This window comes from Pristiophorus japonicus, chromosome 32 (genome assembly GCF_044704955.1).
Source record: "Pristiophorus japonicus isolate sPriJap1 chromosome 32, sPriJap1.hap1, whole genome shotgun sequence".
NCBI lineage: Eukaryota > Metazoa > Chordata > Chondrichthyes > Pristiophoridae > Pristiophorus > Pristiophorus japonicus.
This window is the reverse complement of record NC_092008.1, coordinates 5,514,161-5,658,339: the sequence shown is the minus strand read 5'-3', so window position 1 is coordinate 5,658,339 and position 144,179 is coordinate 5,514,161. Positions and strand designations below refer to the sequence as shown.

The window sequence follows — 144,179 nt, the reverse complement described above, 5'->3', positions numbered from 1 at the left end:
GGAATTGATTCAGGGCTATGGATAGAGAGCGGGGCAGTGGGAGTCGTTTGGAATTGATTCAGGTCTATGGGTAGAGAGCGGGGCAGTGGCATTAGTGTGGGGACAGGGCTATGGAGAGAGAGCGGGGCAGTGGGATTAGTTTGCTGACAGGGCTATGGATGGAGAGCGGGGCAGGGGGCTTAATTTTCGGATTGATACAGGGCTATGGGAAGAGAGCGGGGAGTGGGATCAGTTTGGGGACAGGGCTATGGAGAGAGAGCGGGGCAGTGAGATTATTTTGGGATTGATACAGGGCTATGGATCGAGAGCGAGGCAGTGGGAGTCGTTTGGAATTGATGCAGGGCTATGGGTTGAGAGTGGTGCAGTGCGATTAGTTTGGGGATTGATATAGGCCCATGGGGAGAGAGCGGGGCAGTGGGATTAGTTTGAGATTGATACAAGGCTATGGGTAGAAAGCAGGGCAGTGGGATTAGTTGGGGATTGACAGGGCGACAGGGAGACATCAGGGCTGTGGGTTTAGTTTTGGGATTGTTACAGGGCTATGGGGAGAGAGCAGGTCTGTGGGATTAGTTTGGGGATTGACGCACGGTCATGGGTAGAGAGCGGGGCAGTGGGATTAATTTGGGCATTGACACCGGGCCATGGGAGGATGTGGGGCAGTGTGATTACTTTTGGGATTGTTACAGGGCAATGGGGAGAGAGCAGGGACGTGGGATTAGTTTGGGGATTGTTACAGGGCTATGGGGAGAGAGTGGGGCAGTGTGATTAGTTTTTGGATTGTTACAGGACCATGGAGAGAGAGCGGGGCAGCGGGATTAGTTTGAAATTGATACAAGGCTACGGGTAGATAGCGGGGCAGTGGGATTAGTTTGGGGATTGATACAGGGCAATGGGAGAGAGCGGGGCAGTGGGATTAATTTGGGCATTGACACAGGGCCATGGGAGGATGTGGGGCAGTGTGATTACTTTTGGGATTGTTACAGGGCAATGGGGAGAGAGCAGGGCAGTGGGATTAGTTGGGGATTGTTACAGGGCTATGGGGAGAGAGTGGGGCAGTGTGATTAGTTTTGGGATTGTTACAGGACTATGGATAGACAGCGGGGCAGTGGGAGTCGTTTGGAATTGATACAGGTCTATGGGTAGAGAGCGGGGCAGTGGGATTAGTGTGGGGACTGGGATATGGAGAGAGAGCGGGGCAGTGTGATTAGTTTGCTGACAGGGCTATGGATGGAGAGCGGGGCAGGGGGCTTAATTTTCGGATTGATACAGTGCTATGGGAAGAGAGCGGGGAGTGGGATCAGTTTGTGGACAGGGCTATGGAGAGAGAGCGGGGCAGTGAGATTAATTTGGGATCGATACAGGGCTCTGGATCGAGAGCGAGGCAGTGGGAGTCGTTTGAAATTGATACAGGGCTTTGGGTAGAGAGTGGGGCAGTGCGATTAGTTTGGGGATTGATATAGGCCCATGGGGAGAGAGCGGGGCAGTGGGATTAGTTTGGGATTGATTCACGGCTATGGGTAGAGAGCAGGGCAGTGGGATTTGTTTGGAAATGATACAGGACTATGGGTAGAGAGCGGGGCAGTGAGATTAGTTTGGGGATTGATAGAGGGCAATGGGTAGAGTGTGGGGCAGTGGGATTAATTTAGGGATTTAGACATCTATGGGGAGCGAGCAGGGCAGTGGGATTAGTTTGGAGATTGATACAGGGCTATGGGGAGAGAGTGGAGCAGTGTGATTAGTTTTGGGATTGCTAAAGGGCAATGGTGAGAGAGCAGGGCTGTGGGATTAGTTTGTGGATTGTTACAGGGCTATGGGGAGAGAGTGGGGCAGTGTGATTCGTTTTGGGATTGTTACAGGGCTATGGATAGAGAGCGGGGCAGTGGGAGTCGTTTGGAATTGATACAGTTCTATGGGTAGAGAGCGGGGCAGTGGGATTAGTTTGGGGACAGGGCTATGGAGAGAGAGCGGGGCAGTGGGATTAGTTTGGGGACAGGGCTATGGAGAGAGCGGGGCAGGGTGCTTAATTTGGGGATTGATTCAGGGCTATGGGAAGAGAGCGGGGCAGTGGGATTAGTTTGGGGACAGGGCTATGGAGAGAGAGCGGGGCAGTGGGATTAATTTGGGGATTGATACAGGGCTATGGGGCGAGAGCGGGGCAGTGGGATTACTTCGAGATTGTCAAGACTGCATGCGACAGCAGGGCAGTGGGATTAGTTTGGGGATTATCACAGGGCTATGGGGAGAGAACAGGGCAGTGGGATTAGTTTGGGGATTTATCAGTGCCATGGGGAGAGAGCGGGTCCGAGGGTTTATTTTGAGATTGATTGGAAAGAGAGAGAGGGAAAGTGGGACTAGTTTGGGATTGATACGGGGCTATGGATAGAGAGCGGAGCAGTGTGAGTCGTTTGGAATTGATACAGGGCTATGGGTAGAGAGTGGGGCAGTGGGATTAGTTTGGGGATTGATATAGGACCGTGGGGAGAGAGCGGGGCAGTGGGATTAGTTTGGGATTGATACAGGGCTATGGATAGCGAGCGGGGTAGTGGGATTATTTTGGAATTGATTCAGGGCTATGGGTAGAGAGCGGGGCAGTGGGATTAGTTTGGGGATTGATACAGGGCAATGGGGAGAGAGCGGGGCAGTGGGATTAGTTTGGGATTGATACAGGGCTATGGATAGCGAGCGGGGTAGTGGGATTAGTTTGGGGATTGATACAGGGCAGTGGGGAGAGAGCGGGGCAATGGGATTAATTTGGTGATTTAAGCGGCTATGGGGAGCAAGCAGGGCAGTGGGATTAGTTTGGGGATTGATTCAGGGGCTATGGGGAGAGAGCGGGGCAGTGGGATTAGTTTGGATTGATACAGGGCTACGGACAGCGAGCGGGGCAGTGTGATTAGTTTGTAGATTGATACAGGTCTATGGGGAGAGAGCGGGGCAGTGGGATTAATTTGGGGATTGATACAGGGCGATGGGGAGAGAGCGGTGTAGTGGGATTAGTTGGAGATTGACAGGGCTACAGAGAGACAGCAGGGCAGTGGGATTAGTTAGGGGATTGACACAGGGCCATGGGAGAGACTGGGGCAGTGGGATTAGTTTGGGGATTGTTACAGGGCTATGGGGAGAGAGCGGGGCAGTGTGAGTCGTTTGGAATTGATACAGGGCTATGGGTAGAGAGTGGGGCAGTGGGATTAGTTTGGGAATTGATATAGGACCGTGGGGAGATAGCGGGGCAGTGGGATTAGTTTGAGATTGATACAGGGCTATGGATAGCGAGCGGGGTAGTGGGGTTATTTTGGAATTGATTCAGGGCTATGGGTAGAGAGCGGGGCAGTGGGATTAGCTTGGAATTGATACAGGGCTATGGGTAGAGAGCGGGGCAGTGGGATTATTTTGGGGATTGATACAGGGCAATGGGGAGAGAGCGGGGCAATGGGATTAATTTGGGGATTTAGACGGCTATGTATAGCAAGCAGGGCAGTGGGATTAGTTTGGCGATTGATACAGGGCTATGGGGAGAGAGCGGGGCAGTGTGATTAATTTGGGGATTGATACTGGGCTATGGGGAGAGAGCGGGGCAGTGGGATTACTTTGGGGATTGATACAGGGCGATGGGGAGAGAGCGGTGTTGTGGGATTAGTTGGAGATTGACAGGGCTACAGGGAGACAGCAGGGCAGTGGGATTAGTTTGGGGATTGACACAGGGCCATGGGAGAGACTGGGTCAGTGGGATTATTTTGGGGATTGTTACAGGGCTATGGTGAGAGGAAGCCAGTGGGATTTGTTTGGGATTGATACAGGGCTATGTGTAGAGAGCGGGGCAGTAGGATTATTTTGGGGATTTAGACGGCTATGGGGAGCGAGCAGGGCAGTGGGATCAGTTTGGGGATTGATACAGGGCTATGGGAGAGACTGGGGCAGTGGGAATAGTGTGGGGATTGTTACAGGGCTATGGGGAGCGGCAGGCATTGTGATTAGTTTTGAGATTGATACAGAGCTATGGGATTGGTTTAGGGGTTGATACAGGGCTATGGGTAAATAGCGGGGCAGTGGGACCAGTTTGGGGACAGTGCTATGAAGAAAGAGCGGGGCAGTGGGATTCGTTTGGGGACAGGGCTAATGAGAGAAAGCAGGGTAGGGGCTTAATTTGGGGATTGATACAGGGCGATGGGTAGAGAGCGGGGCAGTAGGATTATTTTGGTGATTTAGACTGCTATGGGCAGCGAGCAGGGCAGTGGGATCAGTCTGGGGATTGATACAGGGCTCTGGGGAGAGAGCGGGGCAGTGGGATTACTTTGGGAATTGATACATGTCAATGGGGAGAGAGCGGTGTAGTGGGATTAGTTGAAGATTGACAGGGCTGCAGGGAGACAGCAGGGCAGTGGGATTAGTTAGGGGATTGACACAGGGCCATGGGAGAGACTGGGGCAGTGGGATTAGTTTGGGGATTGTTACAGGGCTATGGGGAGAGGAAGCCAGTGGGATTTTTTTGAGATTGATACAGGGCTATGGGTAGAGAACGGGGCAGTAGGATTATTTTGGTGATTTAGACGGCTATGGGGAGCGCGCAGGGCAGTGGGTTCAGTCTGGGGATTGATACAGGGCTCTGGGGAGAGAGCGGGGCAGTGGGATTACTTTGGTGATTGATACATGTCTATGTGTAGAGAGCGGGGCAGTGGGATTAGTTTGGGGACAGGGCTATGGAGAGAGAGCGGGGCAGTGGGATTAGTTTGGGGACAGGGCTATGGAGAGAGCGGGGCAGGGTGCTTAATTTGGGGATTGATTCAGGGCTATGGGAAGAGAGCGGGGCAGTGGGATTAGTTTGGGGACAGGGCTATGGAGAGAGAGCGGGGCAGTGGGATTAATTTGGGGATTGATACAGGGCTATGGGGCGAGAGCGGGGCAGTGGGATTACTTCGAGATTGTCAAGACTGCATGCGACAGCAGGGCAGTGGGATTAGTTTGGGGATTATCACAGGGCTATGGGGAGAGAACAGGGCAGTGGGATTAGTTTGGGGATTTATCAGTGCCATGGGGAGAGAGCGGGTCCGAGGGTTTATTTTGAGATTGATTGGAAAGAGAGAGAGGGAAAGTGGGACTAGTTTGGGATTGATACGGGGCTATGGATAGAGAGCGGAGCAGTGTGAGTCGTTTGGAATTGATACAGGGCTATGGGTAGAGAGTGGGGCAGTGGGATTAGTTTGGGGATTGATATAGGACCGTGGGGAGAGAGCGGGGCAGTGGGATTAGTTTGGGATTGATACAGGGCTATGGATAGCGAGCGGGGTAGTGGGATTATTTTGGAATTGATTCAGGGCTATGGGTAGAGAGCGGGGCAGTGGGATTATTTTGGGGATTGATACAGGGCAATGGGGAGAGAGCGGGGCAGTGGGATTAGTTTGGGATTGATACAGGGCTATGGATAGCGAGCGGGGTAGTGGGATTAGTTTGGGGATTGATACAGGGCAGTGGGGAGAGAGCGGGGCAATGGGATTAATTTGGTGATTTAAGCGGCTATGGGGAGCAAGCAGGGCAGTGGGATTAGTTTGGGGATTGATTCAGGGGCTATGGGGAGAGAGCGGGGCAGTGGGATTAGTTTGGATTGATACAGGGCTACGGACAGCGAGCGGGGCAGTGTGATTAGTTTGTAGATTGATACAGGTCTATGGGGAGAGAGCGGGGCAGTGGGATTAATTTGGGGATTGATACAGGGCGATGGGGAGAGAGCGGTGTAGTGGGATTAGTTGGAGATTGACAGGGCTACAGAGAGACAGCAGGGCAGTGGGATTAGTTAGGGGATTGACACAGGGCCATGGGAGAGACTGGGGCAGTGGGATTAGTTTGGGGATTGTTACAGGGCTATGGGGAGAGAGCGGGGCAGTGTGAGTCGTTTGGAATTGATACAGGGCTATGGGTAGAGAGTGGGGCAGTGGGATTAGTTTGGGAATTGATATAGGACCGTGGGGAGATAGCGGGGCAGTGGGATTAGTTTGAGATTGATACAGGGCTATGGATAGCGAGCGGGGTAGTGGGGTTATTTTGGAATTGATTCAGGGCTATGGGTAGAGAGCGGGGCAGTGGGATTAGCTTGGAATTGATACAGGGCTATGGGTAGAGAGCGGGGCAGTGGGATTATTTTGGGGATTGATACAGGGCAATGGGGAGAGAGCGGGGCAATGGGATTACTTTGGGGATTGATACAGGGCGATGGGGAGAGAGCGGTGTTGTGGGATTAGTTGGAGATTGACAGGGCTACAGGGAGACAGCAGGGCAGTGGGATTAGTTTGGGGATTGACACAGGGCCATGGGAGAGACTGGGTCAGTGGGATTATTTTGGGGATTGTTACAGGGCTATGGTGAGAGGAAGCCAGTGGGATTTGTTTGGGATTGATACAGGGCTATGTGTAGAGAGCGGGGCAGTAGGATTATTTTGGGGATTTAGACGGCTATGGGGAGCGAGCAGGGCAGTGGGATCAGTTTGGGGATTGATACAGGGCTATGGGAGAGACTGGGGCAGTGGGAATAGTGTGGGGATTGTTACAGGGCTATGGGGAGCGGCAGGCATTGTGATTAGTTTTGAGATTGATACAGAGCTATGGGATTGGTTTAGGGGTTGATACAGGGCTATGGGTAAAGAGCGGGGCAGTGGGACTAGTTTGGGGACAGTGCTATGAAGAAAGAGCGGGGCAGTGGGATTCGTTTGGGGACAGGGCTAATGAGAGAAAGCAGGGTAGGGGCTTAATTTGGGGATTGATACAGGGCGATGGGTAGAGAGCGGGGCAGTAGGATTATTTTGGTGATTTAGACTGCTATGGGCAGCGAGCAGGGCAGTGGGATCAGTCTGGGGATTGATACAGGGCTCTGGGGAGAGAGCGGGGCAGTGGGATTATTTTGGGAATTGATACATGTCAATGGGGAGAGAGCGGTGTAGTGGGATTAGTTGAAGATTGACAGGGCTGCAGGGAGACAGCAGGGCAGTGGGATTAGTTAGGGGATTGACACAGGGCCATGGGAGAGACTGGGGCAGTGGGATTAGTTTGGGGATTGTTACAGGGCTATGGGGAGAGGAAGCCAGTGGGATTTTTTTGAGATTGATACAGGGCTATGGGTAGAGAACGGGGCAGTAGGATTATTTTGGTGATTTAGACGGCTATGGGGAGCGCGCAGGGCAGTGGGTTCAGTCTGGGGATTGATACAGGGCTCTGGGGAGAGAGCGGGGCAGTGGGATTACTTTGGTGATTGATACATGTCTATGGGGAGAGAGCGGTGTAGTGGGATTAGTTTGGGGACAGGGCTATGGAGAAAGAGCGGGGCAGTGGGATTCGTTTGGGGACAGGGTTATGGAGAGAGAGCAGGGCAGGGGCTTAATTTGGGGATTGATACAGGGCTATGGGGAGAGCGCGGGGAAGTGGGATTCGTTTGGGATTGATACAAGGCTATGGGATTGGTTTAGGGGTTGATACAGGGCTATGGGGAAAGAGCCGGGCAGTGGGATAGTTTGGGATTAAAACAGGGCTATGGGGAGAGAGCGGGGCAGTGGGATTCATTTGGAATTGATACAAGTTTATGGGTAGAAAGCAGGGCAGTGGGATTAGTTGGGGATTGACAGGGCGACAGGGAGACATCAGGGCAGTGGCATTAGTTTGGGGATTGACACAGGGCCATGGGAGAGAGCGGGGTAGTGTGATTAGCTTTGGGATTGTTACAGGGCTATGGGGAGAGAGCGAGGCTGTGGGATTAGTTTTGAGATTGTTACAGGGCTATGGGGAGAGAGCAGGTCTGTGGGATTAGTTTGGGGATTGACACAGGGTCATGGGTAGAGAGCGGGGCAGTGAGATTAACTTGTGGAGTGACACGGGGCTGTGGGGAAACAGCGTGGTAGTGGGATTATTTTGCAATTGATTCAGGGCTATGGGTAGAGAGCGGGGCAGTGGGATTACTTTGGAATTGATACAGGGCTACGGGTAGAGAGCGTGGCAGTGGGATTAGTTTGGGGATTGATACAGGGCAATGGGGAGAGAGCGGGGCAGTGGGATTAATTTGGGCATTGACACAGGGCCATGGGAGGATGTGGGGCAGTTTGATTACTTTTGGGATTGTTACAGGGCAATGGGGAGAGAGCAGGGCAGTGGGATTAGTTTGGGGATTGCTACAGAGCTATGGGGAGAGAGTGGGGCAGTGTGATTAGTTTTGGGATTGTTACAGGGCTATGGAGAGAGAGCTGGGCAGTGGGAGTCGTTTGGAATTGATACAGATCAATGGGTAGAGAGCGGGGCAGTGGGATTAGTTTGGGGGCAGGGCTATGGCGAGAGAGCGGGGCAGTGGGATTAGTTTGCTGACAGGGCTATGGAGAGAGTGTGGGGCAGGGGGTTTAATTTTCGGATTGATACAGGGCTATGGGAAGAGAGCGGGGCAGTGGGATCAGTTAGGGGACAGGGCTATGGAGAGAGAGCGGGGCAGTGAGATTAATTTGGGGATTGATCCAGGGCTATGGGGAAAAAGCGGGGCAGTGGGATTAATTTGGGCATTGACACAGGGCCATGGGAGGATGTGGGGCAGTGTGATTACTTTTGGGATTGACACAGGGCTATGGGGTGAGAACGGGGCAGTGAGGTTAGTTTGGGGATTTACTCAGTGCCATTGGGAGAGAGCGGGACAGAGGGTTTATTTTGAGATTGATACAGGGCTATGGATAGAGAGTGGGGCAGTGGGAGCCGTTTGGAATTGATACAGGGCGATGGATAGCGAGCGGGGTAGTGGGATTATTTTGGAATTGATTCAGGGCTATGGGTAGAGCGCGGGGCAGTGGGAGTAGTTTGGAATTGATATAGGGCTATGGGTAGAGAGCGGGGCAGTGGGATTAGTTTAGGGATTGATACAGAGCAATGGGGAGAGAGCGGGACAGTGGGATTAATTTGGGGATTTAGCCGGCTATGGGGAGCAAGCAGGGAGTGGGATTAGTTTGGGGATTGATACAGGGCTATGGGGAGAGAGCGGGGCAGTGGGATTAGTTTGGATTGATACAGGGATATGGATAGCGAGCGGGGCAGTGTGATTAGTTTGTCGTTTGATACAGAGCTATGGGGAGAGATCGGGGCAGTGTGATTAATTTCGGGATTGATCCAGGGCTATGGGGAGAGAGCGGGGCAGTGGGATTACTTTGGGGATTGTTACAGGGCTATGGGGAGAGGAAGCCAGTGAGATTAGTTTGGGATTGCTACAGGGCTATGGGTAGAGAGCGGGGCACTAGGATTATTTTGGGGATTTAGACGGCTATGGGGAGCGAGCAGTGCAGTGGGATCAGTTTGGGGATTGATACAGGGCTATGGGGAGAGCGCGGGGCAGTCGGATTAATTTAGATTGTTGCAGGGTTATGGATAGCGAGCCGGGCACTGGGATTAGTTTGGAATTGATACAGGGCTATGGGGAGAGAGCGGGGCAGTGGGATTAGTTTTGGGATTGATACAGGGCTGTGGGGAGAGAGCGGGGCATTGTGATTAATTTGGAGATTGATACAGGGCTCTGGGGAGAGAGTGGGGCAGTGGGATTACTTTGGAGTTTGATACAGGGCTATGGGGAGAGAGCAGTGTAGTGGGATTAGTTGGATATTCAAAGGACTGCAGGGTGACAGCAGGCAGTGGGATTAGTTTAGGGATTGACACAGGGCCATGGGAGAGACTGGGGCAGTGGGATTAGTTTGGGGATTGTTACCGGGCTGTGGGGAGAGGCAAGCAGTGGGATTAGTTTGGGATTGATACAGGGTTATGGGATTTGTTAGGGGTTGATTCAGGGCTATGGGGAAAGAGCGGAGCAGTGGGATTAGTTTGGGGACAGGGCTATGGAGAAAGAGCGGGGCAGTGGGATTAGTTTGGGGACAGGGCTATGGAGAGAGAGCAGGGCAGTGGGCTTAATTTGGGGATTGATACAGGGCTATGGGGAGAGCGCGGGGCAGTGGGATTCGTTTGGGATTGATACAGGGCTATGGGATTGGTTTAGGGGTTGATACAGGGCTATGGGGAAAGTGCCGTGCAGTGTGATTAGTTTGGTGATTAAACCAGGGCTCTGGGGAGAGAGCGGGGCAGTGAGATTCATTTGGAATTGATACAAGGTTATGGGTAGAAAGCGGGGCAGTGGGATTAGTTGCAGATTGGCAGGGCGACAGGGAGACATCAGGGCAGTGGGATAAGTTTGGAGATTGACACAGGGCCATGGGAGAGAATGGGGCAGTGTGATTAGTTTTGGGATTGTTACAGGGCCATGGTTAGAGAGCGGGGCAGTGAGATTAACTTGTGGATTGACACTGGGCTGTGGGGAAAGAGCGGGGCAGTGGATTAGTTTGGGGATTGTTACAGAGCTATGGGGAGAGAGTGGGGCAGTGTGATTAGTTTTGGGATTGTTACAGGGCTATGGAGAGAGAGCTGGGCAGTGGGAGTCGTTTGGAATTGATACAGATCTATGGGTAGAGAGCGGGGAAGTGGGATTAGTTTGGGGACAGGGCTATGGAGACAGCGGGGCAGTGGGATTAATTTGGGGATTGATACAGGGCTATGGGGAAAGAGCAGAGCATTATGAGTAGTTTGGGGATTGACACAGAGCTGTGGGGAGAGTGCGGGGCAGTGAGATTAATTTAGAGATTTAGACGGCTATGGGGAGAGAGCGGGGCAGTGGGATTAGTTTGGGTACAGGACTATGGGGAGAGAGCGGGGCAGTGGGATTAGTTTGGGGACAGGGCTGTGAAGAGAGAGCGGTGCAGTGGGATTAGTTTGGGGACAGGGCTATGGAGAGAGAGCGGGGCAGGGGGCTTAATTTCGCGATTGATACAGGGTTATGGGAAGAGAGCGGGGCAGTGGGATTAGTTTGGGGACAGGGTTATTAAGAGAGAGCGGGGCAGTGGGATTAGTTTGGGGACATGGCTATGGAGAGAGAGCGGGGCAAGAGGCAAACTTTCGCGATTGATACAGGGTTATGGGAAGAGAGCGGGGCAGTGGGATTAGTTTGGGGTCAGGGCGATGGAGAGAGAGCGGGGCAGTGGGATTAGTTTGGTATGATACAGGGCTATGGCTAGTGAGCGGAACAGTGGGATTAGTTTGTGGATTGATATAGGACCATGGGGAGAGAGCGGGGCAGTGGGATTAGTTTGGGATTGATACATGGCTATGGATAGCGAGCGGGGCAGTGGGATTAGTTTGGAATTGATACAGGGCTATGGGTAGAGAGCGGGGCAGTGGGATTAGTTTGTAATTGATACAGGGCTATGGGTAGAGATCGGGGCAGTGGGATTAGTTTGGGGATTGATACAGGACTACGGGGAGTGAGCGGGGCAGTGGGATTAATTTGAATATTTAGACGGCTATGGGGAGAGAGCGGGGCAGTGGGATCAGTTTGGGATTGAAAGAGGGCTATGTGGAGAGAGCGGGGCTGTGGGATTAATTTGGGGATTGATACAGGGCTATGGGGAGAGAGCGCTGTATTGGGAATAGTTGGAGATTGACAGGGCTACAGGGAGACAGCAGAGCAGTGGGATTAGTTTGGGGATTGACACAGAGCCATGGGAGAGACTAGGGCAGTGAGATTAGTTTGGAGATTGTTACAGGGCGTTGGGGAGAGGCAGGCAGTGGGATTAGTTTCGGATTGATAAGGCTATGGGATTGGATTAGGGGTTGATACAGGGATATGGGGAAAGAGCGGGGCAGTGGGATTCGTTTGGGGACAGGGCTATGGAGAAAGAGCGAGGCAGTTGGATTAGTTTGGGAATGTTACAGGGCTATGGGGAGAGCGCGGGGCAGTGGGATTCATTTGGAATTGATACATGGCTATGGGTGGAAAGCGGGGCAGTGGGATTAGTTGGGGATTGACAGTGCTACAGGGAGACAGCAGCGCAGTGGGATTAGTTTGGGGATTGACACAGGGCCATGGGCGAGTGCCGGGCAGTGTGATTAGTTTTGGGATGGTTATAGGGCTATGAGGAGAGAGCGGGCCAGTGGGATTATTTTGAGGATTGATACAGGGCATTGGGGAGAGAGTGGGGCAGTGGGATTAGTTTGGGGATTGTAGCTGGGCTATGGGGAGAGGCAGGCAGTAGAATTAGTTTGGGATTGATACAGGGCTATGGGATTGGTTTATGAGTTGATACCGGGCTATGGGTAAGAGCGAGGCAGTGGGATTAGTTTGGGGACAGGGCTATGGAGAAAGAGCGGGGCAGTGGGATTAGTTTGGGGATAGGGCTATGGAGAGAGAGCGGGCAGTGTGATTACTTTGGGATTGATACAGGACTGTGGGATGGGTTTAGGGTTTGATACACGGCTATGAGGAAAGAGCGGGGCAGTGGGATTAGTTTGGGGATTGATATAGGACCATGGGGAGAGAGCAGGGCAGTGGGATTAGTTTGGGGACACGGCTATGGTGAGAGAGCGGGGCAGTGGGCATTCGTTTGGGGACAGGACTATGGAGAGAGAGCGGGTCAGAGGGTTTGATTTTGGGATAGATACAGGGCTATGGGGAGAGAGCGGGGCAGTGGGATTAGTTTGGGGATTGATACAAGGCTATGGAGAGAGAGCGGGGCAGTGGGATTAATTTGGAGATTGATGCAGCGATATGGAGACAGAGCGGGGCAGTGGGATTAGTTTGCGGATTGATACAGGGCTATGGGGAGAGAGTGGGGCAGTGGGATTAGTTGGGAATTGATACAGGGATATGGGGAGAGAGCGGGGCAGTGGGATCAGTGGGGGATTGACAAGGCTACAGGAGAGAGCAGGGCAGTGCGATTAGTTTGGGGATTGACAGAGGGCCATAGGAGAGAGTGGGGCAGAGGGTTTATTTTGGGATTGATACAGGGCTATGGGGAAAGAGCAGAGCAGTGGGAGTAGTTTGGGGATTGACACAGGGCCATAGGAGAGAGTGGGCAGAGTGTTTATTTTGGGATTGATACAGGGCTATGGAGAGAGAGCGGGGCAGTGGGATTAGGTTGGGGACAAGGCTATGGAGAGAGCGGGGCATTGGGATTAGTTTGGGGATTGTTGCAGGGCTATGGGGAGAGGAAGCCAGTGGGATTAGTTTGGGATTGATACAGGGCTATGGGTAGAGAGCGGGGCACTAGGATTATTTTGGGGATTTAGACGGCTATGGGGAGCGAGCAGGGCAGTTGGATCAGTTTGGGGATTGATACAGGGCTATGGGGAGAGAGCGGGGCAGTTGGATTAATTTGGATTGATACAGGGTTATGGATAGCGAGCGGGGCAGTGGGATTAGTTTGGAATTGATACAGGGCTATGGGGAGAGAGCGGGGCAGTGTGTTTAATTTGGGGATTGATACAGGGCTATGGAGAGAGAGCGGGGCAGTGGGATTACTTTGGGGTTTGATACAGGGCTATGGGGAGAGAGCGGTGCAGTGGGATTATTTGGAGATTCAAAGGGCTGCAGGGAGACAGCAGGCAGTGGGATTAGTTTAGGGATTGACACGGGGCCATGGGAGAGACTGGGGTAGTGGGATTAGTTTGGGGATTGTTACAGGGCTATGGGGAGAGGCAGGCAGTGGGATTAGTTTGGGAATGATACAGGGCTATGGGATTGGTTTAGGGGTTGATACAGGGTTATGGGGAAAGAGCGGGGCAATGGGATTAGTTTGGGGACAGGGCTATGGAGAAAGAGCGGGTTAGTGGGATTAGTTTGGTGACAGGGCTATGGTGAGAGAGCGGGGCACGGGGCTTAATTTGGGGATTGATACAGGGCTATGGGGAGAGAGCGGGGCAGTGGGATTCGTTTCGGATTGATACAGGGCTATGGGATTGGTTTAGGGGTTGATACAGGGCTATGGGGAAAGTGTGGGGCAGTTGGATTAGTTTGGGATTGTTACAGGGCTATGGGGAGAGAGCGGGGCAGTGGGATTCATTTGGAATTGATACAGAGCTATGGGTAGAAAGCGGGGCAGTGGGATTAGTTGGGGATTGACAGGGCTACAGGGAGACAGCAGGGCAATGGGATTAGTTTGGGGATTGACACAGGGCCATGGGCGAGAGCCGGTCAGTGTGATTAGTTTTGGGATGGTTATAGGGCTTTGAGGAGAGAGCGGGGCAGTGGGATTAGTTTGAGGATTGATACAGGGCAATGGGGAGAGAGTGGGACAGTGGGATTAGTTTGGGGACTTTAGCAGGGCTATGGGGAGAGGCAGGCAGTGGGATTAGTTTGGGATTGAAACAGGTCTATGGGATTGGTTTATGAGATGATACCGGGCTATGCGGTAAGAGCGGGGCAGTGGGATTAGTTTGGGGACAGGGCTATGGATAAAGAGCGGGGAAGTGGTATTAGTTTGGGGATAGGGCTATGGGGAGAGGGCGGGGCAGTGTGAGGAGTTTGGGATTGATACAGGGCTATGGGATTGGTTTAGGGGTTGATACACGGCTATGGGGAAAGAGCGGGGTAGTGGGATTAGTTTGGGAATTGATATAGGACCATGGGGAGCGAGCAGGGCAGTGGGATTAGTTTGGGGACACGGCTATGGTGAGAGAGCGGGGCAGTGGGTATTCGTTTGGGGACAGGATTATGGAGAGAGAGCGGGTCAGAGGGTTTAATTTGGGGATTGATACAGTGCTATGGGGAGAGAGCGGGGCAGTGGGATTAGTTTGGGGATTGATACAAGGCTATGGAGAGAGAGCGGGGCAGTGAGATTAATTTTTGGATTGATGCAGGTATATGGAGAAAGAGCGGGGCAGTGGGATTAGTTTGGGGATTGATACAGGGCTATAGGGAAAGAGCGAGGCAGTTGGATTAGATTGGGGATTGACACAGGGCTATGGGGAGAGAGTGGGGCAGTGAGATTAGTTGGGAATTGATACAGGACTATGGAGAGAGAGCGGGGTAGTGGGATTAGATTGGGGATTGATACAGGGCTATGGGGAGAGAGCGAGGCAGTGGGATTTGTTGGGGATTGATACAGGGATATGGGGAAAGAGCGGGGTCGTGGGTTTTGTTTGGGGAATGATAAAGGCTATGGGGAGAGAGCGGGGCAGAGGGATTAGTTTGGGGCAGGGATATGGGGAGAGCGCGGGGCAGTGGGATTAGTTTGGGGACTGGGCTATGGAGAGAGAGCGGGGCAGAGGGATTAATTTGGGGATAGATACAGAGCTATGGAGAGAGATCGGGGCAGTGGGATTAATTTGGGGATTGATACAGTGAGATGGGTAAAGAGCAGGGCAGTGGGATTAGTTTGGGGAATGTTAGAAGGCTATGGGGAGAGAGCGGGGCAGAGGGATTAGTTTGGGACTGGGCTATGGAGAGAGAGCAGGGCAGGGGGCTTAATTTGGGGATTGATACAGGGCTATGGGGAGAGCGCGGGGCAGTGGGATTCGTTTGGGATTGATACAGGGCTATGGGATTGGTTTAGGGGTTGATACAGGGCTATGGGAAAAGTGCCGTGCAGTGTGATTAGTTTGGGGATTGATGCAGCGCTATGGGGAGAGAGCGGGGCAGTGGGATTAGTGGGGGATTGACAAGGCTACAGGAGACAGCAGGGCAGTGCGATTCGTTTGGGGATTGACACAGGGCCATGGGAGAGAGCGGGGCAGAGGGTTTATTTTGGGGATTGATACAGGGCTATGGGGAAAGAGCGGAGCAGTGGGAGTAGTTTGACGATTGACACAGAGCTGTGGAGAGAGTGCGGGGTACTGAGATTAATTTGGCGATTTAGACGGCTATGGGGAGAGAGCGGGGCATGGGATTAGTTTGGGTACAGGACTATGGGGAGAGAGCGGGGCAGTGGGATTAGTTTGGGAACAGGGCTATGGAGAGAGAGCGGGGCAGTGGGATTAGTTTGGGAACAGGGCTATGGAGAGAGAGCGGGGCAGTGGGATTAGTTTGTGATGGATACAGGGCTATGGCTAGTGAGCGGGGCAGTGGGATTAGTTTGGGGATTGATATTGGACCATGGGGAGAGAGCGGGGCAGTGGGATTAGTTTGGGATTGATACAGGGCTATGGATAGCGAGCGGGATAGTAGGATTAGTTTGGAATTGATTCAGGGCTATGGGTCGAGAGCGGGGCAGTGGGATTAGTTTCGAATTGATACAGGGCTATGGGTAGAGAGCGGGGCAGTGGGATTAGTTTGGGGATTGATACAGGGCTATGGGATGACAGCGGGGCAGTGGGATTAATTTGGGATTGATACAGGGCTATGGGATTGGTTTAGGGGTTGATACACGGCTATGGGGAAAGAGCGGGGCAGTGGGATTAGTTTGGGGCTTGATATAGGACCATGGGGAGCGAGCAGGGCAGTGGGATTAGTTTGGGGACACGGCTATGGTGAGAGAGCGGGGCAGTGGGTATTCGTTTGGGGACAGGATTATGGAGAGAGAGCGGGTCAGAGGGTTTAATTTGGGGATTGATACAGGACTATGGGGAGAGAGCGGGGCAGTGGGATTAGTTTGGGGATTGATACAAGGCTATGGAGAGAGAGCGGGGCAGTGGGATTAATTTGGGGATTGATGCAGGGATATGGAGAAAGAGCGGGGCAGTGGGATTAGTTTGGGGATTGATACAAGTCTATGGGGAAAGAGCGGGGCAGTGGGATTAGATTGGGGATTGATACAGGGCTATGGGGAGAGAGTGGGGCAGTGAGATTACTTGGGAATTGATACAGGACTATGGAGAGAGAGCGGGGCAGTGGGATTAATTTGGGGATTGATGCAGGGATATGGAGAAAGAGCGGGGCAGTGGGATTAGTTTGGGGATTGATGCAGGGCTATGGGGAAAGAGCGAGGCAGTTGGATTAGATTGGGGATTGATACAGGGCTATGGGGAGAGAGTAGGGCAGTGAGATTAGTTGGGAATTGATACAGGACTATGGAGAGAGAGCGGGGTAGTGGGATTAGATTGGGGATTAATACAGGGCTATGGGGAAAGAGCGGGGCAGTGGGATCTGTTGGGGATTGATACAGGGATATGGGGGAAAGAGCGGGGTCGTGGGTTTTGTTTGGGGAATGATACAAGGCTATGTGGAGAGAGCGGGGCAGAGGGATTAGTTTGGGGCAGGGATATGGGGAGAGAGCGGGGCAGTGGGATTAGTTTGGGGACTGGGCTATGGAGAGATAGCGGGGCAGTGGGATTAATTTGGGGATAGATACAGGGCTATGGAGAGAGAGCGGGGCAGTGGGATTAATTTGGGGATTGATACAGTGAGATGGGGAAAGAGCGGGGCAATGGGATTAGTTTGGGGAATGTTACAAGGTTATGGGGAGAGAGCGGGGCAGAGGGATTAGTTTGGGGCAGGGATATGGGGAGAGAGCGGGGCAGTGAGATTGGTTTGGGGACTGGGCTATGGAGAGAGAGCAGGGCAGGGGGCTTAATTTGGGGATTGATACAGGGCTATGGGGAGAGCGCGGGGCAGTGGGATTCGTTTGGGATTGATACAGGGCTATGGGATTGGTTTAGGGGTTGATACAGGGCTATGGGGAAAGTGCCGTGCAGTGTGATTAGTTTGGGAATTGATGCAGCGCTATGGGGAGAGAGCGGGGCAGTGGGATTAGTGGGGGATTGACAAGGCTACAGGAGACAGCAGGGTAGTGCGATTCGTTTGGGGATTGACACAGGGCCATGGGAGAGAGCGGGGCAGAGGGTTTATTTTGGGATTGATACAGGGCTATGGGGAAAGAGCGGAGCAGTGGGAGTAATTTGACGATTGACACAGAGCTGTGGGGAGAGTGCAGGGTACTGAGATTAATTTGGCGATTTAGACGGCTATGGGGAGAGAGCGGGGCATGGGATTAGTTTGGGTACAGGACTATGGGGAGAGAGCGGGGCAGTGGGATTAGTTTGGGAACAGGGCTATGGAGAGAGAGCGGGGCAGTGGGATTAGTTTGGGGACAGGGTTATGGAGAGAGAGCGGGGCAGGGAGCTTAATTTCGGGGTTGATACAGGGTTATGGGAAGAGAGCGGAGCAGTGGGATTAGTTTGGGGAAAGGGCTATGGAGAGAGAGCTGGGCAGTGGGATTAGTTTGTGATGGATACAGGGCTATGGCTAGTGAGCGGGGTAGTGGGATTAGTTTGGGGATTGATATTGGACCATGGGGAGAGAGCGGGGCAGTGGGATTAGTTTGGGATTGATACAGGGCTATGGATAGCGAGCGGGATAGTGGGATTCGTTTGGAATTGATTCAGGGCTATGGGAAGACAGCGGGGCAGTGGGATTAATTTGGGATTGATACAGGGCTATGGGATTGGTTTAGGGGTTGAAACACGGCTATGGGGAAAGAGCGGGGCAGTGGGGTTAGTTTGGGGCTTGATATAGGACCATGGGGCGCGAGCAGGGCAGTGGGATTCGTTTGGGGACACGGCTATGGTGAGAGAGCGGGGCAGTGGGTATTCGTTTGGGGACAGCATTATGGAGAGAGAGCGGGTCAGAGGGTTTAATTTGGGGATTGATACAGGGCTATGGGGAGAGAGCGGGGCAGTGGGATTAGTTTGGGGATTGATACAAGGCTATCGAGAGAGAGCGGGGCAGTGGGATTAATTTGGGGATTGATGCAGGGATATGGAGAAAGAGCGGGGCAGTGGGATTAGATTGGGGATTGATACAGGGCTATGGGGAGAGAGTGGGGCAGTGAGATTACTTGGGAATTGATACAGGACAATGGAGAGAGAGCGGGGCAGTGGGATTAGATTGGGGATTGATACAGGGCTATGGGGAGAGAGCGGGGCAGTGGGATTTGTTGGGGATTGATATAGGGATATGGGGAAAGAGCGGGGTCGTGGGTTTTGTTTGGGGAATGATACAAGACTATGGGGAGAGAGCGGGGCAGAGGGTTTAGTTTGGGGCAGGGATATGGGGAGAGAGCGGGGCAGTGGGATTAGTTTGGGGACAGGGCTATGGAGAGAGAGCGGGGCAGTGGGATTAATTTGGGAATTGATACAGTGATATGGAGAGAGAGCGGGGCAGTGGGATTAATTTGGTGATTGATACTGGGATATGGGGAAAGAGCACGGCAGTGGGATGAGTTTGGGGATTGATGCAGGGCTATGTGGAGAGAGCGGGGCAGTGGGATTAGTGGGGGATTGACAAGGCTACAGGAGACAGCAGGGCAGTGCGATTCGTTTGGGGATTGACACAGGGCCATGGGAGAGAGCGGGGCAGAGGGTTTATTTTGGGATTGATACAGGGCTATGGGGAAAGAGCGGAGCAGTGGGAGTAGTTTGACGATTGACACAGAGCTGCGGGGAGAGTGCGGGTTAGTGAGATTAATTTGGAGATTTAGACGGCTATGGGGAGAGCGCGGGGCAGTGGGATTAGTTTGGGGACAGTGCTATCGAGAGAGCGGGGCATCTGGATTAATTTGGGGATTGATACAGTGCTATGGGGAAAGAGCGGAGCAGTGGGAGTAGTTTGGGGATTGACACAGAGCTGTGGGGAGAGTGCGGGGCAGTGAGATTAATTTGGAGATTTAGACGGCTATGGGGAGAGAGCGGGGCTGTGGGATTAGTTTGGGTAGAGGACTATGGGGAGAGAGCGGGGCAGTGGGATTAGTTTGGGAACAGGGCTATGGAGAGAGAGCGTGGCAGTGGGATTAGTTTGGGGACAGGGCTGTGGAGAGAGAGCGGGGCAGGGAGCTTAATTTCGGGATTGTTACAGGGTTATGGGAAGAGAGCGGAGCAGTGGGAATATTTTGGGGAAAGGGCTATGGAGAGAGAGCGGGGCAGTGGGATTAGTTTGGGATGGATACATGGCTATGGCTAGTGAGCGGGGCAGTGGGATTAGTTTGGGGATTGATATTGGACCATGGGGAGAGAGCGGGGCAGTGGGATTAGTTTGGGATTGAAACAGGGCTATGGATAGCGAGCGGGATAGCGGGATTAGTTTGGAATTGATTCAGGGTTATGGGTCGAGAGCGGGACAGTGGGATTAGTTTGGAATTGATACAGGGCTATGGGTAGAGAGCGGGGCAGTGGGATTAGTTTGGGGATTGATACAGGGCTATGGGAAGACAGCGGGGCAGAGGGATTAATTTGGATATTTAGACGGCTATGGGGAGCGAGCAGGGCAGTGGGATTAGTTTGGGGATCGATATAGGGGTATGCGGAGAGAGCGGGGCAGTGGGATTAGTTTGGGATTGAAAGAGGGCGATGTGGAGAGAGCGGGGCAGTGGGATTAGTTTGGGGATTGATACAGGGCTATGGGGAGAGAGCGGTGTATTGGGAATAGTTGGAGATTGACAGGGCTACAGGGAGACAGCAGAGCAGTGGGATTAGTTTGGGGATTGATACAGATTCACGGGAGAGACTGGGGCAGTGGGATTAGTTTGGAGATTGTTACAGGGCTTTGGGGAGAGGCAGGCAGTGGGTTTAGTTTGGGATTGATAAGGGCTATGGGATTGGATTAGGGGTTGATACAGGGATATGGGGAAAGAGCGGGGTCGTGGGTTTTGTTTGGGGAATGATACAAGACTATGGGGAGAGAGCGGGGCAGTGGGATTAGTTTGGGGACAGGGCTATGGAGAAAGAGGGGGTCAGTGGGATTAGTTTGGGGACAGGGCTATGGAGAGAGAGCGGGACAGGGGGCTTAATTTGGGGATTGATACAGGGCTATGGGGAGAGAGCGGGGCAATGGGATTAGTTTCGGATTGATACAGGGCTATGGGATTGGTTTAGGGGTTGATACAGGGCTATGGGGAAAGTGCGGGGCAGTTGGATTAGTTTGGGATTGTAACAGGGCTATGGGGAGAGAGCGGGGCAGTGGGATTCATTTGGAATTGATTCAGGGCTATGGGTAGAAAGCGGGGCAGTGGGATTAGTTGGGGATTGGCTGGGCTACAGGGAGACAGCAGGGCAGTGGGATTAGTTTGGGGATTGACACAGGGCCATGGGCGAGTGCCGGGCAGTGTGATTAGTTTTGGGATGGTTATAGGGCTATGAGGAGAGAGCGGGCCAGTGGGATTAGTTTCAGGATTGATACAGGGCAATGGGTAGAGAGTGCGGCAGTGGGATTAGTTTGGGGATTGTAGCAGGGCTATGGGGAGAGGCAGGCAGTGGGATTAGTTTGGGATTGATACAGGGCTATGGGATTGGTTTATGAGTTGATACCATGCTATGGGGTAAGAGCGGGGCAGTGGGATTAGTTTGGGGACAGGGCTATGGAGAAAGAGCGGGGCAGTGGGATTAGTTTGGGGATAGGGCTATGGGGAGAGAGCGGGGCAGCGTGGTTAGTTTGGGATTGATACAGGGCTATGGGCTTGGTTTAGTGGTTAATACACGCCTATGGGGAAAGAGCGGGGCAGTGGGATTAGTTTGGGGATTGATATAGGACCATGGGGAGCGAGCAGGGCAGTGGGATTAGTTTCGGGACACGGCTATGGTGAGAGAGCGGGGCAGTGGGTATTCGTTTGGGGACAGGACTATGGAGAGAGAGCGGGTCAGAGAGTTTAATTTGGGGATTGATACAGGGCTATGGGGAGAGAGCGGGGCAGTGGGATTAGTTTGGGGATTGATACAAGGCTATGGAGAGAGAGCGGGGCAGTGGGATTAGTTTGGGGATTGATACAGGTCTATGGGCAGAGCGTGGGCTAGTGGGATTAGTTGGGAATTGATACAGGGATATGGGGAAAGAGCGTGGCAGTGGGATTAGGGGATTGATACAGGGCTATGGGGAGAGAGCGGGGCAGTGGGATTTGTTGGGGATTGATACAGGGATATGGGGAAAGAGCGGGGCAGTGGTATTAGTTTGGGGAATGATACAAGGCTATGGGGAGACAGCGGGGCAGAGGGATTAGTTTGGGGCAGGGATATGGAGAGAGAGCGAGCAAGTGGGATTAGTTTGGGGACTGGGCTATGGAGCGAGAGCGGGCAGTGGGATTAATTTGGGGATAGATACGGGGCTATGGAGAGAGAGCGGGGCAGTGGGATTAATTTGGGGTTTGATACAGGGATATGGGGATACATCACGGCAGTGGGATTAGTTTGGGGATTGATGCAGGGCTATGGGGAGAGAGCGGGTCAGTGGGATTAGTGGATGATTGACAAGGCTACAGGAGACAGCAGGGCAGTGCGATTAGTTTGGGGATTGACACAGGGCCATGGGAGAGAGCGGGCAGAGGGTTTATTTTGGGATTGATACAGGGCTATGAGGAAAGAGCGGAGGAGTGGGAGTATTTTGACGATTGACACAGAGCTGTGGGGAGAGTGCAGGGCAGTGAGATTAATTTGGAGATTTATACGGCTATGGGGAGAGAGCGGGGCAGTGGGATTAGTTTGGGTACAGGACTATGGGGAGAGAGCGGGGCATTAGGATTAGATTGGGGACAGGGCTATGGAGAGAGCGGGAAGTGGGATTAGTTTGGGGATAGGGCTATGGAGAGAGAGCGGGGCAGGGGGTTTAATTTCGGGATTGATACAGGGATATGGGAAGAGAGCGGGGCTGTGGGATTAGTTTGGGGACAGGGCTATGGAGAGAGAGCGGGGCAGTGGGATTAATTTGGGGATTGACACAGGGCTATGGAGAGAGAGCGGGGCAGTGGGATTAATTTGAGGATTGACACAGGGCTATGGGGAGAGAGCGGGGCAGTGGGATTAGTTTGGGATTGACAAGGCTACAGGAGACAGCAGGGCAGTGGGATTAGTTAGGGGATTGACACAGGGCCATGGGAGAGAGCGGGGCAGTGGGATTAGTTTGGGGATTTATCGGCCTTCAATCCCATCAATTTCCCTAACACAATTTCCCACCGAAAAAGGAGATCCTTCAGTTCCTCCTTCTCACTTGACACTCGGTCCCCTGGTACTTCCGGAAGCTTATTTGTGTCTTCCTTCGAGAAGACAGAACCAAAGTATTTCTTCAATTCGTCTGCCATTACTTTGTTCCCCATTATAAATTGACCTGCATCCGACTGCAAGGGACCTCCGTTTGTCTTCACTAATCTTTTTCTCTTCACATATCTATAGAAGTTTCTGCTGTCAGCTTTTATGTTCCCTGCAAGATTCTTCTCGTACTCTATTTTCCCCCTCTTAATTAAACCCTTTGTCCTCCTCTGCTGAATTTTAAATTTCTCCCAGTCCTCAGGTGTGTTGCTTTTTTTGGCCAATTTCCATGCTTCTTTCTTGGATTTAATACTTTCCTTAATTTCCCTTGTTAGCCACGGTTGAGCCACCTTCTCCGTTTTATTTTTACTCCAGACAGTGATGTACAATTGCTGAAGTTCATCCATGTGATCTTTAAACGTTTGCCATTGCCTATCCACCGTCAACCCGTTAAGTATCATGTGCCAGTCTATTCAAGCTAGTTCACGCCTCAAACCATCGAAGTTACCTTTCCATAAGTTCAGGACCCTAGTTTATGAATTAACTGTGTCACTCCCCATCTCAATGAAGAATTGTACCATATTATGGTCACTCTTCCCCAAGGTGCCTCGCAAAAAAGATTGCTAATTAGTCCTTTCTCATTACACATCACCCAGTCGAGGATGGCCAGATCTCTCGTTGGTTCCTCGACATCTTGGTATAGAAAACCATCCCTAATACACTCCAGGAAATCCTCCTCGACCATATTGCTACCAGTTTGGTTCGCCGAATCAATATGTGGATTAAAGTCACCCATGATAACTGCTGTACCTTTATTCCATGCATCCCAAATTTCTTGCTTGATGCTGTCCCCAACCTCACTACTATTGTTTGGTTGTCTGCACACAATTCCCACGAGCGTTTCCTGCCCCTTGGTATTCCGTAGCTCCACCCATACCGAATCCACATCACATCATCCAAGCTAATGTCCTTTCTTACTGTTGCATTAATTTCCTCTTTAACCAGCATTGCCACTCCACCTCCTTTTCCTTTCTGTCCATCCTTCCTAAATGTTGAATACCCCTGGATGTTGAGTTCCCAGCCTTGGTCACCCTGGAGCCATGTCTCCGTGATCCCAATTGCATCATACCCGTTTACTGCTCTTTGCACAGTTAATTCGTCCACCTTATTCCAAATACTCCTTGCATTGAGGCACAGAGCCTTCAGGCTTGTCTTTCTAACACACTTTGCCCCTTTAGAATTTTGCTAATAATGCGGCGCTTTGTGCTCTTTGCCTTAGGTTTCTCTGCCCTCCACTTTCACTTTTCTTCTTTCTATCTATTGCTACTGCCCCATTCTACATCCCCCTGTCTCCTTGCATCGGCTCCCATCCCCCTGCCATATCAGTTTAACTCTTCCCAAGAGCAGAATGAAAAACTCCCCCAGGACATTGGTTCTGGTCCTGCCCAGGTGCAGACTGGCCGGTTTATATTGGACCCACCTCCCCCAGAGCCGGTTCCAATGTCCCAGGAATTTGAATCCTCCCTTGTGCACCACTCCTCAAGCCACGTATTCATCTGAGTTGTCCTGCGATTCCTACTCTGACAAGCACGTGGCATTGGTGGAAATCCGGAGATTACTACTTTTGATGTCCTATTTTTTTAATTTAGCTCGAAGTTACTTAAATTCGACTTGTAGGACCTTATCCCACTTTTTACCTATATCGTTGGTACGTCTCTGCATCACAACAACTGGATGTTCACCATCACTTTTCAGAATGACCTGCACCAGCTCCGAGACATCCTTGACCCTTGCAGCAGGGAGGCAGCACACCATCCTAGAGTCTCGGTTGCAGCTGCAGAAACGTCTATCTATTCCCCGTACAATTAAATCCCCTATCACTATAGCTCTCCCACTCTTTTTCCTGCTCTCCTGTGCAGCAGTGCCACCCACGGTGCCATGAACTTGGCTGCTGCTGCCCTCCCCTGATGAGTCATCCCCCTCAACAGTACCAAAGCGTCGTATCTGTTTTGCAGGGGGATGACTACAGGGGACTCCTGCACTACTTTCCTTGCACTACTCTTCCTGTTGATCAGCCATTCCCTATCTGGCTGTGTCCCCTTTACCTGCATTAAGACCAACTCACAAAACGTGCTGATCACATCATTCTTAGCGTCGTGGATCCAGAGTTAATCAACCCGCAGCTCCAGTTCTGCAATGCAGTGCGTCAGGAGCTGCAGGCAGATGCACTTTGCGCACACGTAGTCATCAGCGACACCGGAAGTGTCCCTGATTTCCCACATAGTACAGGAGGAACATAAAACGTGGCAAAGCTCTCTTGCCATGACTTAACCCTGACGGTCCGCGTTGCAAAATTGGAGCTGAGGGTGGATTCACTCTGGAGCATCCACGATGCTGAGAATGACATGCGTAGCACGTGTACCGAGTTGGTCTGACCACAGGTGAAGGGTCCACAGCCAGTTAGGGAATGGAAGACCAGCAGGAAGAGCAGTGCAAGGAAGGTAGTGCAGGGGTTCCCTGCGGTCATCCCCCTGCAAAACTGATACACCGTTTTGAGTACTGTTGAGGGAGATGACTCATCAGGGGAGGGCAGCAGCAGCCAAGTTTATGGCAACATGGCTGGCTCTGCTGCAAAGGAAGGCAGGAAAAAGAGTGGGAGAGCGATAGTGATATGGGATTCGATTGTAAGAGGAACAGATAGGCATTTCTGCGGCCGCAACCGAGACTCCAGGATGGTATGTTGCCTCCCTGGTGCAAGGATCAAGGATGTCTCGGAGCGGGTGCAGGACATTCTGAAAAGGGAGGGTAAACAGCCAGTTATCATGGTGTACGTTGGTACCAACGATATAGGTTAAAAAAAGGGATGAGTTCCTACAACACGAATTTAAGGAGCTAGGAGCCAAATTAAAACGTAGGACCTCAAAAGTAGTAATCTCGGGATTGCTACCAGTGCCACGTGCTCGTCAGAGTAGGAATCGCAGGATAGTTCAGAAGAATATGTGGCTTGAGCAGTGGTGCAGTAGGGAGGGATTCAAATTCCTGGGACTTTGGAACCGGTTCTGAGGAAGGTGGGACCAGTACAAATCGGAGGGTCTGCACCTGGGCAGGACCGGAACCAATGTCCTAAGGGGAGTGTTTGCTAGTGCTGTTGGGGAGGAGTTAAATTGATATGGCAGGGAGATGGGAAGCAATGCAGGGAGACAGAGGGAAACAAAAAGGAGCCAAAAGCAAAAGACAGAAAGGAGATGAGTAAAAGTGGAGGGCAGAGAAACCCAAGGCAAAAAATAAAAAGGGCCACTGAATATAAAGGGGCTGCAGGAGGGGTCAAAACTAAAAATCATTGTTTAAAAACTAGGATTAAAACACTCTACCTAAACGCACGCAGCATTCGAAATAAATAAATGAGTTGACAGCACAAATCATTACAAGTGGGTATGATTTGATGGCCATTACAGAAACATGGTTGCAAGGTGGCCAAGACTGGGAATTAAACATACAGGGGTATCTGACGATTCGGAAAGATACACAAGAAGGGAAAGGAGGTAGGGTAGTTCTGTTAATAAAGGATGATATCAGGACAGTTGTGAGAGACGATATTGTCTCTAATGAACAAAATGTTGAATCATTGTGAGTGGAGATTAGAGATAATAAGGGGAAAAAGTCACTGGTGGGCGTAACTTCATGGCGGGGTGGGCAATAATCAAGGGAATAATGGACGCATGCTAAAAAGGAACGGCAATAGTCATGTGGGATTTTAATCTATATATCAATTGGTCAACTCAAATCGCACGGGGTCGCCTGGAGGAGGAATTCATAGAATACATATGGGATTGTTTCTCAGAATAGTATGTTGCAGAACCGACAAGGGAGCAAGCTGTCTTATATCTGGTCCTGTTTAATGAGACAGGAAAAATAAACGATCTCCAAGGAAAAGATCCTCTCCGAATGAGTGATCACAGTATGGTTGAATTTGTAATACAGATTGAGGGCGAGGAAGTTGTGTCAGAAACGAGCATAATATGCTTAAACAAAGGGGACTACAGTGGGATGAGGGCAGAGTTGGCTGAAGTAGACTGGAAACACAGACTAAATGGTGGCACAATTGAGGAACAGTGGAGGACTTTTAAGGAGCTCTTTCATAGTGTGCAGCAAAAATATATTCCAGTGAAAAAGAAGAGCGGTAAGAGAAGGAATAACCAGCCGTGGATAACCAAGGAAAAAAAGGAGAGTATCAAATTAAAAACAAATGCGGAGAAGGTGGCCAAGGTTAGTGGGAAACTAGAAGATTGGGAAAATTTTAAACAACAGCAAAGAATGACGAAAAAAGCAATAAAGAAAGGAAAGATAGTTTACAAAGGTAAACTTGTGCAAAACATAAAAACAGATAGTAAAATCTTTTACAGATATATGAAACGGAAAAGAGTGAATAAAGTAAATGTTGGTCCCTTAGAAGATGAGAAGGGGGATTTAATAATGGAAAAGGGTGAAATGGCTGAGACCTTAAACAATTATTTTGCTTCGGTCTTCACAGTGGAAGACACAAAAACCATACTAAAAAATTGTTGGTCACGGGAATGTGGGAAAGGAGGACCTTGAGACAATCACTATCACTAGAGGGGTAGTGCTGGACAGGCTAATGGGACTCAAGGTAGACAAGTCCCCTGATCCTGATGAAATGCATCCCAGGGTATTAAACGAGATGGCGGAAGTTATAGCCGATGCATTCATTATAATCTACCAAAATTCTGTGGACTCTGGGGAGGTACCAGCGGATTGGAAAGCAGCTAATATAACGCCTCTGTTTAAAAAAGGGGGCAGACAAAAGACAGGTAACAATAGGCCGGTTAGTTTGACATCTGTAGTGGGAACAATGCTTGCAACTATCATTAAGGATGAAATAGCGGGACATCTGGATAGGAATAGTGTAATCAAGCAGACGCAGCATGGATTCATGAAGGGGAAATCATGTTTAACTAATTTGCTGGAATTCTTTAAGGATATAACGAGCATGGTGGCTCGAGATGTACCGATGGATCTGGTGTATTTAGATTTCCAAAAGGCATTCGATAAGGTGCCACACAAAAGGTTACTGCAGAAGATAGAGGTACGCGGAGTCAGAGGAAATGTATTAGCATGGATAGAGAATTGGCTGGCGAACAGAAAGCAGAGAGTTGGGATAAATGGGTCCTTTTCTGGTTGGAAATCGGTGGTTAGTTGTGTGCCACATTGATCGGTGCTGGGACCACAATTGATTACAATATACATAGATGACCTGGAAGAGGGGACAGAGTGTAGTGTAACAACATTTGCAGATGATATAAAGATTAGTGGGAAAGCGGGTTGTGCAGAGGACACAGAGAGGCTGCAAAGAGATTTGGATAGGTTAAGCGAATGGGTTAAGGTTTGGCAGATGGAATACAATGTTGGAAAGTGTGAGGCCATCCACCTTGCGAAAAAAAACAGTAAAAGAGAATATTATTTCAAAGGGGAGAAATTACAACATGCTGAGGTGCAGAGGGACCTGGGGGTCCTTTTGAATGAATCCCAAAAGTTAGTTTGCAGGTGCAGCAAGTAATCAGGAAGGCGAATGGAATGTTGGCCTTCATTGCGAGAGGGATGGAGTACAAAAGCAGGGAGGTCCTGCTGCAACTGTATTGGATATTATTAAGGCCGCACCTGGAGTACTGCGTGCAGTTTTGGTCACCTTACTTAAGGAAGGATATATTGGCTTTGGAAGGGGTACAGAGACGATTCACGAGGCTGATTCCGGAGATGAGGCGGTTACCTTATGATGATAGATTGAGTAGACTGGGTCTTTACTCGTTGGAGTTCAGAAGGATGAGGGGTGATCTTATAGAAACATTTAAAATAATGAAAGGGATAGACAAGATCGAGGCAGAGAGGTTATTTCCACTGGTAGGGGAGACTAGAACTCGGGGGCACAGCCTCAAAATACGGGGGAGCCATTTTAAAACCGAGTTGAGAAGAAAATACTTCTCCCAGAGGGTTGTGAACCTGTGGAATTCTCTGCCCAAGGAAGCAGTTGAGGCTAGCTCATTGAATGTATTCAAGTCACAGAAAGATAGATTTTTAACCAATAAGGGATTTAAGGGTTATGGGGAGTGGGCAGGTAAGTGGAGTTGAGTCCACGTCCAGATCAGCAATGATCTTGTTGAATGGCTTAGCAGGCTCGAGGGGCTAGATAGCCTATTCCTGTTCCTAATTCTTATGTTCTTATGTTCTTATGTTCTAATAAACTTAAATTGGCAACAACAATGCAAAAGGTTATTTCCTGATAAAGAATAGAAAAATAAAATCTGCTTACCAATCACCAGACTATCACTTACCTCCTTGGTTGTGAAGTCACCTTTCCAAGTCTTTCGACTTCTTTTTTGCCTTCTCACCCTGCTGCAGCTGCACCAGCTGACCTTTATAGGCCTCCACACACTCGTGTCTTCGAAGCTGCTCGGACTGCCGCCTCCCGCCAACGTTGGGCCTTTATAGGCCTCCCCACGCTCGCCTCTCTGGCGCTGCTCTCCTTTCCATGCTGCTGATTAGATTCGGACAGAATCTAAGGCTTGAAAACCATTCCTTGTAACACAGGAACTTTGGTTTTTCCGGTACCCAGGATCCAATTTAACTCACTCATGGATCTATTTCCCGTGAGATTACTACCTCACAGTTATCCCTCCGTGCCATGTCGATTGTGCAACTTTTTATTCGCCCAGATACTCCATATTCCTGAATCTGCTATGTATGGGACTGACTGACTACAGATGACAGTCAACAAAGAAGACAATGAAAGACTTAATTATTCCCAGTAATGACTCGATCGCCAATTATGTTCGGTATGTGGGATCGTCAATCATATGTACGCTTAACCCAAATTTCAGGATTGAGGCATCAGATTAATACACTTTATTTGTCAAATAATTGATACAACTCTTTAATTGCAGTGTCCTTGTGAGTGGTACTGAAAGTTCTTCACCTGCAAAGGATTCACCTTGTATTGTAAACTTGTGGTCTAAACTGCTCATGCTAGTCTAATTTGACAAAGGCAAATCGTGCTTGACTAACTTGACGAATTTTCAAAAGACACTTGATGAAGTACCGCATAGCAGATTTGCTGGCAAAATTGAAGCCCACGGTATTAAAGGGACAGTGTCTGCATAGATTCTAAATCCACCGAGTGACAGAAAGCAGAGAGTAATGGTGAACTTTTGTTATTTGGACAGCGGTTAAGTCCCCGATGGTATCAGCTAGTTGGCGCTGTTGGGACCACTGCTCTTTGAGGATAATTAATAATGTCGTGGAATTGAGTACTCAGGACATAATATCAAAGTTTGCAAATGTCACAAAGTTGCGAATGTAGTAAAACGAGAGGAACATACCAGAAGTCATGAGGAGTGACTTCCACAGAAACATGGCAGTGGACATTTAAAGCAGAGTGAAGCATATTGTCGGTACAAATGATGAGAAGTAATATAAGCTAAATGGTTCAATTTACAAGGGGCTGGAGGAATTCGGGGACCTGTTACTTCACAGGTCCGAGAGGGTTTGGATAGATTTAATCATGAATGGTATCGGCATAGTCGTTATAGGAAAATATTTTCCACGAGCTGGAGGCTTGGTAACAAGCGGACACAGATTTGAATTCTTGACAAAAAATCTCGTGGGCAAATGAGGAGTTTTTTGTACACCTCGAATTATTATCGTGAATGCCGAGACTAAAAGGGTGGATAATCCGGCTTCAGTACCAACAGTCACGAAGGAATTGGATAAATATTTGATAGGTAAAATTATCAAAACTATGGGGCAAGACCAGCTGAGTGAGACAAATTGTATGTCTCGTTCAAAGAGCTGACAAATGTAGGATGGCCCGAATTACCGGCTTATGTGCTATGTAATCCTCCAAACTATTTTAGCACATGTCCGAACCTTATTGTCTTGAATATTCATGCGATCTAGATCGAAATCCCTGAAAGGATCGTGCGTATTGTGTATTTTATCAGGTTAATTATGTCCTTGTAGCATCATACTATTCTGTCAACCCGTGCTAACTACGTCAGTGTAATATGTGATTGTGTTAAACCTCGACGTCCCCACATCAGGTAACATTTCCTTTCTGCCACAGTGTCATCTATATTGAGCTAATTTTGTTTTCTACATGAGAAACCGTGGATATTCACCATGGCCTTCACCTGCTTCGCTCCTTTTCGTACATCATGTTGATTTCTGATGCTGCATTTTCTACATTCAGTCTCATCATTTAATTATTTTAACAAATCGGAGATACGGACATTTCACCACATTCTTCAACTGCTCTCTGAACTTATTCTGGGTCACGGCATAAATACAAGTGTTTGTGCAGCAACTCAGGAGCTGGAGCATAAATCCTATTTCTTTCATGTAAGCAGGTAGATGTATAGTATCAAGAACAAAATACGACAACCGGTTCCAAATAGAAAACAACATAAACACAGCCCATAACAGAATGAAATTCCCTGAAATAATGAGCAGTAAAATGATGGATTTCCTTCGTCGCCCCATCTCTATGTCACTGGCAATCCCCTCGCTGCTGTGATTCTGGAGTCTCCTGCGGACTCTGCTGGCCAGTAAAATGTGTCTGATGGTTGAAGCATTGAGGAGCAGAATCAGAACAAATGGGATGCAAGGGGTTAGAATAGAATGAAGAAGCTCGAGTGTTCCCCACAAACGTGAAATCATAACAAGAACACTCACGTAACAGAACCAGGGGGTATTGGCAAACGTGTACCAAGGTAAATACATAAAGTACCAGAAAATGTTCTTTAAACAGCTCAGCACAGTCACTGCTCCAAGAACCACAGCCGCGGTTTTCTCAGTGCAATATTTAGTTTTCAGCTTCTGGCAACAAATTGCCACGAATCGATCAAAGGTGAAAGTGACTGTGAACCAGACAGAACAGTCTGTGGCTACATAAAGCAGGACGGCGTGGATATTACACAGGGGGATTCGCTGCACAAAATACATACGATGAACAATTGGAATTTGCCTCAATATCAGGTCAGTAATAACAACCAGTAGATCCGCCGCTGCCATGGCCACCAAGTAGCGAGTGACACATTTGGAGAGACCACACTTTCCCCGAGACAGGATCACAATTGTCATTGAGTTAGCTGTGAGGAACGATAATCAACAGGAAATTAACACAACAGGACGAAAGTGAATTCAGCAGGTTGATGGGATTGGGATAACATTTCTACATGTATTACTGCTTCCAGTGATGGAATTTAATAATGTTCCTGAGAAAGGGCTTTCTGCTGGAGACAGGATGTACAATGCAAACTGTGCAACTCACTAATCAGCAATGAATGTTAAACTGAACCTGGGAATGGGATTTAATATTGCAAGAGTAATGTGCCATCTAATCAGAGGATCAATACTGAAGTTGCATTAGCCCTCATCTCCAGGTTTGTTCAATCATTGCCTGCTGCTGCATCGACCATCGACGTTCTGGGATTCTGTTCCCAGTCTGCAGCCAATCAGGAGTTAGTTTGGGTAATTAGACTGTGCCTGAAATGTTTGGATGGGTCATTATGGGCCGTAATACAGCGGATGATTCAGAGAACCCCGGCTGAAATTACAGGAGTGCGTCCGGCGAGAGTGAGCCAGTGACTTGGGGAGAGTGAATCAGTAACCAGGGAGAGTGAGTCACTGACCGGGGAGAGTGAGTCAGTGATCAGGGGAGAGTGAATCAGTAACCAGGGAGAGTGAGTCACTGACCGGGGGAGAGTGAGTCAGTGACCGGCAGAGAGGGAGTCATCGACCCTTGAGATAGACCCGAAGAGCCTGAACAAAATATACGGGAGCAAAGCGAGTTTGAATATTGTGTGTAAACTGGGCTGTGATTCCCTCTGAGCCGAATGCTTAACACATTCTACGCGGTATCACGGCACAAAAAGATATTGTTTGAGGTTAGGAAGGGAAAAAGATTTAACATATTAATCTGGTGTGAAAGCATCTAATAAAACAGAGCAATGCTTCGACATGCACTTAAATCTGACATGTTACATCCAGTGAAAATAACACATTATTAAATAACATTTTAGACGACTTTCAACTCACCGATACTCCAAATGGTTCCACATAATCTCGACTATAAATGTTCTAATACTATGACCAGTCCTGTTTTGAGGTAGGCCCGCACCTGACGTTTCCTTCTCTCCCCCCAAATGCCCAGTCAATTTATATCTATCTGTGCTGGTGTAAAATGGGCAATGTGGAACCAGTCCAGCCTTATACACTACGCATTAATGTGAAGGCAATGGGCTGTGGTGTATAACGGGCAGCTAATTCTAAGTGCTCGATTTAAAATGTGGCGCAAAGTTCAAACTGTCTGCTGCTGTGTGAACATTTTTGTGAATGAGTTTAATATAACATAGATTAAATTAACCACCTTGTGGTGTGCTAAAATCTCAGCATCCAATTCAATGATTTGTTTACCCGGAATTCTAGATCGGTGTGTGAGATTTAATTGAATATCCGAACCCAACTACATCAGCGCTAACCCAGAGTTCTGTATCTGTGGTTGAGATTTGATGTAACTCCAATTGACGTGGTGAATTTACATCAATAAAGTATCTCACCATTCATTGTACTCCCTGCCAATCAACAAGAATCAGTTGCACGGAAGCAGAGCAAGAGATGGGGCAGAGTCAGAAGAGGTCTCATTGAGAGTTTCTCCTGAACTGTGCTTGATGGACACGGGTTGTGGATTCCTTCTTCACAGATACGATCGGAAATCAATCCATTGATCTATAACTGGAGATACATTCAATCACGAATGAATTTGTAATCCCATCCTAACCTCCCAGAACACTGATTTATGCCGGGAAAGAGATTGTACAAAGGGGCTCATCAGACTGGATCTGTATCAAGATGGACGTTACCGAACATTCACGGTGTGTTTCTGAGCTTTCTGCCACGACTGGTTTCCCCCACTTGCTATAATTCACTGTTCCCAGTGCACGGTGATCGATTCTGGAAACTCATGAACACATCTGTCCGATTGAATAGAATGCGCTCTGCAGACACAGACTCTAAGAGAATCATCCAGTGAGATTGCTTGTGTTGGAAATTAACACACGAGTTAGTTCTCTATCAGACCCTATCACATGGAGAAAAGATCAAAAGGTGATATTTGCTATTCACTGCACTCAGATCAGTCAACGGGTGAATGTTATAAAGTCACATTCGGGAATCACGGAGCATTGTCAGCCCCACATCCAGAGAGAATATTTGGTGTCAATTAATTTCTGGATATTGTGACTTCAATGAGATAATGCAGTCACACAGTTAAACATGATCTACAACATGAGTAGCTGGACACAGTGACTTACCAGGGACTCCGACCACAGCCAGAAGGGGGTAGTATATCTTTTGTATCTCAAAAACGAACCCTAGAATTGTAAACTCACTGATTCTTAAATGCATTCTTCTCTCGTTACAGCCGCTGATCCCTGTGAGTGCCGGATTGGTGCTCTCTGCGAGACTGTGGTACTGTGGTATAACACATTGAGATGTTTACCGTATTAATAGAAGAGATAACCTCTCCAGTGTTACAATTATGGTCCATGGAGAGGTATATAATGACAGTCACCGAACAAACACATTTAATTCATCTATGGGGTATATATCAATTACAGTCAATGAACAAACACATTCAGTTCACCCCTTTCAAACCAACAACCCTCGCACCACTAAATACACTTATGGATGTACGATAGAATGACCCATTGTTGTAAAAGTATTTTAGTAATGAGCAAGAACAAAAATGTTCAATCAACAGTCTGAGCACACTGATTGTCAACTTGATTTCTTCAAGCTTGCCAACTCAGTCGGCTCGCTTTTTGCGGTCACATACAAGGCCATCTCCGACAGCTTCGTGAATCGATCACCATCCACAGCCCCTATTGCATTCCAACACCACTTCTAGCTGTATCTACGCATGTGAAAAATCTCTCCACAATTCACTTATGACTTTTGGGCACTGCAGTCTGACTAACTTCTCCATTTTCCAAGGTAGTTCTGCAGCTGTCGATCAGCTCCACCACTCACTCACTGACAGTTTTGATGTCTTTGTCCCCGGTAAAACTCTTACCCTCTCCTACACTGGTCATTTTCTAGGAATAAGATCCATTGTAGCTCCCAAAAGTCCAAGGCATTATTTAATCGTATCTGGCCCACATCTGGTTTACTCATTTAATGTGGAAGCTGGCTCTTCAAATACAGGCCTTTCAGATCATGCACCCTTCAACCTAAGCAGATCCAACATCCAATATTATCTTGGAAAGCAAACATAGACCCTGGCTTCCTTTCAAAACTAACAACCATATTGTTAAACACCTCTGACCTGTCCCTGCGAAACACACCCCCAAGATCAACTCCGAGGAACTGATGGAATTATTTGTCACAAATACTGAAATTATCTATTCACCTGTTTTTGGCTCATCTCCTTCGCCATCCACATCAAGGAAAACATCTCCTGCTCTAGCTCTGAATTATGATACTTCGCCAGATTTTCAAATATTTCCCCTCATGTCCTATCCGAGCTCATCGTATCAATGAGGCAAACCTTCTGCTATAGTGAATCCATTTAATACAAACTCTGACATCCGAACTTCACTTCCTGGTGCACATGTTAACTGCACATTTAAAAACAGAGCCACCATCACATCAAAGCCTTCCTGGCAAAGAAGGCTCACCATCACCTCATGAACTGCCCGGTGAAAGAAAATCTCCATCATCACCTCAAGTCTCTCCCGTTTAAGGAGACATCCCATCATCAACTCAAGGCTCATCCAGTTAAAGAGGATGCCGTTGATCACCACTCTGACTGCCCATTTAAATAAGGTCCACCATCACCTCAGTTATTGACCAGTTAACGAGAAGGCCCTTCATCACCAACAGGACAGCCCATTTAAATAAGGTCCACCGTCATCTCAGCTATTGAACAGTTAATGAGAAGGCCTTTCATCACCAATAGGACTGCCCATTTAAATAAGGTCCACCATCACGTCAGGATTTGACCAGTAAAAGGGAAGGCCGACCTTTACTACAAGGAGCGCTCATTGTTGTCGTTGTCTGTCTGTTCAATTGTTCAACATTGACACCATATTCGTTAGAATTATATGGCTTTGTTTAGCATAAGCAAGAATTAACACCTTACAATATTTATGCAGCAATTTACAAAGTACGAATGAAAAATAATATTATTCCTGCCCTTTCGGTAGAAGATGCGATCTATTCCTCATATCTCCTACTCACATACGCATGTCCACCTGTCTGTTAACCTCCGTGGATCTTCTACATTGAGAGAGAACCGAAAACCGTGGGATATACCCCAAAAACCGGAAATGTTGAAAAGTCCATGCAACAGCAGCGACTGGTCTTAGGCTTCTGTCATAAAGCCTTAGCGTCAGATTTTTAAATTTCTGCTCCTACAGTTGATGATGAACCCTGTGGATTTTGAAGACAATGAGACTTTTAACTGTAAATAAAACCTAGGTGCAACATGCCGACTTCCACTCATTGAAAAAGAGGTGAAATTAAACTCAAGTAAAAAAATTGTGGCATGGCAAATTTAATATTAAACTTTAATCCAGAAAAATATAATACTGAAGAATTATAACAGGGGATTGTTGTGTACGGAGAAAGTGTCAGACTGAACACTGTGAGCTCAAAGTAAACTGTGACTTTCGTCTTTTATTGCAGGTCTCCAGGCTGCCTCTCCATCCTGTGAGGTCTCCTTAAATACCTGTGCTCCCAAGGGATTATGGGATCCCTTGGGACTCCGGCGGATGATGCCTCTGGTGGCTGTACACAGTAAATACAAGTAAACGTTTATAACAACATTGCCCCCCCTCCAAAGCCAATATTGTAACTATTTATAATGTGTGTCGATGTGGACCCATTCTTGCCCTGGTTGATCGTCTGAGTGTGAAAGTTGGTGTTGTTGAATCATTTGTTGGGGCCTCGCTGGGCTGCTGTGCAGCTGGCCTTGCTTGGCTGCCTGGTGTGTTGGGCGAGGCTGCTGTGGACGGTGGGTTCTGCTTCGTGATCAACCTTGGTGCCGGTTTCAACTGCTTTGTATGTTGGAGGATCAAAAAAATGGAGGGTCCAAGGTGGGTTGCTCAGGATAGTCTGTGAATCTGAGTTTGATTTGGTCCAAGTGTTTCCGGTGAATGAGTCCATTTGAAAGTTTGACCCAAAACAACCTGCTCCCCTCTTTGGCCATGACAGTGCCGGGAAGCCACTTGGGACCTTGTCCATAAATTAATACAAATACAGGATCATTGTTTTCAATCTCGCGTGACACATTTGCGCTATCATAGTATGCACTTTGTTGAAGCCGCCTGCTCTCTACCTGTTCATGTAGATCAGAATGAACTAACGAGAGTCTTGTCTTAAGTGCTCTTTTCATGAGCAGTTCAGCAGGTGGGATCCCAGTGAGTGAGTGGGCTCTCGTGCGGTAGCTCAGCAGGCCTCGGGATAGGCGAGTCTGCAGTGAGCCTTCAGTTACCCTCTTCAAGCCTTTCTTGATGGTGTGCACTGCTCTCTCTGCCTGACCATTGGATGCTGATTTAAATGGGGCAGATGTGACATGTTGGATCCGATTATGGTTCATGAATTTTTGAAATCAAACACTGGTAAAACATGGCCCATTGTCGCTCACCACGACATCGGGTAGACCATGTGTGGCAAACATGGCCAACAGGCTTTCAGTAGTGGCAGCGGACATGCTAGCCGACATTCATCATTTTATCATCATCATAGGCAGACCCTCGGAAATGAGGAGGACTTGCTTCCAGTCTGACAGTGAGTTCTTTGATGGCTGAACAGTCCGATATGAGAGCCACAGATCCTGTTACAGGTGGCACTGACATTCGTCGAGTGAAGGGGTCGGTGGTGCTGTTTGCCGCGCGCTCCTTCCGCTGCCTGTGCCTTGGCCTCATCATGCTCCTTGCATTGAGACTCCAAGAGCTCAACGTCCTCCTGGATGGACTTTCTCCACCTCGGGCGGGCTGCGGCCAGGCTCTCCCAGGTGTCAGTGGTGATGTCGCTCTTTGTCAGGGAGGATTTGAGGGTGTTCTTATAACGTTTCCGCTGTCCTCCTTTGGCTCGTTTACCATGAAGGAGCTCCACATAAAGTATTTGCTGAGCGAGTCTCGTATCTGGCATGCGTACTATGTGGCCTGCCCAGCGAAGCTGATCGAGTGTGGTCAGTGCTTCAATACTGTGGATGTTAGCCTGGTCGAGGACACTGATGTTGGTGAGCCTGTCCTCCCAGCGAACCTGCAGGATCTTGCGGATACATCATTGGTGATATATCTCCAGCGACTTGAAGTGCCTTCTATACATCGTTTATGCCTCAGATCCATACAGGAAGACGGGTATTACGACAGCCCTGTAGACCATAAGCTTGGTGGTACATTTGAGGGCCTGATCTTCAAACACTCGTTTCCTCAGACAGCTGAAGGCTGCGCTGGTGCATGGAGGCGATGCTGTATCTCCGCATCAATGTCTGCCTTTGTTGATAAGGGGCTCCCGACACATGGAAAATGGTCCACGTTGTCCAGGGCCACACCGTGGATATTGATGATTGGGGGGCAGTGTTGTTTGGTGGTGACAGGCTGGTGGAGGACCTTTGTCTTACGAGTGTTAAGCGTAAAGCCCATGCTTTCATATGCCTGAGTGAATATATTGACGACATCCTGGAGTTCAGCCTCTGAATGTGCACAGATACAGGCGTCGTCCACATACTGCAACTCAACGACAGATTGTTTGACCCCGGTACGGACATGGATTGGATCTGTAATGGATTAATTGGTAAGGATCATGACCTGCATGTCATCGTGAAGCAGGCGAAGGATGTTGAGAAACATTTGCGGGCATCCGAAACAGAGGAGGACGCTCCATAGACCCTCATGGTTCACAGTGTCAAAGGTCTTTGTAAGATTGAGAAAGGCCATGTATTTCCCTGCATTTTTCCTGCAGTTGTCGCGCTACAAAGATCATGTTTGTTTTGCCCCGTCGGGGATGAAATCCGCATGATGATTCCGCGAGGAGCTCCTCGGCCACAGGGAGAAGACGATTGAGGAGAACTCGAGCGACAACTTTCCCAGTGGCTGATAGTAGGGAGAGTCCCCTGTAGTTGCCGCAGTCTCACTTGTCCACTTTTTAAAAAATGGTCACAATCACTGCATCTCTCAAATCTCCCGGCATGCTCTCTTCTCTCCAGATGAGAGAGATGAGGTCATGTATCCACGCCAACAGTGCCTCCGAACAATATTTAAGCGCTTCAGCAGGGATTTCATCCGCACCCAAAGTCTTGTTATTCTTAAACTGTTTTATGGCTTTGCCAACCCCACAAGGATGCCTCGTGGTTAGAATAAAAATATTTTTTAGCCTCATCTGTTGCATCGAGTGTCGGGACAAACGCACTGATGGTTGTGGCATATTGGTTCGAGAAACATAGAAACATAGAAAATAGGTGCAGGAGTAGACCATTCGGTCCTTCGAGCCTGCACCACCATTCAATGAGTTCATGGCTGAACATGCAACTTCAGTACCCCATTCCTGCTTTCTCGCCATACCCCTTGATCCCCCTAGTAGTACGGACTACATCTAACTCCTTTTTGAATATATTTAGTGAATTGGCCTCAACAACATTCTGTAGTCGAGAATTCGACAGGTTCACCATTCTCTGGGTGAAGAAGTTTCTTCTCATCTCGGTCCTAAATGGCTTACCCCTTATCCTTCGACTGTGACCCCTGGTTCTGAACTTCCCCAACATTGGGAACATTCTTCCTGCATCTAACCTATCTAAACCCGTCAGAAATTTAAATGTTTCTATGAAATCCCAGCTCATTCTTCTGAACTCCAGTGAATACAAGCCCAATTGATCCAATCTTCCCTGATATGTTGATCCAATCTTTCTGAGATAGGATGATACGCAGAGTCATGAGGCGTTCATTGACCCACAGGGGGAGTCTTAGAGGCGGTGGACGAGCTCATTCTTGATGGCAAAGCCGACTCCATGATGGTAGCATCCTGCCTCTGGTTTGCAACGTTGGTGTTTCACTGAGTTGGTGGCGGGTCGCATGCTGCGGGATGGAATCGAGAACACTCGAGTCAAAGGCAGAGTCTTGATTGAGGAGATCTTCAAAGTGCTCTTTCCATCAGGCCCTGACAGCCTCGGTGTCCTTCATGAGTGTTTCCCCGTTCTTGGCCAGATGTGGGATGGGGCCTTGGTAGTTTGGATTGTAGGTGGCCTTGACTGCAGCAAAGAATCCTCACATATCATGGCTCTTGGCAAGTTGTTGTATCTCCTGTGTTTTCTCCATCCACCACCTGTTCTTTAGGTCCCTAGTTTTTTGTTGGACCTGAGCCTTCAACCGTCTGTAATGTTGTTTTGCATCTCCCGAGTTAGGCTGTTGCTTGAGGCTCAGAAATGCTTTGCACTTGCTGTCGTGTATATAGGCCCCTTTAGTTATGAATCCACGAGGCAGGGTATGATTTTAAACTGTACAGACCTGCAGTCCTTTATTCACAACGCCTGAGTGCTGACAACAAGCTGTGTGTTCCTTTTTATACTGGATTACCTGCCGTGTGCAGGCAACCCCTGGGTCTCCAGCAACAGCACCCTCTAGTTTACCAGTAAGTTGTGTGCATTATAAGGGTACATTCAATGTTGCATACAGTATTACAGATATCACACCGTGAATGGGCATGCATACACAACACTTGCGATCTATTAGTTCTTCAATCTCCTGATCATTTTTATCAAACCAGTCCTGATGTTTTCTGGTTGAGTGACCAAGTGTCTCTTCACAAGCACTGGTTATAGAGGTCTGGAGGGCAGACTAAGCGCTATTGGGATTCAACATTTCAGGGTCATCAAGGCATCCCAAATTGGCTGTGAGGCGCTGGCTGTATAGGGCTCTCTTAGCTGGGTCTCTAAGTGCCCTGGCATTAGCTTTTTTTCTAGAACTGCTTCTGCTGTTCCCTCTGCTTTGGGGCAATGTTAATGTTGATGATGGATCGGATTAGGCGGTGTTACATCCAGCAGTCATCAGCTCCTGTCATAGCGTGGGTGATGTGTACAAGCTTGCAATCCCTGGCTCAGACGATGACATAGTCAAGCAGGTGCCAGTGTTTGGAGCGAGGGTGTTGCCACAATGCCTTGTATTTGTCCCTCTGGTGGAACAGGGTGTTGATAATGAGGAGTTCATGTTCTAGACATTTTGTCAAGAGTAGGGTACCCCTGGAATTTGCTTTCCCTACCCCCTCTGTGCCAACCACACCTCCCAAGAGGGCTGTGTCCTTGCCAACCCTGGCATTAAAATCACCCAGGAGGATCAATTTGTCACCCGTGGGGACATGGGACAGGATGTCTCGAGGTTAGAATCAAAACTCTCTTTAGCCTCATCCTTTGCATTGAGTATCGGGGCGTGCGCACTGATGACTGTGGCACATATGGTTCCGAGATAGGATGATATGGAGAGTCATGAGGCGTTCGTTGATCCCACAGGGGGAGTCTTTTAGGCAGTCGACCAGCACCTTCTTGATGGCAAAGCCGACTCCATGAAGGCGGCGCTCTGCCTCTGGTTTCCCTTTCCAGAAGAAGGTGTAACCTCCACCATTTTCCTTCAACTGGCCTTCCCCTACCTGTTGGGTCTCGCTTAGGGTGGCGATGTCAATGTCAAAGCTTCTGAGTTCCCGGGCAACTATGGTGGAGCGGCGTTCCGGCCTTTTGCTGTTGGGATTTTCCATGAAGGTCCTGGTGTTCCAGGTCCCGAACTTCATACTGACGGAGTGGATATTGCCTCTGCGTGAGTTCTTTTAATGTGAGGTGGCCACTGCACACGGGCAACCACACGGGCTTGTCTTGGTCCAGTGGCAAGCGGGTCCAAGACAACTGGAGAACAGGCACAGCTCGATAAGCCTAATTGCCTACGGCGAAGTGTTGGCCGCAAGCTCAGCGTCGGGTAGTGCCATTGATGGTAGATGGTCCGAGGCTAGGTTGGGGGGCAGCGGGGGGGGGGGCGGGCAGGCATTAGGAAAGTGACATCCAAAGTTATTTTAAAGGATTAAAAGTTGATCAAGGTTCCCAATTTATTTCAAGTTTCTAAGAGTTTTTAAAACGTTTTAAGAATTTTCTGAGAGTTGTTAAAAATCTAAGATGTAAATCAATAATAGATTATAAAAGTTTAACCAATTTCAAAATTTTCTAAAAGGTGTTAAAAGTCAAAGATGTAAGTTAATAATAAATGTTTTAAAGTATTTCGATTGAGAGTCTAAAATGTAAAGTTCTCCCAAATTGTTTAATTAGTTTCAAAGTTGGCTAAAAGTTAAAAAAAGTTAAAAAAAATTAATTAAAAGTTGGTTGGGAGTATGAGACGATGTGAAGCCTCGGTCTCTTCAGCCGCTTCAGCACCGGCCTCGGAGTCTCTTCGGCGGATTGAACGCCGGCCTTGGAGTCCCTTCAGCCGGCCCCACGTCCTCGAGTCCCTTTGGCTGGTCGTAGCGGAGACCACTTGGCCGGCCAGATGCCCCTGCTCTCTCAGTGTCTCCGCTGGGCTGGGGCCCCTGCTCTCTCGGTGTCTCCGCCGAGAATTCTTGGAGGGTGGTCTCCACTTCCAGCTGGCTAGCGGTATTGTTGACAGAATTGGCTGGCACAGAGTGCCTTCGGCGGGGCCCACACTCAATCCATCACACGTGCAGGCACCCATCAAACATTCCCAGGGCAGGTACAGCACAGGATTAGATACAAAATAAAGCTCCCTCTACACTGTCCCATCAAACACTCTCAGGACATTTACAGAGGGCTAGATAAGGAGAAATGCTTCCAATACACTGTCCCATCAAAATCTCCCAGGGAAGGTAGAGCAAAGGATTAGAGACAGAGTAAAGCTCACTCTACTCTGTCCCATCAAACAAAATCAGGGCAGGAACAGCACCGGGTTAGATACAGAGTAAATCTTCCTCTACATTGCCCCATCACACACTCCCAGGAGAGGTGCAGGGAGTTAGATACAGAGTAAAGCTGCCTCCGCAATGTCCCATCAAACACCCCCAGGGCAGGGACAGCACGTGGTTAGATACAGAGTAAAGCTCCATTTGCACTGTCCCATCAAACACTCCCAGGGCAGGTATAGCACGGGGTTAGATACAGAGTAAAGCTGCCGTTCCACTGTCCCATCAAACACTCCCAGAGCAGTTGCAGCACGGGATAGATACAGAGTAAATCTCCCTCCACACTGCCCCATCAAACACTCTCAGGGCAGGTACAGGGCGTTGGATGGAGAGTACAGCTCACTCCATACTGTTGCATCAAACACTCTCACGGCAGGTACAGCACGAGGTTCAATACAGAGTAATTCTCCCTCTACACTGCCTCATTACACATTCCCAGGGCAGGTGCTGGGGTTAGATGCACAGTAAAGCTCCCTCTACACTGTCCCATCATTCAATCCCAGGGCAGGTGCAGGGGGTTACATACAGAGTAATGCTCCCTATACACTGTCCTCATCAAACACTCCCAGGGCACGTACAGCAAGGGGTTAGGTACAGAGTAAACGTTGCTCTATACTGTCCCATCACACACTCCCATGGCAAGTGCAGGGGGTTAGATATAGAGTAAATCTCCTGCTACACTGTCATATCAAACATTCCAGGGGCAGGTCCAACATGGGTTAGATACAGAGCCGGCGAGGTGGAAGCGCAGGGAATGGGGCAGGAACCCGGGACCTCACACATTTAGGTCAGTAAAAGCCCAAAGCGAGAACCAGACCCTGAGACCCATGAGCAGCGGGTAACTGTACCGCGCAGATAACAGAGCTGAAACAGATTCAATCACAGTGTGTGAATATTTAAGGTCAGTTGCTTGACCAAGAACACAGCAGCCTCGTGCACTAATGGATAATAATTTCATTGATGGTATTCTCAGCTTCGATTCCCTGCCACGGTTGTTCTACACACTGTGAATAAAATATTCAACAGTGAAATGAATCGTTGGTTGATTTATCGTGGAATTCAATGAATACCAAACCTAGCTAGTTGTCATTACCCGTAAGTGACGCTATCATTGCAAAGAATGCCCTGTGTTAAAATATATAAGTTCCATCCTTTTTGTGCACTTGCTCCACCGTGCAAACAACCGCCACACCTCCAACCTCCTTCTTCTCTTCAAAGCCCTTGAAAGTGTTGTCGGCTCCCAAATCCAGGCCCATCTTTCCTGGAACTCAAAGGTTAAATCCGTCCAATCAGGTTTGCGCCCCTGCCATAGTCTCGAAAAAACTCTTGCAAAAGTGACACATAACGTCCTATGTGACTGTGACAAAATGTAAACTCTCCCGCGCCGTCCTTCTCAACTTAGCTGCAGGAGTTGCCGTGTTGAACACTCCATCCTTCTCCAACGCGTCTCCACCAGCTGGATGTGACTGCAATCCCCTCGTTCGATTTTCATCTAATGTGTAGTCGCCACAGAATTGCCTGCAATAGCTTTTCATCCCGCTGTGGCACTATTAACTCTGGTGTCCACCAACGAGCAATCTTTGGCCCCCTCCTCTATTCATCAACCTGCTGCACCCTGGTGACATCATCCGGAAACACAGCGTCAGATTCCACATGTACACTGGTGACACCCAGATTTACATCACCACCAGCGCTCTCCACCCTCCACTGTCTCCAAATGATCAGATGTCCTACATCCGGTGCTGGATGAGCTAACAATAGTCCAACTACATATTGTGAATATTGAAGCCATTGTTTTCAGTCCATGCAACAAGCTCTGTTTCCTAGCCATCCAGTCCAGTTCTCTACCTGCCAACATTTTGAGGCTGAAACAGACGGTTCGCAACTTTGGTGTCACATTTGGCCCCAATATGAGCCTCCCACTACACATCCACTCTATCACCAAGATCACCTATTTCCACTTCCATCTGACTGCACCGCTGCCTCGGCTCAGCTGCTGCTGACACCCTCAAGCATACCTTTATTACCTCTAGACTTGACTATTCCAATACGATGCCGACCAGCTGCCACGTTCTATCCTCCTTAAATTTGAGGTCATCCAAAATTCAGCCACCCGTGTCCTAACTAGTACCCAGTCGCGATCACCCATCATCCCTGTGCTTGCTGACCAACATTGACTCGTGGTTAAGCAATGTCTCTATTTTAAAATTCAAATAAATGGTTCCAAATCCCCCCCGTGGCCTCGCCCCTCCCTATCTCCGAAATCTCCTCCAGCCCCACAACCCCACAAGATATCTGCGCTTCTCTAATTTTAGTCTCTTGAGTATCCCGGAGCTTAATCGCTCCACCATTGGTTTATTATTTGTTGCTGAAATTCGCAGACAACAGAAACAACATAAATTCAACACACGCCCGCTGAGAATAGGGTCCGGGAGCTGCTCCTTACCCGACAAGCACTTTAACCAATTAAGCCATTGAACCAATTCAAAATCAAATCTCACAGCCTCTCACAAATATCTAGCAGCTACCTGCCACTCTCTGTTGCAGATTGAGACCGTCAGCTACACTTGTCTATTTGCCTCTGAATCCTAATGCTGCATTTATCGTCCAAACTGGGGCTATGTTCATTTTAATTAGTTTCCTTGTCCGATTCGTGCTGACATGGACGTTGAAGGACCAACTTGCTCAATGAAGCAAGAAAATATCTATTATAGAAATGGACACTGATAACAAAAGCGAACCAGTTAACCCTCCCTCAGTAAGTGGTCGTGGCTCAAAGGATGTGGAGACTGGGTTAGGTGTAAATCGTGTTGTTATCACATGATAGCAGTTTCGAGATCTACCCCAGGGCATTTTACACACAGGATGAGGATGTCTCCTGTGCGGGAGGGATCTCTTGTACACCCGACAGTTTCAGAAATTCTCTGACCTGATGTAATGCTAATACAACAACTGGTTTCTCCAACAGAAGCAGACAGTTCATTTACAACATTGTTGATCTGTTCAAACGGGCTGAATTTTCAGTATAAATTTGCCAGGACGCCAAAGGTTGGAAGGAGCAGGTGCTGCAATACTGCGCAGAGGCCAGAGGATGGTGCAGCAGTATCAGGTGTTGCAGTACTGTATTGCACCCAGAGGAGGGAGCAGCTGTATCAAGTGGTGCAATACTGGACAGTGGCCAAAGGACGGAGCATCTGTAGCAGATGGTGTAGTACTGTACAGAATCATAGAATCAGAGAAGTTTACATCAAGAAGGAGGCTATTTAAGCACATAGTTTCCATAGCGGCTGACCAAGAGCTATCTCGCCTAATACCACCATCTAACTCTGGTCCCTCGCCCTGTACGTTACGGCACTTCAAATGCACATCCAAGTGTTTTTAAAATGTGGTGATGATTTCTGCCTCTAGCATTCTTTCAGGCAGTGCTTTCCAGGCGCTACCACCCTATGGCTGAAGTAATTTCCCCTCATATCTCCTCTAAATCTCCACCCAGTTACTTTAAATCTATGCTCCCTACTGGATCACCGTTCTGTCAAGGGAAATAGGTCATTCCAATCCTCTCTATACAGGCCCTTCATAATTTTATATACCTCAATCAGGTCTCCCCTGAGTCCACTCTGTTACAAAGGATACAGACCCAGCATCTCCAACCTTTGCTCATGGCCAAAATTCTCCAGTACTGGAAATATTCTTCTCAATCTCCTCTGCACCCTTTCCAGTGCAATCACATCATTCCTGTACTGTGGTGACCAGAACTGCAGACAGTATTGCAGCTGCGGCCTAAACAGTGTTTTATATATTCGAGCATAACGTCCTTGCTCTTGTGTTCTATGCCTCGACTAACAAAGGCAAATATTCCATTGACCTTCTGAAGTACCTTGTCTTCCTGGCCTGTTATCTTCAGGGAGCCAGAGGAGGGAGCAGCAGCACAAGGTGTTGCAATACTGCACAGCGGCCAGTGGAGGGAGCACCAGTACCCAACACTCGCCGATCCTGCAGAACATTCGTGGTGGGAGGAGCGATTTTAACCCTACCCGCAGGGTGTCCAAATCGATATCTTGGACAGTTTATAATGTAGGCATCGTAACATGGCATTACAGAGATATACAAGAAAGTATATTTTGTGCAATATTAGTTGAACTTACATTGTGGGAGAAAGACCAAGGTGGAGCATGCTCAAAATTAATAGTGAACTCGTGAGGACTGACATCAGGAGAATGATCAGCACTTAGAGTTGATTGTAGGCAGAGTGGTGATGGTGAAATTCTGGACATGATTTAGGAAATAACTGGATTGAGCAATGAGGTTAAACCTGCCGTTGTTCAGGAGAGCTCAATTACATTGGGAAGAATGGGCTTCCTCACGAGTGAGGATCATGGGATCAGGACGGGAAGTTGTGAGAAAGGTGTCTGCCCTCCCCAATTGCATCATATGTATATGAATCACTGTCTGCAAACTGAATAAGACTGTGACGCCAATCACCCTGATCAATATTTATCCCTCAATCAACATAACAAAGGACAGATTACGTGGTCATTGAATAATGCTGTGTGTGGGAGCTTGTTGTGCGCAAATTGGCTGCCGCGTTTCCTACAATACAACAGTGACTACACATCTAAAATGCAGCATTGGCTGTAATGCGCTTTCGGACATCGGGGGGTCGTGAACTGCGCAAAAACATGCAAGTGCTGCATCTGCCTCAGTAAGATGAAAGTGTGCTGCGTTAAAGATCGAATTCATATTCCAACCAAACTCGCTGACACAAATTGTATGTTATTGAGGAGCCATTACTGGGGATTATTTGCACTGACTGTCTTCCCACAGCGCTTCAGATTCACGCAGTTTTACTTGGGAACTTCACCATCTTTTCACACCATTTCCTCACCTGCAGGGTTACGGACCGAGAGCTGCTAATTGGGATTAGACTGGATGACCTTTGTTGCACGGAGCAGATATAATGGTAAGCACTGCAGGGAATAGAATACGACCAGGATGATCTCCTGGACTAGTTTCGATGGCCTGGATGGGTTGGAGAGGAATTTTCCCAGATGTTTTCTCCCTAAATTGGCTTGGGTATTTATCTGTTATTTACCTCTCCCAGGAGCTCACATGGCTTCGGTTGGGGTGGAGTGTAGATGTTTTTAGTATTAGGGGTGTCAGAGTTGTGTGTGGCGGATTGGTTTGGCTGGGTGCTCTTTTTCTTTCTGTCATTATTTATGGGTTGGTATGTAACTTTTAAGTCTGCTGACGAAGGGCCGAGTGGCTCTTTCTCGGCCGGTGTGGACACGATGGGCCGGAATGGCCTCCTTCTGCGCTGTAAATTTCTATGTTTGTCAGAAGCAAAGGCCGTTAATTGTCATAAATGGATGAGAAAGGAGCGCTTTCTCTGCACTTTCTCGCATTTTCCAGCCAATAAAAGGGAAGCGAGAATCCTACCTCTGAACCAATGCTGGAACCAAGCCCACTGAAGATGTATCCATAATCAAACCATGTGTTGGCCATTCGTGATAAACAAAGCGATTGAGACCGAGACTGCCCTGACTGCCTTTTCTACCTGTCTGCTGAAGTGCCGCACAGTGCCGCTCGGGCAGTTATTGAGCACTGTGGACAGTAATGTATTGAAGCACCAGGTGCCCATCGAGTGCAGCAGCAGAGTTGGTCGATTAGTTTGGTGTGAGGCTTCAGATTTGGACAGTTTATCAGCAACGGCACTGAGTAGACATCGAGGCAGCATGTGAGGGAACAGCCACCCCGGAAGTGACCTTTGGAATCTGCGATTGTGGCCAGTGTTGTTTGGATCAGAGGGGTTTACTGTCAGTTCATAGCCCCAAGCAATATTGGCCCTTCCTCACATCCTCACATGAGGCGCCGGGGCCGGGCAGATGTTTCCCTGTCTCACCCGGGTTCACTGATGTTCCAACTTCCCTGATCACCAACTTCCCCAGTCGGTAAATGTAAACATGAAAACCCGGACAGTGCAGGAGCGGACGGGGAGACTGTAATTACTGACCAAATCTCAGCCCAAGCACACAGGTGTACCGATCGATAAAGATCAAAGCAGTTCCGGAGTAGAGCCAGACAACTGCTACACAGAACAAGGGAGGGCGGAAACATTCAGATTCAGACAACCAGAATGTTCCCACACAGACTCAGACTTTGACAAACTGACCCAGACTCTGCCTACACAGAAACAGGCAGTTCCTACACAGACCCAGACTCTGCCTACACAGACCCAGACTGTCCCTACACTGACCCAGACTCTGCAAACACAGACCCAGACTGTGCCGACACAGATCCAGACTCTGCCTACACAGACCCAGATTGAGCCTACCCAGATTGAGACAACACTTACACAGAGCCAGAGAGCTCCAAAAGAGACTGCGACTACAGAGGTTCAGACAGCTCCTACGCAGTCTCAGACAATCGCTGCACACAATTAGAATGCTCCTACTCAGATCCAACAGACCCAGGACGCTCCTACACAGAGCCAACGAACTCCCATGCAGGCAGGTACTTTTCCGACACAGACCCAGAGATCAACTACACAGACCCAGACACTCCTCTGTGGGCCCCTAAAGATCCGACAGTCACAGACTGCTTCTGCACAGACCCAGCATCACCTACACAGAACCAAACATCCCATAATCAGCCCCAGACAACTCCTACACAGGTCAATGCAGCTCCAACACAGCCACAGACAGCTCCGACATGGAAGGAAGCAGCTTATTTCACAGATACCGGCAGTTGCTACACAGATCCATTCGGTCCAGGTTGGAAATAGACAGCTCCTAGCATGACCCAAGGAGCATATATGCAGTCCCAAGTGGTTCTACACTGAAATAAACAGTTCCAACCCGAGCGCAGACAGTTTATAGAAAGGGCCAGACAGTTCCTACATGTTCCTGAACAGCCTCTTTGGGAGACCCAGACAGCTCACTTCACAGACAACGACAGCAACGACACTGAATCCAAAGCTTCAACAGAGATCCAGGCTGCTCCCACACTGACCCAGTGAGCTCCAGCTCAGACCGAGACATTCCACAGCGAAGCAGAATCTCCTACGCAGAAAGGATCAGCTGCTGCATAGTCGCAGGCAACATTTGCACCGACGCAGTCAGCTCCAGCCCTGACACAGCGAACTGCAACATAGATTGCTCCTGTCCACAGCAAGTGCGCTGCTACATCGACCCGGGCAGCATTTGCACAGACCCAGGTAGAATTTACACAGAGCCAGGCATTTCCTGTACAGATCCTGACAGCTTATTGGTAGAAATTAAAGCAAAATAAAGCAAATGCTGGAAATCTGAACGGAAAACGGAAAATGGTGTACATATACTCAGTATCTCAGTCGAAAGAAACAGACTGAACTTTTCAGATCGATGACCCTTCAGCTTCTTCATGGACTCTGGTTGCTCTAACACAAACCTAGAGCTAAACTATACTGAGCCGAATATAACATACAGACCCACAAAGCTCCAACCCTCACACAAATAGATCTTGCACAGCCCAGCGATCTACAACACAAACCCAGACAGCTGCTGAACAGAGCCTGGAACTTCTAGTGAGAATCTGACAGTTGCCCAGCTGATGCCCAGGCAGTAGGTGAGATCAGAGAGTTCAGCATATACCATCGATGAAACCTGGGCGTTTCCTGTAGATTTTGGCTTAGTAGCACACCAACAGATATCAACTAACACAACACGTACCGTGGAATAATCATGGGCTCAAACTGCTCTGTGTGGGGCTCAGTACCACGCTGTGTGATATCTGCTGACACGGCACAGGCCAGCAATGAAGCCTGGACATTTCGTCTGTTGTATTGTTTCATTTGCACACCTCCTGAGATGATCTAACGTACCACAGGCCGGGAATGAAGCCGGGCCCAACTTGCTCTTTGTGGCTCAGTGCCCTGCCGGGTGAGACCAGCTAATGCACCACAAGCCAGTTTTGTATCCTGGGCCTTTGCTTCTCTCTGAGAGTCCCATAATCACACTGGGTGAGATAACCGATCTCAGCACAGGGCGGGAATGAGGCCTCGGACTGCCCTGTGCTATGGCGCTCAAGACATCAACAGGTGAGATCATGTAACTCAACACAGACCGGGGATGTTTCTTGGGCCCATCCTGGTCTGTGTGGTGATCAGTCGCCTTCCTAGTGAGAGGAACTTACATAACGCAGGTCTGGGCTGGAGCGTGGTCATTTCATCCTTCATGGGGCTCAGTAACACTCGGGAGTTCTCGGCAGTAACATTCGCGGGTTTTGAAGCGTTGCTGCAGTGCATTTGTAGAGGTGGAGAAGGGAGTGAGTGTTAATTGTACTGGTTGGAGTTTCAATCAATGGGGTTGCTTTTTCCCTGATGCACCGATTTTCTTGAGTGTTGTTGGAGCTGCACTCAACCACGCAAGAGGTGCATGTTCCACCATACCCCTGACTTCAGCCTTGTAAATGGCAGAAGTGCTTTGGGGAGTCAGTATGTGCGCCTTTCGCCACAGAATACCCAGCCTCTGGCCTGCTGTTGTCGCCACATTATATACGTGGCTGGAACAGGTAAGTCTCTTGTCAATGGCGACCAGCAGGCTTGTTGATCACGGTCTGAAAAACAACTATTTAGAATGACTCGCCGTTTTCTGTCCTAAAGCCAATTTCTTATCCAAGCTGAAACAGGCCTTCTTATTCCAAGAGCCTCAATTTTGTTAACCAGCCTTTTATGTGGTACTTTGTCGAAAGCTTTCTTCAAAGCCATGCACACAAAGTCCAGTGAATGTCCTTCATCATCATTCTCTGTTACTTAATTTAAAAAATCAATTTGTTCAGTCAAACACGATCTGCCTTTCACAAATCAGTGCTGGCTGTCCTGAATTAACTTACATCTCTCCAAAGTGATTGTTAATGTTTTCCTTCATTATTGTTTCGAAAACCTTATCCGCCACTGATGTTACACTGACCGGCCTGTAATTACCAGGATTGGCTTACACCATTTCTTGAACAAGGATGTCACATTTGTCATTTCCAACATTCTCGCACCACCGCCGCATCGAGGGTAGATTGGCAGATTATGCCAATCCCTTCCGCTATCTCCAACCCTGCTTCACCTAGAAACTTGGTATGAAAACCATCAGGACCAGGCCACTTATCCATTCTAAATATATATAACCTTTCCAGTACATCCTGCCTATCAATTTTCATACCATGCATTGCTTCTACAATCTCCACCTCTGCCGATATTTTGCCAGCATCCTCTTCCTTAGTAAACACTGATACAAATACTCATTAAGTATTCCAGCATTGCCCTGCACCTCTAAGCATATGTCATCTTCTTTGCTGTTATAAACCCCACCCCATCGCTTACTACCCGCTTATAATTTCCCTGCTGGTAGAAGATATTGGGTTCAATTTTATGTTAACTGCCATTCTTTTCTCATAGTATCTTCAGTTCCCCTCGTAACCTATGGCATTTGGGCTGATTCTCACTTGAAGAATTCACCTGACATGCATCATGCACACTCTTTTTTGTTGAATCATATTCTCTATCTCTCTCGTCATACAAGCAGCCGTGGTTTTAGTTCACTTTTCGTTACCTCGTGTTGGAATGTCGCTAGCCTGTACCTGATACATCGACTCCTGAAAGATCACCCATTGTCCTGTTACAGATGATCTGAACAATCATTGATTTTCATTTTACCTTGGCTAAATCCGCTCTCCTCCCATTGAAGTTTTCCCACTTTCAATTTAAAATGTCTGTTCTAGATTGTTCCTTACTCTTCTCCACTATTAATTTAAACCTTATCATGCGGTGATCACTCTTTCCCAAGTTTTCGCCCAAATCATTTCCTCCAATCTGTCACATAGAAACATAGAAAACATTGAAAATAGGTGCAGGATTAGACCATTCGGTTCTTCGAGCCTGCACCACCATTCAATAAGATCATGGCTGAACATTCCCTCAGTACCCCTTTCCTGCTTCCTCTCCATACCGCTTGATCCCCTTAGCTGTAAGGGCCATATCTAACTCCCTCTTGAATATATCCAGTGAACTGGCATCAACAACTCTCTGCAGCAGGGCATTCCACAGGTTAACAACTCTCTGAGTGAAGAAGTTTCTCCTCATCTCAGTCCTAAATGGCCTACTCCTAAGCCGAAGACTGTGACCCCTGGTTCTGGACTTCACCAACATCGGGAACATTCGTCCCGCATCTAACCTGTCCCGTCCCGTCAGAATCATGTATGTTTCTGTGCCATCCCCTCTCATCCTTCACAACGCCAATGTATAAAGGACCAGTTGATCTAGTCTCTCCTCATATATCAGTCCTGCCATCCCTGGATTCAGTCTGGTGAACATTCACTGCACTCCCTCAATAGCAATAACATCCTTCCTCAGATTAGGAGACCAAAACTGAACACAATGTTCCAGGTGAGGCCTCACCAAGGCCCTGTACAACTGCAGTAAGACCTCCCTGCTCCTATACTCAAATCCCCTAGCTATGAAGGCCAACATACCTTTTGCCTTCTTTACTGCCTGTTGTACCTGTGTGCCAAATTTCGATGACTGATGAACCATGACACAACTCCCCTTTTCCTAATCTGCCACCATTCAGATAATATTCTGACTTCGCGTTTTTGCCCCCAAAGTGGATAACTTCACATTTATCCACATTATACTGCATCTGCCATGCATTTTCACACTCACCTAACCTGTCTAATTCACCTGGCAGCCACCTAGCGTCCCCTCACAGCTCACACCGCCACCCAGTTTAGTGCCATCTGCAAACATGGAGATATTGCACTCAATTCATTCATCCATATCATTGATGTATATTGTCAAGAGCTGGAGTCCCAACACTGAGCCCCGTGGCACTCCACGAGTCACTGCCTGCCATTCTGAAAAGCACCCGTTTATCCTGACTCTCTGCTTCGTGTCTGTCAACCAGTTCTCTATCCACGTCAGTATATTATCCCCAATACCATGTACTTTGATTTTTCACACCAATCTCTTGTGTGGGACTTTGTCAAAAGCCTTTTGAAAGTCCAAATACACCACATGCACTAGTTCTCCCTTGTCCACTTTACTGGTTACATCCTCAAAAAATTCCAGAAGATTTGTCAAGCATGATTCGCCCTTCATAAATCTGTGCTGACTTGGTCCGATCCTGTCACTGCTTTCCAAATGCGCTGCTATTACATCCTTAATAATTGATTGCAACATTTTCCGCATTGATGTCAGGCTAACCGATCTATAATCACCCGCTTTCTCTCTCCCTCCCTTTTGAAAAATTGGTGTTACATTAGCTACCCTCCAGTCCATAGGAACTGATCCAGAGTCGATAGACTGTTTGAAAATGATCACCCATGCATCCACTATTTCGAGGGTCACTTCTGTCAGTACTCCAGGATGCAGACTATCAGGTCCCGGGGATTTATCGGCCTTCAATCCCATCAATTTCCCTAACACAATTTCCCACCGAATAAGGATATCCTTCAGTTCCTCCTTTTCACGAGACACTCGGTCCCCTGGTACTTCCTGAAGGTTATTTGTGTCTTCCTTCGTGAAGACAGAACCAAAGTATTTGTTTAATTGGTCTGCCATTTCTTTGTTCCCCATTATAAATTTACCTGAATTCGACTGCAAGGGACATACGTTTGTCTTCACTAATCTTTTTCTCTTCACATATCTATAGAAGCTTTTGCAGTCAGTTTTTATGTTCCCTGCAAGGTTCTTCTCGTCCTCTATTTTCCCCCTCTTAATTAAACCCTTTGTCCTCCTCTGCTGAATTCTAAATTTCTCCAGTCCTCAGGTTTGTTGCTTTTCCTGGCTAATTTATATGCCTCTTCCTTGGATTTAACACTATCCTAAATTTCCCTTGTTAGCCACGGTTGAGCCACCTTCTCCATTTTATTTTTACTCCAGACAGGGATGTACAATTGCTGAAGTTCCTCCATGTGATCTTTAAATGTTTGCCATTGCCTATCCACCGTCAACCCGTTCAGTATCATTTGCCAGTCTATTCTAGCCAATTCACGCCAATTCACGCCTCAAACCATCGAAGTTACCTTTCCTTAAGTCAAGGAGCCGAGTTTCTGAATTAACGGTGTCACTATCCATCTTAATAAAGAATTCGACCATGTTATCGTCACTCTTCCCCAAGGGGCCTCGCACAACAAGATTGCTAATTAGTACTTTCTCACTACATATCACCCAATCTAGGATGGCCAGCTCCCGAGTTGGTTCGTCGTCATATTGGTCTAGAAAACCATCCCTAAAACACTGCAAGAAATTCTCCTCCACCGCATTGCTACGAGTTTAGTTAGCCCAACCAATATGTAGATTAATGTCACCCATGATAACTGTTGTACCTTTATTCCATGCATCCCTAATTTCTTGTTTGATGCTGTCCCCAACCTCACGACTACTGTTTGGTGCTCTGTTCACAACTCACACTAGCGTTTGCTTCCCGTTGGTATTCCGTCGCTCCACCCATACCGAATCCGCATCATCCAAGTAAATGTCATTTCTTACGATTGCATTGCTATCCTATTTAACCAGCATTGCCACTCCACCTCCTTTTCCTTTCTGTCTATCTTTCCTAAATGTTTAATATTCCTGGATGTTGAATTCCCAGCCTTGGTAACCCTGGAGCCATGTCTCCGTGATGCCAATTACATCATACCCGTTAACTGCTATCTGCGCAGTTATTTCTCCACCTTATTCCGAATACTCCTCGCATTGAGGCACCGAGCCTTCAGGCTTGCCTTTCTAACATACTTTGCCGCTTTAGAATTTTGCTGTAATGTGGCCCTTTTTGCTTTTTGCCTTACGTTTCTCTGCCCTCCACTTTCCCTTTTCTTCTCTCTATCTTTTGCTTCTACCCCCATTCTACATCCCCCTTTCTCCCTGCATAGGTTCCCATTCCCCTCATATCAGTGTAACTCCTCCCGAAGAGCACTAGCAAACACTCCCCGTAAGACATTGGTTCTGGCCCTGCCCAGGTGCAGATCGGTTTGGATTGATCCCACCTCCTCCAGAACCAGTTCCAATGTCCCAGGAATTTGAATCCCTCCCTTGTGCACCACTCCTCAAGCCGCGTATTCATCTGAGCTATCCTGCGATTCCCGCTCTGACTCGCACGTGGCACTGGTAGCAATTCTGAGATTACTACTTTTGAGGTCATACTTTTTAATTTAGCTGCTAGCTGCCTAAATTCGTCTTGTAGAACCTCATCTCATTTTGTACCGATATATTTGGTCCCTATATGCATCACGACAACTGGCTGTTCACACTCCCTTTTCAGAATGCCCTGCACCCGCTCTGAGACCTCCTTGACCCTTGCACCAGGGAGGCAACATATCATCCTGCAGTCTCGGTTGCGGCCGCAGAAACGTCTATCTATTCCCCTGAAAATTGAATGCCCTATCACTATAGCTCCCCCACTCTTTTTCCTGCCCTCCTGTGCAGCAGAGCCACCCATGGTGCCATGAAGTTGGCTGCTGCTGCACTCCCCTGATGAGTCATTCCCGTCAACAGTACCCAAAGCGGTGTATCAGTGTTGCAGGGGGATGACCGCAGGGGACCCCTGTACTTCCTTCCTTGCACTGCTCTTCCTGTTGGTCAGCAATTCCGTATCTGGCTGTGCACCCTTTACCTGCGGTAAGACCAACTCACTAAACGTCCAATTCACGTCATTCTAATGGGACTGAAGGTAGACAAGTCCCCTGGTCCTGATGAAATGCATCCCAGGGTATTAAAAGAAATGGCAGAAGTTATAGCAGATGCATTCGTTATAATCTACCAAAATTCTCTGGACTCTGGAGAGGTACCAGCAGATTGGAAAGCAGCTAATGTAACGCCTCTGTTTAAAAAAGGGTGCAGACAAAAGGCAGATAACTATAGGCCGGTTAGTTTAACATCTGTAGTGGGAAAAATGCTTCAAACTATCATGAAGGAAGAAATAGCGGGACATCTAGATAGGAATAGTGCAATCAGGCAGACGCAGCATGGATTCATGAAGGGGAAATCATGTTTAACTAATTTACTGGAATTCTTTGAGGATATAACGAGCATGGTGGATAGAGGTGTACCGATGGATGTGGTGTATTTAGATTTCCAAAAGGCATTCGATAAGGTGCCACACAAAAGGTTACTGCAGAAGATAGAGGTACGCGGATTCAGAGGAAATGTATTAGCATGGATAGAGAATTGGCTGGCGAACAGAAAGCAGAGAGTCGGGATAAATGGGTCCTTTTTGAGTTGTAAATCAGTGGTTAGTGGCGTGCCACAGGGATCGGTGCTGGGACCACAATTGTTTGCAATATACATAGATGACCTGGAAGAGGGGACAGAGCGTAGTGTAACAAAATTTGCAGATGACACAAAGATTAGTGGGAAAGAGGGTTGTGTAGAAGACACAGAGAGGCTGCAAAGAGATTTGGAAAGGTTAAGCGAATGGGATAAGGTTTGGCAGATGGAATACAATGTCGGAAAGTGTGAGGTCATCCACTTTGGGAAAAAAAACAGTAAAAGGGAATATTATTTGAATGGGGAGAAATTACAACATTATGACCTGGGGGTCCTTGTGCATGAATCCCAAAATGTTAGTTTGCAGGTGCAGCAGGTAATCAGGAAGGCGAATGCAATGTTGGCCTTCATTGCGAGAGGGATGGAGTACAAAAGCAGGGAGGTCCTGCTCCAATTGTATAGGGTACTGGTAAGGCCGCACCTGGAGTACTGCGTGCAGTTTTGTTCACCTTACTTAAGGAAGGATATACTGGCTTTGGAGGGGGTACAGAGACGATTCACTAGGCTGATTCCGGAGATGAGGGGTTTACCTTATGATGATAGATTGAGTAGACTGGGTCTTTACTCGTTGGAGTTCAGAAGGATGAGGGGTGATCTTATAGAAATATTTAAAATAATGAAAGGGATAGACAAGATAGAGGTCGAGCGGTTGTTTCCACTGGTCGGGGAAACTAGAACTAGGGGGCACAGCCTCAAAATATGGGGGAGCCAATTTAAAACCGAGTTGAGAAGGAATTTCTTCTCCCAGAGGGTTGTGAATCTGTGGAATTCTCTGCCCAAGGAAGCAGTTGAGGCTAGCTCATTGAATGTATTCAAGTCACAGATAGATAGGTTTTTAACCAGTAAGGGAATTGAGGGTGACGGGGAGTGGGCGGGTAAGTGGAGCTGAGTCCACGGCCAGATCAACCATGATCTTATTGAATGGCGGAGCAGGCTCTCGGGGCGAGATGGCCTACTCCTATTCCTAATTCTTATGTTCTTATGTTCTTATATACAACTCTTTACAATATGCATCGATGACACCTCGTCGTCAGGGACATCGGAAGCATCCCTGACTTCTCACATAGGACAGGAGAAGCATAACACGTGTCCGAGCTGTCCTGCCATGACTTAACCCTTAGATAAACTTAAATTGGCAGCAACAATGCTATAGGTTAATAACTGATAAAGAAAGGAACAAGAATATCTATTACCAATCTCCAGCCAATTACTTACTCCCTTGGCTGTGACGTCACCTTTCGATGTCTTTCGACTTCTTTTTTGCCGTCTCACCCTGCTGCAGCTGCACCAGCTGGCCTTTATAGGCCTTCACACGCTCGCCTCTCCGACGCTGCTCGCAATGCCGCCTCCCGCCGACGTTGGGCCTTTATAGGCCTCCCCACGCTCGCCTCTTCGGCGCTGCTCTCCTTTCTGTGATGCTGATTAGATTCGGATAGAATCTCAGGCTTGAAAACCATCCCTTGTAACACAGGAACCTTGGTTTTTCCGATACCCAGGGTCCAGTCTAACTCAATCATGGATCTATTTCCCGTGGGATTACTAACCCTCGAGTGTGCATGTATATATTCGCCAAGATACTCCATATTCCAGAATCTGCTCTGTATGGGACTGTCTGACTCGAGATGGTAGTCAACAAATCACACTTAATTATTCCCAGTGTTGACACGGTCGCCAATTATGTTCGGTCTATGGGATAGTCAATCATACTTACGCTTAACCCAAATTTCAGAATTGAGGCGTCACATTAATACACTTTATTGGTCAAATAATTTATACAACTCTTTAATTGCAGTGTCCTTGCGAGTGGTACTGAAAGTTCTTCACCTGCAAAGGATTCATCTGGTGTTGTAAATTTGTGGTCTTAACTGCCCATGCTCGTCTACTTTGTCAAAGGCAAATCGTGCTTGACGAACTTGACAAATTTTCAAAAGACACTTGGTGAAATACCGCATAGCAGATTTTCTGGCAATATTCATGCCCATGGTATTAAAGGGACAGTGGCTGCATAGAATGTGTGGAAGCAATCTGGTCCCGCACACTGCAGACATTTCCATGTCACCACCAACCAGCTCTCGTGCAACCGGCATGATCTGCTTCCAGCCTTCCGGTGCCTTGTCTGTGATGAAGTATTCTGATTGTCCCGAAGCCGGTATTAGGTTTTAATTCCTTTTCAGTGCCTGACTGCGGATATTCCTGTGATTAAACACGAACAAAATGTTTACAGGGACAGTTGGATTCACCGGTTCTTTGATTGGTGAGAATTCAAAAATTCAAAGTGACACACATCAACCCCAAACCTCGTCACCTACTCGCTAACCGCTACACGCTGCTCCCGTGAGATGGAAGCCCAGTTGCGGTTTCAAGCTTCAATGCAGGTACAAGCAGAACTCATTCAAAGAAAGTGCAATCCCTGAAGCACCTGATTATTTTCACCGAGCTCCTTCGCAAAGAGTTGAGGTTCGTGTAGAGTGATTTGGGCACATTTTTCCCCACAATGCAACACTTCAAACATAACTCAACAGCTGTAAAGCGCTTTGGGGCGTCATGAGTTCCTGAAAGGCTCTGCAGAAAAGCAAGTCTTCTTTGCAAAATTTAAATATTATAGGCTCGTCCAGGATTTGAACCGAGGACCTCTGGCAATTTTGCATTAACAATTCCCCTAAGCAAGAATCATGCCCGCAGAACACGAAACCAACAGTTGAACAAATGTGGAGATAAGGTATAACCATTATAAGAGCATTTTTTGTGTGTAACGATTTTGATGAGAGGAGCACATGAGACCGAATCAGTGACTTTGCTTTTTCGACATGTCTTCTGAAGCGCCGCACGGTCCCACTCTGACTAACTCTACCTTAAATATATTCAACGACCCAGCCTCCATGGTTCTCTGGAGCAGAAATTTCCATACATTTACAACTGTCTGAGAGAATAAATTCCTCCTCATCTCAGTATTAAATGGGCGCTCCCTTATTCTGAAACTATGCACCTAAGTTCGAGATTCCACCATGAGTGGAAACGTCCCATCTGTATCTATCTTGTCGAGCACCCTCATTGTCTTATATGTTTCAACTTGAATGTGCTGTTGGGACGTTAGTGTATCCAGGCTGCGGGTGGCCACCCCGAGCGCAGCAGAGGGGTTTCTGCATTAGTTCTGGGTGGAGACAGTATCTTTCCCCTTCTCTCTTCCTCTTGTCTGAATCCCGCTGTTTTGTTTTCTGTATTTATTCCCCGGCCTCATTTTATGTGTTTAAAAGGGAACAAAAAGATGAAGTGGGCGTCACTCTGGAACAATTTCTCTCAGTCAAATATATCGATTTAGTGAAGTGAAATAAAGAGCAATTAAAGAATAAGGGAGAAGCCACTGTTGCCCTTTTGACAGGAGAATAAACTAGCCCAAGGCTGTTCATCCACAGCAAGTTTAAACATAATCTTCCTGCATGGGATCCTTTCACGTGGAAAGCAAACGTGATAACGGCCCCACTGCGGAAACCGCTCTGACCAGAAGTACAGCAGAGGGCAGCTGACCAGTCAATGCCTTCAGTGCTGATCGGGAATGTGCTGGCTCACCATAAACAACTTCTGCCCCTCACTGACAGCTGTCAATCCTTCTCCTCTGTTGCCATTTACACAAACATGTCACTGATCCCCACCCACCACCCCACCACCCCACTACCCCACATCCCTGTCGTGTTATCATCCATGTTAGCACAGCGAGGCCGCGGAGGCACCTCCTCTCTCCCCGAGGTTCGTGAACTCAGTCAGTCTGTAAAATTAAAGGTGAACAAGTGTCCCACAAAGGGCAGGCAAAGGAAGAGTGTCTGTAATCTCGGTTTAATTGTTTGTCAACGGCTACCCATGCTGTTGTGTATTTCCAGCAGTTTCCTACTTTCACAGGTGGAGATACCGGGGCTGGACCATGTTCCTAAAATACAATGAGGTCGGGATAAAAGTTCCTCACATACTCAGGGCAAAATAAATGATTGAAGTTCTACAATGGATGAATTAACGATGTTTAAATCAATGAATCTTTTTTCCACATGAGATACATGTAACTCTTTCTTATCAGGTTTTAATTTTGATGGAGGTGCAATTTCTCTGGCCAGGATTCGACCCAGGGCCGCGGTGGGGAGAGCGCCGATTCCTAATCACTGGACCACCAGGGAACGCTGCATTGCTGCATCGTAATGCTTGATGTCATTATTGTCCTTTTCAATCCACTTGTTTCACACCCAAACAAATTGTAACCGCGATCTGAATTTAACGCCACGTGATTCTTTGAAATCGCCTTTAAATGATTCGATAAAACACTCCTTATACCACAGTAAAACAGCTTCGATTCCAGGTCAGGGCGGTATCTTTTGTAACATTGTTTTAAAATTCAAACCTTTACAAATTGATGACATTCAGCTAATGTGAAAAAATAAAAATTCATTTAATCACCGTTAATTAACCGATAATCATTTTCAGAAGTAATCTGTCTAACTCTGCCTTAAATATATTCAACGACCCAGCCTCCATGCTTCTCTGGGGCAGAAATTTCCATAGATTTACAACTGTCTGAGAGAATAAATTCCTCCTCATCTCAGTATTAAATGGGCGCTCCCTTATTCTGAAACTATGCACCTAAGTTCGAGATTCCACCATGAGAGGAAACGTCCCATCTGTATCTATCTTGTCGAGCACCCTCATTGTCTTATATGTTTCAACTTGAATGAAGGAATAGATATTTGTTTATCTGCTTTGCACATAACAACAAAAACAGCAACACATATTGATAAGACGTCTTTAACGTTGTGAACCGCCGCAAGGTGCTTCAAGGAGTATTATGCGCTGAACAATTGACAGCGAACCGCATACGTAGAACTTAACGCAGCTGGCCAATAGCTTGTTCAAAGCATTTTGTTTTAAGGAATGTCTTGAAGGAGGAAACAGAGGTAAAGAGGCGGAGAGGTTTGGGCAGCGAGTTTCAGAGATTGCGGCCCAGGCAACAGAAGGCACGGCCACCAATGGGTGAGCGATTGTAAGCAGGGATGCCCACCAGAGCAGAATTAGAGGAGTGCAGGCATCTCGGGCTGTTGTGGGGCTGAGGGGGATTAAATAGATATGGAGGAGCGAGGCGATGTTGCGATTTGAAAAAAAAGGATGGGATTTTTAACTCGAGGTGTTGCTTCACCGGTAGCTATTGTTGGTCAGCGAGAACAGTTGTGGTGGGTGCGTCGGACTTGGTGCGAGTTCGGACACCAGCGGCTGAGTTTTGGATCACCTCTAGTTTATGCAGGTAAAATGTGGGAAGTGAGCCAGGATTGCTTTGGAGTAGACAACTCTTGAGATCGCAAAGGCATGAATGAGGGCTTCAGCAGCGGATGAGCTGAGGCAAGGGCGGAGACGGTTGATGTACAGAGGTGGAAATTGGAGGTCTTATAGGGACATTGACAGATCCAGTGCTTGGGCAAAACTGTAGTTGAATCTGCGAAAGTGTGAGTTGTTCATCATTACAGTCCAAGAATTACAAACCTAATATTTACTAAATGGTGAGAGATTAGGAATTGCAGATGAGCAAATGCTTTGAAAGTCCCGATAAAACAATGACTGGGAATTACACATTGCAGGGTAGAACAGGTTAAGAAATAATTGATAGGGGAAAGTGGGAGGTGTGAAGAGCTGTACTTATTAGCAGTAACATAATTGTAGTCGAAAAAAGTGTTGCCCGCTATAAGCAAGACAGAAATAGACTACATGTGAATAAGATCAAAGATAATAAAGGATCAAACACACTAATAGGTGTAGTATACACACCACCCAATAGTGGAAGGGAGGTGGTGGAAGAAATATGCCAACAAATGATGGAAGAGTAAAACACATAAAATAATAACTATGTGATTTCAACTCCACCAATATTAATTGTACAGAATAGTTAGGTAACGGGGTTAAGGGAATGGAGTTCCGACCATTTGGACACAACTCCTTTCTAACCCATGATTTAAAAAGCACAATAGTAGAGGATTCGCTTTTGGAATTACTAATGAGGAATGAACCAGAGCAGATACGAGAAGCAACATTGGGGAGAATCAAGGCAAAGGTGACCATAATATAATAAGATAATAATTCAGAACGACGAAAGTATGAGACCAGGGTAAAGGACTGGAGAAAAGCTGATTTTGAGGGGGTGAGAATGGAACATTGCAAAATAAAATTAACAACAATATTGGCAAACAATGACAGAAAACAGCAATGGGAAATATTTAAAATGTTGTTCAGCAGCGTTCGAGAACAATTTACTCCGTTAAAAACACAAACATGCTAAACACGAATTAGACACCATGGACGAATGATACAATGGGCATAAAGGAACAAAATAGGTAAGGAAATAATCGTGAACTAAGCACATGGATAGCATGATCAGGGAGAATATGAAGAGATTAGGAAAGGTCAATAAAGTACTGAGGAAGGAAAAGTGGAAGTATGAAATTAAAATTATTTAGGAACATAAAACAATATAATAAACTATTTTAAAAGGCACATCAATAAAAAATAGGGATATGAATAGGATAACGAAGGAATGGACTGCTTAATACCACAGGTAACGATAGAGAGCTGGAAGACATATTAAATAATTATTTTCCTTCAGTATTTACCAGGGAGCTAGAACATTTTGACGTGACATTGATGATGACATTAGTAATGAGATAAGTACATTTAAAATAAAATGAGTGGATATACTATTGAATGGCGGTGCAGGCTCGAGGGTCTGGGTGGCTTACTTCTGCTCATATTTCTTATGTCATGCTCTTATGTAATTAATCATAGTCAAAGACGATGAAACCCCTGGTCCCGATGGATTATATTATCGCATTTTAAAATAATCCAGGAAAGAAATTGCAGAGGCATTACTCTACACATTAAATAACTCATTCGAAAAAGTTATAGTGCCAGTGGACTCGCAGATAGCTAACATAATACTTATATTAAAAAGGAAGAAAGATTATGTTCAGGGAACTGTAAAGCAGACAACGTAACATCAGAGGTAGAAAAAAAATAACGAAATCCCTACTAAAGGAGAAATTAGAAGATCATCTAGAACCCAAAAATTTAATAATGAAAAGTCAGCATGGATTTTAAAATGGGAAGACTTGCTTGGACAACCTCACTGAACTTTTTGAAGATCTAACAGAGGCAGTCGACAATAGAAATGCAGTAGATGTAATATACATAGCTTTAAAAGGCATTCGATAAAGTACCACATAATAGACAAGTGAATAAGGTCAGAGAATATGGACTTTCGGGACAAATAGCAGAATGGATAGTTAGCTGGCTTCAAGACAGAAAGCAGAGGATGGGGGTAAAGTGTAGCGATTCATAGTGGCAGTAGTCAGGACATGGTGTTCGACAAGGATCAGTCCTCGAACCACAGTTGTTCACACTTTCTGTTAAAGATTTAGACTTTGGAACCAAAACAGAATTTTTGAATAAGCTGATGACACCTCATTGTGGGGCATAGTCAATAGAGAGAAGACCAGCAACAAATTACAGGAGGATAGACTGTAAAATGTTATGTAAGTATGCAAAAAGGAAAAGATTAGAAAAAGTAAAAATGGGTCCCTTAGTGGGTGAGACAGGAGAAATTATAAAGTGTAATTAGAAATGGCAGAACAATTAAACACATACTTTGTGTCTTCATGGAAAAAGGTACAAAAAACCACGCAGAAATAGTGGCGAACCAAAGTTCTGGCGAGAATGAGTAACTGAAAGAAAATAATACGGAGAAATTAGTGGGACTGAAAGCCGATAAATCCCGTGGACCTGATGGCTTACATCCTAGGGTTTTGAATTCGATGGCTATAGAGATAGTGGCTGCATTGGTTTTCATCTTCTAAAATGCCATAGAGTCTAGAATGTTTCCTGTGGATTGGAAGGTAGCAAATGTAACCCCCCCTATTTAAGAAAGGAGGGGGAGAGAAAACGGGGAACTACAAAGCAGTTAGACTGATATCAGTAGAAGTTAGCTAGAATATATGAGTCAGGACTTGGTAACAGGGCACTTAGAAAAAAATAATACGATTGGGAAGAGCGAACACAGGGTTTAGCGAAACAAAGAAAATAGGTGCAGGAGTAGGCTATTCGGCCCTTCGAATCTGCACCACCATTCAATAAGATCACGGCTGATCATGCAACTTCAGTACCCCATTCCTGCTTTCTCGACATACCCCCTGATCTCGTTCGCCGCAAGGGCCATATCTAACTCCCTCTTGAATATATCTAACGAACTGGCATCAACAAATTTCTGTGGCAGAGAATTCCACAGGTTAACAACTCTCTGAGTGAAGAAGTTTCTCCTCATCTCGGTCCTAAATGGCTTACCCCTTATGCTTAGACTGTATCCATTGGTTCTGGGCTTCCCCAACATCGGGAACATTATTCCTGCATTTAACTTGTCCAATCCCGTCAGAATTTTATATGTTTCTATGAGATCTCCTCTCATTCTTCTAAATCCCAGTGAATATAAGCCTAGTCGATCCAGTCTTTCTTGATATGTCACTCCGGCCATCCCGGGAATCAGTCTGATATACCTTCATTGCACTCCCACAATAGCAAGAATGTCCTTCCTGAGATTAGGAGACCAAAACTGTGCACAGTATTCAAGGTGAGGCCTCACCAAGGCCGTATACAACGGCAGTGAGACTTTCCTGCTCCAAAACTCAAATCCCTTCCATTCCATTTTGCTTACAGCTACCAGTCTTTCTTTTCATTGTGGACCGTACCCTGTAGGAATATTGTACAGTTCTTAATCATGAAAGCCCCCTCACAATCAGTAGACAGACGAAATTCTCATTCCTATCTAGGCCTCCAATCATTATGAAAGGGAAATCAGGTTTGTCGCATCTGTTAGAGATTTCTGAGGTTGTAAGTAGCAGAATAGATATGGGGGAGAGCAGTGGATGTGATATATTTGGATTTTCAGAAGGCATTCAATAAGGTACCACACAAGATGTTATCAAACAAAAATTAGGGCCCATGGGATTGGTCGTAATATTCTAGCATGGATTGAGGATTGGTTAACGGGAAAAAAAACAGAGAGCAGGAATACAACAGTCATATTCGGGTTGGCAGGATGTAACTAATGGTGTACCACAAGGGTCAGGGCTTGGGTCTCAGTTATTCACAATCTATATCAATAATTTGGATGAGACTTCCGAATGTATTATATACAAGTTTGTTGATGATACAAAGCTAGATGGGAAAGTAAGCCGTGACGTTGATGCAAAGAGGCTTCAAAGGGATATAGACAAGATAAGCAAGTAGCCAAGATCATGGTAATTGAAAGATAATGTGGAGACATGGGAATGTGTCTACTTTGGGGAACAAAATGGAAGAGTGGAGGGTTATTTAAATGGTGAGAGATTGTGAAAAGTTGCTGTTCATGGGGACCTGGATGCCCTTTTATACGAATCACTAAGAGATAACATGCAGGTACGAAAGGAAGGACATATATGTCATTCAGGGAATGCAGCGAAGGTTCACCAGGCTGATTCCTGGGATGGCGGGATTGTCACGTGTGGAGAGATTGAGTAAACTATGCCTATATTCTCAAAAGTTTAGAAGAATGATTGAAACATACCAAATTCTTACAGGGCTTGACAGCATAGACAGGGAGGATGGTTTCCCTGGCTGGGGTTTCTAGAACACGGGGTCACAGTCTCAGAATAAGGGGTCGGCCATTTGGGACAGAGATGAGCAGAAATGTCATCACTCAGAGGATGGTGAATGTTTGGAATTCTTAACCCGGGGGTCTGTTGAAGCTCATTCATTGAGTATAGTCAATACAGAGATCGCTAGATGTTTGGATATTAAGGGAATCAGGGGATATGGGGATAATGCAGGACAGATGGGTTTTTACTACAATCCAGTAGGTGCACGATCACCCTTACCGATATTATCTTTTTATTCCAGTTTATTTAATTGCATTTAAATTCCATAGCTGCCATGGTGCGATTTCAACTCAGGTCTCTCGATCATTAGTCCGGGCCTCTGGATTACTAGTCCTGTAAAATAACCACGATGCTGCCGTACCTGATTATTTAAAGAGTCAAAGATCCTGCATGCATTTTTTGCAATCTTATCAAGTTGTCCTTCAAGGAGTAGTATACGTAAACAATCAAGTCTGTCTATCTGCACCCCATTTAAAATTGCACCATTTAGTTTATATTGCCACTCCTCATTTTTCCTCCCAAAATGTATCACTTCACACTTGTTAAATTTTACCTATCGTGTGTCTGTCCATTTCAGCAGACGTTCTATGTTCCCCTGAACTCTGCTCCCCTCCTCACTGTTTTCTACATTTCTGCGTTCCGTTTCATCTGCAAACTTTGAGATTATGCTTTCAGACATGTCCAGGCCCTCAAGCTCGATCAAAAGAAACCCTGCCATTAATATAGAACCCTGATTGAAAGGGGTTAACTGAAACTGGTTTTATCTTACTGTAATTAATGTCAGTCTCCACGGGGTAACAGAAGCTGTTTGTTCAGTGACTGTATCTAATGTCAGTCTCCACAGAGACTAATTGTATCAGTGCAGGTTTTACTTGTTCTATTAAAAAAGAACTCCTTTCAATGTGTTTTCCCATAGTGTCAGTGAGAGCATCCCCTCCAGCACTATCAGGGATTTGCGTGCTGCTCCACAGAAAGGGAGGCAGAATCTGAAAAAAAGTGGATAGGAATGTTACAGCAATGGATCGGTATCTGAAAACAGTGGATTGGAATGTTACAACGATGGACAGGAGTTTCATCTTGCTTTTTAACAATCTTGTTGCATATTATGATAGATTGCCATTAGAATCGCGAATCCGTGGCGTACTTAAGACTATTCAACACCTTTACTATCCGCTCCTTGCTGCTGTTGGTGTTCCTGGTAAGTCTCTGTGACCAACTGTTAACTCTGCAAACCATTGTTAACTGTATTACTGTCCTTGTAATGTACTCTCCCCTTTTTGCTGCTCTTGGTGTCCCTGGTAATTCTCTATAACCGACTATTAGATCTGTAAAGCATGATTAACTGTGTTACTGTGTGTGTCATTTAAATCTTGGAGCACCCAAGTCATTGTCTTCAGTCCTCCTCACAAACTCTGTTATCTATCTACCAACTCAGCCCCATCACTGGCAAATGTCTGAGGCTGAACAAGACTGTTCAAAACCTGAGCGATCTATTTGAACCTGAGCAGAGTTCCAAATCATATCAGATGAAAGCAAAACAATGCAGATGCTGGAATCTGAAATACAAACAGAAAATGCTGGAAATCTCACCGGGTCAGTCAGTATCTGTGGAGTGAAGCAGATGTAACATATCAGTTCGTTGCCCCTGCGCCAGAAGTGGCAAATGTTCAAAATGAACAAATTGTTAAGGAGCACTGAAAGGAGGAGGGGAGGAAAGAACAAAATGGATGGTACGTAATCGGGTGGAAGACAGGAGAGATGTGAGAGACAAAAGGGATGATGGGCCAACTTGAAATAGTAGTATCGGAAGTGAGAAAAAGATTAGCTGAGATAGAATGCAAAAGGGAGGATAATTATAAGCTGCCGTGGGAAACAAAGAGAGAGAAAAAATACATCAGAGTAAAATATGGATAAAGGTTCAGCTCTGAAATTGTTGAACTCGATTTTGAATCCAGAGGGCATAAAAGATCTTAAAGGAAAGGTGAGGTTCCTCGAACTTGCGTTGAGCTTCATTGGAACAGTGCAGGAGTCAGAGGATGGACATATCAGGATGGAACTGGAGTTGAGAATTTAAGTGACAGGCGAAAGGAAGTTTCCTTTCCTTACAGACTGAACGGAAGTGTTCCAAAAAGCAGTCACACAATTTGCATTTGGTCTCCCCAATATAGAGGGGACCGTATCGTGAGCAGCAAATATTGTATACTAAATTGAAAGAAGTACATGTAAATCGCTGTTTCACCTGGAAGGAATATTTGGGGCACTGGATAGTAGGAAGGGATTGGTAAGACAGCAGGCATTGCATCTCCTGTGCTTGCACGGGAATGTACCATGGGAAGAGGAGGTGGTGCTTGACGTGATTGTGGAATGGACCAGGGTGTTGCGGATGGAGCAATCCCTTCGGAATGTTGAGAGTGGCAGGGGAAGATGTGATTGGTGGTGGGTCACGCTCGAGCTAGCAGAAATAGTGGAGGATGATCCCTTGAACGTGGAGGCTGGTGGGGTGAAATGTGAGGACAAAGGGAGACTTGTCATGGTTCTAAGAGGGAGGCGAAGGTTCCAAGAGGGAGGGGAAAGTGTGTGAGCCGAGGTGCACGAAGTAGAATAGGCATGGAAGAGAGCCATGTTAACCATAGGGAATGGGAATCCTTGGTTGAGAAAAAACGAAGAAATTTCAGAGGCAATAGTGTGGAAGGTCGCATCGTCAGAGCAGATGTGATGCAGATCGAGCAACTGGGAGAATGGAATGGGGTCCTTACAGGATGCGGGGTGGGAGGAAGTGTAGTCCAGGTAACTGTGGGAGTCAGTGGGCTGAAAGTGAATGTTTGTCAATAGTCTATCACCAGAAATGGAGACAGAGAAGTCGAGGAATGGAACGGAAGAGTCGGAGGTGGATCATGTTATGCTGAGGGAAGGGTGGAAATTGGATGCAACGTGAACAAAATGTTCAAGTTTAGGGCGAGAGCAGGAAAAGGTATGGATACAGTCATCAATCTATCAGAAAACGCGGTGTGGGAGGGGACCCGAGTTGGAGTGGAAAAAAATGTTCCACATCTCCCGTGAACGGAAGGCATAGCAAGGACCCATGCAGGTTCGCGAAGCAACACTTTTAATTTGGAGGAAGTGAAGGGAGTTCTAGGCGAAGTGTTCAAGATGACAACAAGTTCAGTCAGGTGGAGGAGGGTGTTGGTGGTGGGGAACTGGTTGGGCCGCTGCTTGAGGAAGGAGCAGAGCACCCTCAGGCCATCCTGGTGGGCGATGGAAGTGTAGAGGGATTGGACGTCCATGGTGAAAAGGAGATGGTTGCTCCCGCAAAACTGGAAACTGTTAAAGCGACAGGGGGCATCGGAGGAGTCGCAAATGTGGATGAGAATAGGGTGCAAAGGGGGAAAAAGTAGAGTCGACATAGGAAGCAATCCATTCCATGGGACAAGAACAGCTGCAACGATGCGTCTACCGGGTCAGTCCTGTTTGTGGATCTCAGGAAAGAGGTAGAAGTGGGCTAAGCGGGTTTGGTGAACTATGTGGTTGCTGGTCCACCACTGACCTCATCTCATCTGGAAACCTTACCTCCACAGGTAAGGTTTCCAGATGAGATGAGGTCAGTGGTGGACTGGGAAATGGTGGCTTGATGATCGGTAGTGGTCATGGTGCAGGAGTAGGTAGGAGGAGGTGTCAGAGATTTGGAGATCAGCCTCTGCAAGATAGAGGTCGGTTCATCAAACAGCAGCAGCGCCACCCTTGTCATTGATAGTGAGTAAGACAGCTGTCGACTGCAGGACGATATCAATGGTCTGGTCAGGTTGGCAAAACAGTGGCACATGGAATTCAATCTGGAGAAGTGAGAGGTAATACATTTGGGGAATGCGAACAAGGCAAGGGAATATGCGCTAAATGGTAGGATACTGAGAAATGCAGAGGAACAACGGGACCATGTTTTGCATCCCACAGATCCCTGAAGGTACCAGGACAGGCAGATAAGGTGGTTAAGACGACCTATGGAATGCTTGCCTTTATTAGCCGAGCCAAGGACATAAGAGCAGATAAATTATGCTAGAACTGTAAAAATCATTAGCTTCAGTACTGCGTACAATTCTTGTCAGAGCATTACAGGAAATATGTGATTGCATTGGTGAGAGTACAGAGGAGATTTACAAGGATTTTTCCAAGACTAGAAAATGATATCGATGAGCAAATATTGGACAGGCTGGCGCTGTTTTCTTTGGAACAGAGGTGTGTGAGGGGAGTCTTAATTGAGGTGTACACAATGATGAGGGGCCGACGTAGTGTGGATAGGAAGGACCAATTTCCAGTAACAGCGAGGTCAGTAACCAGTGGCCATATCTTTAAGGTAATTGATAGAAGGATTAGAGGGGTGTTGAACAGAATTTATATTACCAAGTGTGTGGTGTGGGTCTGGAAATCACTGCCTGAAATGATGGTGGAGGCAGATAATCTTATTACATTTAAAAAGTACGTGTATAGTCATTTGAAGTGCAGTAACCTGCAAGGGTATGAACCAAAACCACTGAAACGTTATTAGGTTGATAACTCTTCGTCGACAGTGGCAGACTTGAAGGGCCGAATGGCCTCTTTCTGTGCTGTAAATTTCTATGATTCTATGAATTCTCACATCCATGTACCATTCTGGTAACATCCTCTGCACCCACTCTAATCCTTGACATCATTCATAATGTGTCATTCTCAGAATTAGACACAACACTCCAGCTGGGGCAGAGCAAATGATTTCTAAAGGTTTGATGTTCGGTAGTGGATTTGTGTTACACTGTGTCTCTGTTTTAAAGCCAAGAACTCCGTATGCTTTTTTTAACAGCTATCGCAATGTGTCCTAGCACCTTCAAATATTTCTGCAGGGATTTCCCATGTCTCTCTGATCTTGTACCCGCTTTAAACTTTTACCGTTTAGTTTAATTTGCTTCTGCGCATATTTCCTACCAAAATGTATCATTTCACACTTTTCTGTGCCAAATTGCATCTGCCATGTGTCTGCCCAATTCAACAGTCTGTGACCTTCTGAAATTCAGAATCATTGATTTTATTTTCATTTTATTATTAGATTTATTTGCTTGCAGAATAGGTGTGATGCTGTTAAAGCCGGTATTACTTGTTCATGCATAGTTACCCATGAGAAAATGACTGGCGTTCATCTAGAGCTGCTGCAGTCCATGTGGTGAAGGTGTTCACACAATACTGATGCTGAAGGAATTTCACAATTTTGAACCAGTGACGATGAAGGAACGACGCGAGATTTGAAGCATATGGTAGCATAGTGCTTATGATGCTTGACTAGTAATCCAGATACGTGGACGAATGAATCAGAGTAATCACATACTCGGGGGAATTTTAATTAAATTAAATAAACAAATCAGGAATAAAAAGCAATATCAGTCATGGTAACCATGAAACTAATGGATTGTGGTAAAAATAAACGATCTGATTCACTAACGTCCTTTTGGGAAGGAAATGTGCTGTCTTTACCCATTCTGACCAAAATGTGACTCCAGACCACATTAATGTGCTTGACTCTGAAATGGTCGAGCAAGCCATTCAATTGTATAAGGTGGCTCACCACCATCTTCTCAAAGGCAATTAGGGATAGGCAATAAATGCTGGTCTTGCCAGTGATGCCCTCATCCCAAGCATGGATTTAAGGAAAAGTCGATGTCTGAGCTGAATTATATCCCCTCCCGTTTGCCTCATCCCCTTGATGCTAATTGTAAGCATGCAATTACTGCCTGGGGGCGGGGGGTGAAAAGTATTTATGGTAAAATGCTAAACATAAAAAAACTAACGTTTGCATTTTCGGGATGCAAATCCTTCACTGGACATTTGGCAATGAGTTGGGCCTTGAACACGAGGATGAAAAGTTTAAAATCGAGGCATTATCGGACTGGGCACCGTTGTAGGTCACCGAGCAACGGGCAGGGTGGTTGGGTGAGCGAGACTTGGAGTGAGTTAGGACACGGGCAGCAGAGTGTTGGCTGAGACAGAAATGGTTGTAATTACTTTTAGATTTAACTCACATCTCCCCACACCTGGAACAATCTGTCTCGGAGGATAACAAATGACTGTGAATTGGTTTCAAGCCAAGCCTTTGAGAGGCAAAATCTTAGTCCAATTCATCAGCACGCTGTGATGTTTGATATCTGCCGAGGTCTTCAGACAAGGACGGAGACATTTGTCCCGGGCAGTGGAGCTCAACGGGCGGTCTCTGATCGGGCGCCCGTTACACTCAGCACCGGATATTTAGTTGTACTGCAGTGAATGACGGATTTCCAGGCATAGGTCTTCAATTATCAACACTATTTTCCAGCAAAGCTTTCTTCGAAACTCTGTAAAGCTACTTCTGTGTCACAGAACTAATCTCAGTAATTCTGCACCATCGACACACCCGTAATCCCAAAATCCATCATCCTCTTTTAAAAAAAAACATTACGGCTCTACTCGAGATAAGTTTCTCATTGTATAACATGCAATGTGCCTCTAAACAGGAGGGCGGACAAACAGCCAGTAATTGTACAACATGCAGTGAGCCCCTAAACAGCAGGGCGGCGTGACACAGAAACACTGTCACTGTCGTTTTAAAGATAAAGGACAAGTCACATTTGATTTTTAAAGAGACAGAAGCAGTAATACGGATTTTTACACAAGTCATACAGGCTTTGTACAGGGACAGGACCAGTTTCACAGGCTTTTAAACGAGACAGGACCTGTCACACAGGCTTTTTTAAAGACAGGGCTAGTCACACAGGCTTTTTGCCGAGACAGTACCAGTCACACAGGCTGTTTAACGAGCCAGAAGCAGTGACATAGGCGCTTTAAAGAGACAGAACACGTCTCTACAATTATACAGGGCATTTGTGAGACCACACTTGGTAAACATAAAAACATTAGAAATAGGAGCAGGAGTAGGCCATGCGACCCTTCGAGCCTGCTCAGCCAATTAATACGATCAGGGCTGATCCGATGATGGAATCAGTTCCACTTCCCTTCCCGCTCCCCATAACCCCTTATTCACTTATCGTTTAAGAAATTATAATCTCTGTCTTAAATGTATTGAATGTCCCGGCATCCGCAGCTCTCTGAGGCAGCGAATTCCACAGATTTACAACCCGCTGAGAGAAGAAATTCCTCCTCATCTCAGTTTAAATTGGACGGCCCCTTATTCTAAGACCATGCCCCCTAGTTCTAGTAAACCCATCAGTGGAAACATCCTCTCTGCATCCACCTTGTCAAGCCACCTCATAATCTTATGCATTTCGATAAGATCACCTCTCTTTCTTCTGAATCCCAATGAGTAGAGGCCCAACCTACTCAACCTTTCCTCATAAGTTAACCCCCTCATGTCCGGAATCAACCCAGTAAACCTTCTCTGAACTGCCTCCAAAGCAATTATATCCTTTCATAAATATGGAAACCAAAACTGCACGCAGTATTCCAGGCGTGGCCTCACCAAAACCCTGTGGAACTGTAGCAAGACTTCCCTGTTTTTATAAACAATCCACTTTACATTAAAGCCGAGATTTCTTTGGCATTCCTCATCACTTGCTGTAGCTGCAAACTAACCTTTGATGTTTCATGCACAAGTAACGCTCGATCTCGCTGTATGCAGCACTTTTCATTTTTTCTCCATTTAAATACTAACTTTCTCTTTGACATTTTACTGCCTCAACACTTTCCAACATTATACTAAATCTGCCAAATGTTTGCCCACTCACTCAGCCTGTCTATGTCCTTTGGCAGATTTTTTTAATCCTTCTCACACATTGCTTTTCCTCCCATCTTTATATCATCAGCATATTTGGATATATTACACTCGGCCCTTTCTTCGAAGCCGTTAATATAGAGTGTAAATAGTTGGGTTCCCAGCACTGATCCCTGTAGCACCCCATTAGTTGCTGATTGTCAACCCGAGAATTAATCAATTATCCCGACTCTCTGTTTTCTTTTAGTTAGCCAATCCTCTATCCTTGCTACTCTATTACCCACAAAAACGTGAATTTTTAGTTTGTGCAGTAACGTTTTATTTGGCACCTTGTCAAATTCCTTCTCGAAATCCAAATACACTACACCCACTGATTCCCCGTTATCCACCCAGTTCGTTACATACTCAAATAATTCCAGCAAATTTGTCAGACATGAGTTCCCTTTCATAAATCCATGCGAACTCTGCCTGACCAAATTATGCTTTAACAAATGTCCCGCTACTGCTTGATTAATAATGGATTCCAACATTTTCCCAGCCACAGATGTTAGGCTAACTGGTCTATAGTTTCCTGCTTTTTGTCTGCCTCCTTTTTTAAAAAGGGGCGTTACATTTGCAGTTTTCCAATCTGCTGGGACCTCCCGAGAATCTGGGAGATTTTTCTAAATTACAACCAATGCATCCACAATCCCTACCACTACTTCTCTGAAGACCCTAGGATGCAAGCAATCGGGTCCAGGGGGTGTATCCGCCTTTATTCCTATTATCTTACTGAGTACCACCTCCTCAGTGATTGTGATTGTGTTAAGTTCGTCCCACCCCATTTGCCCCTTGACTATCCACTGTTGGGAATTTGTTTGTATCCTCTACCATAAAGACTGATACAAAATATTTGTTAATAGTTTCTGCCTTGTCCATGTTCCCCATTACTAATTCCCCAGTCTCATACTCTAAGGGACCCGGATTACCTTTAGCCACTCTTTTCCTTTTATATACCTGGAGAAATTCTTGCTATCTGTTTTTATATTTTGTGCTAGTTTAATTTCATTATCTATCATCCCTTTCTTATTAATTTTATTGTCATTCTTTGCTGATTTTTGAAAGCTTCCCAATCTTCTGTCCTCTCACTAGTTTTGGCCACTTTGTATGCCTTTGTTTTTAATTGGATACCGTCCTTTATTTCTTTAGTTAAACACGGATGGCTAGCTTTTCTTTTACACCCTTTTCTTCTCACTGGAATATATTTTTCTTGAGAGTTGTGAAATATCTCCTTATTTTTACGACACTGTTTATCAACCGTCCTAAACTTTAATCTATTTCCCCAGTCCAATTTAGCCAATTCTGGTGTACTGTGTCCTTTTCTGGTCACCTTGCCTAAGTGAAGTCAAGGTTCATTAGATTGGAACCTGGCATGAGGGCATTGCCCAATGTGAAGCGTTTGAGTAGATTAGGCCTATATTTCATAGAGTTTAGAAGAATGAGTGGTAATCTAATTGAAAAATATATAACCCGTAACGGTCTTGACAAGCTTAATGCTGGGCAATCTAAAACACGGGGTCACAGACTCAGAAGAGTGGCTCGGTCATTTAAGAATAAAATAAGGAGATATCTTTTAACTCAAATTTTTGTGAATCTTTGGAATTTTCTATCCCAGGGGCATGGGGATGCTGAGTTTTTGAGTACATTCCTGACAGAGTTCGATATATTTTTGGCAATTACGGGATATGAGGATAGTGCCAGAAAGTGCAGTTGAGTTAGAAGATCAGCCATGATCTTGTTGAATGGCAGAGCAGGCAGAATGTGACAAATGGGCTCGGGGCAGCACGGCCTCACTGCACTGCAATTTGTGTGCGCACTAGGTCCATGCAGCAGAGCAGGTCTCCAGTCGGCCTGGTTAACCCTTGCCACTGGTTAAAGGCCTAGCTCTGTCAAGCCCGTGTGATGGCTGATGTGCCACGGTCATCACACGTTAAAACATCCACGCACAGGCATCTTCCACCCCTGGAGTTCAGGACTGGAACATCGGGTGCTGCATTGAAACATCTATGAATTTCAGCCTTCTGCAGTGGAAGCACGTCATCCTCGTTCTAGGGACGACCTATGATGATGAGTCCAGACCGTATTTCTTATCTTCTTATGCTGCACAGGCTATAAACGCGAAAGGACAAGTCACACATGCTTTTGAAAGAGACAGGAAAAGTCATACATGCTTTTTACGGAGAATAAACTCTAAAAAGACGGGCTTGAAATTCGTCTCCTGATTCTGATTACCGTTTTCAAATCTCCTCCCAATCTTCTCTGTGCCAAGGAGAACAACCTCAGCTTCTCCAGTCTTCCCATGAAACTCAATTCCCTCTGAGGGGGCCGCACAGAACAGATAGTTTTGGATTGGTAATTCAGAGCGTAAATTCTAGGCCCTCATATAGTTCTGACAGATGCTCTGTTGCCTCCTGCTGCCCTTCAAAATACACAATCCCTAAAGATTTTAACTGAAGTACTGAGGATAAGAAAGTACTTTCATATTTTCCCGTCTAATATTCTCTGAACACGTGAACACCAACAGGTGAAAAAGTACACGGATAAATCTTCCATTTGACTTCAGATACTTCACAAAATCGTTTGCCTGTGAGATAAGACATCTGATTTTGATGTGAATAAATGCATTTAGAGGGGCATTACCTGCTCAATGATATCTACTTATTACAATTCATGTCTATTCTTTGCAATGTAATTTGGAAAATCTTCCCTTCAGTCAGGTACAATTTGTGTATTTCAACAAAAATGCCGAAAGCTCAAACTTCAACACCTTCTTACAACTAGTTATATTTATAACTGCAGTGCGCTAACATTTATTATCTTAGCATTGTCTAATTACATGCATATATTTTAAATACAATTGTCTGTAATTATTGCACGTCAAGTTTGCAGTTTTTGTATTTTGCTGTTGCATTTATTTTCTGTTCTAAGTATAATGAATATTCTAACCAGGAGCAGGTATCCCAGCTGGATTTCCCCCTCCCTAACACAGTGGGACAGAAGCGAACTGCACCGCTCGACTGGTCCCGGGACATCAAGGCTTCGTGGGAGATTCTGGTCCTTTGCGTTCCTGGGACCTCGGGCGGTGCTTTTGCCTGCTGGGCTAAAGGTAGATCTATCATATAATCTCTAACTGATCAAACATCTGTTAGTTTCATGTTACGTTTATCGCTATTTCCTTTCTTCATGCCACAATGTATTCCACCATTATCTTAAATAAACCCTGTATTCCGCTCCACGAGTAATATACTAGACGACATCGATTAATAATGGTAATGCATTACAGACTTCACCCCAAATCTAATTAAACTGTTGCTCTTGCTCCCAGCCTGATATATAATTATCCTGCTTTTTTTCCCCTCTCTCACAGTGAACTTAGTGTCGATTGTGATCCTGTCTCGGGGAAAGTGCGGTCTCTCCAAATGTGTAACTCGGTACCTGGTGGCCATGGCAGCGGCCGATCTAATGGTCGTTATCCTCGATCTGATATTGAGGCACATTCCGGTTGTTTATTGGCGGCAGTTTCAATTTGTGCGGTCCCTCCCTGTGTGTAATATCCACGCCGTCCTGCTGTATGCAGTCACAGACTGTTCTGTCTGGTTCACCGTCACTTTCACCTTTGATCGATTTGTGGCCATTTGTTGTCAGAAGCTGAAAACTAAGTATTGCACCGAGAAAACAGCGGCTGTGGTTCTGGGAACAGTGACTGTACTGAGCGGTTTAAAGAACATTTTCTGGTATTTTATTCTGAACCGTTGGTATTTGCTTGCGACCGTCCCCTGGTTTTGTGATGTATCAGCGGCTGTTCTGTATTCGCCGGTCTGGACAGCAATCGAGTTCCTACATAATATCCTAACCCCGTGTGTCCCGTTTGTTCTGATTCTGCTGCTCAATGCTCTCACTGTAAGACACATTTTAGTGGCCAGCAGAGCCCGCAGGAGACTCCGGGGTCCCAGCAGTGGGGAGAGGCCCAGAGACCCAGAGATGGCGAGCCGCAAAAAATCGATAATTTCACTGTTTGTTATCTCCGGAAATTTCATCCTGTTATGGGCGGTATTTATGTTGTATTCTATATATTACCGGATGTGGTGGTTCGGGTATAAGTCTGTCAATATACCTGATTATGTAAGTGCACTTGGATTCATGCTGCAGATGCTGAGTTGCTGCACAAACACTGGTATTTATGCCGTGACTCAGGCAAAGTTCAGAGTGCAGCTCAAGAATTTGGCAAAATATCCCTTTACTGTGCTTGTGAAATTCATTAAACGATGAGAAGAAGCAGAGACTTTGCAGACTCAGACTCCATGTGGCGTGATATTGTTAGCGAGCTGCTCTCCCACGCCTGTCCACTGGGCGAGTGATCCGGGTGAATAATGACAATCGCACATACTACACTTGGATCCCTGTGAGGGGCCAGTGATTTGGGTGAATATTTACTCACTCACACACTGTCTACACTGTACTCACTGTGTGAGGCCTGTGATCAGGGTGAATATTAACACACTCACTCACACACTGTCTAAACTGGGCTCCCTGTGTGAGGCCTGAGATCAGGGTGAATATTAACACACTCACTCACACACTGTCTACACTGGGCCCCCTGTGATGAGGCCTGAGATCAGGGTGAATATTAACACACTCACTCACACACTGTCTACACTGGGCTCCCTGTGTGAGTCCTGTGATCAAGGTGAATATTAACACACTCACTCACACACTGTCCACACCGGGCTCCCTTTGTGCGGCCTGTGATCATGGTGAATATTTACACACTCACTCACACACATTCTACACTGGGCTCTGTGTGTGAGGCCTGTGATCTGGATGAATTTTTTGCACATTCGCTCACACACTGTCTACACTGGGCTCCATGTGTGAGGCCTGTGATCAGAGTGAATATTAACACATTCACTCACACACTGTCTCCACTGGGCTCCCTGTGTGGGGCCAGTGATCAGGGTGAATATTAATATGCTCACTCACACACTGTCTACACTACGTTCGCTGTGTGGGGCCAGTGATCAGGGTGAATATTAATATGCTCACTCACACACTGTCGACACTGGACTCACTGAGAGTGGTCAGTGATCCGAGTGAATAACAAAATGCTCACTCACACTCTGTCTAATTGGGCTCGCTGTGAGCAGCCAGTGATCCGGGTGAATATTAATAGGCTTACTCGGACACTCTTTAACACTGGACTCCCGGTGGGGGGCCTGTGATGCGGAGGAATATTAACACACTCACTCTCACACCCTCTACACCAGCTTCCTTCGAGGGTTCGGTAATCAGTGTGAATATTAACATGCTCACCCACACAGTTTTTCCACTGGGCTCACATTGAGGGGCCAGTGATCCGGGTGAATTTTAATAATCTCAGTCAAACAGCGTCTACACTGGGCTCCCTATTACTGACCAGTGATCGAGGTGAATATTAACAGGCTCACTGATACATTTTGTACACTGGGCTCATTGTGAGGCACCAGTGATCCAGCTAATATTAACTCGCTCACTCACACAATCTACACTGGGCTCCCTGTGACGGGCCAGTGCTCCTGGTGAATATTAACACGCTAACTCACATATTGTGTATACTGGTCTCCCAGTGAATACCGGTGATCCAGCTAATATTAACTCACTCACTCACACAATCTACACTGGGCTCCCTGTGACGGGCCAGTGCTCCTGGTGAATATTAACATGCTAACTCACACATTGTTTACACTGATCTCCCAGTGAATACTGCTGATCCAGCTAATATTAACACGCTCACTCACACTGTCTCCTCTGGGCTCCCTGTGACAGGCCAAGTGCTCCTGCTGTATTTTAATTAACTCACTCACACAATGTTTACACTGTGCTCCCTGTGAGCGGCCAGTGATCTAGGTGAATATTAAGAGGCCCCCATAAAAAAAGTTTACATTTGGCACGCTGTGAGGGGCCAGTGATAAGGGTGAATGACAACACGCTCACTTACACACTGTGTACACTGGGCACCGTGTGAGGTGCCAGTGATCCGGGGGAGTACAATCACACTCATTAACACTCTGTCTACACCAGCTCCTCTGCGAGTAGGCAATGATCTGGAAGAATTTTAACACACTCCCTCATATATTATCTATATTGGGCTCTCTGTGAGGGGCCAGTGTTACGAATTAATATTAACATACTCACTCACACACTGTCCACACTGGGCTCGCTGTGTGAGGCCTGTGATCAGGGTGAATATTAACACACTCACTCAAACGCTGTATACACTGGGCTCCCTGTGTGAGGCCTGCGATCAGGGTGAATATTAATACACTCACTCACACACTTTCTACACTGGGCTCCCTGTGTGAGCCTGTGATCAGAGTGAATATTAACACACTCACTCTCACACTGTCTACACTGGCTCCCTGTGTGAGGTCTGTGATCAGGGTGAATATTAACACAATCACTCACACACTATCTACACTGGGCTCTCTGTGTGAGGCCTGTGATCAGGGTGAATATTAGCACACTCACTCACGCACTGTCTACACTGGGCTCCCTCAGACTGCCCAGTGATCCGAGTGAATACGAACATGCTCACTCACACGCTGTCTGCAATGAGCTCCCTGTGAGGGGCCAGTGATGTGGGTGAATATTAACGCACTCACTCTCACAATGTCTACACCGGCTCCCTTCAAGGCTCCGTTATTCAATGGGAATATTGACACGCTCACCCACACAGTTTTTCCACTGGTCTCCCTTTGAGGGGCCTGTGATCCAGGTGAATATTAACATGCTCACTCACACATTGTGTACACTGGGCTCACTGTGAGGGGCCAGTGATCAGAGTCAATATTAACACATTCGCTTACACACTTTCTACACTGTGCTGCCTGTGAGGCATAGACAGTGGTGTGCAGCACTGAGGGACCCAATGAGGGCCTCGCCCTCCAAAAGCTCGGTGTAGTGCCCAAAAAGCACCGAAGTGGAGCGGGGGGTGGGGGGGGGATTTTGCCGAATCGCACGCTTCACCTGGTATCTGGGCATTCTCTCCCCGACAGTGGTCCTTGTCCACAAGCCTGCTCCCTACTCTACTTCCCACCTTGTCGCGATTAACTTGTTACAGTAACTGACCAGAGAGTCCTCTCCCCCTCCTCTCCCCCTCCTCGCCCCCTCCGCTCCCCCTCTCGCCCCCTCTTCCCCCGACTGGTAAAGTCTCCGCGCACTGCACCCTGTTGCCAGCACCATGTCCACACCCAACGGTAAATCGGCTTCAAGTGCTCCCGGGGAGTGTGTGCTGTGCCTGCACTGAATCTCCCAACAGGAAGCCTGTTCCTGGGGCCTGTGTGTTGCTCGGCTGCCATGCCATTCTATCTCTCGCTCTACGCCACTCCTGTTAACGGGCACTCCCTCTCTCTCTCTCTCTCTCTCTCTTTACTTTTGCTTTTGGCTGTTTGTACCTGACTGGGCCGGGTGTCATTGCAAGTCCAGCTAGCCTGCTCGGTTTTGCAAAGTTTTTTACCATTTGTCAAGTCTGCCTTTACAGCCTGATTCTAACACTCGGACTCCCGCGGACATCTTTTCTTTTGTGGGAATATGCGGAGGGTGGAGGAACTCTGACTTATAGATTAACGTGCAGATTAGAACGGGGAATTGCAGTTTTCACAGCCGTTCGTGAGGACTCACTCCTCCCCAGGTTAGTTTGCGTTTGAGCGGAAGGCCAGGCAGTAGCAACTGGTAACTCAGAAATACGGCAGGAAAGATCGGCTGGCCTGTCGAGCTTTTTATTCGTACAGCTCCAGAGATCTTCGGCCTGCACGAGAGCCTTGCACCTTTACTGAGGTACTCTTTCCCCTGGTTGATGCCAGTTTCAGAGACGGAAGGAAAATCGCGGCACAAAGCAGTAACATCGTTGCTAGTGACAAACCAATTTTATGTCTGGGCCCCCTCCCATCCCCTTTGGTGGACGTAAAAGATCCCATTTCGAAGAGCAAGGGGGTTGAGAGGTATGCTGGGGCCAATATTTACCCCCTTAATCAACAGCACTAAAACAGATGCTCTGGGTCATCACCACGTTGCTGTTTGTGGGAGCTTGCTGTGCGTAATTTGGCTGCCGTGTTTCCTACAGTGAGCACACTGAAAGAAAATCACTTCATTGGCTGTAAAGTGCTTTGGGATCTCCTGAGGACGAGAGAGGAGCTATAGAAATGCAAGCCCTTTAAGTGCCAGTTCTGGTTGCATTGCCCTTTCACCTCGAGAAATCTAGCTGACGGCTTAGAGTGACGGACAGCGGCTAGGTGGAGAAGCGAGAGAGCAGTCGGTCGGGAGGCAGAGATCTGGCTAATGCCAGGTTTTGAGTTTTAATCGCATGTCGTGGGCTGGGAGGGGAGGCGACGATGAGCCTGTATTTTAACGCAGAGTGTTGGGAGAGTGTGTGCAGCGAGACTGGGGAAAGCTCCCGGGATCGCAGAAGGTGTTACTGCTAACGTTGTTCCAAGTCTGTTTTAGAGGTGAGAAGGTTGGGACGCCCCTAAGATTTAGTTGTAGCTTGCCTGGGAGTGATGGTCACTCCCGGCTCAGCTGTGATCAAGCCGGCACTCTTAGTAAAACTACGCTGCTCTCCCAGTACAGGTCATTTAAAAAACAAACCTTCGCCTCCATGTTTGGTGATTCCTTCTGTTAGTTTTGCTTTTTCTCTTTTCTAAAAGTCCGAGTCGAACCCGGCCGAAGGAGCCTCCCGAAGGGACGAGTCCCCCATGGACGGGGATCAGCCATCGCCCATTGCCCAGGAGTCGCTGTCGTTGGGTACATGTGAAGAGACTGGTGGGTAACGCGCCAAGTATTCACCACTGGGGGAGCCCCACCAACCCAACCCCAAAAACCACCCTGCAACTGCCAGAGGCCGATGTGTTCGGGAACTCCCCTTGGAGCTGAGGCTTTGCTTCCCTGCCGTCGGGTCGATCCGGTTTGCTCCCCAGGATTCCCCCTTGTACCAGTTGTTTGAGAAGTGAAAACTGTCGCGATCGTGTGGGTTTGAGATTGACGTGTTCCATTGCAGGCAGGTACAGCAAGTAGTCAAGAATGGGATGTTTAGCCTTTATTGCAAAGGGGTGCAGTATAAAAGCGGAGAAGTCCTGCTGCAACTGCACAGGGTATTGATGAGGCCACACCTGGAGTACTGCGTACAATTTTGGTCTCTGTTTTTAAGGAAGGATATACTTGCATTGGAGGCTGTTGAGAGAAGGTTCACTCGGTTGATTCCTGAGATGAGGGGGTTGCCTTATGAAGAAGGTTTGGGCTATACTCATTGGAGTTTAGAAGAATGAGAGGTGATCTTATTGAAACGTATACAATTCTGAGGGGGCTGGACAGGGTAGATGCAGAGAGAATGTTTCCCCTCGAGGGGGAATCTAGAACTAGGGGGCACATAGTCTCAGAATAAGGGGGCGCCCATTTAAGAAGGAGATGAGGAGGAATTTCTTCTGGTGAATCTGTGGAATTCTCTGCCTCAGAGAGCTGTGGAGGCTGGGTCATTGAATATATTTAAGGTGGAGAGAGACAGATTTTTGAGCGATAAGGGAGTGAAGGGGCGGACGAGGAAGTGGAGCTGAGTCCATGATCGGATCAGCCATGATCTTATTGAATGGCGGAGCAGGCTCGAGGGGCCGAATGGCCGACTCCTGCTCCTATTTCTTGTGTATGAGGGGGAAGAAAGAGCGAGGAGATCACAAGAATTGTGCAATGTACCCTTCTTGCTTAACACACAATGATGTAGCACAGGAGGAGGGCATTCGGCCCATCGTGCCTGTGCCAGCTCTTTGAAAGAGCTATCCAATTAGTCCCACTCCCCATTGCCCTGCACAATGTCAAGAACATGACAGGAAACCAACTTCAGTTTCCGCTGCTGACAATATTCGAAGTGCATTTGCTTTTGAGATTTTGAATGCAACCAAATTACTTAATTTTTTTGTTACAAAAATAATTTTCTCTGGTAATCTATGCTCTCTCCCCAACCCCCCCACCCCAATCCTTCCAGCCAACATCTAATCTTTGTCCATCTGCCAGGATTCAAGGGGGTCAGACAAGACTGGTGAGTCAGGGAGAGAGACGGAGAGAGAGAGCGAGCGAGCAAGGGAGCGAGAAGGAAGAAAAGAAGTGAGGGCAAAAGCCGAGAAACCAAATCGTCCCTTTGTCTAACAGCATTGGGTCGGACACTGCGTGTATCCGAGAGTGACTCTTTGCTGGTATTTATCGGTGTTGGCCACGGTTGGGTCGGACACTGCATGTATCCGAGAGTGATTCTTTGCTGGTATTTATCGGTGTTGGCCACGGTTGGGTCGGACACTGCGTGTATCCGAGAGCGACTCTTCGCTGGTATTTATCGGTGTTGGGTCGGGCACTGCGTGTATCCGAGAGCGACTCTTCACTGGCATTTATCGGTGTTGGCCACGGTTGGGTCGGACACTGCGTGTATCCGAGAGCGACTCTTCACTGCCCTCCGATGCGACGACTCCCGCACTTTTGTCTTGCACGACTTGAAAAGGCTCTTCTTTGTATTTTTTTTTCTTAACTGGCGGGGCACGTTCTGAAGGAAGCCAGGCGAGCGAGAAGGAGAAGGAAGAGGAGAAGCTGCCGGAGTTGCCGCTGCTGAGCGAGCAGCTGAGCCTGGACGAGCTGTGGGACATGCTGGGCGAGTGCCTGAAGGAGCTGGAGGAGTCTCACGACCAGCATGCAGTACTGGGTGAGTGGGAGGGGCTAGGTACTCGACCGGGAGGGGGGAGCTGGAGGGGCTCTCTACTCGACTGGAGGCGGGAGCGGGAGGAGCTCGATACTCGACCGGGAGGGGCAGCAAACCAGAGTTTCACATCATTAAAGTAATGAATCATCGAAATTTACAGCACGGAAGGAGGCCATTCGGCCCATCGTGTCCCCGTTGTGCCGGCCGACCAAGAGCCATCCCGGCCTAATCCCACTTTCCAGCTCTTGGTCCATAGCTCTGTAGGTTACGGCACTTCGAGTGCATGTCCAAATGTGGTGAGGGTTGCTGCCTCTACCGCCCTTTCAGGCAGCGAATTCCACCCCAGACCCCCACCACCCTCTGGGTGAAGACATTTCCCCTCAAACCCCGTCTAAACCTCCACCCCAATAACTTTAAATCTGTGCACCCTGGTTGTTGACCCCTCTGCTAAGGGAAACAGGTCCGTCCTATCCACTCTATCAAGGCCCCACACACCTCAATAAGGTCTCCCCTCAAGCTCCTCTGTTCCAAACAAAACAACCCCAGCCTCTCCAATCTTTCCTCATCGCTAAAATTCCCCAGTCCTGATATCATCCTGGTAAATCTCCTCTGTACCCTCTCTAGTGCAACTTCCTGGTACATCTCCTCTGTACCCTCCCCAGTGCAACATCCTGGTAAATCTCCTCTGTACCCTCCCCAGTGCAACATCCTGGTAAATCTCCTCTGTACCCTCTCTAGTGCAACATCCTGGTAAATCTCCTCTGTATCCTCTCCAGTGCAACATCCTGGTAAATCTCCTCTGTACCCTCTCTAGTGCAACATCCTGGTAAATTTCCTCTGCACCCTCTCTTGTGCAACATCCTGGTAAATCTCCTCTGTACCCTCTCCAGTGCAATCACATCCTTCCTGTAATGTGACCAGAACTGCACACAGTACTCCAGCTGTGGTCTAACTGATGTTTTATACAGTTCAAGCATAACCTCCCTGCTCTTGTATTCTATGCCTGAGCTAATAAAGGCAAGCATTCCATATGCCTTCTTAACCACCTAATCCACCTGGCCTGCTACCTTCAGGGATCTGTGGACCAATGGTGGAGCTTTGGAGGCGTGGCCTATTCAGTTGGAGCTGTGCTGCTGAGAGAGAAGGAACTCCCTGCTGAAGCTCCTGTCTGGAAGGCCTGGAGTGAGCCCTGAGAACAGCCCAGGAAGAGGAGGAGAGGACTGGCTTACTACAATTCAACGTCCAGAGGGAGAGGAGAGCAGAAAATTTATCATTTTTTACTACTATAGAGAGTTGGAGAGAGGGGGAAAAGAACATCCTGAGAAAACATCATCCAGTGTGGAAGGAGGGAGAGCCATTTCGACAATCTTCGACAGGTGGGTGTGTTTTGGTGCATTCCCCGAAAGACTTTGTTGTATCGGTGGGGGGAGGAAAGAAGACCTTTCGAGGGCCAGAACATCACGGCGGGTGTGTGTGTGTGGAAGTGTGTGTGGGGGTCTTGCTTACAGCTAGGCCCCACACACCACTGAAGCACCCATCCCCCATTGCCTAGCCTGGGATAGCTAGAGCTACCTGGCTGAAGAATCTTTAATCACCCTATTAAACATCGTTGGCAGCGTGTGCCTGTGTGGCTCCAGCTACCCCAGGTGAAGACATCTTCTCCACCCACTCGACGACCATTCTACAAAGACTGTGTTTTTTGCCATCTGGGGAGTGCAACCCAGGAAACACCCACCCATCGCTGTGAGGGGAGACCTGCCCTCGCAGCTTCCCTCTTTCCCACCCCCTTTCTCTTTCGCTCGCTCTCTGTCTCTCCCCTCTCTTTCTGAGAGCCCTTTCCTCCTAATTGTAAAACAATTAAGACAACTGAGCAGAGGGAGCAAGGCCCCTCCCCATTCGTTAACTAGAGGAGAGGTGTGCCCCATTAAGAGCTCCCTCTGCTCAAAAAACCAACGAGGCCAATTAAAGACCATTAAGGCCTGTGACTTTGGGGTGGGTGTAGCCCTTAAAGGGACCCCGTGATGGCGACCCCATCCACGCCGGTGGCAGGGCCAGCTCGGACATATGCGCAGGTGGCATCCACATCCACGGCGCCTCCTGCGCTTCCTGCTGCCCTGCCATCATTCAGACTGATAACAAAAAAACACGGGGTCAAGAGCTACACTCACCCCACAATAAGCATCGAGGAGTCCGTGCGGGCGATGGCTGGGGTAGTCGGCCCCTCGGCCATTGTCGCAGCCTCCAAGATGTCTGGGAAGGCTATATTCTTCCTGGGGTCGAAGCGGGCGGTGTCCCTGGCCCTTGAAAAGGGGCTAACGGTGGGCGGGACATTTCTGCCAGTGGACCCTCTCGCGGCCACCGCGCAGAGGGTCATCATTTCAAACGTCCCGCCCTTTGTTCCCGCTGAGCTCCTCCTCCCTCACCTACACCAACTGGGGGAGGTAAGGTCGGGGATCAACCCCATACCACTCGGCTTCAGGGAGAACAGCCTGCGCCATGTGTTCTCCTTCTGCCGCCAGCTCTTTGTCCGGCTGGCGTGGGAGGAGACGACGGAGGGCAATTTTAATGAGGTGCATCAGGGGAATGCCTACCGCGTCTTTTGGACGTCGGACGGCGTGCGGTGCCATGCCTGCAGGGAGGTGGGGCACGTTCGCAAGAACTGCCCCGTCTCCAAGGCCGCCAAATCAACGAAGGCAGCCAAGGCTGGCACCGCCGCCACCCCTCCCCCTAGTAGCGTCCGCGTGCCGGGAGCCGTTGGTGCGCGGGCATCATCGGGTGCCTTTGTTTCCACGGCCTCCGGCGGGGGGGAGGGAGAACGTCCGATCGGAAAGAAGGCGCGGAGGAAGGCGAAACATCTTGAGGCAGGTCCACTCAGTGCGCCAGAAAGTTTGACCACCGTGCTCAGCCCAACCCCGTCACCGGCGAGCGAGGGGTGCCCTGAGCCCATGCCCGAGCCCTTGACCAATATCACAGAGGGGCTCGGGCGCGGGCAAGATAAGAAAAAGGAGGTCTCCCTGCCTCCGCGCACCCCCAGCAACAAAAGGAGGCACCGCTCCAATGAGGTGGATGGGGAACAACATCCCTCCGCGGAGGAGTCGGTGCCCGCCACGTGTCCTGCGTCCCCCACCAGCGCCCCCAAACTGCGCCGTAGACGGGAGGAATCTGTCCCCGGGGAGGGAGGGGCAGTCGAGGCTGCCCAGCCTCTGCCTCCCGGGGATGGCGTGGAGGATCTGCCTGTCGTGGGGGGCGTGGGGCCAGCAGAGGAATGCGTAGCCGCCGGGTCGAGCGTTCCGGGGACTGAGGCGGGCGGGGCCGAAAATGCCGGACCTGAGCCCGCCCAGCCAATATCCAACTTCCCCCGGGACTTGCTCGACTCGGCAGAAATACACAGTATTAACAATTTTAATGAATCTGTTCACGCTGGGCCGGGGGGTGGCGGCGGGGAGGGAGAAGAACAACAACCCTCGCCCCCTAATTTGGAGCTGAGGTACTCGGAGGACCTGGAACTTTACTTTGACCAGGTCTCTCCCTGTTCGCCGGTTCCTGGGGCGGAGGGGGAAACCCTTCCACTGTCACTTCCTGACCCAGCACCGCTTTTAAAAGAGCCCAGTGCGGACTCCTCTGCCGATGATCCTGGGAGTGGGATCGGGGCAGAGCCAGGGCCGGATGGAGCGGCCGGGCCGTTTGCCCTACCTCGTGCGGTCGATGGGCCGGCTTCTGGCGGCGACCTCCTGGAGGGGGACGGGGACTCGGTGGGGGACTCGGGAGAAGATCTCGAGTCCATCGCCAGTGAGGCGGTGGATCTCCTCGTGCCCGCCGCTGAGTCCCCCCTCATTGCCGTAGAGGAACTCCAGCACTTTTTGGTCCAGAGCCAGGGTTGCCGCAACCGAGCCCATCTGGCCCTGGAAAGATGGTCCGAGCCGGGGCTGCTCGTCGCGTCCGTCCGTGCCACCGCTAAAACCATGGCAGCGGGCGGGCCCTTATCAAAGGCGCAAGGCCTTGAGCTGCGCCGGCTCAAAGGGTTCCTCGCTGGGCTACTGAAGGAGTGGAGGTCAACAAACGACTCCACTCCCCCACCACAATAGGTTAGGTAGATGTTGCACTATGCTTTTGTTATGAAGATAACCATAGCCACCCTCAACATCAACGGCAGCAGAGAGGCACACCATAGATTTAACAATTTTTCGCTCCTGCGGGAGGGGAAATATGCGGTGTGCTTCCTGCAAGAAACCCACACCGTTCCGGGAGACGAAGCCACGTGGCTCCTGGAATGGCAAGGAGAGGTCCGCATGAGCCGCCTCACTACCACTTCTTGTCGGGTGCCCATCTTGTTGGCCCCGCATTTTCAGCCGGAGATCTTAGGGGGTCGTGGAGCCCGTGCCAGGCCGCTTGCTGCATGTCACGGTTCGCCTGGGGGACGTGCCGTTCCATCTCGTGAGCGTGTACGCCCCTCAGCCCGGCCCGCAGCAAACGCGCTTCTTCGAAGAAGTGTCCGCTCTTCTTGGCTCCGTTGACGTCGGCGACTCGATTGTCCTCGGGGGGGATTTTAACTGCACCCTCGAGGCGAGGGACCGCTCCGGTGCCCCACAGAGCATGACGACGATGGAGAAGTTGAGGGACCTGGTCGGGTCCTTCGATTTGGTGGATGTCTGGCGAAATCTCCATCCTGACTCCAGCGCCTTTACTTGGGTGAGGCCTGTAGTAGGATGGTCCAGAGTCGATCGCCTTTACGTGTCTCGGGTGTACGTTTCCTGCGTCCCGGCGGCCTCCAAGCGGCCGGTGCCGTGTTCGGACCACCACCTGGTGTGGGCGGAGCTCGCTTCGCTCCACGCGAGGACGGGGTCCACGTACTGGCATTTTTAAAACCAGCTGCTGGAGGACGTGCGGTTCCGGGACTCGTTCCGTCGTTTCTGGGCCGACTGGAGAAGGAAGCAGGGGGGATTCCCCTCCTTGGGGCTATGGTGGGACGTGGGCAAGGCTCACGTCCACGTCTTCTGTCAAGAGTATGCGAGTGGGTCGACCAAGAGGCGGGTGGCCAGGGTCGGGCGCCTAGAAAAAGAGGTGCTCGACCTGGAGTCCCGTTTCGGTCAAGTCGTCGAGGACCCGGCCCTGCGGATGGTATACAAAGTGAAGAAGGCCGCGCTGAAGGACCTGCAGCTCGTCGGGTCCCGAGGCGCGTTCGTGAGGTCGCGGATCCGGTTCCTGCAGGATCTGGACCGTGGCTCCCCCTTCTTCTACTAGAAAAAAGACAGAGTGTCCATAAGCAGTTCTTGACGCTGCTGGCCGACGCTGGGTCTCTCCTCTCGGATCCGGAGGGCGTCAACAACAAGGCCCGTGAATATTACAGGGGCTCTGTTCTCTCCGGAGCCGTCCAGCGAGGAAGCACATAGAGTTTTGTGGGAGGACCTGCCGAAGGTCGGCCCGGAGGGCGCCGAAAATCTGGAAGCTCCGCTAAGCCTGGCGGAGCTGACCGGCACCCTCGACCGGCTCTCGAGGGGAAAAGCGCCGGGGCTGGACGGGCTGACCGTGGAGTTCCACAGGGTGTTCTGGGACCTCCTGGGGGGCGACTATGTGTGGGTCCTGGGGGAAAGTCTGGCGACCGGGGAGATGCCCCTCTCTTGGCGCAGGGCAGTCATCGTCCTGCTGCCTAAGAAGGGCGATCTCCGCCTCCTTAAGAACTGGCGCCTGGTCTCCCTCCTCAGCACGGACTCCAAAATCTTCGCCAGGGCGATGTCTGCTCGCATGGTGCCGTGCTGGACCAAATGATCCACCCCGACCAGTCCTACACGGTCCCGGGCCGGACAATCCACGATAACATCCATCTGTTCCGGGACCTCATCCATCATTCCCAGGAGGCTGGGCTGTCGGTCGCCTTCCTATCTCTCGACCAAGAGAAGGCGTTCGACAGGGTGGATCACGACTATCTGTTTGGAACTCTGCGCGCTTTCGGGTTCGGGACGCATTTCATCGCCCGGATCCGACTTTTGTACGCCGCCGTGGAGTGTCTGATAAAGGTTAACGGGTCCTTGATGGCGCCCCTTCGCTTTGGGAGAGGGGTACGCCAGGGATGCCCCATGTCCGGCCAGTTATGTGTCATCTGCGTGGAGCCTTTCCTGCGCCTCCTGCGGATGAGGTTGACAGGACTGGCTCTGCAAGGGCCGGGCGTGGAGGTCGTCTTCTCGGCTTACGCCGATGACGTGCTCCTCGCGGTAGAGGATCCCGCTGACCTGCGGAGGATGCGTGAGTGCCAGGAGATTTACTCGGCCGCTTCCTCTGCCAGGATCAACTGGGAGAAATGTTACGGACTCCTGGTGGTTCAGTGACGGGTGGACTCCCTGCCAGAGGAGCTCAGGCCTTTTGCCTGGAGCATGACCCATCTCCTCTATCTGGGAGTGCACCTTAGCCCCGACGAGGAAGCCTGGCTGGCGAACTGGCAAGAGCTGGAGACCAAGGTCACCGCTCGCCTAGGGCGCTGGACAGGACTGCTCCGAGTGCTGTCCTACAGGGATCGAGCGCTAGTCATAAACCAGCTGGTGGCCGCCATGTTGTGGTACCGGCTGGTGACTTTGACCCCTCCCCCTGCGTTTGTCACCAAGATACAGAAGAAGCTGGTGGACTTCTTCTGGAACAACAGGAAGCACTGGGTCTCTGCCGCTGTCTTGAGTCTCCCGCTTGGGGAGGGCGGTCAGTCGTTGGTGTGCGTCAGTACCCAGCTCACGACTTTCCATCTTCAGACCCTGCAGAGATACTTTTACGTCGAGCCCCCTCCTAGGTGGCGTGCTCTGGCGATGTATTTCTTCTGCCAGCAGCACGGCCTCAACTACGACACGCAACTCCTGTTTGTGAGCTTAGGGGGCGTCAGGACCACCTTCCAGGAGCTGCCTGTCTTTTACAAGGAACTCACCAGGGTCTGGAACAAAGTCTCCACCAAGCGCAGCTCTCCACCGGCTGGAGTGGTGGCTGTCCTGCAGGAGCCGCTGCTCGGGAATCCGCACCTCCACGACCAAGGTTTTAGGTGGCGGTCGGACGAGAGGGCAGTGGCTGGTGAGGTGACCAGGGTCAAGGACCTGCTCGATAGCGGAGGAGCAAGCTGGATGGCGCCAGACATGCTGGCGCGGCGCCTAAATTCCGCCAACGTCCGCCGCGCAGCCGATGCCATCGAGTCGCTAAAAACAGCTCTGGGCCCTGACTCCATTAGGTGCATCGAGGAGGCTCAAGCACGTGGGGAGATCCCGTCCAAACTGACCCCCGTCCGGACGGAATTCCTCATCGGCGCCAAACCCCGGAACCTCCCTCGGGAGCCGGCACCTCACAACTTGAGCCACCTCGAGGAAATCCCCTCCGTGCCTTTCAGTTCCGCGCGGAGGGGTTTCCTGTACGGGCTGCTCCTGCACACTTTCAACTTTGCCATCCTTGCCTGCCGTCCGGACACGCCATGGCATTCCATCTTGCCATCCGGAGGAGGCGGGGGTCCCCGATGGAGGGCACTCTACGCGGGAGTCCTCCCAGTATTTATCGGGGACTTGGCCTGGAGGGTGGTGCACGGAGCAGTCCCGTGCAATAAATTTTTAAGCCGGTTCACGGGCTCCCAGGCCGCCTGCAATTTCTGTGGTCTGGAAGAGTCCGTGTTCCATGTTTGTACCGAATGTACGAGGTTGCAGCCACTGTTTTATTATTTAAAGGGGCTGCTCCTGAAATTCTGGCTTCACTTCAGTCCCACGCTCCTGATCTTTGGGCACCCTGTGCGGAGGGGAGCGGGTAGGTCCGAGGGCCTCCTCGTAGGACTGCTCCTGGGCACGGCCAAGGGTGCCATCAGCCGGTCCAGGCAGCGGGCGGTCGAGGGGGCCGTTCAACCTGACTGCCTGCCTCTCTTACGCACGTACATCCACGCCAGGGTGTCCTTGGAGATGGAGCACGCGGTGTCCACCGGTACGCTCGCGGATTTCCGTGAGAGGTGGGCACCAGAGGGACTGGAGTGCATCGTCACCCCCGGCAACCAAATTTTAATTTGATTTTATGTTTTAAAGTTTAATTTGTTTTAATTGCCGGTGTTTTTTAGTGTCCCCCTTCCCTTTTATAGGGGGCACTTGTAGAAAAAAATATTATTTTAGTGGCCAAATAAAAAAAACTTAAAACAAAACAAAAACACAAAAACCCCCCCAAAAAAACACAAAAAAAAGGGCCTTGGAAATGTTTGGTGCGCCCCCCAGATCGGGGGGACATGATTTAATGATTTAATGTTTTTATTTTCTCACAAAAAGTGTTCTGTGGACCAATGGTGGAGCTTTGGAGGCGTGGCCTATTCAGTTGGAGCTGTGCTGTTCTGAGAGAAGGAACTCCCTGCTGAAGCTCCTGTCTGGAAAGCCTGGAGTGAGCCCTGTGAAACAACCCAGGGAGTGGAGGAGGGGGCTTTCTACATTCCAATCAATCCAGAGGGAGAGGAGGAGAGCAGAAAACTCAACAAATTTAATACTGCTACGGAGAGTTGGAGAGAGGGGAAAAATAAACAACTATCCAGTGTGGAAGGAGGGAGAAACTTCATCAACTAAAGGTTGGTGTATTTTGGTGCATTCCCTGAAAGACTTTGTTGTATCGGTGGGGGGAGGAAAGAAGATATCTCGAGGGCCGGAACATCGCGGGGGGTGTGTGTGTGTGGAAGTGTGTGTGGGGGTCTTGCTTACAGCTAGGCCCCTCACACCACTGAAGCACCCCTCCCCCATTGCCTAGCCTGGGATAGCTGGAGCTACCTGGCCGAAGAATCTTTAATTATCCTATTTAACATCGTTGGGAGTGTGTGCCTGGGTGGCTCCAGTTACCCCAGGTGAAGACATCTCCTCCCCCCACCCGAAGACCATCTACAAAAACTGTGTTTTTTGCCATCTGGGGAGTGCACCCCAAGAAACACCCACCCATCGCTGTGAGGGGAGACCTGCCCTCGCAGCTTCCCACTTTCCCAACCCACCCTCTCTCTTTCTCTCTCTATCTGTCTCTCCCCTCTCTCTCTGAGACCCCTTTCCCCCTAATTTGGAAATAAGACAATTAAGACAACTGAGCAGAGGGAGCAAGGCCCCTCCCCATTCGTTAACTAGGGGAGAGGTGTGCCCCATTAAGAGCTCCCTCTGCTCAAAACACCAACGAGACCAATTAAAGACCATTAAGGCCTGTGAATTTGGGGTGGGTGTAGCCCTTAAAGGGACCCCGTGATGGCGACCCCATCCACGCCGGTGGCAGGATCAGCTAAGACATATGCACAGGCGGCGTCTACATCCACGGTGCCTCCTGCACCTTCTGCTGCCCTGCCACCGTTCAGACTCATAACAAAAAAAACGGGGTCAAGGGCTACACTCACCCCACAATGAGCATCGAGGAGTGCGTGCGGGCGATGGCTGGGGTAGTCGGCACCTCGGCCATTGTCGCGGCCTTCAAGATGTCTGGGAAGGCTGTATACTTCCTGGGGTCAGAGCGGGCGGTGTCCCTGGCCCTCGAAAAGGGGCTCACGGTGGGCGGGACGTTCCTGCCAGTGGACCTGCTCGAGGCCACCGCGCAGAGGGTCATCCTGTCAAACGTCCCGCCCTTTGTTCCCGCTGAGCTCCTCCTCCCTCACCTACACCAACTGGGGGAGGTAAGTTCAGGGATCAACCCCATACCGCTCGGCCTCAGGGAGAACAGCCTGCGCCATGTGTTCTCCTTCCGCCGCCAGCTCTTTGTCCGGCTGGCGCGGGAGGAGACGATGGAGGGAAGTTTTAAGGTGGTGTACGAGGGGACTGCTTACCGCGTCTTCTGGAAGTCGGACGGCATGCGGTGCCATGCCTGTAGGGAGGTGGGGCACGTACGCAAGAACTGCCCCACCTCCAAGGCCGCCAAACCACCAAGGGCGGCCAAGGCTGGCGCCGCCGCCACCCCTCCCCCTAGTAGCGTCCGCGTGCCGGGAGCCGTAGGTGCGCGGGCATCGTCGGGGGCCTTTCTTTTCACGGCCTCCGGCGGGGGGGAGGGAGAGCGTCCGATCGGAAGGAAGGCACGGAAGAAGGCGAAACATCTCGAGGCGGGTCCCCTCAGTGCGCCAGACAGTCTGATCACCGCGCTCAGCCCAACCCCGTCATCAGCGAGCACGGGGTGCCCTGAGCCCGTGCCGGAGCCCTTGACCAATATCACAGAGGGGCTCAGACGCGGGCAAGATAAGAAAAAGAGGGGAGTGGAGCGGGAGGCCTCGGCAGACATGGAGGTCTCCCTGCCTCCACGCCCCCCCAGGAACAAAAGGAGGCGCCGCTCCAATGAGGCAGAGGGGGAGCAACATCCCTCCGCAGAGGAGTCGGTGCCCACCGCGTGTCTCGCGTCCCCCACCAGCGCCCCCAAACTGCGCAGTAGGCAGGAGGAATCTGTCCCCGGGGTGGGTGAGACAGTCGAGGCTGCCCAGCCTCTGCCTCCCGGGGATGGCGTGGAAGATCTGCCTGTCGTGGGGGGCGTGGGGCCAGCAGAGGAATGCGTTGCCGCCGGGTCGAGCGTCCCGGGGACTGAGGCGCGCGGGGCCGAAAAGGCCGAACCTGAGCCCGCCCAGCCTTTATCCAACTTCCCCCGGGATTTGCTCGACTCGGCAGAAACTGAAAATGTTAATAATTTTACAGAACATCCACACGCTGGGCCGGGGATGGCGGCGGGGAGGGGGAAGAACAACAACTCTCGCCCCCTACTTTGGAGTTGGGGTACTTGGAGGACCTGGAGAATTTCTTTGGCCGGGTCTCTCTGGGTGACCCGACTCCTGGGGTGGAGGAGGAACCTCTTCCGCTGTCGCTTCCTGACCCAGCACCGTTTTTAAAAGAGCCCAGTGGGGACTCTTCTGCTGACGATCCTGGGGGTGGGATCGGGGCAGAGCCAGGGCCGGATGGAGCGGCCGGGCCGTTTGCGCTACCTCGTGCGGTCGACGGGCCGGCTGCTGGCAGTAACCTCCCGGAGGGGGGCGGGGACTCGGTGGGGGACGAGGGAGAAGATCTCGAGTCCATCACCAGTGAGGTGGTGGATCTCCTCGTGCCCGCCCTTGAGTCCCCCCTCATTCCTGCAAAGGATCTCCGGGACTTTTTGGTCCAGAGCCAGGGTCGCCGCGACCGAGCCCATCTGGCCCTGGAAAGATGGTCCGAGCCGGGGCTGCTCGTCGCGTCCGTCCGCGCTGCCGCTAAAACCATGGCCGCGGGCGGGCCCTTATCAAAGGCGCAAGGCCTTGAGCTGCGCCGGCTCAAAAGGTCCTCGCTGGGCTGCTGAAGGAGTGGAGGTCAACAAACGACTCCACTCCCCCCCCCCCCACAATAGGTTATGTAGAGGTTGCACTATGCTTTTGTCATGAAGATAACCATAGCCAGCCTCAACATCAACGGCGGCAGAGAAGCACACCATAGATTTGACAATTTTTCACTCCTGCGGGAGGGGAAATATGCGATGTGCTTCCTGCAAGAAACCCACACTGTTCCGGGAGACGAAGCCACGTGGGTCCTGGAATGGCAAGGTGAGGTCCGCATGAGCCACCTCACTACCACTTCTTGTGGGGTGGTCATCTTGTTGGCCCTGCATTTTCAGCTGGAGATCTTTGGGGTCGAGGAGCCCGTGCCAGGCCGCTTGCTGCACATCACGGTTCGCCTGGTGGACGTGACGCTCCATCTCGTGAATGTGTACGCCCCTCAGCCTGGCCCGCAGCAAACGCGCTTCTTCAAAGAAGTGTCCGCTCTTCTTGGCTCCGTCGACGTCGGCGACTGCATTGTCCTCGGGGGGGATTTTAACTGCACCCTCGAGGTGAGGGCCCGCTCCGGTGCCCCGCAGAGCATGACGGCGATGGAGAAGTTGAGGGACCTGCTCGGGTCCTTCGACTTGGTGGACGTCTGGCGAAATCTCCATCCCGACTCCAGCGCCTTTACTTGGGTGAGGGCTGGAGTAGGATAGTCCAGAGTCGACTGCCTTTACGTGTCTTGGGCGTACGTTTCCTGCGTCCCGGCGGCCTCTATGCGACCGGTGTCGTGTTCGGACCACCACCTGGTGTGGGCAGAGCTCGCTTCGCTCCGCGCGAGGACGGGGTCCGCGTACTGGCATTTTAACAACCAGCTGCTGGAGGACGTGCGGTTCCAGGACCCGTTCCGTCGTTTCTGGGCCGACTGGAGAAGGAAGCAGGGGGGGCTTCCCCTCCTTGAGGCTGTCGTGGGACATGGGCAAGGCTCATGTCCGCATCTTCTGTCAACAGTACGCGAGGGGGTCGATCAAGAGGCGGGCGGCCAGGGTCGGGCGCCTGGAAAAAGAGGTGCTCGACCTGGAGTCCCATCTCGGTCAAGTCGTCGAGGACCCGGCCCTGCGGATGGTGTACGAAGCAAAGAAGGCGGCGCTGAAGGACCTGCAGCTCGTCGGGTCCCGAGGCGTGTTCGTGAGGTCGCGGATCCGGTTCCTGCGGGATCAGGACTGCGGCTCCCCCTTCTTCTACTAGCTGGAAAAAAGACAGAGTGTCCGAAAGCAGCTCTTGACGCTGCTGGCCGACGACGGCTCTCTCCTCTCGGATCCGGAGGGCGTCAACAACAGGGCCCGTGAATATTACGGGGCTCTGTTCTCTCCGGAGCCGTCCAGCGAGGAAGCGCGTAGAGTTTTGTGGGAGGACCTGTTGAAGGTCGGCCCGGAGGGCGCCGAAAATCTGGAAGCTCCGCTAAGCCTGGCGGAGCTGACCGGCGCCCTCGACCGCCTCTCGAGAGGAAAAGCCCCGGGGCTGGACGGGCTGACCGTGGAGTTCCACAGGGCGTTCTGGGACGTCCTGGGGGGCGACTACGCATGGGTCCTGGGGGAAAGTCTGGCGACCGGGGAGATGCCCCTCTCTTGGTGCAGGGCAGTCATCGTCCTGCTGCCTAAGAAGGGCGATCTCTGCCTCCTTAAGAACTGGTGCCCGGTCTCCCTCCTCAGCACAGACTACAAAATCTTCGCCAGGGCGATGTCTGCTCGCCTTGGCGCCGTGCTGGACCACATGATCCACCCCGACCAGTCCTACACGGTCCCGGGCCGGACAATCCATGATAACATCCATCTGGTCCGGGACCTCATCCATCATTCCCAGGAGGCTGGTCTGTCGGTCGCCTTCCTATTCTCGACCAAGAGAAGGCGTTCGACAGGGTGGATCACGACTATCTGTTTGGAACTCTGCGCGCATTCGGGTTCGGGACGCATTTCATCGCCCGGATCCGACTTTTGTACACCGCCGTGGAGTGTCTGATAAAGGTTAACGGGTCCTTGACGGCGCCCCTTCGCTTTGGGAGAGGGGTGCGGCAGGGATGCCCCATGTCCGGCCAGTTATGCGCCATCTGCGTGGAGCTTTTCCTGCGCCTCCTGCGGACAAGGTTGATGGGACTGGCTCTGCAAGGACCGGGCATGGAGGTCGTCCTCTCGGCTTACACCGATGACGTGCTCCTCGCAGTAGAGGATCCCGCTGACCTGCGGAGGATGCGTGAGTGCCAGGAGATTTACTCGGCCGCATCCTCCGCCAGGATCAACTGGGAGAAATGTTCCAGACTCCTGGTGGGTCAGTGGCGGAGGAGCTCAGGCCTTTTGCCTGGAGCACGACCCATCTCCTCTATCTGGGAGTCTACCTTAGCCCCAACGAGGAAGCCTGGCCGGTGAACTGGCAAGAGCTGGAGGCCAAGGTCGCCGCTTGCCTAGGGCGCTGGACAGGACTGCTCCGAGTGCTGGCCTACAGGGGTCGAGCGCTAGTCATAAACCAGCTGGTGGCCGCCATGTTGTGGTACCGGCTGGTGACTTTGACCCCTCCCCCTGCGTTTATCACCAAGATACAGAAGAAGCTGGTGGACTTCTTCTGGAACAATAGGAAGCACTGGGTCTCTGCTGCGGTCTTGAGTCTCCCGCTTGGGGATGGCGGGCAGTCGTTGGTGTGCATCAGCACCCAGCTTGCGGCTTCCCATCTTCAGACCCTGCAGAGATACGTTTACGTCGAGCCCCCTCCCAGGTGGCGTGCTCTGACGACCGCCTTCCAGGAGCTGCCTGTCTTTTACAAGGAACTCACCAGGGCCTGGAACAAAGTCTCCACCAAGCGCAGCTCTCCACCGGCTGGAGTGGCGGCTGTCCTGCAGGAGCCACTGCTTGGGAATCCGTACCTCCACGACCGATGTTTTAGGTGGTGGTCGGACTAGAGGGCTGTAGCTGGTGAGGTGACCAGGGTCAGGGACCTGCTTGATGGCGGAGGAGCGGGCTGGATGGCACCTAAATTCTGCGCGGCCGATGCCATCGAGTTGCTAAAAACAGCTCTGGCCCGCGACTCCGTTAGGTGCATCGAGGAGGCTCAAGCACGTGGGGAAATCCCGTCCGAACTGACCCCCGTCCGGACGGAATTCCTCATCAGCGCCAAACCCCGGAAACTCCCTCGGGAGCCAGCGCCTCTCAACTTGAGCCGCCTCGAGGAAATCCCCTCCGTGCCTTTCAGTTCTGCGTGGAGGGGTTTCCTGCATGGGCTGCTCCTGCACACTCTCAACTTTTCCATCCTCGCCTGCCGTCTGAACATGCCATGGCATATCATCTTGCCATCCAGAGGAGGCGGGGGTCCCCGATGGAGGCCACTCTACGCGGGAGTCCTCCCAGTATTTATCGGGGACTTGGCCTGGAGAGTGGTGCACGGAGCCGTGCCGTGCAATAAATCTTTAAGCCGGTTCACGGGCTCCCAGGCCGCCTGCAATTTCTGCGGTCTGGAAGAGTCCGTGTTCCATGTTTTTATTGAATGCACGAGGTTGCAGCCCCTGTTTTATTATTTAAAGGGGCTGCTCCTGAAATTCTGGCTTCACTTCCGTCCCACACTCCTGATCTTTGGACACCCTGTGCGGAGGGGAGCGGGTAGGTCCGAGGGCTTCCTCGTAGGACTGCTCCTGGGCACGGCCAAGGGTGCCATCAGCTGGTCCAGGCAGCGGGCGGTCGAGGGGGTCGTTCAACCTGACTGCCTGCCTCTCTTCCACGTGTACATCCGTGCCAGGTTGTCCTTTGAGATGGAGCATGCGGTGTCCACTTGTATGCTCGCGACCTTCCGCAAGAGATGGGCACCGGAGGGACTGGAGTGCATCATCACGCCCGGCAACCAAATTTTAATTTGATTTTATGTTTTAAAGTTTAATTTTAATTGCCGGTGTTTTTAGTGTTCCCCTCCCCCTTTATAGGGGACTCTTGGAGAAAAAATATGAGTTTAGTGCCCCAAAAAAAACTTTTAAAAAAACACAAAAAAACCCAAAAAAAAACAAAAAAAAAAGAGAGCCTTGTAAATGTCTGGTGCGTCCCCCAGATCGGGGGGCCACGATTTAATGTTTTTGTTTCCTCCCAAAAGAGTTCTGTGGACCTGTACTCCAAGGTCCCTCTATTCCTCTACACTTCAGTGTCCTAGCATTTAATGTGTATTCCCTTGCCTTGTTAGCCCTCCCCAAATGCATCACCTCATATTTTTCTGAATTGAATTCCATTTGCCACTGTTCTGCCCACCTGAGCAGTTCATTGATATCTTCCTGCAGTCCACAGCTTTCTTCTTCATTATCAACCACAGCTGATTTTCATAAAATCTGCAAACTTCTTAATCATACCCCCTATACTAAAGTCTAAATCATTCATGTATACAACTAATTTAAGCAGGAACTTCAGTTCTACACGTTTGCGCAATCCGTGTCCTGATTATCTCTCTCTCTCTTCTCTCTCCACAGTGTTGCAGCCTGCAGTTGAGGCCTTTTTCCTCGTCCACGCAACGAAGCGCGAGAGCAATCCGCCCCCGTGCGAGACACGCGGGAGAGCCAGCTGGCCCACATCAAAACGAGGCGCCGCCCCTCTCGCCGGCCCCCGTCACCCCTGCCACGCCTTCCTCCTTGGACCCCTTCTTCTCCCGCGAGCCCTCGTCCATGAACATCTCCTGCAACCTGCCTCCGGACACGAAGAATTTCCTGCGCTTTGCAGGTAGGTGAAACGGCCGGGTGACCAGCGTCCTTCGAACGTCAGCTTTACTCTGTATCTAACCCCCTGTACCTGCCCTGGGAGTGTTTGATGGGACAGTGTAGAGGGAGCTTTACTCTGTATCTAACTCCTTGCTGTACCTGCCCTAGGAGTGTTTGATGGGACAGTGTAGAGGGAGCTTTGTATCTAACCCCGTGCTGTACCTGCCCTGGGAGTGTTTGATGGGACAGTGTATAGGGAGCTCTCCTCAGTATCCAACCCCCTGTACCTGCCCTGGGAGTGTTTGATGGAACAGTGTAGTAGGAGCTTTACTCTGTATCGAACCCCCTGTACCTGCCCTGGGAGTGTTTGATGGGACAGTGTAGAGGGAGCTTTACTCAGTATCCAACCCCGTGCTGTACCTGCCCTGGGAGTGTTTGATGGGACAGTGTAAAGGGAGCTTTATTCTGAATGTAACCCCCTGTACCTGCCCTGGGAGTGTTTGATGGGACAGTGTAGAGGGAGCTTTCTTCTGTATCTAACCCCCGTTACTGACCTGGAAGTGTTTGATGGGACAGTGTAGAGGGAGCTTTATCCTATATCTAACCCCCTGTCCCTGCCCTGGGAGTGTTTGATGGGACAATGTAGAGGGAGCTTTACTCTGTATCGAACCCCCTGTACCTGCCCTGGGAGTGTTTGATGGGACAGTGTAGAGAGAGCTTTACTCAGTATCCAACCCCGTGCTGTACCTGCCCTGGGAGTGTTTGATGGGACAGTGTAAAGGGAGCTTTATTCTGAATGTAACCCCCTGTACCTGCCCTGGGAGTGTTTGATGGGACAGTGTAGAGGGAGCTTTATTCTGTATCTAACCCCCTTTACTGACCTGGAAGTGTTTGATGGGACAGTGTAGAGGGAACTTTATCCTATATCTAACCCACTGTCCCTGCCCTGGGAGTGTTTGATGGGACAGTGTAGAGGGAGCTTTACTCTGTATCTAACCCCCTGTACCTGCCCTGGGAATGTTTGATGGGACAGTGTAGAGGGAGCTTTACTCTGTATCTAACCCCCTGCTGTACCTGCCCTGTGAGTGTTTGATGGGACAGTGTAGAGGGAGCTTTACTCTGTATCTCACCCCGTGTTGCACCTGCCCTGGAAGTGTTTGATGGGACAGTGCAGAGAGTGCTTTACTCTTTACAAGTACTTTGGTTCGGTATTCACTCAGGAGGACACAAACAACCTTCCGGATATAAAAGGGGTCAGAGGGTCTAGTAAGGAGGAGGAACTGAGGGAAATCCTTATTAGTCGGGAAATTATGTTGGGGAAATTGATGGGATTGAAGGCCGATAAATCCCCAGGGCCAGATGGACTGCATCCCAGAGTACTTAAGGTGGTGGCCTTAGAAATAGCGGATGCATTGACAGTCATTTTCCAACATTCCATAGATTCTGGATCCGTTCCTATGGAGTGGATGGTAGCCAATGTAACCCCACTTTTTAAAAAAAGGAGGGAGAGAAAACATGGAATTATAGACCGGTCAGCCTGACATCGGTAAAAAGATGGAATCAATTATTACGGATGTCATAGCAGCGCATTTGGAAAGAGGTGGCATGATACGTACAAGTCAGCATGGTTTTGTGAAAGGGAAATCATGCTTGACAAATCTTCTGGAATTTTTTGAGGATGTTTCCAGTAGAGTGGACAAGTGAAAACCAGTTGATGTGATGTATTTGGACTTTCAGAAGGCTATCGACAAGGTCCCACATAAGAGACTAGTGGGGTACTGCAAGGTTCGGTGCTGGGGCCCCAGCTGTTTACATTGTACATTAATAATTTGGACGAGGGGATTAAATGTAGTATCTCCAAATTTGCGGATGACACTAAGTTGGGTGGCAGTGTGAGCTGCGAGATGGATGCTATGAGGCTGCAGAGTGACTTGGATATGTTGGGTGAGTGGGCAAATGCATGGCAGATGAAGTATAATGTGGATAAATGTGAGGTTATCCACTTTGGTGGGAAATACAGAGAGACAGACTATTATCTGAATGGTGACAGATTAGGAAAAGGGGAGGTGGAACGAGACCTGGGTGTCATGGTACATCAGTCATTGAAAGTTGGCATGCAGTATAGCAGGCGATTAAGAAAGCAAATGGCATGTTGGCCTTCATAGCGAGGGGATTTGAGTACAGGGGCATGGAGGTGTTGCTACAGTTGTACACGGCCTTGGTGAGGCCACGCCTGGAGGATTGTGTACAGTTTTGGTCTCCTAACTTGAGGAATGACATTCTTGCTATTGAGGGAGTGCAGCAAAGGTTCACCAGATTGATTCCTGGGATGGCGGGACTGACATATCAAGAAAGACTGGATCAACTGGCCTTGTATTCACTGGAGTTCAGAAGAATGAGAGGGGATCTCATAGAAACATTTAAAATTCTGACGGGTTTAGACAGGCTAGATGCAGGAAGAATGTTCCCAATGTGGGGGATGTCCAGAACCAGGGGTCACAGTCTAAGGATAAGGGGTAAGCCATTTAGGACCGAGATGAGGAGAAACATCTTCACCCAGAGAGTGGTGAACCTGTGGAATTCTCTATCACAGAAGGTTGTTGAGGCCAATCCATTAAATATATTCAAAAAGGAGTTAGATTTAGTCCTTACTACTAGCGGGATCAATGGGTATGGCGAGAAAGCAGGAATGGGGTACTGAAGTTGCATGTTCAGCCATGAACTCATTGAATGGCGGTTCAGGCACGAAGGGCTGAATGTCCTGCTCCTACATCTATTTTCTATGTTTCTATGTATCTAACCCCGTGCTGTACCTGCCCTGGGGGTGTTTGATGGGACAGTGTAGAAGATGCTTTTCTCTGTATCTAAGCCCGTGCTGTACCTGCCCTGGGAGTGTTTGATGGGACAGTGTAGAGGGAGCTTTACTCTGTATCTAACCCCGTGCTGTACGTGGTGTTTAATTTGTCCCCCCGACTTTAAAGGTCCCCGGATTCAGATTGTAAATGTGGATGCAAACCGGTTTGACTGTCTGAATGTCGGTGGTTCCCGTTTTTCAGAAACCCATCGAACCGTGCTGAACCAGATTCTGTGCAGTCCACCACACACTTGGCCGACGGCCCCTTCGCGGTCCTTGTGGACTACATTCGGATCCTCGACTTCGACGTCAAACGCAAGTCGGTCCATGTGAAAGCGGAGACTGGATTGTAAACGCCTGTCGGACCCTGGTGATGGAGAGATTTTTCCATGCATTTCCCTCCTTACCACCCGCCCCCAAAACCTGTGCTAATCCGGACTGTTCCTCTCCACAGGGCGGTGCGTTTAGGCAACTTGCTCAGAGACCCTGTTCCAATGGTGCCCTGTAAACCTTTAATACATTCCCTGGCTGTGGGCAAGTCCGGCATTTATTGCCCTTCTGCAGATGTCCTTTAAATAAATAAAGAAAGACGTTTCCGCTATCCTCCTTTGGCTTGTTTACCATGAAGGAGCTCCGCATAAAGCATTTGCTTAGCGAGTCTCGTATCTGGCATGCGTACTATGTGGCCTGCCCAGCGAAGCTGATCGAGTGTGGTCAGTGCTTCAATACTGTGGATGTTAGCCTGGTCGAGGACACTGATGTTGGTGAGCCTGTCCTCCTAGGGAACCTGCAGGATCTTGCGGATACATCATTGGTGATGTATCTCCAGCGACTTGAAGTGCCTTCTATACATCGTTTATGCCTCAGATCCATACAGGAAGACGGTTATTACTGCAGCCCTGTAGATCATAAGCTTGGTGGTAGATTTGAGGGTCTGGTCTGCAAACACTCTTTTCCTCAGACAGCTGAAGGCTGCGCTGGTGAATGGAGGCGATGCTATATCTCCGCATCAATGTCTGCATTTTTTGATAAGAGGCTCCCGAGACATGGGAAATGGTCCACGTTGTCCAGGGCCACACCGTGGATCTTGATGATTGGGGGGCAGTGATGTGTGGCGGTGACAGGCTGGTGGAGGACCTTTGTCTTACGGATGTTAAGCGTAAAGCCCATGCTTTCATATGCCTCAGTGAATACATTGACTACATCCTGGAGTTCAGCCTCTGAATGTGCACAGATACAGACGTTGTCCACATACTGCAACTCAATGACAGAGGTTGGGATGATCTTACACCTGGCCTAGAGACGGCGTAGGTTAAACAGCTTCCCACTAGTTCTGTAGTTTAGTTCAACTCCAGCTGGGAGCTTGTTGCTGTGAGGGGAGCATGGTAGCGAGGAAGATTGAGAAGAGGGTTGGAGCGATAACGCAGTATTGTTTGATCCCGGTACGGACATGGATTGGGTCTGTAATGGATTCATTGGTAAGGATCATGGCCTGCATGTCACCGTAAAGCAGATGAAGGATGTTGACAAACTTTTGCGGGCATCCGAAACAGAGGAGGACGCTCCATAGACCCTCATGGTTGACAGTGTCAAAGGTCTTTGTAAGATCAAGAAAGGCCATGTATAAGGGCTGGCGCTGTTCCCTGCATTTTTTCTGCAGTTGTCGCGCTACAAAGATCATGTTTGTTTTGCCCCGTAGGGGATGAAATCCGCATTATGATTCCGGGAGGAGCTCCTCGGCCACAGGGAGAAGACGATTGAGGAGAACTCGAGCGACAACTTTCCCAGTGGCTGATAGTAGGGAGAGTCCCCTGTAGTTGCCGCAGTTGCACTTGTCCAATTTTTCAAAAATGGTCACAATCACTGCATCTCTCAGATCTCCCGGCATGCTCTCTTCCCTCCAGATGAGAGAGATGAGGTCATGTATCCACGCCAACAGTGCCTCCGAACAATATTTTAGCGCCTCAGCAGGGATTTCATCCGCACCCAAAGTCTTGTTATTCTTAAGCTGTTTTATGGCTTTGCCAACCTCACAAGGATGTCTCGAGGTTAGAATAAAAATCTTCTTTAGCCTCATCTGTTGCATCGAGTGTCGGGGCAAACGCACTGATGATTGTGGCACATTGATTCTAGAAACATAGAAACATAGAAAATAGGTGCAGGAGTAGGCCATTCGGCCCTTCGAGCCTGCACCACCATTCAATGAGTTCATGGCTGAACAAGCAACTTAAGTACCCCATTCCTGCTTTCTCGCCATACCCCTTGATCTCCCTGGTACTAAGGACTACATCCAATTCCTTTTTGAATATATTTAGTGAATTGGCCTCAACAAATTTCTGTGGTAGAGAATTCCACAGGTTCACCACTCACTGGGTAAAGATGTTTCTCCTCATCTCGGTCCTAAATGGCTTACCCCTTATCCTTAGACTGTGACCCCTGGTTCTGGACTTCCCCAACATTGTGAACATTCTTCCTGCATCTAACCTGTCTAAACCCGTCAGAATTTTAAATGTTTCTATGAGATCCCCTCTCCTTCTTCTGAACTCCAGTGAATACAAGCCCAGTTGATCCAATCTTTCTCGATATGTTGATCCAATCTTTCTCAGATAGGATGATACGCAGAGTTATGAGGCGTTCATTGACCCACAGGGGGAGGCTTTGAGGCGGTCGACAGGCTCATTGTTGATGGCAAAGCCGGCTCCATGATGGTAGCATTCTGCCTCTGGTTTGCAATGTTAGTGTTTCACTGAGTTGGTGGCGGGTCGCATGCTGCGGGATGGAATCGAGAACACTCGAGTCAAAGGCAGAGTCTTGATTGAGGAGATCTTCAAAGTGCTCTTTCCATCGGGCCCTGACAGCCTCGGTGTCCTTGATGAGTGTTTCCCAGTTCTTGGCCAGGAGTGGGGTGGGGCCTTGGTAGTTTGGACTGTAGGTGGCCTTGACTGCAGCAAAGAATCCTCACATATCATGGCTGTTGGCCAGTTGTTGTATCTCCTGTGTTTTCTCCATCCACCACCTTTTCTTTAGGTCCCGAGTTTTTTGTTGGACCTGAGCCTTCAACCGTCTGTAATGTTGTTTTGCATCTCCCGAGTTGGGCTGTTGCTTGAGGCTCAGAAATTCTTTGCACTTGCTGTAGTGTATATAGGCACCTTTAGTTATGACTCCACGAGGCAGGGTATGATTTTAAACTGTACAGACCTGCAGTCCTTTATTCACAACGCCTGAGTGCTGACAACAAGCTGTGTGTTCCTTTCTATACTGGATTACCTGCCGTGTGCAGGCAACCCCTGGGTCTCCAGCAACAGCACCCTCTCGTGTACCAGTAAGGTGTGTGCAGTATAAGGGTACATTCAATGTTGCATACAGTATTACAGACATCACACCGTGAATGGGCATGCATACACAACACTTGCGATCTGTTAGTTCTTCGATCTCCTGATCATTTTCATCAAACCAGTCCTGATGTTTTCTGGTTGAGTGACCAAGTGTCTCTTCACAAGCACTGGTTATAGAGGCCTGGAGGGCAGACTAAGCGCTATGGGGATTCAACATCTCAGGGTCATCAAGGCATGCCAATTTGGCTGTGAGGCGCTGGCTGTATAGGCTCTCTTAGCTGGGTCTCTAAGTGCCCTGGCATTAACTTTTTTGTGGAACTGCTTCTGCTGTCCCCTCTGCTTTGGGGCAAATTTAATGTTGATGATGGATCGGATTAGGCGGTGTTCCATCCAGAAGTCATCAGCTCCTGTCATAGCGTGGGTGATGTGCACATCCTTGCAATCCCTGGCTCGGACGATGACATAGTCAAGCAGGTGCCAGTGTTTGGAGCGAGGGTGTTGCCACAATGCCTTGTATTTGTCCCTCTGGCGGAACAGGGTGTTGGTAATGAGGAGTTCATGTTCTAGACATTTTGTCAAGAGTAGGGTACGCCTGGAGTTGGCTTTCCCTACCCCCTCTGTGCCAACCACACCTCCCCAGAGGACTGTGTCCTTGCCAACCCTGGCATTAAAATCGCCCAAAGGATCAATTTGTCACGTGGGGACATGGGACAGGGATGTCTCGAGGTTAGAATAAAAACTCTCTTTAGCCTCATCCGTTGCATCGAGTATCGGGGCGTACGCACTGATGACTGTGGCACATTGGTTCCGAGATAGGGTGATATGGAGAGTCATGAGGCGTTCATTGATCCCACAGGGGGAGTCTTTGAGGCGGTCGACCAGCTCCTTCTTGATGGCAAAGCCAACTCCATGAAGGCGGCGTTCTGCCTCTGGTTTCCCTTTCCAGAAGAAGGTGTAACCTCCACCATTTTCCTTTAATTGGCCTTCCCCTACCTGCTGGGTCTCGCTTAGGGTGGCGATGTCAATGTCAAAGCATCTGAGTTCCCGGGCAACGATGGTGGAGTGGCGTTCCGGCCTTTTGCTCTTGGGATTTTCCATGAAGGTCCTGGTGTTCCAGGTCCCGAACTTCATACTGACGGAGTGGAAAATGCCTCTGCGTGAGTTCTTTTAATGTGGGGTGGCCACTGCACACAGGCAACCACACGGGCTTAGCTGAACAAGGTCTTGGTCCAGTGGCAAGAGGGTCCAAGACAACTGGAGAACAGGCACAGCTCGATAAGCCTAATTGCTGACGGCGAAGTGTTGTCACAAGCTCAGCGTCGGGTAGTGCCATTGATGGTAGATGGTCCGAGGCTAGGTTGGGGGGGCAGGCATTTGGAAAGTGACTTCCAAAGTTATTTTAAAGGATTAAAAGTTGATAAAGGTTCCCAATGTATTTCAAAAGTTTCTAAGAGTTGTAAAAACGTTTTAAGAATTTTCTAAGAGTTGTTAAAAATCTAAGATGTAAATCAATAATAGATTATAAAAGTTTAACCAATTTAAAAAGTTTCTAAAAGTTGTTAAAAGTCAAAGATGTAAGTTAATAATAAATGTTTTAAAGTATTTCGGTTGAGAGTCTAAAATGTAAAGTTCTCCTAAATTGTTTAATTAGTTTCAAAGTTGGCTAAAAGTTAAAAAAAATTAAAAAAAATAATTAAAAGTTGGTTGGGAGTATGAGACGACGTGAAGCCTCGGTCCCTTCAGCCGCTTCAGCACCGGCCTCGGAGTCCCTTCGGCGGATTGAACGCCGGCCTTGGAGTCCCTTCAGCCGGCCCCACATCCTCAAGTCCCTTTGGCAGGTCGTAGCGGAGTCCACTCGGCCGGTCAGATGCCCCTGCTCTCTCAGTGTCTCCACTTGGTTGGGGCCCCTGCTCTCTCAGTGTCTCCGCCGGGAATTCTTGGAGGGTGGTCTCCACTTCCAGCTGGCTAGCGGTATTGTTGACAGAAGCGGCCGGCATCGAGTCCCTTCGGCGGGGCCCACACTCAATCCACCACACGTGCACGCACCCATCAAACATTCCCAGGGCAGGTACAGCACATTGTTAGATACAGAATAAAGCTCCCTCTACACTGTCCCATCAAACACTCCCAGGGCAGGAACAGCACGGGATTAGATAGAGAGTAAATCTCCCTCCACACTGACCCATCAAACACTCTCAGGGCAGGTACAGGGCGTTAGATGGAGAGTAAAGCTCACTCCATACTGTTGCATCAAACACTCTCACGGCAGGTACAGCACGAGGTTAAATAAAGAGGAATTCGCCCTCTACACTGCCCCATCACACATTCCCAGGGCAGGTGCAGGGGTTAGATGCACAGTAAAGCTCCCTCTACACTGTCCCATCACACACTCCCAGGGCAGGTGAAGGGGGTTAGATACAGAGTAATGCTCCCTCTACACTGTCCTCAGCAAATACTCCCAGGGCACGTGCAGCAAGCAGTTAGGTACAAAGTAAACGTCGCTCTATGCTGCCCCATCACACACTCCCAGGGCAAGTACAGGGGTTTAGATATAGAGTAAATCTCCAGCTACACTGTCATATCAAACACTCCAGGGGCAGGTACAGCATGGGTTAGATACAGAGTAAAGCTGTCTCTACACTGTCCCATCAAACACTCCCAGGTCAGGTACAGCACGGGGTTAGATACAGAGCAAATCTCCCTCTACAATGCCACATCACACAGTTACAGGGCAGGTGCAGGGGCGGGTTAGATACAGAGTAAAACGACCTCTACACTGCCCTTTCTCACATTCCCAGGGCAGCTGCACGGGTTAGATACAGAATAAAGCTCACTCTACACTCTCCCATCACACACTCCCAGGGCAGCTGCAGGGGGTTAGATACAGACTAATGCTCCCTCTACACTGTCCTCATCAAACACTCCCAGGGCAGGGACAGCATGGGTTAGATATCGAGTAAATCTCCATCTACACTGTCCCATCAAACACTCCCAGGGCAGGTACAGCACGGGTTAGATACAGAGTAAAGCTTCCTCTACACCGCCTCATCAAACACTCCCAGGGCACGAACAGCATGGGGTTAGCTACAGAGTAATTCTCCCTCTACACTGCCCCATCACACATTCCCAGGGCAAGTGCTGGGGGATAGACACAGAGAAAAGCTCCCACTCCAATGTCCCATCAAACACTCCCAGATTATGTACAGCACGGGGTTAGGTACAGAGTAAAGCTGCCTCTACAATATCCATTCAAACACTTCCAGGGCAGGTACAGCACGGGGTTAGATTCAGAGTAAAGCTCCCTTTACACTCTCCCATCAAACACTCCCAGGACAGGTACTGGGGGTTAGATACAGAGCAAAGCTCCCTCTCCACTGCCCCATCAAACACTCCCAGGGCACGAAGAAGACGGGGTTAGATGCAGAGTAACCGGTCCCTCTCCACTGCCCCATCACTCACTCCCAGGGCAGGTGCAGGGGGTTAGATAGAGAGTAAATCTACCTCTACACTGTCCCATCAAACACTCCCAGAGCAGGTACAGCACGGGTTAGATGCAGAGTAAAGCTCCATCGACACTGTCCCATCAAACACTACCAGGGCAGGTAGAGCACGCAGTTAAATACAGAGTAATGCTCCCTCTACACTGTCCCAACATACACATCCAGGGCATGTACAGCAAGGGGTCAGATACAGAGTAAAGCTCCCTCTACACTGTCCCACCAAACACTCCCAGGGCAGGTACAGGGGGTTAGATTCAGAGCAAAGCTCCCTCTACACTGTCCCATCAAACACTCGCAGGTCAGGTACAGCACGGGATTAAATACAGAGTAATTCGCCCTCGACACTGCCCTATCGCACATTCCCAGGGCAGCTACAGGGGTTAGATACAGAATAAAGCTCAATCTACACTCTCCCATCACACACTCCCAGGGCAGCTGTAGGGGGTTAGATGCAGACTAATGCTTCCTCTACACTGTCCTCATCAAACACTCCCAGGGCATGTACAGCAAGGGGTTAGATACAGAGTAAAGCTCCCTCTACACTGTCCCACCAAACACTCCCAGGTCAGGTACAGGGGGTTAGATTCAGAGTAAAGCTCCCTCTAGACTGTCCCATCAAACACTCCCAGGGAAGGTACAGCACGGGTTAGATGCAAAGTAAAGCTCGCTCTGCACTGTCCCATCAAACACTCCCAGGGCACGAACAGCACGGGATTAGCTACAGAGTAATTCTCCCTCTACACTGCCCCATCACACATTCCCAGGGCAAGTGCTGGGGGATAGATACAGAGAAAAGCTCCCTCTCCACTGTCCCATCGAACACTCCCAGATTATGTACAGCACGGGGTTAGGTGCAGAGTAAAGCTGCCTCTACAACATCCATTCACACACTCCCAGGGCAGGTGCAGCATGGGGTTAGATTCAGAGTAAAGCTCCCTTTACACTCTCCCATCACACACTCGCAGGGCAGGTGCAGGGGGTTAGATATAGAGTAAAGCTCCCTCTACACTGTCCTATGAAACACTCCCAGGGCAGGTACAGAGTAGCTACAGAGTAATTCTCCCTCTACACTGCCCCATCACACATTCCCAGGGCAAGTGCTGGGGGATAGATACAGAGAAAAGCTCCCTCTCCACTGTCCCATCGAACACTCCCAGATTATGTACAGCACGGGGTTAGATACAGAGTAAAGCTCCCTCTACACTGTCCCATCAAACACTCCCAGGGCAGGTACAGCACGGGGTTAGATACAGAGTAAAGCTCCCTCTACACTGTCCCATCAAATGCACCCAGGGCAGGTACAGCACGGTTAAGATACAGAGTAAAGCTCCCTTTGCACTGTCCCATCAAACACTCCCAGGGCAGGTACAGCACGGTTTAGATACAGAGTAAATCTCTGACTATCATGAGATGAGGAGGGACAGTTTTACCTGGTGGGGGAAACGGGGCAGTGACAAGTGGCGTGAGACATGTCGGGGCCTCTGGTTAGGGTCCTGCTCCTGACCCCGGAGATTCCAGCTGTCCTGTCAGAATCATCGCAGGCTGGTAATTAAAATTATCTGCGGGAGAGAGAGTGAGAGAGAGAGAGAGAGATAGAAAGAGAGTGTGTGAGAGAGAGAGAGAGAGAGAGAGAGAGAGAGAGAGAGAGAGAGGGAGAGAGAGAGAGAGAGAGAGAGAGAGAGACATAGAGACAGAGAGAGAGAAAGACAGACAGACAGCGAGAGAGACAGAGAGAGCGAGGGAGACAGAGAGAGAGAGACAGCGAGAGACAGAGAGAGAGAGACAGAGAGAGAGAGACGGTGAGGAAGAGGGAGAGAGAGAGAGTGAGAAAGACAGAGAGAGAAAGAGAGACAGAGAGAGAGAGAGACAGAGCGAGAGAGAGACAGAGAGTGAGAGTGAGAGTGAGAGAGAGAGAGAGACAGAGAGAGAGGGAGAGAGACTGAGAGAGAAAGACAGAGAGAGAGAGACAGAGCGAGAGAGAGAGAGAAATAGAGACAGAGAGTGAGGTAGAGAGAGCGAGAGAGCGAGAGAGACAGAGAGAGTGAGGTGAGCGAGAGAGAGAGAGAGAAAGAGAGAGAGTGAGAGAGAGAGAGAGCCAGAGAGACAGAGAGTTAAAGAGAGAGAATGGGAGAGAGAGGGCGAAAGAGAATGAGGGAGAGATAGATAGAGAGAGAGAGAGAGACAGGCAGACATACAGAGAAAGAGAGAGACAGATAGAGGGATAGAGAGCGAGAGAGAGAGTGAGAGAGAGAGAGACAGAGAGAGAGAGAGACAGAGAGAGAAGGGTGGAGAGAGAGTGAGAAAAACAGATAAAGAGACAGACAGAGAGAGAGAGACAGAGAGAGAGACAGAGAGAGAGGGGGAGAGAGAGAGACAGAGACAGAGAGAGGGAGAGATGTGCAGACAGAGAGAGAGTGAGAAAGAGACAGAGAGAGACAGAGAGAGAGAGAGAGACAGAGAGAGAGAGAGACAGAGAGTGAGAGTGAGAGAGAGGGGGGAGAGAGAGAGACAGAGACAGAGAGAGGGAGAGATGTGCAGACAGAGAGAGAGTGAGAAAGAGACACAGAGAGACAGAGAGAGAGAGAGAGACAGAGTGAGAGAGAGACAGAGAGTGAGAGTGAGAGAGAGATAGAGACAGAGAGAGAGGGAGAGAGACTGAGAGAGAAAGACAGAGAGAGAGAGACAGAGCGAGAGAGAGAGAGAAATAGAGACAGAGAGTGAGAGAGACAGAGAGTGAGACAGAGAGAGACAAATGGAGAGAGGGAGAGAGGGAGTGAGAACAACAGAGAGAGTGAGGTAGAGAGAGCGAGAGAGCGAGAGAGACAGAGAGACAGAGAGTTAAAGAGAGAGAATGAGAGAGAGAGGGTGAAAGAGAATGAGGGAGAGATAGATAGATAGATAGATAGATAGAGAGAGAGAGAGACAGACAGACATACAGAGAAAGAGAGAGACAGATAGAGGGACAGAGAGCGAGAGAGAGAGTGAGAGAGAGAGAGACAGAGAGAGAGAGAGACAGAGAGAGAGGGGTGGAGAGAGAGTGAGAAAAACAGATAAAGAGATAGACAGAGAGAGAGACAGAGAGAGAGACAGAGAAAGACGGGGGAGAGAGAGAGACAGAGACAGAGAGAGGGAGAGAAGTGCAGAGAGAGAGAGAGTGATAAAAACACAGAAAGAGAGAGAGAGACAGAGAGAGACAGAGAGAGAGAGAGAGACAGAGAGGCAGAGAGTGAGAGAGTGAGAGTGAGAGGGAGAGATACAGAGAGAGTGAGGGGGAGAGAGACAGAGCGAGAGAGATAGACAGAAATAGAAAGAGACAGAGTGAGAGAGGCAGAGAGAAAGAGAGAGAGAGAGAGGGAGAGAGAGAGATGGAGAGAGGGAGAGAGAGAGTGAGAGAGACAGAGAGTGAGGTAGAGAGAGAGAGCGAGAGAGACAGAGAAGGAGAGCGAGAGAAAGAGAGACAGAGAGAGAGAGAGAGTGAGGGACAGAGAGAGTGAGGTGGATAGAGAGAGAGAGAGACAGAGAGTGAGAAAGAGAGAATGAGAGAGAGGGTGAGAGAGACTGAGGGGGGGAGAGAGAGAGAGGGGGGAGAGAGACAGACAGACAGACAGAGAGAGCGAGAGACAGAGTAAGAGAGGCAGCGAGACAGAGAGACAGACAGAAAGAGAGAGACAGAGAGAGAGGCAGAGAGAGAGAGAGAATGAGAGAGATAGAGACAGAGAGAGAGAGAGACGGAGAGAGAGGGAGAGAGTGAGAGCGACATAGAGAGAGAGACAGAGACAGAAAGATAGAGAGAGACACAGAGAGAGAGAGAGGTGGAGAGAGAGAGCGAGTGAGAGAGACAGACAGACAGACAGAGAGAGAGAGACAGAGAGTGAGAGAGTGAGAGTGAGAGAGAGAGATACAGAGAGAGTGAGGGGGAGAGAGAGAGAGACAGACAGACAGAGAGAGAGAGAGAGTGAGGCAGGCAGAGAGAGAGCGAGAGACAGAGAAACAGAGAGAGAGAGAGAGAGAGAGAGAGAGAGAGAAAGAGAGAGTGAGAGAGAGAAAGAGAGACAGAGACAGAGAAAGAGAGAGTGGGAGAGAGAGTGAGACAGAAAGAGAGAGATCGAGAGAGAGATTGAGAGAGAGGGAGAGAAAGACAAACACATAGAGATAGAGAGAGAAAGAGAGAGTGTGTGTGTGTGAGAGAGAGTGAGAGAGAGCAGCAGGGAGAGAGTGAGAGAGACAGAGAGAGAGACAGAGAGAGAGAAACAGACAGAAAGAGACAGAGAGAGAGAGAGGAAGAGAGAGTGAGAGAGAGTGAGAGAGACAGTGTGAGAAAGACTGAGAGAGAGACAGAGAGAGACAGAGAGACAGAAAGAGAGAGATATAGATAGAGAGAGACAGAGAGTGAGAGAGAGAGTGAGAGACAGACAGACAGAGAGAGAGGCAGAGACAGAGAAAGAGGGAGGGCGACAGAGAGAAAGAGGCAGCGAGAGAGAGAGAGAGTGAGAGAGACAGAGAGAGAAAGAGAGAGAGAGAGAGAGACAGAGAATCAGAGAGATACAAAGACAGAGACAGAGAGTGAGAGAGAGAGAATGAGAGAGGGAGACAGAGAGTGAGAGTGAGAGAGAGATAGAGACAGAGAGAGAGGGAGAGAGACAGAGACAGAGACAGAGACAGAGAGACAGAGACAGAGAAAGACTGAGAGAAACAGAGAGACAGAGAAAGAGAAAGAAAGAGAGAGAGACAGAGAGAGAGAGCAAAAGAGAGAGAGAGAGAGAGAGAGAATCAGAGAGAGACAGAGACAGAGAGTGAGAGAGAGAGAGATAGAGAGAAAGAGAGAAAGACAGAGAGTGAGAGAGACAGTGAGAGAGAGAGAGTCAGAAAGTGGGAGAGAACAGAGAGACAGAGAGAGAGAAAGAGTGAGAGAGACGGAGAGAGAGATAGGGAGAAAGATAATATGGATGTTAAAACAATTTTCAACGTCAATTGCCAATAAATCTGACCAATATCTCGTCCTGAAAAACCACTGTGCCATCCCAGTTCCCAGTTCCAGCACAGTTGCTCAGCCAGCTCCTTCCAAGCAGTGTGGGGCCATCGCCCGGGACAATCCAAAGTGGCAGTTCATGCACCGTGCCCTCGTAGGTGACCTTGATCATGGTGCTGCCCAGGACAGTGATAAGCTCTTTGGTGTATGTTCTCAGTTTCGTGTGGATGGGGCTCAGGGCTGGCCTGAGTGCCTTGTTGCACCACAGTCTCTCAAACATCTTTTTACTCATGATGGATTGGCTAGCGCCAGTGTCCAGCTCCATGGCTGCGGGTAAGCCATTCAATTTTACATTTAGCATTATAGGTGGACATTTCGTCGAAAATGTGTGCACCCCGTGTACTTCAGCATCTGCCTCCTCTCTCTGAGGCTCGAAATTGCTTTGATCCACCATGGACCGATCTTCCTCTGCCATGTGGTGGTTAGCAGGTTTTGCAGAACCTGCAGCTCGTCTGCAAGCTCGTTGGAGGTGCCCCATTGTTCCACAGCTCTTGCAAACATACCCTTTGAAGCTGCATGAATAGGCTGAATGGAAGCCTCCACAACGCCAACAAGGTGTGAATTGGCTTGCATTCATCCTTTGTTGCGGACTCTGAGTCATCTGGGTCATCTGAGGCCAGCTGGCAATTGCAGACTCGTGGATTCTGCCTTGTACATTTCTGCTCCCAAACACAGTTCCAGTTAATTTATGAACATTGCTAGCACTTGTCTGCTGAGAGATTTGTTTGGTGTTATCACTGGTGGACATAAACACCTGTGCTATCGCAATGGCCTTACTGAGGATTGGTGTCTCTACAGTCGCAAGTTTTCGTAGGATGGTCTCATGGCAAATGCCCAGTAAAAAAAAGTCTCTGAGCATTTGCTCCAGTAGCCATCAAACTCACATTGTCCTGCAAGTCGCCTTAGCTCGGCGATGTAGCTCGCCACTTCCTGACCTTCAAATCGCTGGTACATATAGAACCGATACCTCGCCGTCAGCACGCTCTCCTTCGGGTTAAGATACTTTCGAACCAGTGTACACAGCTCCTCGTATGACTTCTCTGTGGTTTCACTGGAGCCAGAAGATTCTTCATGAGTCTGTAGGTCGGTGCCCGCAGACCGTGAGGAGGACCGCTCTCCTTTTTGCAGCGCTTCCTTCTCCGTCCAGCTCGTTGGCTACAAAGTTCTGGTCTAACCCTTCGACATAGGCTTCCCAGTCCTCACCCTCCGAGAACTTCTCCAGGATGCCCATAGTTTGCTGCATCTTTGTGTTGGATTCTTGTACTCGTCGCCAGTTATTGTGCTGCTAACACAGATGAGACGGCACACAGGGAGGTTAAAGTAACAGTGACCTCAGTCTTTATGAAGACACTCCAGAGTGAGGAACAGGCATTAGTGGCCGGCTTATATACAGTGCTCCCAAGGGATGCTGGGATCCTTTGGGACTGGTGGCGGAACATGGGAGTGCATGCTTTACAGATACACAACACTTCCTCTCTCTCTGTCCCCCACTCTCTCTCACTCTCTCTCCCCCTCTCTCGCTCCCCCCTCTCTCTCTCTCCCCCTCGCTCTCCCCCTCTCTCTCTCTCTCTCCCCCTCTCTGTCCCCCTCTCCCTCTCTCTCTCCTCTCTCTCACTCTCGCTCCCCCTCCTCTCCATCCCTCTATCTCTCTCCCCCTCCCCCTCTCCCTCTCTCTCTCCCCCTCTCTCTCTCTCTCCTCCCTCTCTTTCTTCCTCTCTCCCCCTCTCTCTCGCCACTTCTCCCCTCTCACTCTCTCTCCTCCTCTCTCTCTCTCCCCACTCTCTCTCCCTCTCTCCCCCTCTCTCTCCCTCCCTCTCTCTCTCTCTCTCTCCTCTCTCTCTCTCCCCCTCTCTGTCCCCCTCTCCCTCTCTCTCTCCCCTCTCTCTCTCTCGCTCCCCCTCCTCTCCCCCCTCTATCTCTCTCCCCCTCCCCCTCTCCCTCTCTCTCTCCCCCCTCTCTCTCTCTCCTCCCTCTCTTTCTTCCTCTCTCCCCCTCTCTCTCGCCACTTCTCCCCTCTCACTCTCTCTCCTCCTCTCTCTCTCTCCCCACTCTCTCTCCCTCTCTCCCTCTCTCTCTCCCTCCCTCTCTCTCTCTCTCTCTCTCCCCCTCTCTCTCTCCTCCCCCCTCGCTCTCTCCCTCTCTCCCCCCTCTCTCTCTCCCCCCTCCCTCTCTTTCTCTCTCTCTCTCCCTATCTCTCTCCCTCCCGCTCTCTCGCTCCCCCTCCCATCCACTCTGTAATATATTTATGCTCGGGATCACCAGACACCAGAGGCCGCCACTGTCGGATGCCATGCAGGCAATACAGGAAGTCGGATCTTGTTCTTATCCGAAGTGGGAATAAAAGAGATGGGGTCCAGATCCGAGGCAGTTTATAATAACCAGACTCTTGTGTTGTTATACTTCGAGACGCTCCTTAAAACCCACCGCTTTGACCCAGATATTGGTCCCCTGCCCTAATTTCGCCTGATGTGGCTCGCTGTTGAATATTATTTGATAATCCTCCTGTGATGCCCCCTGGGATATATTAAGAGGGTAACGGCGCTTGTTGATGTTTAATGGCCCCTTCCTGTGCTCCATCCTTCATTGATTCAAAGAAATTCTGTGACTTATTTGTTCCTTTTCCATCTCCTCCCGCCCTGCTCCTGCATTTCTTTCTCCCCTTTCCCCTCCTATCCCAGCCACTGATTTCCCACAGTCTGGGTCCCACTTTAATTGGGCGTGGGCTGAATTATAGTTGCTACAACCATAATTAGCGGGCATGGGCGGATCCGCTTTAAGGGCGAATCCAGCGCTGTGGGACAAAGCGCGATGACGCAATGACGCTAGGGCGGCTAGAGCGGCCCTGTGATTGGTCGACGGGAGCTGTCCATCGCCTAGCCGAGTGGGCGGTTTCCCTCGCAGGCGGGCGGCGCCGGCCATTGGCTGCGGCGACTGCCCAGCAAACAGAGTTCCGCTGCCATTGGCTGAAGCGGTGAATGCAGCGTAAAGCGCCTCCTGCAGGGCCAGGGAGGATATTACAGGGTCACACACTACTACTACTACAACAACTGGTATTTATATAGCACCTTTATCGCACACCCCTAGGACAGGTCCAGCATGGATTAAATACAAGAAGACAGAAAGACATACATTTGTATAGCGTCTTTCACCAGCGGACGTCCCATAGCGCTTTACAGCCAATGAAGTATTTTTGGGGTGTGACCACTGTTGTATTGTGGGAAACGCGGCAACCAATATGCGCACAGCAAGATCCCACACACAGCAATGTGATAATGACCCGGATCATCTGTTCTTGCGATGTTGATCGAGCGATAAATATTGGCCCCAGAACCCCGGGGAGAACTCCCCCTGCTCTTCTTCCAAATAGTTCCCCTGGATCTTTTACATCCACCTGAGAGGGCAGACAGGGCCTTGGTTTAACGTCTCACCCGACAGTGCGGTGCTCCCTCAGTACTGTCCCTCCAACAGTGCGGCACTCCCTCAGTATTGCCCCATTGACAGTACGGCGCTCCCTCAGTACTGTCCCTCCGACAGTGCAGCGCTCCTTCAGTACTGCCCCTCCGACAGTGCGGTGCTCCCTCACTACTGGCACTGAGAGTGACAGCCTAGATTATGGAGCTCAAGTCCCTGGAGTGGGGCTTGAACCCACAACGTTCTGACTCAGAGGCGAGGTGACGGCCCACTGAGCCATGGCTGACAGGTCGTGTACAGCAAGGGTTACTTACCATATCACAATCAGAATGTGGAGTAATGCTGCCTCCTTGTGGGTAGTTACTGAATTACACCCAGAACATGGCTCATTGCTGTCTCCTGGTGGTGACTTACTGAATTACACCCAGGACATGGCGCATTGCTGCCTCCTGGTGGTCAGTTACTGAATTACACCAAGTGCATGGGGCAAGGCTGCCACCTGGTGGTGAGTTACTGAATTACACCCAGGACATGGAGCGAGGCTGCCTCCTGGTGATGAGTTACTGAATTACAACCTGGACATGGAGCGAGGCTGCCTCCTGGTGGTGAGTTACTGAATTACACACGGGACATGGAGCGAGGCTGGTCCCTGGTGGTGAGTTACTGAATTGCACCCAGGTTACCAGAGACGAGATGAGGGGAAAAAATGTTGTAGCAATTTCATGTGATTGGGAATGGGCTGCCTGAAAGGGCGGTGGAAGCAGATTCAACAACAAGTTTCAAAAGAGAATTGGAAAATACTTGAAAAGGAAATAATTGCAGGGCAATGGTGACAGAGCAGTGGGTGGGGGCAGAGGGGCTAATTGGAGAGCTCCAGCAAAGAGCTTCGGTGTAATATGTTGTAGGCATTAGGCACCTGCTGAATATATCTATACACTAGGCATTAGGCACCTGCTGAATATATTTATACGCATATATGTTTAAAATGGCCACATATAAAATGGCTGCCCAAGCATGATGGGAACTCAGTTAGTCAAGTAATGAACTGTTGACTGAGGCTGACCGAGCAATGACCCTGTGAGGCCCACTACCGGGAGTGCCTTGGATCATCCACTTGAGACAAGATAACTATAACAAACCATTATAGTACCTGGTATGGAATGTCCTTAATCAATGACTTCACACAGCCGAGCCCCGAGGAACAGAGATAAGGGGGGAACCTGCCTCACATAACAAGGCGTTGAATCAGCCCGAGCTGACGAGAACCGGACATACAACCCCTGAGGTATCAGGGGAATTCTATTGGGTTAAAGAAACCTATATGTAATCTATAATCGTTATGATTGGATTGTGCCCAGCCGGTATGGGCTGAAGTAACTGTAATGAACTGTTGTAAAACATATAAATATCGATGGATTTCTTTGTTCGGTGGAGAGAAGTGCCTGGACTTAGACCAGAGGCTTCCTCCCCACCGGCGTAATAAAGGCCGCTTTGGCGTTGGAACCGATTCTGTGTGTTGCGTGATTCTTCCGAGAAAACATTCACACTAACAGTGGCGTCACAAACAGGATTCCGAAGTCGCTAAACACCCTTGGAGAAACCGGGTGAGTATACCTTAAACAAAAAATGTTATAACGGGCGCCAAAGGCGGCTGCTGGTTGATCGACACGAGGAGACAGTCCAATATCTCAAACACCTAGACTGAGCCTGAATTAAGAGGACTTTAGCCCCACGTGATGGCCAGGAACTAAGTAGGTGCTGGGAACACACTTGGACCGTGGGATTGTGATACCAAAAGACATCTTCCGGACCCAGTAGCGTAATTTGAAATATACCCCAGGGTAGAACCAGGCGGTGCACAGCGACTAACGGAATCCAAACCTGTGAACAGGGTCGGACCAACGGGCAGAGCGGTGGTAGGTAGTCGTTAAGGATACGTAGAGCACTGCGGGAATTGCTTAAACGTGTTTTAAGAATTGTATAAGTTTGTGCAACAGCAGAACTTGTGACCTGACAGTAGCCAGGAGATGGTCTACTACAAGTTAGGCTAGGTAGAAAGCGGACCTCTGAGAGGAGATTCCTAACGGTTCTAGTCCTACCCAGGAATGGCCAATAAAGCAAATAACCTCGAGTGGGGACCAGAAGGGTCCCTTACCCGCCACCTGGCGGAAAAACAAAAGAAACTAATCGAGAAAATGATTAGAGCAGGATGGGATCCTCAGGACCCGCCAGCAAATCAGCGGGAATGGTGGGAGAAGGAAAGGAAAGACAAAGAGGAAAAGGCGGTAGTTTTGATACTGCGAGCCCATGTAAAGTTAACAGAGAAAGTAAACCAGTATGTGCAAACAAAAAGAAAGCAAGTGACTGTTGAAAACGGACTGACAGTTTTGCCACTCCTGACCATGAATAGCCCAACTGCGCCACCGAGTGAGGAAGAGTGGGAATGCCTAGGGAATGAAACGGATAGTTGCGACTCGGTTAAAGGGGACGTCCTGCCACCCCCATATGCCACAATAAACCCGGCTAAGATCGCGCCGATAAAGGTGGAACACATACCCGGGGTCCCAGCAGGAGCAAGACGTCATGGCAGTCCCGCCCGACCCGCACAAACACGAATAACATACACATCGTTGTCCCCCGGGGACACGATGCAGTTATTAGACAAATTGCCACCCCTAATACCCTGCTATAGCAATGCAACCTTCTGGCAGAAGCTCAAGGAAATGAGAATATGCCACCAGCTTCAAAATCAAGACATCGCTGGTATAGTTAGGATTAAAATGCCAGAAAACTACTGGAACAGACTACATAATGATTACTGGTCTACCGACCTATCTGCTACTAGGCAACAGCAGGAGGCGAGCATGATAGCATTCAAAGCGAACGTGACACTCGTCTTAGGCCAGGTTCCCGTAAACTGGAACTCTATAGTGGGAGTAGTGCAAAAGAAGGACGAACAGGCACAAGAGTACGGGGTTAGGAAATTTGAGGCGTTCTTGGCACATAGCGGAGTACCGGACGCAAACCGGCAGAACCCGGCCTTCATACAGTTGTATAAGGACGGACTGAGCCCCGCACACCAAGCCATCCTAAAAACAGGCTTGGTGGCATATAATAACTTTGATGATCTGGAAAGTTGGGCTACCTCGGTAGACAATCAACAAAGGCCCAAGATAGCCGCCAGTACAGCGGAGGTCTGCGCGGCCACCGACAAAAAGGCGGCTGAAACATGCTATAATTGCAAAAAGACGGGACATCACCGCGCCGAGTGTAGAGCCCCAAAACGCGGCGGACGCAAAATGTGTAGGAACTGTGACTGATTAGGTCACGAGTCGAAGGACTGTTGGGCAAAGGGGGGTGGCCAGGAAGGGCAGGGACCGCAACGGGGATCTAAAACGGGACAAAACCCCAATGAAAGAGCCCCAGACGTTAGTACGCTCGGAAATCAGCAGCTGCTGGACATTATACAGCAGCTGACCCAGAAACAGACGAATCCCCAATGAATCGCATCGGCCCCCAGCCAAGAACCCAATCCCCACATGTGGATCAATGCATCATTAGGGGGCCGGCGATGCGATATGTTGATAGACACCGGGGCGTCGGTATCCCTAACTAATCTCGATCTACCCACTACCCGGCGATCCATCATAATCCAAGGGGTAGGGGGAGACAGGACCACGGCGTATCAGAGTGAAACACAAGTGCTCGAGGTGGACCGTATAATGGTACCGGTCCAGTTCTGGGTATGTCAAAATTCAGAGTGCACTATATTAGGGATCGATCTACTCCACGAACTAGGCACAATAGTGGACGCACAGCGAAGGCGGGTAACCTGGAAAGCTAAGAAAGGGTATAAAGATAAAGTTGCCGGGAAATGAGCCCCAGTAAAAAATATTGCCACATTAGGTAAAACAGGCACCTTGACGAGAGACTGGTCTAAGGACGGGATGTTGGGATTACTGTGTCTGGCCATCCCGGGAGTTTGGGCAAGAAGCAAACAGGACTGTGGGCTCATTGATATAACACCGGAGAAGGCCACAGGACCGGTATATCCTCCCCACAAACAATACCCTATTAAACCAGAGGCCATGCGGGACACCGAGGAAATAATAGAAGCCCTGGTAGACCAAGGCATATTACGACAGACAGTGTGAGTCACGAACTCCCCGATGTGGCCAGTAAAAAAGCCGGATGAGAGTTACCGACTAACGATAGATTATACAGCCCTAAATAAAGTAACGCCCAGGGAACACCCGATTGTGGCCAGTCCAGCAACTATCTTCAACGGCCTGAATCCAGAACACAGGATTTTCACCGTTTTAGATATTGCTCACGGATTTTGGTCGATCCCACTGGACCCTGCGTCTCAGGAAAGATTCGCATTTACCTCCAGAGGCAGACAATACACGTGGACTCGACTCCCTCAGGGGTTCCACAATAGTCCGAACATTTTCCACCGAGTCATGAGTAATGCCTTGGAACAGTGTGACTTAACCCCTTACAACAACACGATCCTTCAGTACGTGGATGACATCTTGATAGCCTCGTCAAGCGACCGAGAGCACTTAAGGGCCGTAGCCACGGTTTTAAGGACTCTAGACAAGGCAGGTTTTAAAATAAATCCAAAAAAGGCACAGATCGGGCAAGCTACGGTTCGATATCTGGGACACGATATCAGTCAGGGGAAAAAAGACCCTTCCGACAGACTGAAAGACAGTCATCGCTGATATGCCCCGACCAACAACGGTGCGGGGAGTGCGACGGGTGATGGGCTTGTTAAACTATTGCAGGAATTTCATTCCTCAATTTGCGAATATGGCCGAACCCATTCAGCGACTAGTTCGGGGAGGAAAACTAGGGACAGAACAGGTAGAGTGGGGATTGGAGCAAGAAGAAGCATATGGGAAATTAAAAGCTGAATTATTGGCAGCTGAAGCTACCTGACATGACGAAGCCGTTCCATGTATATTATGATCTCGAGGGTTTTTTTTCCAGCGCCGTCATAACCCAGGAAAAGGGAGGGGTAATGAGACCAGTAGCGTATTACTCAACACAAGAGTCCCCAGTAGTGAAGGGGCTTCATCGGCGTGTGGCTGCCCTCGATTGCGCCACTTGGGCTGCAAGAATATGCGAACCAGTGACGATGTCGGGACAGCTAATCCTACACACGAAGCACACCATAGTGGAATTACTAAACACCGGGAGGTTAAAAAACGGTGTCAGATGCCCGACGGGCTACCTGGGAGGAGGTACTATTACCCAAAGACCAGTCCATACAAGTAATCAGGGATATAGGTTTTAATCTCGCGGAGGGAATAGTGACCGAAGGCGAACCCCATAGTTGCAAAACTGAAATAGATCAAGGAACGGAAGGGGGGATAGCCGATGAACCACTGAGCGACCCCGATTTAACCCTTTATGTTGATGGGTCCCGATGATATATCGACGGGCAATTCCACACCGGATGAGGCGTGGTAGACCAGGACGGTGCCACCCTCCTGCGAGGGGCACTGGAAGGAACAGTGTCCGCCCAAGTGGCGGAGCTTGTAGCGTTGACCGAAGCCCTTAAATGGGCAGAGGGGAAGCGTGTAAATGTCTATACCGACAGTCGGTACGCATTCGGGGTAGTACACGACTACATGATAGCGTGGAGCAGACATGGGTACATAACCTCAGGAGGGGGGCACATTAAACACGAGAATATAGTTCGGGAGTTGGTAACAGCTGTTAAAAGACCCGCTACGGCAGCAGTAATAGAGATCAAGGCGCATCAAAAGGTAGAAACCAGGGAACAGCGGGGAAACAGGCTGACAGATCAAGCAGCCAGAAGCACAGCGGAAGAAGATGAGCCCCAGATAATTAAAGTAGCCGTGATAGGACCAGGAGAGTTGAATATCCGTAAGGTACAGCAAGAGAGTCGCTCGGAGGAACGTTCACTATGGGAAAGCCAAGGGGCCAGCATTGGGGAGGACGGGGTGTGGAGAAAGGGACTACAAGTAGTCACCCCGTCCTCTATCCAGACCGAACTACTCCGGCTACAACACGAGCCGCACCACACTGGGCGAGACGGAATGCTGAGCCGTCTGCTCAAAGACTGGTGGTGGGCCGGGGTAGGGCGAGACATAGCCAGCGCTGCAGAGTATGTGCACAACATAATCCAGGCAGACCCATAAAGGTCAAAATGACACATCAGACACGTCCCAGAGGCCCGTGGGAGAATCTACAGATTGATTTCACAGGGCCCCTACCCAACAGTCGGGCAAAGAAGTACTGCCTGGTCATTATCGATCAGTTTACCAGGTGGGTTGAGGTTTTTCCCACCCGGGATTGGGGAGCATCCACGGTAGCGCAGATCCTCGCATTCGACATCATCCCAAGGTGGGGAGTGCCCCTTCAAATTGACTCAGACCAGGGGACACACTTCACGGGACAGGTCATGAAGCGGGCATGCGGCCTGCTCGGAATCCAATAACGGTTCCACATCCCGTACCATCCACAGAGCTCGGGAATGGAGGAGCGAATGAACCGTACCCTTAAGACAGCAATTGCCAAAGCCATAACTGAAACCGGGAAGGGATGGGTGGACGTTCTACCCTGTGTACTAATGAGACTTAGGGCCACCCCTAACCGGACCATAGGTCTGACCCCCTTTGAATTAATGACGGGGAGGGCCATGAGACTCCCCGAAGGTATCATAGCGGGGGGGAGACGACATGGGACCTTTACGAGGTCGGATTAAACAATATGTAAAACAATTAGATTCACAGCTGAAGGAACTAAGGAAAGAGGTGGTAGAGCAACAGACCATACGGGACTTGGAGATCCAAAACAAAGGAAAGGCCGACGCACACCTCCCACAGGTAGGCGACAAAGTATTGGTACAAGTCACCCCCGGCAGGACGGGGTTTGCCCCAAGGTGGACCGGACCATATGACATCATTTTGACTAGCGACACGTGTGCATGTGTCAACATGAGAGGGAAAGGCCGGTGGAAGCACTGGTCGCAATTAAAAAGGTATAACTCAGAAGGGTAATGGCCGAGCCAAGGGTGGTACGCCTAGACGAGACAGAATGGTATGCTGCAAAATACCAAGAGTGGTTAGACACCCTTTTGGAAGGGGTATTCGGAGGAATAGCTTTGGTCTTGGCGGTAATAGGAGTTTGGGTAATGTTTAAGTGGGCAAAGACACGGGCACACGCCCTACAGATTCAGCTCGAAATGGTTCGACTATAATCTTGTACTTCTGATTTCACAGGGTGACGAGGATACTCATGGAGCAGAACCTAACCCCTGGTGACGACCAGGCCGTCTGTTTAAAATTACAGATAATACTTACCAGAATGGGAATACGGACGCCGCTACTCGTAATATGGATAGCCCTGCGACATGCACATACCCTGGACGACACCGACGGACAGCAGAGCACGCTGGAAATAAACAATCACATGAACTATGGAGTTTTGTTCAATTTGACGGACGGAGTGTGTGTCCCAGCTACTAAGGATTGGAGCAAGGACAGGACTTATTTTCATGCATGGTTACAAGTGAATCCTAATAAGAACCGGGTATATGTATAGTGCTCCACGGGTATAAGGAGCAGCTGCATTGAACGGAGGGATCCAAAGGGCCCGATGAATGTACTTTTGGCATAATTTGCGCGCCTCCGGGACAGTCCCAGCAATCAGTCATCCGCAAAAAGGGAGTGGGGCTGTGTGGGTACTACGAGGAGGTGGGAGCGGCTGCAATATCATTGTATGTGTGCTTCTCCCCTTCGCCGACGTCACGCCCCGTACGAGCCACTACATTGCCCGAGGAACTGCCTTGTCCGATAAATACCAAGGGGCCAGAAAATGGGATCGTAATGTACAACGAAGGGGAATTATTGTATGATAATGTTAAACATGTGCCTGTCCTGATCAATATTTCAGGCATCCAGATGCCGGAATACTGCACAGTACAGTCAAGGAAAATGTACAATGTATTAAGTAGAGTTGTAATGCAGCATGCTGCCGATGCAATGGGTGCCAGTAGATTCCGAGGACAGAGGTCAGCCCCCAGGGTCAAGAGGGAAATAGTTAATGATGTTGCTACCGGTTTCAATACAGGGACCTCCGTAGTGAACTCGATAGACATACAAGGGTTAAACGAGAGAGTGGAACAGCTTAGAGGAGTGATAAAGGGCTTATTAGAAAGGGTGGAGCAAAACCAGGAAGACCAAGCGAACCTAGGAAAGGAGGGTGCCGAAATCCAGTTGTATGGCATCTCAGTCCTGGAAGCTCACGCCAAAACCATCAATCACCTCATTGATAGAGAAGGAGACGATACCGGAAAACTAAGACAGGGGCAACTCTGTCTGTGGATGGTGGGACAGATCCGCCACAATCTCGATCAGATCCAACGCGGGGAGGTACCCGATTGGATAGAGAGTTCACATTTAGCTCAGTTGGCTAACCAGAGGGGGACACTGGATCATTGCACTCTGAAGGGACTGACCCGAGTGTACCCAGCGATTCCAAATTGTCAGATGGGTAGGAATACTGGGATAGGGATAGTCCTGATGATCCCTATAGCCACGCCGGACTCAGGGCCGTTCCCCCTGTACCAACTAGAGAATATCGGAGTAATACGGGAAAATCTCTCCATACGTTACTATCTGACCACCGCCGTTCGCCGAAACGACATACTTACCGGGATTTCCCTAACAGGATGCAAGCAAAGGGGGGAGATCACAGTATGCCCTCACCCGGTGGGCCGAGGGGAGCTAGATGAGTGTGGGTTTAACCGAACCAACGGATGTGTACTAGAAATAGTGCCCGCACATAGGCACTTCGCGAGGGCAGGCTACGGAGGGAAGGGAAGGTACTGCGTCTCTACTACCGAGCGTTCATACCAGTATAATGACCTGCAGTGCCCGATACTGCAGCCGAACTATTGCTTTGCGCCACTACGACCTGTCACGATCGGGCAAGCGCATATCACCCAGGTTAGGCGCCGGAAGCCCGAAGTTGTTAGTGTAACCGATCAGCTCCACGATCATTTGCAGGATTATGACGAGCCAGATCAGGTCCCTATCCCACATCTAAGCGAAGTATTACGGGAATTGAGGCTCAGGGTGGGTCAATCCGAAAAGGTCTACCAACTGAAAACTAAAATCAAAGTACTGGAAGAAGATATCGATGTAGACTTACAAAAGTCAGAGTTGGTGGAGAAAGGTCTGGGACAGGGGAATGAATGTGAACATCCATCCTTGGATTCGAATAATTTCACACATACTGGTCGGGATACAATTGATCTTAGCAATAACATGGGGCATAATGGCCTGCCAGGCATACAGGCACCAAGCACGACGAAGAGGGACCCATGCCCGGTCCCCGGATATTAAACAAGCCTGTTTCATAGAGGGGCGGGAGGATTTGGCCTTTGTAAATTTGATCTAAGCAACCGGGACTCCTGAAACCGCGTGACTGGCCAGCACATTGAGGCAGGGAGTACCGGGCTGTGCACAATATCTAATAAAGGTAGGGCGGTCGGTTGAAGGGGGACTAAGATTAGTCCCTTTACCGAAAGGGGGGAATTGTTGTAGGCATTAGGCACCTGCTGAATATATCTATACGCATATATGTTTAAAATGGCCACATATAAAATGGCTGCCCAAGCATGATGGGAACTCAGTTAGTCAAGTAATGAACTGTTGACTGAGGCTGACCGAGCAATGACCCTGTGAGGCCTACTACCGGGAGTGCCTTGGATCATCCACTTGAGACAAGATAATTATAAGGAACCATTATAGTACCTGGTATGGAATGTCCTTAATCAATGACTTCACACAGCCGAGCCCCGAGGAACATAGATAAGGGGGAACCTGCCTCACATAACAAGATCATTAATCAGCCCGAGCTGACGAGAACCGGACATTCAACCCCTGAGGTATCAGGGGAATTCTATTGGGTTAAAGAAACCTATATGTAATCTATAATTGTTATGATTGGATTGTGTCCAGCTGGTATGGGCTGAAGTAACTGTAATGAACTGTTGTAAAACATATAAATATCGATGAATTTCTTTGTTCGGTGGAGAGAGGTGCCTGGACTTAGACCAGAGGCTTCCTCCCTGCCGGCGTAATAAAGGCCGCTTTGTCATTGGAACCGATTCTGAGTATTGAGTGATTCTTCCGAGAAAGCATTCACGCTAACAAATAGAATAACTCACCACCAGAAGGCAGCCTCGCTCCATGTCCCAGGTGTACTTAAGCAATGCCCCGATTTCAAAATTCTCCTCCTTATTTACAAATCCCTCAAAGGCCCTCGCCCTCTCTGTATCTGTGTAACCTCCTCCAGCCCCACAACCCCTTGAGAATTCTGGCCTCTTGAGCATCCCCTGATGATAACGTTGTTTGATAATCGCTCCATGTGAAACGGCTTGGGACGTATTACCTGGGTAAAGTCGCTATATAAATGCAAGTGTTTGTCGATGTTGAATGGCCTCCTCCTATGCTCTATCAGTCTCTGATTCAGGGAGATTCTGTGACTTATTGCACCCTTTCTTACCGTCTATTCCCCACTGCGAGCTGTCTCCTTAAACCCCTCTCCCCAGCTTTCCCCTCCCCTCCGACAATCAGCGTGAGGAGCCCGTGGAACTCTGTCTCAGAGACTGAGACCCTCCGATCAACTTCCCAGCCTCTTCCCTTCCTTCCCCCGGCCCACCGGCCCAAGCTTCCTCTGAGGCTTCCCCCTGCCCCAGCCCCGACCTCACATCTTTCTCCAGTTTCTCTCCGATCTCCCCTCCTGCCCACCCGAGCTCCTCCTGTCCCGGAGATCCATCTCCTGCTCCCTCGACCCTATTCCCATCCAACTTCTGACCACCCAACGTCCGTTTCTGGCTCCCATGTTAGCCGCCATTGTTAACGGTTCTCTCTCCTCAGCTCCTGTCCCCCTCTCCCTCAAACCTGCCATCATCACCCATCACACCCCCCCCCCCCACCCCTCCTCAAAAACCCAACCCTCGATCTGTAAGGACCCAATCCCTGAGGATCTGGATAAGAAATGTCAAAAGTCCTCAACCAGCAGACAAGCAGTTACCCAGAATCCAGAGTCCAACACGCGCGTTCCCTGAGTTAAATGGCGAGATCGCGAGTTCGGGGGAGTTTGGAGGTGTTCCTTGACACGGCCCAGGACTTTGAAAGTGCCCCTGGGCCTTCAGTGATGAAATAAGCCCCATTCCGTTTGGGATGGGGTGGGATTTGGCGCCTGGAACTTTGGGGAAGATAGTACAGAATGGCAGTGTGACTCTCAGAAGGAAATTGGATGTGTGCTGGGAGCGCCGTAGGGGTGGTGGGGGCCATTGGGGGGGACGCTGTGGGGAGGGAGTAGGGGAGTAGCTCCTGCAAAGGCCCAGCACAGGGCACAATGTGCCCAGTGGCCTCCTCCTGTGCCGTATGACCCTCATGGCTTGTCACAGGGTCATCGCCCTCGGCAACAAATGCCTGCAACATGTGGCGAGCAACACCTGCTGAGTGTGGGCGCACTACCGTCTTTCAAAAGGGCAACTTGAAAAGTTTCTGAGAGGACGCTGGCAGTTTCAGGGAGTGAATGCTTAGTTTAGATTGTGATGTTACTGGAGCAGCAGTGGTCTCCCTGAAGCCTCGGGGAGTTGGAGAGCAATTGCCCGGGGTTTTTTTTCCCCTGAATTGGCCGCGTTTCTTTGTAGGTGCCGAGAGAGAGCGTTACTGAGAGGTGTGACAGGACCATGCGAGGTTATTCTGTCTGAGAATCTTTATCTACTGATCGTCTTTTTGTGCGTTTGCATGTGCAGACTGGGGATTGTCTCTTGGACCTGCCTGGTGTGTGGCTCAGAGAGTTCACCCAGTCAGTCGCTGAGCCCAAGGACACTCGCTCCATTCTGTAACCCCTCCATTGGAGAGCTCACCTCTTCCCCTTTGACCTTCGCTAAGATCTGTGCACAAATCAGTAAACAGACAGTAAGTTCCTTCATTTCCATCGCACCCTTTATTTCCAGACGTGAAACTTCTCACATTTAAGTCGTTGAACTAACGTGACTTGAAAAATAAACGACGGACAGGAAAAGAGCGGCTGCCCCATCCAGCCTGTCCCACCTCACCGCGATGCTCTGTGCCCGCAGACAACATTCGGCGATGACTGAAATGTTTCCCCTTCTGTGTCGTTCCGGCTCGCACAAACACTGTCCGCAAATTTTTTTCTGCAAGCGCTAACTGTGACCCCCTTTCATTTGTCATTCCTTTAGGCCATGCCGTGCTCAGTGGATTGGAATCGAGTTACAGAGCCAGCAATGATTGGATGGAACATCAGCTCCTGAACATTAATGGGCCAAATGGGGGGGTTGAAGGGGGGCAGGCGGTCGGGGATGCGGACTAATTATTGGGATGCATTGGCACAATTTGCTGGGGAAAATGTTTCCCCTCCCTCCCCGGCTCCCGTGAGATGTTAACTTTTAGCACACTCCAGAACTCATCTTGTTGACACCCAAAGACCATCCAGAACGAGGAGAATCCATTCACTCCCACAAGACACGAGAGACAACCAGGCGGCTTGAAAATGCCGTCACTTGGAGAACGAAGAGGAGCTGACGAGGGAAGAGCTTCCAAGGGAGCTGATCTTCAGTCGGGCATTCTCCACACACCGCTGGAGACCAACCAAGTCGCCGAGTAGGATGGGAAACGGAAGCTTCAGCGAACAGGACAGACATGATAAAGTGATCATTACCCATGAATACCACACTGCTGGGATACCCTAAGCTGCTGGGCATTCCATCTCAACAGCCAGCCCACCAATCAGAAGCCGACAAAATCCAAATCCAGGTCCTGATGGTTCAGTTTGCTGTTTGGACCTGACGCAGGTTCCTGTGAATAACACTCACTTTGATCAATCTGTTCCTGGGAGCGGGAGAGTCTGTTCCCTTGCAGGGTCCACCCTTATCACCCCGAGTACCAGTTGGTCAGTGTCCAGCCGCGTGTGGAGCATGTTGGAATGAAACATAAAGATACTCTAAATAAAAAGTCGCTTGTCTTTAATCTTCAAATGACTCCTGTGAGCTTCTGAAGTCAGGCCGCTGATATTCGACACGCGGGTGTATGAGAAGCACGGTTTGTGAGGCAAGGAAAGGGTTAAACCAGAACCACCTTCTGCTGCGATGTTCTGTAGCATCCTGGAGATCCGGCAACCCTGAGCAACAGAATCGAGAAGCGAAAGAACGAAAGGCTGTCCAGCCTCTGCCCTGAGTGCCTGAGGTCCTGGAGCAGAAAGGTGATTGTCCGCTGATACGGGCAAGTCGATCGATCTGGTAACCCCCCAAAGTGCTGAAGATATTCTGCACTACCTCAGGGTGGACTATCCATGGGTCAGGGTGAACCACAGAGCGGCTGAGTGTGCCGACCATAGTATTGTCCACCCCGGCCTAATGTGACAGCAAGAGTGTCACCCCGCGGTTCAAGCACCAACATGTCAACTTGCTTGACAAGAGAGGCCCAGGAGCGGGTCCCAGACTGTGGAAATACCCGACTACTTTCATACTGTCTGTCTGTAGACAGTCTGAACGTGTACAGTGTCCCATTGTACCGTTCTCACCCCGAGCCTGCTGAAATGCCAAGTGAACACATCCATGTCCACTGGCCTTGAACCCCATTCATGGTGAATGTGGCTCCCCCACAGATATATCGCAGCATTACCTGAAGAGCCTGATGGCTGTAGCCCAAACGCCTGGAGGACACTGTGCCCCAAGACCACCATCTCTCGTTCCGATGCTGCAGCCAAGGAGAACTGTGGGAATATTACTGACCGAGTGATAGACTCAAGGAGGCTCAACTGGAGACATCCCCTCAACAGTTGGGCCTTCTGGATGACTATCCCTCACTCTCAGTGTGGATGGTGAGCAGTATTTCCACAAGTAGATGGTTCCTCTGATGGTCAAACCAAACCACGTTGTGCAAAGCAAGCTGCTAATGCTGAGGATACTCACTACTTCTGGTCTCCTGGACCCAAGCACCCAGAGTGATCCACTTCCACAGGGAAGTACTGGAATTAACCCAGCTCTGTGGTGGGCGATCAGGTGGTCACTGCTTGGGGAGGTGGAGCTGGACAGGATATCGAAGGTTACTGCTCTGCATTCCAGGTCCTAATCTGGAATGATGGGCTAGCATGGTACAAAGGACATCACGGTCCGGATACTTGTAAAGGCTTATGGAGGTGAATGATTACATAGGATTACATCGGATATATGGCACAGAAACAGGCCATTCAGCCCAACCAGTCCATGCTAGTGTTTATTCTCCACTCGAGCCTCCCCCTGTCTCCCTCCATCTAACTATCAAGATAACCCTCTATTCACTTCTCCCTTATATGCTTATCGAGCCTCCCCTTAAATACATCGATATTATTTGCCTCAACTACTCCTTGTGGGTAATGAGTTCCACATTCTCACCACTCTCTGGGTAAAGAAACATAGAAACATAGAAAGTAGGTGCAGGAGTAGGCCATTCGGCCCTTCAAGCCTGGACCACCATTCAATATAATCATGGCCGATCATGCAACTTCAATACCCCATTCCTGCTTTCTTCCCATACCGCTTGATCCCTTTAGCCGTAAGGGCCACATCTAACTCCCTTTTGAATATATCTAACGAACTGGCCTCAATAACTTTCTGTGGTAGAGAATTCCACAGGTTCACAATTCTCTGAGTGAAGAAGTTTCTCCTCATCTCGGTCATAAATGGCTTACCCCTTATCCTTAGACTGTGTCCTCTGGTTCTGGACTTCCCCAGCATCGGGAACATTCTTCCTGCATCTAACCTGTCCAGTCCCGTCAGAATTATATATGTTTCTATGAGATCCCCTCTCATTCTTCTAAATTCCATTGAATATAAGCCTAATTGATTTGTGGGTGACGATCTTATATTGATGGCCTCTAATTATGGTCTTCCCCACTAGTGGGAACGTTCTCTCTGTATCCACTCGATCAAAACCTTTCATCATTTTAAAGACCTGTATTGGTTAACCCTCAGCCTTCTTTTATCGAGCAAAAAGAGACCCAGCCTGTCCATTCCTTTCTGATAGGTTTACCCTCGCATTTCAATACCATCCTTGTAAATCTTCTCTGCATCCGCTCCAGTGCCTCGATATCCTGTCTGTAATGTGGAGACCAGAATTGTACGCAGTGCTCCAAGCGTGGTCTAACCAAGGTTCCATACAGGTTTAGCATAACTTCCCTACTTTTCAATTCTACCCCTCTGGAAATAAACCCTAGTTCTTGGTTTGCTTTTTTGATGGCCTTGTTAGCCTGTGTCACTACTTTTAGCGATGTGTATTATTTGTACTCCTAGATCACTTTGTTCATCTTCCCCACCCAGATCCGCACGATCCAAATAATAAGTGACCTCCTTATTCTCCTGCCCACAATGTAATGCCTCACAGTTTTCTGTGTTGAACTTCATTTGCCAATTATATGCCCATTCTGCCAGTTGAGTAATGTCCCCCTTTATAATTTGTTGCTGCCCTCCTCAGTATCGACCACCCCCCCCCCCCCAATTTAGTGTCATCCGCAAATTTAGAAATTGTGTTTTTGATTGCAAAGTGTAAATGGTTAATATAATTTGTGAACAGCAGTGGTCCCAGCGCTGATCCTTGTGGAACCTCACTTGTCACCTCTCTGCCCCTGTCAGTAGCTGAACTTTACCCCCACTATCTCTGTTTTCTATTTTGGAGCCAGCTCACGATCCAATCTGCTACTTGCCCCCTGATCCCGCCGTCTCTGAACTTATACTTTAGTCTATTTTGGGGGACCTTATCGAAGGCTTTTTGAAAATCTAGATACATTACATCTACTGCAGGACCCTTATCTACTCTCTCTGTTACCTTTTCAATAAGGTTGGTCAGGCCAGATTTTCCCTTTTGAAATCCATGCTGACTATTCATTATTATATCTTTGGCTTCTCGATGTTCTTCTATTTCCTCCTTTAGTAGGGATTGAATTATTTTTCCTCCCACCAATGTTTAGAAGGTCTATAGTTCACTGGACATGTTCCATCTCCCTGCTTAAATATAAGAAAGGATAGGTGGTGATGAGTGGACGGAGCCTATCGATGAGGTGGGCTGCATCATCTTGAGGAGGAAGGCCCAGAAACAAGCTCCTTTACATTTCCCGGGCGTACGTCTCCTGCATTCAGGGGACTTCCATAGGGCCGTTGCCGTGCTCAGACCAACACCTGGTGTGGGCAGAGCTCGCTTCACTCTGCGCACGGGTAGGGTCCACGCATTGCCATTTTAACAACCTGCTGCTGGAGGATGAGCAGTTTTGGTATTACATAAGATCATAAGAAATCGGAGCAGGAGTCAGCCGTTCGGCCCCTCGAGCCTGCTCCGCCATTTAATACGATCATGGTTGATCCAATCATGGACTCAGCTCCACTTCCCTGCCCGCCCCCTTATCGCCTTATCGGTTAAGAAACTGTCTATTTCTATCTTAAATTTATTCAATGACCCAGCCACCACAGCTCTCTGAGGCAGAGAATTCCACAGATTTACAACCCTCTGAGAGAAGAAATTTCTCATTTCAGTTTTAAATGGGTGGCCCCTTATTCTAAGATCATGCCCCCTCTTCTAGTCTCCCCCATCAGTGGAAACATCCTCTCTGCATCCACCTTGCCAAGCCCCCTCATAATCTTATACGTTTCGATAAGATCACCTCTTATTCTTCTGAATTCCAATGAGTAGAGGCCCAACCTCCTCAATCTTTCCTCATAAGTCAACACCCTCATCTCCAGAATCAACCGAGTGAACCTTCTCTGAACTGCCTCCAAAGCAAGTATATCCTTTCGTAAATACGGAAACCAAAACTGCATGCAGTACTCCAGATGTGGCCTCACCAATACCCTGTATAGCAAGACTTCCCTGCTTTGATACTCCTGTATTCATTCCGTCAATTCCGGGAATGGCTGAAGGTCCTGCCACAGCCGCTCCTCCACTTGCATGGACATGGCCAAGCTCATTGGCGACGCAAGACCCACTGGATGCTGGGCCCTGCTGCGATATTGAGGGCAGCTGCACAGCTTGTTGCTGCAGTAGACGCTCTCTGAAGGTGGTCCTCACTCTGTGACAGAGCTTGATCCCTAACTCACCTGCCAGGCATGAGGCTGCTGCTCAGTAAAGCCAGCCCCAGTGGTGGTGTAGAATTCGGGGCATTCACCAAACCCTACAGGAAGGTCCGCTGGACCCCTAATGTGGGCGGACCAGGGCTAGTTTCACTGGGCAGTAACCTTCCTTCTGATGCCTTCACCACTGAAGTTCACCAGATGCCAGGAAACTGCAACGTGCGAAAGCAGGGTGGAGGAGGCTCTAGGAATGCTGACTACCTTGGCCTTAACTGGAGACCTCCTGTATGGTCAGAGACATGGACCATGTACAGTAGACACCTCAAGGCGCTGGAGAAATACCACCAACGCTGTCTCCGCAAGATCCTGCAAATCCCCTGGGAGGAGAGATGCACCAACGTTAGCGTCCTCGACCAGGCCAACATCCCCAGCATTGAAGCACTGACCACACTCGATCAGCTCCGCTGGGCAGGGTCACATTGTCCGCATGGCCCCGACACGAGACTCCCAAAGCAAGCGCTCTACTCGGAACTCCTTCACGGCAAACGAGCCAAAGGTGGGCAGAGGAAATGTTTCCAGGACATCCTCAAAGCCTCCCTGATAAAGTGCAACAGCCTCACCGACACCTGGGAGTCCCTGGCCAAAGACCAGTCCGCCCTAAGTGGAGGAAATGCATCCGGGAGGGCGCTGAGCACCTCGAGTCTCGTCGCCGAGAGCGTGCAGAAATCAAGCGCAAGCAGCAGAAGGAGCGTGCGGCAAACCAGTCCCACCCTTCCCTTCCCTCAGCCACTATCTGTCCCACCTGTGACAGGGACTGTGGTTCCCACATTGGACTGTTCAGCCACCTAAGGACTCATTCTAAGAGTGGAAGCAAGTCTTCCTCGATTCCGAGGGATTGCCTGTGATGATGATGATTTGATTTCTGCCACGATGTTTTCTCTCTTGTGTGTCTGATCCACTTGTCTTTGTGGTTTCGTTACTCACAACTTTCATCTGTAGGTAGTTTGAGCAAACCGCCCCTTTCCTTTCTCTTATCCTGATGCCAACCGTCGAGCTCTAGCAGAAGAAGCAATTACAGATATGTTTTTTAAATCACTGGATCGCAACAAGACAACTACAGGTACTTGAGAGCGACCCTTGTATAGTAAACCATTGACGCTGTAAATGTTTAATGCAGGTTCTGGGTGCAAAACATATCGACTTGTTCCTTTCCATGTAATGTTACTGGCCACACATTCTGATGCAAGCTGACTATTAAAGGTTCTGGATCGTCAAACACGCTCTTCCTCAGGTGGCTGAAGGCTGCATTGGTGCACTGGAGGCGGTGTTGAACCTTTGGCTGCCTGAGGAAGAGAGTGTTTGAAGACCAGGCGCTCAAATCCACCATCAAGCTCATGGTCTACAGGGCTGTAGTGATACCTGCCCTCCCGTATGGCTCAGAGACATGGACCATGTACAGTACACACCGCACGTCGCTGGAGAAATGCCACCAACGATGGCTCCGCAAGATCCTGCAAATCCCCTGGGAGGACAGAAGCACCAACATTAGCGTGCTTGACCAGGCCAACATCCCCAGCATCGAAGCACTGACCACACTCGATCAGCTCCGCTACGCAGGGCCACATTGTCCGCATGCCTGACATGAGACTCCCAAAGCAAGTGCTCGACTCAGAACTCCTATACGACAAGCAAGTCCCAGGTGGGCAAAGGAAATTTTACAAGGACACTGTCAAAGCCTCCCTGATAAAGTGCGACATCCCCACCGACACCTGGAAGTCCCCGGCCAAAGACCGCCCCAAGTGGAGGAAGAGCATCCGGGAGGGCCCTGAGCACCTCGAGTCTCATCGCCGAGAGCATGCAGAAACCAAGCGCTGGTGTGGTCCTAAGCTTTGGAATTCTCTCCCTAATCCTCTCCGCCTCTCCATCTCTCTTTCCCCCTTTAAGACGCTCCTTAAAACCGACCTCTTTGCCCAAGGTATTGGTCATCTGCCCTCATGTCCCCTTATGTGGCTCGGTGTCAAATTTTACTCGATAACACTCCTATGAAGGGACATTTTATCACATTCAAGGCGCTATATAAATCCAGCTGACTGTTGTTGATTCAAGGTCTTGTGGCGAGGAGATAAAGTGAGATAATCGGTGAGAGATGAAAATGTTGATATTGTTGATAACTGAAAAGCACTTGGGTCAAAAGGAGGCATTGCTCTGGGCGAGTCAGCGGTGAGCTTCTCCTGAGTGCGCAGGACCACGGACAGCCACCACCAATGTTGTTCGGGAAATGGCAGCAAGGTGGCGCTCAAGAGCACGATGTATTCCATCCGTCTTTCCCCTTGTCCCTGTGTGGAAACTGGGATGGGGCCTGTTTTCAGGACATCTCCTCGCCCACTTCTCAACCACTGCCACTGGGATGGGGATGGAAGTAATGTGTGAAAGTGACTACGATCAGACCCTCTTCTCTCAGGTGCTGTGCTTCGGGGCCGCCATGCTTTATGGTTTTTACATTTTTATTTTTGCCTGCACCTCAAAGGGAGAAATAATATACCTGTACAATTCAAAATGGGACGGAGAAGTGTTTCAGCAGAATCCTGTCATTTCCGGGCACTGTAGCTGAAGATTCCAACTAGCCAAGGAGCGCTTGAGATCGGCTCAGAATGTTTCATACTGTGTTAAGTCCGTTAACGTATATTAGCATGAATAGCGGATTGGCTAACTAACAGAAAACAGAGAGTGGGGATAAACGGGTCATTTTCAAGTTGGCAACCAGTAACTCGTGGGGTGCCGCAGGGATCATTGCTGGGGCCTCGACTATTTACAATCTATATTAATGACAGAGATGAAAAGACCGAGTGTAATGTAACCCAGTTTGCTGATGATACAAAGATAACTGGGAAAGCAAGTTGTGAGGAGGATACAAAGAATCTGCAAAGGGAGATAGACAGGCTCAGTGAGTGGGCAAACATTTGGAAGATGGTGTATAATGTGGGAAAGTGTGAGGTTATCCACGTTGGTAGGAAAAATAAAAAAGCAAATTATTACTTAAATGGTGAGGGGTCTGGGGGTCCTTGTACATGAAACACAAAATGTTAGCATGCAGATACTGTAGTGTCCCTGCACCTTACTACAAACTCACACGAGGCATAGATATATCAGACACGGTCACTCTGTGACTTTTGCCTTTATTGCCAGGACCAAGGAGTGCTGACCCTGGGTGGGACCTCCCCTTTTATACCTGGAAACCCAGGTGAGGAGTGTCTCCCGCAAGTTCACCCCCTGTGGTCAGGGTGTGCATTTCTAGGTTACAGGTACAGTGTACATGAGTTACAGTTGCATGACTATGTCATTGCAAGATGGTTAAATACATGACATCACCTCCCCCCTTGAGTCTTTTTGTTTCAGAGGTTAAGTCTGTCAGATGGTCGACGCTCTCTCGTGGAGCGCCGCAGTTGTGGCTCTGGTAGCTAAGCCTCGGCACGCATCTCTGTCACTTGTGGTGATTCCGGCCTGTCCGGGCTGGCCGCAGGGACTGTGCATGCTGAGGACTGTCTTTGTTGCTTGTCCGCTGGCAGTGGTGTGGGTGCCATCTCATGCTCTTCTTCAGGTTCCTGCGTGTCTATGCTGAACCTTTTCTTTATTTGGTCTGTTAGTGAAAATAAATTCACATAGACTCTAGTAAAGTAAGAGAGACAACTTTATTCTTAACAGAGCTCTGGGAAAAGAGTTGAGGTCCCATGACCTGTGAATCACCTTCTCCCCGAGTGCCTTGTGCCACGGGGTTATAAGCAGTTTACAGGGGATGGAATATAATCATTTAAATTAATTTACATACAACCAATCAATCCATGTGGCAACGCAATTCATTTACATACAACTTTTTAGTCCTAGTGAAACCTGATAGCATGGCGCGAGTTTGGGGGCCTTTCCTCTGTATCTTCTTTTGTGGTTAGTTATTCTGTTGCAAAGCTTTCTATGAAACAGTGGCCTGCACCTGGCCAGGAGTCACTTGTTGCTGCAGAGTTCATATCAGGGACAGCAGATAGGCTTCTTGGTACAAAGTTCATTTAGTGGTGGCTTACCCCATCCTGCTTTGCTATGTCCAAAAATCCACTCCAACAGTTCCCCCTGTTGGTCCTGGAGGATGTTCACGAAATCCAGATGACCACAATGAAGGTGGCTCAGTGCCTACCTTCGAGGCAAGTTACTTCCCTGCCTTGCCTGTAGCTCTAGCCTACCCTTCATAGGTACTGGTCTGTGACTGCGTCATCTGCTCCGTCTTCCTCGGCATCTCCGGGTGTTCCCATCAGATGGTCTTTTCGGTGATCACGCTGGCAACCGGCACTATTCGGGCCATATTGACTTTACAGCAGATATTAAAACATCCGATAATCAAGCAACAAGTTATTATTATTACAACAAGAATAACTATTCCATGCGTTAAGTAGGACCCCAAGGACCCCCCTAATAGCCAGTCAAGCCATCTATTCCTCCTTTTTGGGCCTTGTCTGAACTCATCAAACTGCTTTCTTATGGCATCAATGGCTTGAGTGATGTTGTATGTTTCATCCGTAACATACGTTATACATTTGTCTCCTATTATTGTGCATACTCCCCCCTGTTGGGCTAACTGATAACGGGTCTGCTGCGTATACAATCTTAATTCAGACAGCTCCCGGTTGATGGCATCCAATCCCTTAGATGTGCTGTTTCCCAGAATGGTTAATCTACAAATAAGATAGTTCCTATTTTTGGCACTAATTATCCCGCTGATCCCCCCACAGACAGGGCCCCGAGGAACCCGTGGCCGAAGTCACAGGGGGTCCACCCACGGGTGGCCACGAACAGAGCCTCTACTGATTTGGGTTAGTGGGTAACACATGGTTCGATTGCCATGTAAACATATATGGGTCTTGAAAAACAGGTTATCTTCTAATCCTATTAGCTTTACAACCGTGACAACATAGAGTAACCCGATTATAGACGCTATCTTAGACATGTTTCTTACGCTCAAACAATACAATATTTACACATTAGCAGTAGCCATAATTTGGACTTGCTTGCAGTCATCACCTGTTCGGGGTGCATAAACAAGTATCCTGGTTACATTATCGTGAATCACATGTCTTATGTTTACTTATTAGTTTCTTTGTACAATTTCAACTGGGTCCAATGTTTCCATACACTCTTCCCTCTTATGTCAAGACAGGCACAGGTGTCTCCACTGATTATGACATCATATGGGCCATTCCATTTTGGTGTAAACCCTGGTTCTTCAGGTAATGTTTTTACCATGACGCTACGTCCTGCCATCGGGACGTCAGGGAGCCTTTCAAGCTCTTTCTGAGCGTCTCTCTCTTCCTGATTGTCTCTTACTAATTTACGCATCCCTTTGACTTGAGTGCTTAATTCCAAAACATACTGTTTAATTTTGTCTTTTAATGGGCCTACGTCGGCCCCACCTGTTATGATGCTTTCTGGTAATTGCATCGCCCTTCCTGTCATTAGTTCATAAGGGGTTAATCCGGTTGTCCGGTTTACCGTGGCTTTTAACTTCATTAATACAATAGGTAATACTTCTGTCCACGTTCTTCCTGACGTTTGCATGGCCTTGGCAGGGCGTTCTTAAGGGTATGGTTCATCCGTTCTACCATTCCAGAACTCTGCGGGTGGTAGGGGATGTGGAATTTTTGTTTTATGCCCATTAGCTGGCATACTGTTTTTACAATCTTCCCGGTGAAGTGGGTGCCTTGGTCGGAATCTATCTGAAGAGGCACTCCCCATCGGGGAATCACCTGCTCGGTCAATATCCTTGCCACTGTTGAGGCAGTGCAATCACGTGTGGGGAAATCTTCCACCCACCAGGTAAATTGATCTATAATCACTAGGCAATATCTTTTTCCATGGGATGGGGGCAAAGGACCTGTGAAATCAATTTGTAAATGTTCCCATGGCCCCCGTGGATGGGGCTGGTGTCCTATTTTAATTTTAATGGGCCTGCCTGGATTATATTGTGCGCACGTAACGCATCGATGGCAATGTTTGGCAATATCTCTCCCCATCCCCTTCCACCACCAATCTCTTCCAAGACTCCCGGTCATGGCCTCTCGTCCCGAATGGGACAGGCCATGGTGCAACTCTAATAAGGTATTCTGTATGCATTCAGGCGCCATTACCTTGTCGTTTTGTCTCCAAACGTTATCCTTTCCTTTCGTTGCGCTCTGCTTTGTGCACATACCCCTTTCTTCCGCAGAAGTGTCCTGGTGTAGTTTCTCGATACTTATCTGTTCGTCTCGGACCCCAGCGGCGCTGACTGAGGCTTCCTCACACTCCTCTTGTTCTGATGCCTCTTGTACAGCTAAGTCCGCAGCTTGATTTCCCTGGTGACTCAGCCAATCGGGACTGGTTCGGTCCGGTTCCCTTTGTGGGCTTTAATGTTAATGACCGCTACCTGTTTTGGTTTATTACTGGCTGCTAAGAGAGCTTCTATTCTCAGCTGGTGTTTTATGGGATGTCCGCTGGTTATGATAAAACCCCTCCTCCCCCATGCTGTCATATAATCGTGTACTACCCCGAATGCATATCTACTGTCCGTTTAGATATTAACGATCTTACCCTCTGATAGTTCTAGTGCCCGGGTGAGGGCTACCAAATCTGCCACCTGAGCGGACGACCCCCATTAATTCGCCCTGATTCGACTGTCTCTAGATCCTGGTTAACTACAGCCCATCCGGTACGAGGTAGACCCTCTATGTATTTTCACGAGCCGTCCACAAACAAGGTTTGTTCTGCGGTTTGAAGGGGCATGTCTTTTATTCTATCCTCTTCCATGTCCATATCCACGTCCCCACAATCGTGGGGCTCTCCCTCTTGCACTATGCCCTCCGTGGGGTTTTCCCCTACATCTCTAACTATAGTCACTGCTTTGTTGGGTGGCAAGAGGACTGCTTCCCACTTTGCCCGTCTCATATTAGAAACGGTTCTCAGTTTTCCTGTGTTTAACATTTCTACCAACGTGTGTTTGGTGTGGAGAATTATGTTTCCGGTCATTACCACGGGCTCGCTTATTTTTACTGTCCAAGCTGCGCAGTCTAGTGCAGCTATACATCTGTATAATCCGGTCACCACCGGACCTTCGGCGGTGGAGTAATAGGCTATAGGTCTCCTTTTATCCCCGTGATCTTGGGTGACCTCGGCCGTATAGAACCCATCTTCATTGGTACAGTGGATGTGGAAATCTTTACCCATGTCAGGCAGTCCCAATCCAGGTGCGGAGACTAGCTCTGACTTGAGTTTACTATACGCCTGTTCTTGTTCAGGGCCCCACTCTATAAGGTCGAGGGCCAGTTTTCCTCCCTTTACTAGTCTTTGTATAGGCTCGGCAATCTTTGCAAACTCAGGGATAAAGTTCTGGCTGTAATTAAAGAGACCCAGTATCTTCCTCACCCCCCTTACCATTACTGGTCTAGGCATGTCCTTGACAACCTTTTTCCTATCCGAGGGCATTTCTTTCAAACCCTTTGAAAGGCAGTACCCTAGGTACAGGACTTGGGTTTTCCCTACCTGGGCTTTCTTGGGGTTGACCTTAAGGCCTGCCCTCTCCAAAGCTCGTAACACCGGGTATAGGGTTGCCTGATGTCCATCCTTGGTTTCTGAAGCTATTAATATGTCGTCGACATATTGTAAAATACTATTTCCTGCCAGTATTTCTATTTGTTTTAGTACGTCGCTCATGACTCGGTGGAATATGGCAGGACTATTA

At 49.2% G+C, this 144,179-nt stretch overlaps 3 protein-coding genes across 3 annotated transcripts; 2 read left to right on the top strand and 1 right to left on the bottom strand.

Annotated features, from left to right (window-relative positions):
* Nucleotides 1-31,031: 31,031 nt before the first annotated feature.
* On the bottom strand, nucleotides 31,032-41,615 carry LOC139240522 (probable G-protein coupled receptor 139). The gene is made up of 4 exons (XM_070869065.1): nucleotides 41,478-41,615; nucleotides 37,692-37,871; nucleotides 34,148-34,307; nucleotides 31,032-31,924 (listed from the first exon to the last, which is right to left on the bottom strand). Exons 1-4 carry the CDS (start codon nucleotides 41,613-41,615, stop codon nucleotides 31,032-31,034), a joined length of 1,371 nt encoding a protein of 456 aa, XP_070725166.1.
* A 26,169-nt stretch (nucleotides 41,616-67,784) lies between these two features.
* On the top strand, nucleotides 67,785-78,813 carry LOC139240603 (probable G-protein coupled receptor 139). Its single transcript, XM_070869157.1, has 2 exons — nucleotides 67,785-67,980; nucleotides 77,912-78,813. Exons 1-2 carry the CDS (start codon nucleotides 67,800-67,802, stop codon nucleotides 78,811-78,813), a joined length of 1,083 nt encoding a protein of 360 aa, XP_070725258.1. The 5' UTR covers nucleotides 67,785-67,799.
* Nucleotides 78,814-83,215: 4,402 nt separating this feature from the next.
* On the top strand, nucleotides 83,216-101,210 carry LOC139240602 (E3 ubiquitin-protein ligase HUWE1-like). Its single transcript, XM_070869156.1, has 3 exons — nucleotides 83,216-83,321; nucleotides 85,099-85,255; nucleotides 100,954-101,210. Exons 1-3 carry the CDS (start codon nucleotides 83,271-83,273, stop codon nucleotides 101,202-101,204), a joined length of 459 nt encoding a protein of 152 aa, XP_070725257.1. The 5' UTR covers nucleotides 83,216-83,270; the 3' UTR covers nucleotides 101,205-101,210.
* The last annotated feature ends 42,969 nt before the right edge of the window (nucleotides 101,211-144,179 follow it).

Bases quoted from the DNA above. Each gene is read 5' to 3' on its own strand.
- LOC139240603 (XM_070869157.1), top strand. From the start codon at position 67,800: ATGGATCGGTATCTGAAAACAGTGGATTGGAATGTTACAACGATGGAC. The intron at 67,981-77,911 runs GTAAGTCTCTGT...CCTCTCTCACAG, and splicing joins TGCTGCTGTTGGTGTTCCTG to TGAACTTAGTGTCGATTGTG.
- LOC139240602 (XM_070869156.1), top strand. From the start codon at position 83,271: ATGGACGGGGATCAGCCATCGCCCATTGCCCAGGAGTCGCTGTCGTTG. The intron at 83,322-85,098 runs ACATGTGAAGAG...GGCGGGGCACGT, and splicing joins AGGAGTCGCTGTCGTTGGGT to TCTGAAGGAAGCCAGGCGAG. The intron at 85,256-100,953 runs GTGAGTGGGAGG...CTCTCTCCACAG, and splicing joins CGACCAGCATGCAGTACTGG to TGTTGCAGCCTGCAGTTGAG.
- LOC139240522 (XM_070869065.1), bottom strand. From the start codon at position 41,615: ATGAAGTTCGGGACCTGGAACACCAGGACCTTCATGGAAAATCCCAAC. The intron at 37,872-41,477 runs GTAGGGGAAGGC...TCCCTGACAAAG, and splicing joins CCCTAAGCGAGACCCAACAG to AGCGACATCACCACTGACAC. The intron at 31,925-34,147 runs GTAAGTCACTGT...CGTTCCTCACAG, and splicing joins GGCTGTGGTCGGAGTCCCTG to CTAACTCAATGACAATTGTG.